This window comes from Chelonoidis abingdonii, chromosome 8 (assembly GCF_003597395.2).
Source record: "Chelonoidis abingdonii isolate Lonesome George chromosome 8, CheloAbing_2.0, whole genome shotgun sequence".
NCBI lineage: Eukaryota > Metazoa > Chordata > Testudines > Testudinidae > Chelonoidis > Chelonoidis abingdonii.
In genome coordinates, this window is record NC_133776.1 from 48489328 (window position 1) to 48611626 (window position 122299).

General features: G+C 41.7%; 1 protein-coding gene across 1 annotated transcript; it reads right to left on the reverse strand.

The window, feature by feature from the left end:
• Positions 1-32255: 32255 nt before the first annotated feature.
• Positions 32256-119700, reverse strand: UGGT1 (UDP-glucose glycoprotein glucosyltransferase 1). Its single transcript, XM_032764779.2, is given in 42 exon segments — positions 32256-33221; positions 34250-34418; positions 36743-36859; positions 40965-41079; positions 41584-41744; positions 43562-43744; positions 45867-45951; positions 47654-47758; positions 48515-48603; positions 50411-50495; positions 50883-50968; positions 58087-58245; positions 61342-61531; positions 62401-62480; positions 65643-65745; positions 67882-67977; positions 70705-70835; positions 73031-73162; positions 74164-74370; positions 76229-76323; positions 76845-76868; positions 80157-80255; positions 81082-81202; positions 81423-81587; positions 84301-84432; positions 85440-85575; positions 86013-86098; positions 87022-87141; positions 90334-90484; positions 91681-91772; positions 96841-96901; positions 99031-99130; positions 101245-101345; positions 101611-101689; positions 104634-104730; positions 106296-106470; positions 109149-109261; positions 110767-110897; positions 111684-111766; positions 113064-113202; positions 119479-119661; positions 119664-119700. Coding segments are annotated over 42 exon segments (4839 nt in total). The 3' UTR covers positions 32256-33195.
• Positions 119701-122299: the final 2599 nt, after the last annotated feature.

Below are 122299 nucleotides of genomic sequence, written 5' to 3' on the forward strand. Positions count from 1 at the left end.
CTCTCCCACACCCAAACTCCCTCCCAGACCCCACACTTCCTCCCACACCCCAACCCCTGCCCCAGCCCTGAGCCTCCTCCCACACCCAAACTGCCTCCCCCCCCCCCACACCACTCCAACCCCCTGTCCCAGCCCAGAGCTTACTTATGGACCCTGAACCCCTCATTTTTGGCCCCACACTGGAACCCACACCCCCAGAGCTGTACCTCCTCTCCTCCCACACCCCTGCCCCAGCTTGGAGCCCCCTTCCTCCCTGCATCCCAAACCCCTCATCCCCGGCCCCACCCCAAACCACACACCAGCCCAGAGCCCCTCCAGCACCCTGAACCCCTCATTTCTGGCCCCACCCAAGAGCCCACACCCCCAACTGGAGCCTTACCCTTTCCCCAGCCCGGTGAAAGTGAGTGAGTGGGGCAGAGAGCGAGTGACAGAGGGAGGTGGGGTGGAGTGAGCAGGGGTGAGGCCTCAGGGGCGGGGCAGAGGCAGGGCAAGGGTGTTCAGTTTTGTGCAATTAGAAAGTTGGCAACTCTGCCCATGGACCATTGGTGACAGTTCCTAGGGATACCCAGAGATGTGAGGTACCTCATTACCCTCTACCCGTAGCATGAGGAAGCCTTGTCTGGGCCTTGTCTGCTCCACAACTCCACCAGCCACATGGGCACTCCCTGATAGGTCTCACTATAGCTCTGCAGGTTAGTGATAGGCGCCCTCCAGCCCCTGAGCTCTCCGAGCATCTCACTGGTGCATCCAGCCCCTGGCCCACTGGACGCTCACAATATTCATACCTATGGCTGCTTCCAAAGAAACAGCAAAGCCCAGTTTACCAGTTCCACCTCAGATCATGGCTCTGCTTAACTCACAGCACATAGATGTGTTCATAGTTAAATCAAGTGTAACTTTATTTAACAAAGCAGAGCAATTTGAGCAATAGCAGGTAGCAATATTGGAAACAAGTGATTACATATGTACTAAAGTCATAACATTTATTCTAGAGCCTAGACTGAATTAACAAGATAGTCTCACGTCTAACCAAGTATCGTTCCCACAACATCCTTGTAGCGATTTACAGCCATGTTGGCTGGGACTCCCCTTTTATGAGACAGACACTCCTGTCATCTTGCTTCCCACGTGAGGGATTCTGTGTGTTTCTTTGCCTTCCAAATTCTATCAATCCTGTCTTTTGTCTTTATTCATAAGCAGGATGAATATGTTGTTTGTTTCATCTTCTGTGTTTCCTCTCCTTGTAGATTTTTCCTACGGCTCTGTGTGCAAATAGTAGGCCTACACTGAGAGGTGTACAATACATGGATGACCAGCCAGGGTGATAGGTGTCTGCTACTTCCTTCCTGAAAGGAACATTTCTGATGTCTATCACCTCCTGATGACCCACCTTGATTCCAAGCCAATACATTTTAGTATAGATACATAAGTCCTTAAATATTATCTGTACATACATTTTGTAATGTAATAATTAATGACAACCAGTGGGCTACTGGCTCTCAGTAGAGACCTCTCATGGCCCCCTTTGGTGAACTGTTATCTATATACCTCACCCCTATGTAAAATCCTGTGCCTGTTCTGTGCCCATAGGCGCCAACTTTCCCCGGCGCCGGTGGGAGCTCGCGCCCCCCCCCGCGCCCTGACTCTTCCGCCTCCATTCCAACCACTTCCCCAAAGTCCCCGCCCCAACTCTGCCCCCTCCCTGCCCCTATTGGACCTCTTCCTCAAATCCCCGCCCCAGCCCCGCCTCCTCCCCTGAGTGCTCTGCGTTCCTCCTCCTCCTCCCCCCTCCCTCCCAGCACTCACTAAGTGAAACAGCTGTTTTGCAGCACAAGTGCTGGGAGCTAAGGGGGAAAAACGGGCACACTCATGGGAGGAGGTGGAAGTGAGCTGGGGCAGTGGGGCAGGGAGTTGCTGGTGGGTGCAGAGCACCCACCAGTTTTTTCCCCCAGGTGCTCCATCCCCGGAGCACCCACAAAGTCGGTGGCTATGCCTGTGCCCTCTGTTATTTGGCCCCAAGAGGTCCCTTGGTCGCACCATCCTAGTTCATGTTTTTGATGGCTGTGAACTGGAATACTCATTGTGGGAACCTGAATATTTTGCTCATGGAAGTATTTGTGGGGACTTACATTCTGCACGGAGTGTGTGTTCAGTGATGTTAGAGTTAATCAATGTAAGATCAGAGCGAACTTAAAAGCAGACTGAATCCACTTCACTTACTGTGATTGATGATGAGTGACATAAAATCATAACTAGTAAGAGACTGGTACATCCTAATGACAGAAAAAACTGCCTCTGAAAAGGGCATCTGTGGCCTGAATGACAAATTGAATACTAAGGATGAGAAGTTCCAATTTCTCTCCTACACTGCAAACTGCCTGCTCTTGCCCAGACACATGGCTGGTGGCCAGGACTTCTTATACTACCTATGAGTAAGACTCTCTCAAACTATGGTGTACCAATGAGTTCTGGCTACAGTGCCCTATACCATACTGTGGCTTCCTATCTGCTATCCTTGTCTCCTAAATACTTTGACCTTTCCCACCCTTCATCTAAATACTGTGTCCAGGACCCATCCTAGACCCCACTCCTTCAAGCTACTCCACCTGAAGTCAACAGAACTGATAGGGAGCAGTTAGCAGGACAGGGGCTCTAGTCTTTAACCTCCTCTTTCTATATGCCCATGCAGAGAAGTACACTAATACCTCCGAATCTTGGACTTGCATCAGAGACTGCACTAGTACCTTGTGAAGAGAAAGTTCCGGATAAAAAAATATCATCACAGGTGCCCACTTATGCCTTTCAACGGACTTTTCCTTGCTCCTTCTAAATGAAAGGGAAAGTTATATCTGGATTATATACTCCCATTGCAACCCTATTACTGAGTACAAGAAGAATGTGAGAAAAATAGCATGTTATCCAGTCATAGTTACATAAGAGGATCTGTCATATACCTTAATCCTCTGCTTCTTTTCCTATGATTTTCTTCTTCAGATTCCTTGGTGTATGATTATGCCATGTGAACATGCTGACAACTGTATATAACCCAATATGGATTATGAACACACAATGCTGGGGAGAGGAGGACTGAAACCAAATGATATTCGTAGTTGCTATGATCCAAACCATGCTGCCTATAAAAGTAGTAATATAAAGTTCCATAAAGGAGAGTAGTTGGGACACATCTGTTGCTAATTTGGAGATATTAAGAAGCAGACTGATATATGTATCAAATGTAGAGTTTAAATCCCTGTGATGAATTGGAGAGCTTTTTAATTAATTGCACTTTTATGCGCTTTTCACCATCTCACCTGGACTTTAACCATTGATCTCTCTGTCCCCTGGGACTATTTCTAGTAGTCCGAATTTCTGAGCCACTTCAAACAACTGACATTTTTAAAAGCATGTGAGAGTGAGTGTAAGTCAAACCTTTGTTCCTGTTTACTTCTCTTTTATGGCACTTTCATCCTGCTAAGGTGTTGTCCTGCGGTAGCGCTAAAGTCACAGAAAGAGGCTTTCTTCGAACACTGAACAAGAAAATTGCTTAGAGGAAGGAAAACAGTGTTATCCTTAGAACTTGTGGTTTTGCACTGTAGAGTTTCTTCCTAGGACCTCTCAAGAGCCATGCTGCCTTGCAACTTGATACATATTTAAAGAAACAGTACACACATTCTCACATGTAGCAGTGAGAGTTGATTCTGCCCTGCCACAAGGCTACATTATAGACCATTATCATTAAGCGTAAAGCTAGGAGTTTCTGAGTCATAACATTTCAAAGGCTGGCAAATTTTTCTCTTTACAAGTGAAGCTGAATGTAAATCCAGGCTAAAGGAAGCAGATCCCCAAAAACCTAGTGTTAATTACCTCAAAAGAGTTTTCTTAAGCACTTTTAAAAATCTGGTTCCATTTCATTTGTGAATATCAAATGTAGACTTCATTAAAATTATCTTCAGTCTGCTTAAATACCTAATTAATCTATCATGCTCTCTAAACTACAGAGCAGAGAGTGAGTTGTAATTTGTGAGGGACAATGATTTCATGACACTGATGAAGAAGACTGAACTCTCAAACTCCATTAGGGTGAATGAATCACAAGGTTTTCCTCATGAGTTAATTAGAAAGTCATTTTTCCTAATGTAATGAAGTTCTGTCTTTGATTCTGAGATTGCTGCCGATTGTCAAATTTATTATATCTCCAGATGGTCTGTTTTTTCTCCAAAGTTTTCTTATCATGTTATAAGGTGGGTTTTGTAAGTATATAAACTATAAGCTGCTTTACTTTGATTAGCAAATTTCCCAGGATTACATTTCACTTATTTTTAAAAAAGAAAAAAATATGAAATTCTCCAATTTGAAAATGATGGGCTGTGATTTATAGTCTGACAAGAAGCTATTAATTAATATGGCCAGAGGATATTACAGAGATAACCCTGACTAAATATTAGAATTACTGACTTAAAAATGACAAATTCTTTGTAGACAGCTGATCAGTGTTCAGACCGTTCTCTTTATATCTGTTGCCTATGTACTGTAGTATGGCAGCAGCATAGTATTTTGGGCGCAATTCTGCTCTCTGGAATGTATTTGCAGGGTGTCCAATGGCCATCGCTGGATGTCAGTTTGAGTGTCTGGGTCATGCCCTCTGCTATTATGCATGGAGAGCTGGAAAAATGGCCCAGCTTTTGTCAGAGGTTTGTGGAGAGAGTTGAGCCAAAACCAAAATCCCACTCCCTTCCTTCCCTCAGATCCAGTGGAAGAACCTATTCAGGACCTTTGTGTGTTTCGCACTCTGTAGATTTTAATGAGGTGTAGCTGGGGAGGAGGGTGGCTTCTCAGAAGAGCTGCTTTTCACAGCGTAATCCCCCTCCAAGTGCACAGGGATTTCCCCCATTATATAATACTGACTCTCTCAGCATTATCTTCAGCAGCCTCCCATGCTGTACTCTTAAAATCTTTTTCTGAGAGGTCTAGACCTGGGACTTGTTGGGAGCCTGATCATAGTAGGCAGTTTTATAACAATGTAATGATGGGGGGTGGGGTGAGGGAGGGTGTCTGTTTGCAGTGTATCCAACGCCTGTGATTTTATTGCAAGTCCTGCAATATTTGGTGCTTTTTCTGAAAGCCCCAGTATGTGGAGTTGTGTGATTCCACAAGTCATGTTTTTTGTTTTGTTTTTTTAAGTTCAATTTTTAGACCTCAAGTTTGCAGAGAAAATCTTGAAAATGTGAACCCTAAAGGCTCAAAGACTAGACAGCAAATAAAAAGAGCCACAGATTTATCACTTTTAAAAATCTGAATGATATCTGAACACTTGAGGGTTGTAAATACTGCTTGAGTGCATGGTAGCTAGATTCTTCACCACAATCCATCAGACCCTCCCTTGTAGACATCTTGGTAGAAGTACGTCTTTAGGAGACATTTGAATATGGACCAGCTCAGGAAGAGGTGTGCCATGGATGGTAACAGTGGACAATGGCTGAGAAGCTTGTGAAAGGAGCAGATCACTAGCAGAGCAGAGGATACAGTGTGACATGAAAAGAGGCAAAGGAGGATGAACAAGGAGTCAGAATTATGCTTGGCCTTAAAGACAGGAAGTAGCAGCTTGAATTTGGTACAGTGGAGAAAGAAGAGAGAGATCTGGGAGACTGTAGGGAGTTGATGTGGCCAGATTAATTTAGAAAGCTGATCTTTGCGGCAGCCTTGGAGAGGAGGAAGGGGTGGTTTTGCTAATCAAACTGGGACGTGATGCAGGCCTGAACATCAAGAGTTTTAGCTGAGGGGCTAGAGAGGAGTGGATGGATCTTGGAAAGGAGGTAGAAGGAGAAGATATGTTAAATCATCCTCTATTTCTTTTGTAAACACAGACTAAATGACATTTAATACATGACTGTTCACTAGTGACAACTGCAAAAGACTCAGGATAGCTCCGCTTGTAGGTTTGATTTGCGAAGGATGACACCTAACGGTGGAGAGTATAGGTGTGGTGTACATGCACCTTGTTAATGACATGACTCTGAGAGATCTGTGAGCCTTTCAAAGGTAGCCAGTCCTATAGCTTGTTGATGTCACCATGGTGACATCATTAATTTTCAGTTTCTTCCCATCAAATAGCACGTGAGAGGATATCTCTAATGCTCATTTCTTTACACCTTCAGAATCCTGGGTTTGGTTGTCTACTGCCCTAGATTCTGGGCATGTCTCAGAATTATCCCACAATTTATCCTGACTGGCAGGCTCTTCAGGACTCCCAAGAGTGCTGCAGGTCAGGTTTGAGGTTTTTAAACACAGTTCTGTGGGGGCAGGAGAAGTTCGAGCAACACCTGCATCTGACTCGCTCAAGGCAATGCTATTAGAATCTCACTTTACTGAACAATAAACTCCCTAAAGGCCAGACCTTGCCTGCCCCCTGAGCAGGGCGGGAAGAGGGAGGAAAGGCTGTGTAAAGATCAGGCACAGTTGTAGTCCTTGCATTCAGTGGGGTGCATGGACCACTCCATCTGTATACCCTGGAGGTGCACAGCACCCCTAAACTGTCAGAGATATGGTCTTGTCCCACCACCCCTCCTCACTACGTTGGCCCATGGAGCATGTCTGCTGTGCAGGGGTGTTATGTAAATAAATAGTATAGCAGCAAGGATGTGCCAGGGGGAGCTCTGGGAGGCATTTCTGACACCTGTGCTACTTACTTCAGCAGGAACAGGACCATAGGCCAAAACTTTCAAAAGTAACTAGTGATTATAGTTGTCTGGCTGAAGACCTTAAAGGAGCCTGATTTTAAACAAGTGCTGAGCACCTGCCTGTCTGAGAACCAGGCCCCTTTCAGGCAACTCAAGACACACAAATTGGGGCACCAAAAATCACTTCTGATCGTTTTGGCCCTACTGGCATAACTGGGATGTAAATAACTAAATTAAAAAGGGAAACTAGAGCTTGCAAACTGATCATGCCTGACTGGATTCAACTCATGGAGCGGGAAGGAAAGGAGACTCTTCATTCGGAGCCCCAGGAAAAAGCTACTTTGATGTTTTTGCTAGAAACACCTCTATCGAGTGGCAGTGAATTTGACGACTGCTGATGAGGTGATGCTGGAGAGGGCTCACTGTTAAGCAGTCACCTCCATTAGCTAAGTCACAGATGATGGGCTTTGATCCAGACTGTCCCCTCAAAAGTCTGATGGAGAATCTACATATGATCCCAGGAAAAATGAACTGGCTTTCATCTTGGCCTGTTATCAGAAAATGGCTGGAGCAAAGGGTAAAAAATCAAGAAGGGGTTTCAATTGGTGAAGAATATTCCTTGTTTTTCTATTTCAAAAGGACCCAGTATAGGTATCCAAATCCTCCTTGTATCTCATACATAAAAATGGCCAATCCTTGACAGAGCTGCCACAGAATGATGCAGTTAGCTGCTAGATGTTTGCATGGATGACTTCCCCTTGCCCTTCAGTCTGAAAGGGAAAAAAGCAGGTTTGTTGAAGAGGGTGGGGGGAAAAGCAACCCCAATACCTTACTACTTTATGATTGACTGTGTACCTACAGACTGCTGTATAACTGTGATATGGTTCCCTTCTCATCCTAACTTAGACAACCTTATAACCTAGCCCAAGAGTAAGGGGGAAGAGTAGGGGAGTCAAATACAGGAACTAAGAACCTCAACCTGGCTATACAGCTGGCTCTAAGTAAGTGTCCAAGTAGTCCCATGATTGTATATGCCACATAATAAGGTCCACTCAGCAAGGTAGAATAGAGCCTTAAATGTATAGTGTGTGCTAGATTAGGGTTGTTGTATCTTTTCACTTTCTCTGTAGCCCATTTGGAAATGTTCTTGATATATTGTGTAAGTTCTTAGACTGAACTAGAGCATTGGGAAAGTTTAGATCAGAGGTCGGCAACCTTTCAGAAGTGCTGTGCTGAGTCTTCATTTATTCACTCTGATTTAAGGTTTCGTGTGCCAGTAATACATTTTAATGTTTTTAGAGGGTCTCTTTCTATAAGTCTATAATATATAACTAAACTATTGTTGTATGTAAAGTAAATAAGGTATTTAAAATGCTTAAGAAGCTTCATTCAAAATTAAATTAAAGTGCAAAGCCCCTCAGAGTGGGGGACAGGACCCGGGCAGTGTGAGTGGCACTAAAAATCGGCTGGTGTGCCGCCTTCAGCACACGTGCCATAGGTTGCCTACCTCTGGTTTAGATCCGTCTTCTGGTTCCCCTTTTAACTGGGTGCCATTTTACTGAAGAGGCTGCATCAGCTGTGAGGATACATTTAGTCTGGACACTAAGAGCATGTTGACACTACCGAGCTTACAGCAGCACAGCTGTACCGATGCAGCTGCCCCACTGTACGATCACTTGTGTAGCTGCTCTGTGCCAACAGGAAAGAGCTTTTCTGTCAACATTATAAAATCACCTAAAGATGCAGTGATAGCTGTGCTGGCGGGAGAAACTCTCCTGCTGATATAGCACTGTCCACACAAGTGCTTATGCCAGTGAAACTTATGTTACTCAGGGGCAGGGGTGCCGGAGCAGGGGGGGGTCAGGGGGCCATGGCCCTTCCACTTTTTGCCATAGACCCCTCCTCTCCCGCCCCCCCCCCGGCTCCACCCTGGCTAGGCCAGCAGCTGATAAAGCCCAACTTGGGAGTCGGGGCAGCTGTGGGGAGCCACAGACCCTCCACCTGCCCTGGGCGGGAGGCCCGCGAGGTGGCCATGCATGGGCTGAGGGCTGCTCTTGGTGAAATTCCTCTGGGCAGAGACACAGCACGAGGCCTGTACACCAGTCAAGCCATCAAAATAGGACTGAAAAGTAGTGCATCGGCCTCTGCTAGCATTCTGCAGAATGGAGAAGAAATTCACCCTCAGGGAAGAAATCATGTTTTCATTCTTTATCTGGTTAACTCATAGATTTTAAAGTGAGAAGGGACCATCATGATCATCTAGTCTGACCTCCTGCAAACCGCAGGCTACAGAATCCCACCCACTTGCTCCTGCAATAGACCCATAATCGCTGGCTGAGTTACTGAAGTCCTCAAATCATGATTTAAAGACTTCAAGTTACAGAGAATCCACCATCTACTCTAGTTTGACCTGCAAGTGACCTGTGCCCCATGCTGCAGAGGAAGGCAAAGCAACATCACAACCCCAGAGTTTCTGCCAATCTGACCCAGGTTGAAATTCCTTCCCAACCCCAAATATGGCAATCAGTTAGACCCTGAGCATGAGGGCCAGATGCCTCGGTCAAACACCTGGGAAAGAATTCTCTGTGGTAACTCAGAGGCCTCCCTATGTAACGTCCCATCACTGGCCATTGGAGATGTTTGCTGCTAGGAGTCGCAGATTGGCTACATCCCACTGTAGCCAGTCTCATCATATCATCCCCTGCATAAACTTATCAAGAGCTGCTTCAGTGGATTGACTTGGATCATTACTTTGCAGCTCTTGGTTAGACTATACTCCATCCTTTATGACAGCCTTTTTGATAATGAAGGAAACCTTGCAAACCAAGATCTTTTTTTAGATTCGTTCCTCAATAATGCCTGAAAACTGATGCCTATTAATGCCAGTAGCAGTATCTGTCCATGTAGTTCCTCTGTGTTCTGGTGCAAAACAGTTAGCTCAAAAACAAATTGCTCCTTTGTTGACCTTTGACAGATGGCAGGACCCTGAAGTCCTCTTAAGAATTCACATGCAAAGGAGAATCCTAAACTGTAGATATTGAAAGTTGGAGTCAGCTCAAACAGTGGCCATGTGCACATGCAGCAATTTGTCGTAATCCTTTTTAGTTCAAAATTTGCTGACAATACTGTGGTTAATCTTATCATTTGCTGCGCTGTTCATTAATTAGCTCACAATTCAACAAGTACTTGAGGAGCCTTCCAGTCTTCACATTATGTTGCAAAAGGATGATGCTGTTATGGAAGATCCTTACATTTTTCTGTTATTTATTTAAAGATGCTTAGATAATAGACAGTGAATGCTGAGTAAATATTCAGGTTAAGAATACATTTTAATGAGTGCTAGGAATGTGCAGGGAACTGTTCTAAATGACTTATTCCTGACTTTAATGGAACTAATAACTTAGTGTGGTTCAGCGCTGATCCATGATTCAGCTTTGGCATCTTCGGGCATCTTCGGGTTATTTTCCCAATAACAACCACATGGTCATTTTACAAATAAAAGTATGGCTTTAACTAATTGGCAGACTCTAATCAAGATGGGACAACCAGCAGGGGTTATTCTTTACTTCTCACACTTCCCTAAATAAAAATCTATTCCGCAGACCAGAGTAAGCCCTCAGCTGTGCAAATCCCTATGCACCCTGAGCTGTAAATCCACACCATGGAATGCCATTTCCAAGAATGTAACAATAAGATTCACAGATAGAAATGTGCTATATTACTCCAGATTGCACAATATAAAAGCCTAGTGCTCCAAACTCTTCATGACAGGAATAGTCCATAGGTTTATATCCTCATGTCAGACACCACTGACTATTCACCTGAGCAAGGCTTGCATGGTTAGGCCTTTAAGTTGCTTCTTGGAGAAGTATTGATAAGGGGAGGGGGAAATTGTTTGACTTTCCTTTTTTTACCCTTTAGATAAATGTTCTTCATTTGAACTTTCTTGGTCATCCAGTGACTGGTTGTTATAGTTACAGGTAGTGTATTCTTTATGGAATTTCCAGCAGGGAGATTCTACATCCTTTGTTCCACATTAAATAGGAATAGTTAGAATTTCAATTGGTTATTGACTACCTTTCGTGTTTGGTACTTCTCCAGAAATGCTGAGCTGCTAAATTGTATTAATTTCCAAATATATTATTAGATGTTGTATACATTGCTCTGTTACCATTCACAAATGTCTTACTCATAATAAATACCCGCCACAGCATGTAGACAGATGGACACAGATATAGAATTCCATTGAGCTGACTGCAGATACATTATTAATTTCCATGAGTTATTAATGACCTCGTAATTCACCAGTGACACAGCAAATCAGAGCCACAAGTGAATTATGAAAGGACATAAATAAAATCAAAATAATGAATGTATCCCCCCTGTCAGGCCATGCTTATTTTGTTTAAACTGTAGTGTTTTTCTTTGCTTCCTCATTCCTGTTTCAGGGATTTTCTCCCTCTGCCTTAATTGGTCACTCAGCATCCTGTCACTTGATTAGTTGCAGCAGTTTCTGACGTATGTTCTGTAATTAGATGGTGCATTCATTCTTTCCTGTCCTTTCCATTCTGCTATAGATATCTATTATCAGATAGAAACAGCTACTGATTTTAACAAGGCTTTGTTTATTTGATTATCGTTTCTATGTCATGTATAGACTGAAAATGTACAACAGATTAGTTTTGGAGATTGGATTCATATATATGACTTTAGATACAAACTTTTACTGGAGAGAAAAGGTGGTGGAGTGGGATTGTTTCAGTTTGCAAACTCACCTTCTGTAGGTTGCTCCAAGTCCAGATTATATTTCCCCAAGACACCAGAATGTGTGTTGAAGTTAAAATTTAGAAGCCTGGATCTGTTTCTGGCCCCTCTGTGATTGATGCATAATGGGGTTTTGTTTTGCAAAACCATGAACCCAAGTGAGGTGGGTTTGGAGGCAGATCACATCTGCCTGATATCCATATCCCTAATATCCGAGTTGGGATTCTATAAAAGGTTCCAGTTTGGGTTTATCTCGGTATCATGCTATTAAAAAAGGAAAGGAAAGGATAGAGAAATGTTTTCAGGACTTGGCTTTGGTTCCCTCCAGCTGCCACATGTACAGGGACTTTTATTGTTTGTTCTCTGACTTTTGCCAGAAGAGTGAGTTCCTGGAGTCCTGCACTTTTGTGAGCAAAATTGGTGCTTGTAATTACTATGGAGATCAACTCTTACACTCCTGCCACATTGCAGATGGGACCATAAGTCTGCAACTACTTAGGGGCTCAGTCGGTTAAACCAGTTAGAAGTTCCATGATTTTGTTTGTGTCCCTGTATGCAGCAGCTTTTCTGCCACCACAGACACGTTTTATGTGCTCACTTAGTATCCAGTCTGACTGTGTCTTTAGGAGATATTATGGGATACGTTGGGCAACCCCCATAGGCCCCCAGCAGCAACTGTTTGCACCAACGACTGTAATTTTGCAGGGTCCTCCCCTCCGCCTCCCACATAGGATTATGAGATTTCTGACACAAAACCCATAATCCTCTCCATTGGGAGTCACAGTGGTAATTTCATTTTATGGAAGCTGCATCCTCTAGATTTTAATGCTTCCAGGGAGAAGTAGGGAAGGTGTTACTTATTTTGTTAAACAAGACTAGGAGGGGAAATGGGCCAGATGGTGCCCCAAAAACCACCTACAGAGAAGAACATCTGCTGAGAGATCTCACTCCACACACAGCATCACACCCTTTTTCCTGTGACCCCCATAAGAAGTTTCCAAGGAGATAGGATGTGTGTCAGGGTGGGCACTGGGCAACACTGCATTGGGTATGAGTGGGTTGTGAAAAAGGCCGGGTGTTGTATTGCCTGCCCCTCACAAGGGGTGCCAGAGGTGACTGCAACCAGAAGGAGTCACTGGCCTCTGAGTTCCATTGGAGACAAGCTGCCAGGGGCACAGTGCTCGTGCGTGTACACAGGACCTCTGTGCAGCCGATGGATATCTGCGTGGATCTATCTAAGCCTCTTCTGTGGCCCTCATTACCACTGGTGGAACTCCTGCGCTCACTGCGTTTTGTGGTGTGAGACCTGTCACAATTCAGACATTTGGCACAAGACCATTTGGCTTGTCTACATGTGAAGTTGCACCAGTTAAACTTAAGGTTTGGTGTTTAAGCCAGTTTAGCGAAACTGGCGTGAAAAATTGTGTGGATATTTCTATTTTTGGTATAGTTTTCAGTCAGTAAGGAACAGGTAGGTTTTGTTAACTGAAATAAGCTACTCAGACTGAAATAAGAGTATTTACATTGGTTTAATTGAACTAGTTTAACTAAATAGATGTAAGTTTGTGTGTAGATAAGGCCTCACATATCAGCCTATCTAATGGCAGCCATGTAAGTACCAAGATATTGTACTGTCTGAGTGCCTCGCAATCTCTGATGTGGTTACTCTGACACAACACCCCTGTGAGGAAGGGCAGTGCTGTTATGCCCATTGTACTGATGGGGAACTGAGGCACAGAGAGGCAAAGTGACTTGTCCAAGATTACACAGGACGTCTGTAGCAGAGCAGGGAGTCTCCTAATTCTCAGATTAGCGCCTTAACCACTGAACCATCCTTCCTCATGGAGAAAAACCCTGAGGATGTCCTGGGTTTGGGATGGTCCACGTGGCTCATTGTTTTGGGGGACAGTGGAACAATCTGGAAGAAACTTTCCAAGGGAGTGCATCCTCTCAAAGTCCTTGTCCTTCTTGTCTCCCTTCTGTGAATTTTACCTCCACTCCAGTCCACAGGCTTTAAAAACTAGGAACATTTCTCAGGATGCTTCCTTTTAACTCCAGTGACGTGAAGTTTGGTTGCACAGGCAGGTCTTGTTCCTTTAATATGGGTGGGTCCTGAATGACAGATGCCCTTCCACCCTGCCTTGCCTGGTTCTGTCATTCTCCAGTTTAGCACCTCACTTGTCTACTGTACCTGGTGGCTTCCAGCATGCTCTTTACCACACCAGCTCTGGTGGAGCCTTGTCTCTGCCAGGTGTTGAGCACCGGTGGCAGGATTTTTTGCTAAATTTCTCCGGTGTAGACAAGGCTGAGATGATTAGAAAGGAAGAAAGAGACTTTTACATTGAGTTTAGCTGAATATGGTGGTAGCTGTCTCAGGACATCACTATGAAAAGACATCACCCCTTCCCCCTCCCCCCCCCCAGGTAGATCTGACACCCACCTGAACCGACCGTTTAAAAACGTGGGCCACTGTTACGGTTATGCCTCTGAGCCCCATGCGAACACGTATACAGGGCCACTGTTTTGGTTAATGTGCCATGCAACCATTCTGATTTGAAACACCTGCAGGAGAGCAGCCCTGTCAAACTTTTCGCTGCATTAACCTTAAAATAAATAAATGAATGAGTGAATGAACACATCGGACAGCTTTTAAGTTGTTACAAGGTCAGGCCCTTTTGCAATGAGACTTTGAAAAAGTGAAGTGAAGCTGTCTAATATCTCCTTCCCCATCCTCTGCTTCCCAAAATACCTGTGGTTTGCTGAGACAGCTTGGAACCCCCCTCCCCCCCAAAGATTACAATATTCGGCTCGTGCTTGATGGGGCTGAAGCTGTTTTGAAATCACTTTTCCGCTTTTAGAAGGCAGTTCTTGCTTTGATCAGCAACACAAAGTGATCAGGGGCATTTATTATTCCACAGACATGAGCTGGCGAAGGGCTCCTCATGCATCAGCTCTCCAGCAAATACAGAGTGAAAGCAGACAAGGCAAGAACTTCAGAGATCAGGGGAGGGAAAGATAGCATCTTAGCTTAGCTTAATGTTGTCCCTTTTCCAAATTCCCTGTCTCTGAGGCTTTTTTGTCCCCAGTGTATCCAACCATGGAACTAAGCAGAAAGAGACTTAAAGACACGCTGTAAGCGACCCTCTGAAGGCAAAGCAGGAGCATAGTTTTAGCTCAAGAAGGCTCAGCAGACATGTTGCAGTAACATAAATCAGGACTAGATTTAAAAAAAAAATTAAACCAAAATCAATCTCTGCTGGGGGTGGGGACTTTATGAAATTTTTAGAGTTAGCCAAACAAAAAAGAAAGCAAAAGCTTCTTCCAAATCAGTGAATGGAATTAGTCCTTAAAATAAATGTGAGTGGTTCAAAGAAACACTTTTTAGGAGCCTGTTTCTGTTAATATTAGTCAGACAATTGTGCTTCACCAAGTGGAAGGTAATGAGAACCGCTGCTTTAGATGGCAGCTTTAGCCTGTAAATGGAAGGGATGTAAAACGCATGCTTAAGGACAAGTTCAGTCTCTCAGTGGCAGAGGTCAGGAAGAAATAGTCTCTTTGGGGTGGTTCTTATTGTCCTCTGAATTGTCCTCTACATTGTTTCTTGCATCTTTCTCCAAAAGAGTTTGTCGTACTTGCTGTCAGAGACAGGGTAGTGAGCTAGGGGGACCTCTGGTATAGCAACTCCTGAGTTTATGGGCGGTATATGAGCCCCCCCTTCAGGGAGGCTAGCCACACAGCTCTGCCTCTTCTGCCCAAGGCCTCACCCTTTCCCCCATCCGCGGGAGGCCTGAGCGCCCTCCCCTCATCCACTGGAGCCCTAAGTGCCCACCCCCCACCTGCCGCCAGAGGAGCCCTGGCTGGGCCACTTCCCAGCCTCAGCACTGGGTCCCAGTGCCAGGCCGCTGCTAGGGTTGCCGACTCTGACTGAAGCTATTCTGGGAGATTTTTTTCCCCCCCAACATGACGTAATGTCATTTTCTTAATATATCCTATTAAAATCTCCCAGATTGCTTTCAATAGTCACTGGGAGATCGATGGCAAATCCAGGAGACTCCAGGCCAATCCTGGTGGGTTGGGAACCCTAGCTGCCACCCAGCCCCAACGCCAGGCTGTCGCCCAGCCTCAGCACCAGCCCGGTGACCTCCATCCAGCAGTGGAGCTGAGCTCCTGCCGGCTTGGGCACCAGCTGGGGGGAGAGGGGAGAGCATGGGCGGGGCCAGGGCTGGGTTTAGGGGAGGCTTAGCCTCCCCTGGTGTTTTATACCCACCGCCCATGCCTCAGTTCCTGTCCAATAGCTAAGTACTTTGCACGAAATCAATCAATGTTGGTAAAAAAAGGGCCAAATTCTGCTGTTACACTAGGATGTATTCAGTTCCCCCACTGAAGTCAATAGAGTAGCTCTGGAGAGTCAAGAGTAGAATGGGGTCCAAGACCACTGATTAAAAAAAATGCTGCAATGATGTTACCTGGGTCTGATATTTGCCCCCCTCTTTCCCAGAGAGCAGAGATAAGAACTCTCTGGGCAGCTGCTTTTAAACCTAATTGCCGGCCTTTAATCTTCCTTTAATATTTAACAGCAGACCTATCGGGTGCAGTGAACTTTGATTGAGGTGATACTTAGCTGGATGTTTTCCGCAGGCACGCAACGGGAGTGGTGCAGCGACAGGGCTGAGAATGTGCACTTCCAGTCCTAGGTTGGTTTGGAAAAAGATTGCTGCGTTCTAATTGCCTTTTTTTGTTTGTTTTTAATGGAGTTTTTTTAGCTGAATATCACATTAGACCACATGGAACGAATATGTCTCCCCATTTAAACACTGCTAGGAATTATAGTGCAAAAGGAAGCTTAGTAGTAAGCACACAGAGTGACTTCAACAGTGCAACTGCTCCATCTACAGGTCAGAAAATCTAGTAAAACAATGCCCATGGATAACCAAGTCAGTGTGCACTGTAGGGTTGCCAATTTTGGTTGGCTGTATTCCTGGAGATTTTATCACATGACATAATCTTTCATTCAAGATTAATCTTTGATTCCTGGAGACTCCAGGCCAATCCTGGAGGCTTGGCAATTGTATGCACTAAGTGTGCCCTACTAATGGTTATGTTGATAGGAGCTGCTGTGGTTCTAAGCTAGCTCAAATGTTCAGCCGATCTACATGGGAGTAAGTTGTTTCAAGTAGAAAACCACGGCCTTTGCTTTTTTGGGTTAGATTTTAATTTGTGCACATTCAACCTTGGTTAATTTAGTTTCATGGCTTCCAAAAGCCCCATGCAACTTTGAAAGCTGGAAAAGCTCAGGATCAGGACCTGCGCTAGATGGCAAATAGGTAACTTCTCTGATAAGTGATGCAAACTCTTGCCCCGTGTCACATCCTAAAGCATAAATAGTCTTATTTTGGTGTTGAAGCAAATTTAGTGCTTATTAAAGGAGCCAGATTGACAGGCCCTTAAACAGAATATTTTTGCTTTCATCTTCAGATAAAAATAGTCAATAGCAGTGCAAATTCTTCCAATGCAACCCCACCAATGTGCCTCAGCACTGAGTTGGAAAGACCCCTTTGGGATGATGAAGCGGTTCAGTCTCTGTCCATCCATTAAATGGCCTCTGCCAAGGGTGGAGGCTGATAAGGCCTTGATTACCCTAGGGAAAAAATTGAATGTTTGAACTGGTTTTAAATGCAATTCAGGGCTAAGAACAATAAGGAGCTGGAGTTGGTAAAATTGTTAATGATGATGCAGAACAGACAGAAGTGTTCTCTAAATATGTATTAATATAAATATGTGTTTGGAAAGAAGCAGGATGATGTGCGTGTATCACATGAGGATGGCTAAGTCCCTGCCAGTCCATTAGTAACTAAGGACGATGTTAAACAACATCTGCTAGGGACAGTCATCTTTAAATTAGCAGGGCTGGATAAGTTGCACCCAAGAATCCTAAAAGACTTGGTTGAGGAGATCTCTGGCCTGCTGATGTTAATATTTATCTTGTAATACCAGGGAAATTTCAGAAGACTAGATAGAAGAGGGCTAGTATGTGCCAATAGTCTTACTGTTTGTTCGATACCCAGTCTCAGATCAGGACCCCATTGTGCTAGGCGCTGTACAAACACAGAACAAAACACAGCCCCTGGCTCAGGGGGCTCACAGTCTAAGGCAAGAGACAACAGATGGATACACAGAGATGTGGGAGTACAAGTAAACAGTGAGACAATCAATGGTCAGAAAGAGCAAGCAGGATGATCTGGTTAACTGTATGCTGGTTCTATTTTATATAGGTTCTTACTGTTGTATTTGAGTGCATTAAAGAACAGTTAGCATGACATTGGTCCTGGCCAAATAATGGAAAGCTGATATGAGATTAAGTTAATAAGGAATGAAAGAATAGGAGTATGCTCCATGACAGTCAACGTGGTTTTATGGAACATAGGACTTGTCAAACCAAACTGATTTCATTCTTTGAGGAAATTACAAGTTTTGTTGTTAAAGATAACTGGGTAGCAGCTTTCACTGTCTACACTGAAAATTTATATCCACATAGCTATGTCTCAAGGGTGTGAAAAATCCACCCCCCGAAAGATGTAGCTACGCTGAGCTGACCCTCAGTATAGACAGCGCTATGTTGACCGACTAATTCTTCCATCCACCTAGCAACCGCCTCTCAGGGGAGATGGATTGACTACAGTATGGGAGAATCCCTCCTGTTGCTGTAGCAAGCGTGTCTGCACTGAAGTGCTACAGCGATGAAGGGCTGCTGCAGCTGTGCCACTGTAGCAGTTTAATGTACGCATACCCTAAATGTCATCTACTTTGATTTTTGTAAGTTATATGATTTAGTACCACAGGACAGTCTGATTAAAAAAATTAGCACTGTACACTATCGAGAAAGCACATATCAAATGAACTGAGACTGATTAACAGACAGACCTCAAACCATAGTAGTCACTGGGGAATCATCACTGAATGGAGGTGTGTCTAATGCGGTACCATAGGGATTGACGTTAGGACCACTAGTGAACATGTTTATCAATGGCAGTAAATATAAAATCACCACTGATCAATTTTATGGATGTCTCAAAACTTGGTGGAGTGGTAAATAGTGATGACATGGCAGTCATAGAGTAATTTGGATCCCTTGGTAAGCTGGGCCCATTCAAACAAAATGTGTCTTTAAGATGGCAAAATCCAGAGTTATAGAGATAGGAGCAAGGAATGCAGGCCATACCTACAGAACGGGGGACTGTCTCCTGGGAAGCAATGACTCTGAAAAAGATTCAGGGGTCATAGTGGACAAGGAGTTCCAAGTGCCAATGCTGTGGCCAAAAGGATGACTAAACAGGGGATTAGTGAGTAAAAGCAGGGAGATAAAGTTGTGATATCCACATTTTATAAAAGGATGTTGAAAAATTGGAGACAGCAGGAAAAAAGCTGTAAAAATGATTAAAGAGCTGGACAAAATGCCTTATAGTAAGAGACGTTAAACAGCTCAGTCTGTTTAGCTCAGCAGTTCTCACACTGTGGGTTGGGACCCCAAAGTGGGTCATGACCCCATTTTAATGGGGTCACTAGGGCTGGCATTAGACCTGCTGGGGACTGGGGCTGAAGCGTGAGCCCTGCCGCACGGGCTGAAGCCCAAAGACTTTAGCTTTGCCCCCCTCCTGCCGCCCGGGGCGGTGGGGCTTGGGAGGGCTCAGGCTTCAGTTCCCCTTCTGGGTTCATGTAGTAATTTTTGTTGTCAGAAGGGGGTTTCAGTGCAGTGATGTTTGAGAAGCCCTGGAATTAGCTTATGCAAAAGATTGAGATGTCACTTGATACCTTGGGGGGGTCGGGGAACCAGGAAATAAAAGGCTCTTTAGTCGAACAGAGAAGGGCAGAACCAGACCTGGTGACTGGAAGCTGAAGCCAGACAAATTCAAATTGGAATTAAGGCATAATTTTTTTTAACAATGAGACTGATTGATTGCAACAAACTACCAAGAGAAGTGGTGGATTCTCCATCTGCTGATGTTTTCAGATCAAGACTGGATGCCTTTCTGGAAGACATGCTTTAGTAGATAAACAAGTTACTGGGCTCAATACAGGGGTAACTGGGTGAAATTTAATGGCCTGTGACATATAGAGGGTTAGAATAGATCAGTGGTTCTCAACCCGGGGCCGCTTGCAGCCCAATCAGCACACAGGGCTGTAACTAGGGCAAGGCAGGAGTGGCATGTGCCCCAGACGCAGAGCTGGCAGGAGGAGTGTGTGCAGAACAAGCTCAGGTTCATCATCAGCCCACCCTCAGCAGGACTGGGCCAAGAAGCATTGGCAGGAGGCCAGGGTACTCAGTGCCCCCACCCTCCAGGATCACGAGTCCAGTGAGCCTGGCTTGAGCAGACTCCCCAGCACTAGGACAGCAGCAGCAGGTGGGCAGGCTGGGTTGCACGGCTGAGCTACCTGCAGCTGAGGTAGGAAACCAGCAGCCATGGGGAAGGGGTGCAGGGAGCTAGGTCCGCGGGGAGGGGGTGCAGCAGGTGCATGGGGGACATACTGTAGATGGAGAGACTGGTGGCTGGGGGCAGTCCCTGAATGGGGGTCTAGATACTGAGGCACAGTCCCAGGATCGGGGGGTTGAGTGCTAGGGTGCAGTTCTTGGTGGGAGCTGGGGGAAGTTGCTGGTGGGAAGACCCTAGGTGGGGGGCTGGAGGGAATAGTCCCTGGGGCAGCCATTCTGCCCTGGACAAGGCACCTGGTCTCTGCCAGCCCAGTGTTGGGGAGGAGGGTCTAGATGCAGGGGGAACAGTCCCAGGGGGGTTGGATAATGGGGGGGCAGTCCCTTTCTGGGGAGGTGCCCTGCACTAGGCAGGGCTCCCCATCTTTATAGGCAGGCTCTGCAGCCGCGTTCTCCAGGTTCTCAGTCAAGCCATGTTGCCAGCAGCAGCGTGGAAGTGAAGGTGGCAATACACCCTGCCATGCCACCCCTACAGTAAATTAATCAATCTGAAGAGTTATTTTGCTAATTTAAAATGCTCTTGGTAGACATTTGCCAGTGTTGAAATGAAACGTACTCCATCGATTTTTAACTGTATTGTTGTCATATAACAAATACTAAACCTTATTTTTTTTGGTAGATGTACAGGTAGTATATATCTTGTGTGGATGCAGCCCACATAATACATACAAGTCTGCATGTGCGGCCCACAATGGTAAGTAGGTTGAGAACCACTGCACTAGATGATCTAATGGTTCCGTCTGGCCTTAAACTTTATGACTCTTTGAAAATCTGGAACATAATATTTCAAAAACTAGGTTTGGATAGATGGGGGTCTGGGCAAAACAGTTTAAAGATAGTTATGCCCTGATCACAGTGGCCAGGCAAATCATATGTGCCTGAACAATTACCAAAAAAAAAAAGTCTGTTTTCCTCCCAAATGATGTAGGTAGGTCCTATTGCCAGTAGTAACTAATGGTAGCTTCCCAGATGGTGGATGCTTGTTGTCTGCGCGCACAGTATTGCACTGAACTGGTCACTATTTTCAGTCAAAAGTTGTTTGGTCTTTTAAAGAGTTGTAATGAGAGCACTGGATAATGAAATGGGAAGTCCATGGACTAGTTTCAAAAGATACCAGACATCTCTGTGCTTGTGCTTATTTTTTGGAAGCCTGTTTGGTTACCATCTGCCTTTGGGGCTCCCCCAGGTGAGATGGCTGGCTGGCCCTAACTGTAGCTTATAAAATATATTTGAGTTTATTTATTACTGGCCGTTACACAGAGGAAATAGTTTTCATTTTCCCACATCCCCAAAGTTAGGTTAGTAGGGAACAACTTCATTGTGTTCAAAGCACAGAGCAATATGCCTGAGCAATGATCCTAATAAAGTCCAGTCAACAATAAACCCCAGTAGTCAGAAACAATTTTGCTTGAGTTTCCTGATTGGAATCTGGATAATTGAAAGGAATTTGTCAATGAGCAGCTGGCACACATGCAGCAGACAGAAGCGGGGGAGAGGGGACTTCTTTAATTATCTTCAAGTCAGCAAAGATCAAAACAGATGGAGTGCATAATCTGCCAGCAATACTTGTGATTGAATAAATACAGCTATATGGCTGAGAACATGAGGGTAAAACAAATTCTAATAGAAGAGGGAATTTTCCCACGGGCTGGCTATGTGGACACTGGAATAGTTATACTGTAGCTGCCAGCTAATATGGAAATGGGAAAATTAAATGTAGAGAAAGCGATCAGACACCCTTTGTCTTTTGACTGTCAGACTATTTTACCATAGCAGTTACATGTTGAGGGGCTGGTTCTTGTGTAACGCTGCCTTACTTACAGTGTTGCTCTCTATCCACCCCAATGGCTAAATCACACAGAGGATTGAGTCTGTACAGCCTTCGAGCTTTAATTCAGATCTAGAGGTCCTGGGTTTGATTCCCTCTACCCATCCCAGGGCATTGTATTACACTTGGAACCCACTAGAGTGATTTGGATTCACGGTAGAGAGGTTAGGCAATGCCACGAAGGAAGGAAATCTGAGCAGGAGTTCAGGCCAGAATGAACAAGTTGAGCAATGGATAGGTTTTGGTTTTGAGATGTTAAAAGAAATAAGAATTTAGAAAGGGTGAAGAGTGGAATCAGCTGTGAAGTCAGCTATGGACCTGGTTGTGTAGCTCTAATTTACCTATTCAGGCCTACAGCCCCAATCTTGCAAACTGATCTGTGGGGATGAACCGGTACACACACATGAAGTCCTGTTGAAATAATGGGGCTTCACATAGCACAGATCTGCTCCCAGTAGATCAGGGTGGAGCCTTAAATGCTGTGGTAACGGATGTTATAGAATATGCAATAGGTAAGTAACACACTCAGAAGAGCTCTAATGCTCTTAACCAGCAAAGAGGATTTCTGCTTCTGTAGCTCATTTCAGTTGCTGTGTCTATTCTATATACTTCTACATAGGTTCTTCTACTGGCTCCTAATAGTTTATCAAGCAACAAGACTAACATCTGTTATGTGTGGTTTGTTCTTGCACCCTCATCCTTTTCCCACAGAAAGTTGTGTGTGCAGTGTAATTTTTTATTTTGGTAGGATTTTGCTGTTGGGGTTTTTAAAAATTATGTACACTCTGCTCCATTGCAGGAGGCAAGTCGAAAAAGTGCACTTTACGCTTAGAGCAAAAAGTGATGAGGTTCGTGATGATACGTAGACCTGGACTACACCTAAAACTAAGGTCCAACAAGCTATGTTGCTCAGGGGTGTGAAAAATTCACACCTCAGAGATGTAGTTAAGCTTACCTAAGCCCAGGTGTAGACAGAAGAATTCTTCCATTGATCTAGCTACTGCCTCTTGAGTGTGTGGATTTACTTGTAGTGATAGAAAAACCCCTTCTGGTGCTGTATCAAGTGTCTACCCTGCAGCTTTAGCATTTGTAATGTAGATGAGTGACTCTCAAGTTTTCCAGACTACTGTACTCCTTTCAGGAGTCTGATTTGTCTTGCATACCCCCAAGTTCCATTTAAAAACTACAAAATCAGACAAAAATACAAAAGTGTCACAGCCACACTATTACTGAAAAATTGCTGACTCTCATGTTAACCATATAATTATAAAATAAATCAATTGGAATTTAAATATTGTACTTACATTTCAGTGTACAGTATATAGAGCAATATAAACAAGTCATTGTCTGTATGAAATTTTAGTTTGAACTGACTTTGCTAATGCGTTTTAGGTAGTCAGTTGCCTAGTTTTACAACAATCTAGATGAGTTGATGTATCCCTCTGGAAGACCTCTGCTTACCCCCAGGGATACACAAGCCCTGGTTGAGAACCACTGGTGTAGACATATCTTTAGTTCCTGGGAGATTTAATTCGACAGCCTCAGACCAACTTCTGAGAGAACTCCATTTCCTGCACAGATGAGATTTATTCTTACTGTAGAGTTCCATTGTGCCAGTGGAGCAGAGTGGTTGACCACTGTCCTCATGCTGGAGCTTTAGGCCAACTTTTAGAGTGCCTGAGCCCAGGCCACTGAGAACCTTGGCTTCATATTCTGTGGAAAGCCAGTGTAAAAAGTGGAGGACAGGCATGATGGGCTCGCAGTAGCCTATGTTGCTGAGGAGAGTCACTGCTGTGTTGTGTACTAAGTGTGGGCGGTGACAAATGTATGGGTAACTGCAAGTTCTTTTGGATGATAGCGTTGGGGAGAAGATAGTGTTACTGCTTCTTCTAGATCTGAGCTTCTGTTCCATCACTAAGGCGTACAGGCATGGCTCTTCTGCAGCTGCTGTCAATAGCATCAATCCTTGTTCACCTTTCTGTGGAGCGAGAAAAAGCTCAGCCAAATGACACTAGCAATTTTTACCTGAGATGACATTTTTATTACTGTGCACTTACATAGCAACTTTCACCTTAATATCTGAAAGTCCCTTACAATCACAACTTCTCACAGTATCTTCCCTTGAGGCAGGTGTTACGTCACCCATTTTACAGCTGGTTAACTTGAGGTGTACAGATTAAATGACTTGCCTAAAGGTGTGAATGAGCCAGTGGCAGAACTATCTCTGGAACCCAGAAGGTGCAGTTCTGAGACCTGCTTTTTTGCCATGTCTCCCTCTTCTGTAATTCCAAATTCAGTAAACAGACTTTTCTACAGTGTGGGGCTGGAGGGGAGAGGTACAAACTTAGTATGGGGAAACTGGTAGAGCCAGTTTGGGGAATCAGATAGAACATGCTGTACCTAGGATGGGAGTTTGAAAATGTGATGTGTTCACAGTCACAACGTTTTAAAGGCTAGGGCATAGCAGTTGCAGTGGGTTTTAATCCAGAGGATGGGGAAGTTAATGTGCCCTAAACCTATCCGGTAGAGACAACCTCTGGGGTGAGACCATAGCTGGATCTGTTCTCCCATTCTACCCTTCATCTAACTGATGATACTAAAGCCAAGGTGGCAGCTGTGGAGGTCTCATGCTGAAGACATAGGACTGGGAGTCAGAAGTGCTGAGTCCTTTTTAACTGCTGCCAAGTCCCACATTCATTCTCTCTCTCTCTGGTTCCTTGCCTGAAAGACAGGGAAAATACCTACCTCTCAAAGGTGTGGTGAGGAATGAATCAGTCCTCATTTTGCAAAGCCCAGTGAAGCTCTCCCATAGAAGGTGCTATCGATTATTCATGCCAATTGTTGACATTACCTGTGGGCTAGTAACAGGACTGAAAGCACTAACTTCTGCTACATAAGACACCAAATAGCCATCAGATGGTATCAATGCGGCCTGGCAGCTGTCAGCATTCCATCATGGTAGATTTAGAATAGACAAGTTATCCTGGCTCACTGTATGCTAACACGACAGGAAACTTGCACCATCCAGAAACCACAGTGAGGATTTATACGTATTCTGTTTTGTTTCAAGATTCTTAAATGCGGGGTGTGGACGCACAGCAGTGTCTATCCCTGCTAGAGACTCAGTCCAAGATGATGACTTTCATGAAATTTCTTAAAATTTGTCTGAGAAGATTGACTTGCAAGGGATCTCTCCACCTCCAGTTCTGAGAGTCCTGCTTTCAAGGGCACCCTGTGTATTGTCATTTGTCTATTTGGGATTGGTTCATTTTAACCCTTCAGTGATTCTCATAATATGGTTAATTAATTGACTGATTATTCATTCTGTCTTGTTAATGATGTGCTATTGAGTAATGATGCGCTAATGGTAAATAAGATAAAGGCACATTTTAGGGAGACTTGATAGGATCAAGAAACAAAGGCAATGCCTACATAAGGGGGTGTAACGAAAACAATCGTATGTCCTAGAATAGAGGGTTCTCTGGTTCCATCAGCTGTTTTCAGCACTGTTAGCAAAGGTGGGAATTTTTTTAACAGCATTCCCTAAAACCCTAAATGGTCCAAGGAAGAAGAATGTACAGTCTGTTAGGAAGCTTCTGTCGGCTACGGTGTCTATTTCATGTGAATGGGAGTTGGTTTGGTAAGATGTGCCAAATACACCAGCTGATGCATTAAGTGTAGGATTTTGGGGTGGGTGTGTTTTAATTATCAGAGAGGCAGCCGTGTTACTCTGTATCCACAAAAACAACGAGGAGGCCGATGGCACCTTCAAAACTAACAGATTTGTTTGAGCACAGGCTTTCATGGGTAAAAAACCCACTTCTTGAGATGCATGGAGTGAAAATTACAGGTGCAGGCATAAATATACTGACACATGGAGAGAAGGGAGTTACCTTACAAGTGGAGAACCAGTGTTGTCAGGGCCAATTCAGTCAGAGACCCAACCACATGAGCCACAGCATCCGGGGCTCATTCACCTGCACATCTACTAATCTGATATATGCCATCATGTGCCAGCAACGACCCTCTGCCATGTACACTGGCTAAACCAGACAGTCTCTACATAAAGAATAAATGGGCACAAATCAGACATCAGGGATGGTAACATACAAAAGCCAGTAGGAGAATACTTCAGTCTCCCTGGACATTCTATAACAGATTTAAAAGTAGCCATACTTGAACCAAAAAACACAGACTTCAACTGCTGAGCTACAATTCATTTGCAAATTTAACACCATTAATTTGGGCTTGAATAGGGACTGGGAGCGGCTGGCTCACTACAAAAGCAATTTTCTCTCTCTTGGTATTGACACCTCCTCATCAACTAGTGGGAGTGGACCACATCCACCCTGATTGAATTTGCCCTGTCAACACTGGTTCTCCACTTGTAGGGTAATCCCTTCTCTTCATGGGTCAGTATATTTATGCCTGCACCTGTAATTTTCACTCCATGCATCTGAAGAAGTGGGGTTTTTTTTACCCACAAAAGCTTATGCCCAAACAAATCTGTTAGGGCTTGGCTACATTAGAAATTTCAAAGCGCTGCCCTGGCAGCGCTGTGAAGTGTGAGTGTAGTCAGAGCCGCAGCGCTGGGAGAGAGCTCTCCCAGCGCTGCTTGTAAACCATATCCCTTACGGGTGTAGAGTGCAGCACTGGGAGCCGCGCTTCCAGCGTTGCCGCCCTGATTACACTGACACTTTACAGCGCTGCATCTTGCAGTGCTCAGGGGGGTGTTTTTTCACACCCCTGAGCGCGAAAGTTGCAGAGCTGTAAAGTGCCAATGTAGCTAAGCCCTGAGTCTTTAAACTGCCACCAGACTCCTCATTGTTTTTATTTTAATGTTATGTTCATATTGTATATATCTGTCAAGGAAGTCCTAATCATGGAGCTAGATGGACCTTCTCACACATCTAAGGCTAATGGTATGGAGGACCTGGAATATCAGAAGAGTGCTTAACCTGGGCTCATGAGGAGCAGAGAGATGACATGTTCATGGCAACCTGTGTTATCATAGAATATCAGGGTTGGAAGAGACTTCAGGAGGTCATCTAGTCCAACCCCCTGCTCAAAGCAGGACCAATCCATAGACAAATTTTCACCCCAGATCCTTAAATGGTCCCCTCAAGGATTGAGCTCACAACCCTGGATTTAGCAGGCCAATGCTCAAAGCGCTGAGCTATCCCTTCCCCTTAGTCAGAGATCTTGGTACCAGTGGTACCTTTTTCAGAATGTGTGGTTTTGTTTATAAATTCCAGAAGTTACAAGTTGTGAATAGTGTGGCTAGAAAGGGATGCAATATTATAGGCAGGTGTGGCTGGAAGGTGGTCTATTTTTGCATCTAACAGCATTGCAGAATTCAAAAGAACCCATAGGTGCTGGAACTCGGGCTGCTATTGTACGCCCTGGCTGGAAGTGGATTCCATTACATACAGGGTTTACATTTTGGTTCAGTGGCTCTCAGCATGATGACTATACAAATGGTTCCAGAACTCCTGGAAGATCCAAGACTTTAGGCTGAATTAAGGGCAACTGACCTCAAGAGTGAGGGATGTTACAGAGAAATGTGAATAATCCTTTCCTATTAATGGTTACAAGAGATCAGAACCTGATTTCCTAGTCCTCTGCTGCAGCTGCTGTACATCAGCATCTTTTTGAAGTTCTGACTTCTGTTAACTTCCCAGTGGAAAGACTGAGCAGCACATTAAGCAGCAAAGAGGTTAAAGTGGCAAATTCTAATGTTTACAGCAGTGTAAAGCCAAATCCTCTGATGTTACCTCCTGGCTGAAATTCTGCTCAGTTACACTACTCTAAGCTTGGAGTATCAAGATGCAGTATAAGCTGCACTGTCAAACTGACCTTTTGTGTCTACCAGAGGCTTGTGCTGCAGTTGTATTTATTCTGTGCCTTGAGACATCAAAACATGACTCCAGGTGATGGTCCATTACGCCTTTCACTGTTTCCCTGCCCATGATTAATGTTTACTTCGCATTAATACAGGAGTGTTGACAGAGAAATCCTCTAATAGAAGGGTTGGCTCTGATTATAGATGGGAGCTGGAGGCCTTGCTGGAAATTCCTTTTGCGGTTGTTCACTTTCTGGCACTGAATGCATTCAGAGTTACTCATACCCATGTAGGTGCCACACCCCTGTGCTCACTGTTCTATTAAACAGCTGTCTGCTGGTTTAAATTACACATACATGACCTTTTCTATATAGATAGATCACTTGTAATCAAGATCTGCCTGACGGTTACCTTAGACAATACAATAAACTGTGAATGTTTGGTGTCTTAATATAAAGCAGTGTAAAGAGCTCTGTTTTGCATACACAACTGTCTGTATATACAATCAATCATGGTGCATATAATATATGGCCAAAAGTTTCAAACTGGGGTGCCTAAAGTTAGGCATCTAAATAAATGGTTTAATTTTCCAAACATGAGCACTGAGCATTCCTCTGGAAGTTAATGACAGCTGCGGATGCTCAGCATCTTCCAGGGGAATAAAGGTGTCTAACTTTAAGCAACTAAATATATATAAAACCTATCAAGCCAGCCTCCTTGACTTTAACTGCTTAGGCCTGGATGTGATGGAAGTTATAACCATTTCAATTTAGAAGCCTCTAAAAATTACCAAATATTTTCCACAGTACGACTCAAATATGAAAACCAAAATAAGTGACTTAAACAAACAGTACATATATGTACTTACTTCCGTCGCCCTATTAATGAACTCAAGAAACAGGGACATCTGACATAAGAGACAGGCGTTATTACAGAAGAGAGGAAAGACATTTATTGTGTTGAACAGATTTTTTTTTTTTAATCACAGTACTGGGAAAGTCATTGTCATTTCAGTTCAGGTGAGATTTAAAACTCCCACACTCACATCAATAAGTATCCGTATCTTTACTCTGCATGGTGTTGAACAGGATTACAGGAAATTGAATATGGAAAAAGATTAGAAAAGATATCTAGGTTTCTTAAAATCTTAGCTCTGGTCTACACTGGGGGGAGGAGAAGGGATCAATCTAAGTTACACAAGTTCAGCTACATGAATAATGTAGCTGAAGTCGACATACTTAGATCGACTTACCACAGTGAGTGCTTCTGCTCCCTCATCGACTCTGCTTGCATCTCTCACAGTGCTGGAGTACAGGAGTTGACGGGTGAGGGCTCGGGGATCGATCGCTGCCTGCCAATCCAAAGGGTAGTGTAGATATACCTTTGATGGATTCTTCCCTTTGTCAATGTCCTTTCTCGTGCTTCCCCTTCACCACCCAAGTCCCAATCGCAGAGTGCAAAAGCGCATCAAGAATTTATTTTACGCTACACCACCATTTCTATCTTTTGTATTTTGGAATAGGAGGGTAGTCGAATCTTCCTTTAAAAGAAAACTAACCCATTTCTCACTGCTGTCTATAGGGCAAAGGTCATAGAAATAAACATCACAATTGTGTTTTAGAGGCTGCATAGTGGCTGTTTTCATGCCCTTAGCAGCATGGGGACCCAGAATGTGATACCAGTGTCAATCGCATTTTAGCAACATATCACAATTATCCCTGTGTAACTGATGTCACTTTCCAGGAGTACAGTCCCAGCCAATCACCTCAGAAATAGCTCTACTTAAATAGAATTAAGATTCTGTTGTAGGCATTCAGATGGTGAGACATGTTCCCTGGTTACAGCTTTCTTTGAAACAAAACTTTTTGCAAAAAAGCAGTCCCATCAGAGGATACTGTTACTTGTAGTTCTGAGAGAAGGTGAATACTTTGCTCTACTTTGTCTCACCTGCAACAACTATAGTTATGGAGAGAGGCACAGTGGTATTCTAAATATAGTTGAATAATTTCATTATTCAGACTGTGGCTGGCACAGATACTTCATGTATTGTGACTAGCGGAACAGGTACAGAACTTTTGAAATGTACTGCAAAACAATTGCAGAATGTCTCCTATTAAGAGTAGTTTCTCAGTCAGCTCATTCCTGATTATGACTTGCTTCCAGGTGACTGACAAGTTTTCCCTCTAAATCAGACCCAGAATAAAGACACTGAATGGAATAGAATAATCTTTATCAAGCAGAAGGAACGTAAAACTATCTCAATAGCTTTGGCCAATTTGCTAGCTTTCCAAGTTACTAAATTCTGAAAAACAAGTTGCTTTATATAGCAATTTTACACTTCACACCTTATTAACTATAACTATTACAAGAATTTACTGTTTTTTGTCTTCCAAAATCATGCTGCTCCTAGAGCACTCACCTCGAAAAACACTGGGCAGCCCAAGTCTGTAATTGAAGAGTGAGTGGTTCAAAATAAATATTCAGCTTGACTGTGAACAAGACTTCATTGACAGTACCTGCACACAAATAGACCCACATACTGGACTACACGTAATACGTTTCCTTTATCATTTACCCTCAAGCCTCTGATTACATTCACAGAATTTGCGCAGCATAGACATCAGTCATTTACAGAATGTGCGCTCTCTTATTGCTGCCCTGGAAACTTGATGGATTTTTTTTTTTTTTTAACAGCAGACTAAATCTTCCTTCTTCTGTCCCAGTTGCTAGTTGTGCCAGCCTGTGTACATTTAATGTCAGGAAGTGTCAGTAGCTGAAACTGGGTAATTCTTGCAAGAGTCAGGCTCAGATTTTGTATTAAATGTTATATAAAGGCTTTCACAAGCAAAAGTTTGAAGTTGCTGGAGGTTCCTATTAGCACCTGTGGTACTTGGGCTTCTGATCTTTTTATTGGAAAAACTAATGTCATAATGTATAAAAGTAGATTAAATTTACACTGGAATGAATTTAAAACCATCTCATTTTCCAGCCTTGATTACTATAGCTCTAACCTAATTTAAGTGTCTGAGTAGTGCATTGAGAGCTGCTGGATAGAAGATACATATACCTATACATGAATATCTGGTTGATGAAACCCTGTCCCCCTCACCTGTAGAGCACAGCTTTGGTCATGACAGAGGGGTTTCCTCTATTTTGCTAGTGCTAAACTGCCACTGTGGGGACTGGAGATCTGCTAAATGCACCTCTGAAATATAACAGTCTGCCATTTAAGCAACACACATTGTATCAATTAGTAGTAGGCTGTTTTAAAAATTATAGGTTTCAGAGTAGCAGCTGTGTTAGTCTGTATCCACAAAAAACAGGAGTACTTGTGGCACCTTAGAGACTAACAAATTTATTTGAGCATAAGGTTTTGTGGGCTACAGCCCACTTCTTTGGATGCATGGAATGGAACGTATAATGAGGATACTTAAGGTGGCTGAGCCATTACACACATTGAATCTATTTCCCCCATGTTAAGTATCCTCACAGCTTCTTGTCAAACTGTCTTAAATGGGCTATCTTGATTATCACTACAAAAGTTTTTTTTTTTCCTCCTGCTGACAGTTCATCTTAATTAGTCTCTTAGAGTTGGTTGGGCAATTCCCACCTTTTCATGTTCTCTGTATGTATATACAATCTCCTCACTATATGTTCCATTCCAGGCATCCAAAGAAGTGGGCTGTAGCCCACAAAACCTTATGCTCAAACAGACACCACCCAGCCGGTTGCCACTGATCCATTTTATTTCCAAAAAGGATATAGTGGTGGGGAAAAAGTGGACACATTTTTTAAAAAAATAAGCAAAACTAAAAACCTCTTCCCTCCAAAAATAAATCTGTCTTCAGTCACAAAACACTACAATGAGTTCTATACACAAATGTAGGGTTATTTGAGCCAATTTCTTCTTTAAAGTGAATTTCAGAGAGTTACCTACCTCAGTTGTTGACATTTGGAGTAGGCTTGCATCATATACAGCCTTAAAAAGAAAACACTGAAAGCTAAACTAAGACTAATGGCAGAAACCCATCATCTTGGCCAGCATGCTAGGGGCCTGTTTCCTAAAAAAAGACCAAAAACACATACACCATAGACAACTGCTGTATCTACATGTGCTTACAAAAACTGTATATTTGCAAATGAAGACCTAGCTCTTTCAATGCTGTTGAAATATAAAATATGGAGACTTTTCTTCACCTCAGATGAAAGGCTTGGATTTCCATCTCCACAGTGTTCTGGACAAAGGTATAGTGCTATCGGATTACAAAATAAATTGCTCAATTTATCTCACCAACATTCTCTTAAAGAAACTTCTGTTTTGATAATATATTTCACAGTTACCTGCAGCGGTAAAATGGACACACACTGAACCTGAGTAGACAGAAATTGACTTTAAGTGTGCTCTTGTGGCAGAACTACTGCCATGGCTTGTTTTAAAATTAATACGTGGAAAATTTACAGCTGAAGAAACTAACACTAATCCTCAGAGCATTCAGTTACTTGTAGAAAAATATTTTTTGTTCTGCACACTTGAATTAAACTTATTGCATCAAAGCAACTAAAAAATGTGTGCAAATGAGGAATCCGTTATTGTGTTCCACAGTAAGGCGGACCAAGAAGATCAAAGGAAAGAGGGTTGAATGTGAGAACTAACACAAATCCCTAAGAACCTCAAGGTTTTATTGATGTGACATCTTCTGTTTGAAGAAAAATGAAATTTACATGATCAAAAACTTCCACAGATTTTCATAAACAGCAAAAACATTTATAAAACAATGAACCACAGCAGTATTAATGCCCTACAGATTTATTTAAAAATTTTGAAGTATGTAGAAGGAGAAACAGGGCACTTTTAAATAAATTTAGGAGGAAGGGGCAAGTCAGAAAACAAATCCTGATTTTTGTATATCAGTTGCAAAGTATTGTTAACCTTGTTAGCATATACAGCTGCAAGTGAATGTTTGTTTTTAAATGGTGTGGGTAGCTCTGCACTGAGCCAGCTCTTCAAAAGTGAGGAAATAGTTGCTATGTCTCAATTTAAATAATGAAACTGCTGTTCTGTAACAGAATCAGTGGCATAATGAACAGAGCCTTGTAGAAGAGGGACCGTCTGAAAATTGCAAGTGCAACATTAGACCAGTTCAAAGCATGATTCCAAGCTTAACATAGCCTGGAAAAACTAGCTCCATCTCAAAACATTCATTTGAGATAAGGACTCATGCTATCGCTGTCCCACCGCTCATGGGTATGCATTTTCCATGTGCTCTTGAGTAAGATATCTGTGGCTAATAGAATCGTGGCCAGCAGTGGTCGTATGTGACAACAGCTAGAGGAACAGACCTGCTGCTTTTCAATGTACTTTGAACTTCTGTTACTGAAATTCTACAGTCCGCTGTGAGCACTTTCATTTCCCCCACACAGGTGCAAAAACAGCAACCTTGATCCTATTTCATATGCAGAAATCAACCCAAAGGCAAGTAATAAACACATACATCATTCCATTCAATTATTCAGCAGTTTTGCAGACATACTGGAAAGAAACTAGCATTTAATATAAAAATTGTCTATGGAACAGTCTAACTTCATTTTTCCCCATGGATCATAATTCCACATGTGCGCCTAGATCTGTAGAAAAGAAAAAAGATAGGATGAAAATCACATTTCCAGGTTGGGTTTTAGCTGTGTGTGTTTGTTTAAAGCCAGTTTCACAAGCCCCAGGATTGTTCTCTCAGAACAAAATTACACAAATGAATCCCTTATGAATTGAAAGGACAGTCTGTACACAGTAATCCTGTTGACCTTTGTACTGAATTACATTTTTCTTCAATTGTTGAAAAATTAAGAGGTAGGCCCAAATTTATGAACCTTCACCCAGACTTAAGCCCTGTGCTTACGTTAATGAACCCCCCACCAAACAGTTCTCTTCATATATGCTCTTGTTTTTTGTGGTCAAAGTGATGCTCAAATTTTAAATCTGCTCTCAAGTACATATTTGCAAAGTGCTAATGATGACTTGAAATGTACTGTATAAACTATATATTACCACTATTCAAAATACATTCCAAAGCAAGTACAGACGTATTGCAGATTGGCTTCACAAATAATTTAGTTAAAATGAAGAGAGATGAAGGCCTTTTTGACAGTGTTGAAAATGGTTTAGTTCTGCCTACATGAGCGCTTAAGCCATTGTCTACACTGTGCAAGTGCACCTATTGCTGAAAACTGAGAATATGCAATGGTAGACTGAAGTTTGCGTTCAGGCAAACATTCTTCATAGTAAGGATGATATTCAACTTTTGAAAAAATCCCATTCTGTTCAGTTCACAGAACTGAGAGGCACTTTGTTTAGCCTGGATTATGTTAAGGCATTTGTCAAGGAATGGGCCAATAAACTTCTCTTCTCATCTACAATGGACTCTTCCACTAAACCCAAATAAAAAGATAACTATGCCATCACATGCTGGCGTGACTATCTTTTGCATGGTCTGAGGTAATACATTTGCATTAGAATGGTCAAGCATGAACTATTTTCCAACACCTGGGAAGAAATTCACCAGAATACCCTCACATACTATGTATAGGCACTGTGAGGGCAGCAAACTTTTAATTTCAATAAAAGCCATTTTTTTTAAATGGGACACTCTACAATTTACCTTTTCTGTTTTGCAGTTTCATCCCATCTGTTGTAGTAAGGGTTCCTGATTCCTTCTCTTTCTGGAAACGACTGTATAGCTGTTTAATTTCTTGATCATAGTCCTGCCACTCTGGGACAATGCGCACAGCTGCCTGAAGCTTGGGCTCTTTGGTCATTGGATTATTACACTGCAAATGAAACAATTTATCTTTTCTACATGTATGCAAAGGTCATCTGTCTCAAAAATGAGTCTGTGTTCACTCAAGTATTTTCAGGCTTCAGATTTGTCTGACCTTAAAAGAAAACTGAATATGGGGAACACTTCCTACTGAATTAGAGTAGTTTTAATTCCACTATCATCAACGACCAATTGAAAGGAAAGCCCCTCTTGCTGCAGTATGTCTCACAGTTACTGGAGAGAGTACAGGCTAAAGTCTATTCCCAACTCATGCTAAAATTGCTGCTGTGGTTAGCCGTGAAATCAATACAGGAAGAAGGGGAAAAATCAATGCTTGCAAAATGCAAAAAGACAAAACTGCTATTCAGTATGACATGGAGAATCTATGTAAGGTACATATATGGCCCTCATCACCATAGTATTTGACAGCCTGACACAACACCCCTGGGAGGCTGGGAAGTGCTACTATCTCCATCTTCTGGGGTCAGTTCGTCATGCAAGCTATCTGCCATCTTCGCCTGTTCAAGACAGCACTATAATCCACCTGTTTGCCCTCTATAATGGAATCCATTACTTCCTTGGCTTTCCTTGGGGTCTCTTTCTTACCGGCCTCTCCCACCACAGCTTCATTAATCTTCGGCCTGTGTCTGAAGTAGTGCTTCTTGGATTTTGTCAGTTGCATCACAGACTGACTTCTAGCTTAATGGTTTCATTTCAAAATCTGTCCCTTTGTGTAACTCTTTTTAGTGCTCAGATACCCATAGGACCTCCCTAAAAGGCTGTTACGGCCAAGGATGAGTTCCCAACATCTATAAAACGTCTAGAAATGGCCCGTGTCTGTTAGCCTCCCCCAGTCAAACTTCCCATCACTTGCTTTCATGTGGCAGAGGTGTTTGTACCGAAAGATGGTGTGATAAATGAAAGGGGGGGAGGGAACTCCCTTTTATGGACACCCAGCCAGCTAGCTATAAAGTCCCTTTTAGTGGCTGTTCTCTACTTGCTTTACCTGTAAAGGATTAACAAGCCCATAGGTAAAAGGAAAGGAAGTGGGCACCTGACCAAAAGAACCATTGAGAGGGCTAGAACTTTTTTAAATTGGGGGAAAACTTCCCTCTATCTGTGTGTTGTGGCTCTCCAGGAAAGAGGGCAACAGGGACCAGTTATGCTCTGAGAAGCTTTAAGCCAGGTATGATCATAGATCATACAAAGAACTACTTATTTGGAATCCCCAAATGTGTGAGTAGATCAGGAATAGCAGCAGAGAATCCTGTGGCACTTTATAGACTAACAGACGTTTTGGAGCATGAGCTTTCGTGGGTGAAAGCTCATGCTCTAAAACGTCTGTTAGTCTATAAGGTGCCACAGGATTCTCTGCTGCTTTTTCAGATCCAGACTAACACAGCTACCCCTCTGATACTAGATCAGGAATGTTTACAAAGATGCAATTAGGTTTATTTCTGTTTATTTCTTATGGCTAGTGGACGCCTCTGTGCTAGCCCCAGATGCTTTTGTTTGCTTGTAACCTTTAAGTGAACCCCCAAGAAAGCTATTTTGGGTGCTTAATTTTTGGAATTGCTCGTTTACAATCTAGCAAAAGCCTAAGTTCCAGATGTATTTTCTTTTTTGTTAATAAAATGTACTTGTTTTAAGACCAGGATTGGATTTTTGGTGTCCTAAGAGGTTTGTGGATGCTGTTAAATTAGCTGATGGCAACAGCTGATTTCCTTTGTGGTTTTTTTCTCAGCTCTTCCCCAGAGGGAGGGGTTGAGGGCACCCCACAGGAAGGAATTCCCAAGTGTGCCTGTCTGGTTTCAAAAAGGGGTTTTGCATTTGAGTGGTGGCAGTGTTTACCTTGGGAGTATACAAGCCTGGAGTGACAAGTATTAATTTTTAAAAATCCTTGTTGGCCCCCACCTTCTGCACCCGAAGTGCCAGAGTGGGGAATGAGCCTTGACAGGTGGGTATCTGGCATCTTTTAAAAATAACCAGACAGCTCAGGGGAGGTGAAACTCTTCAGTCTGGGTGGACAGCCTACCAAGGAGAAGGAAAACTTTGACCCGCCTGCAATCCTAAGGTTAAATTTAGCCTGGCCCAACAGGTCTATGGAAAGAAGGTGGGAAGAGAGAGGACACATACTCAGTTCAACTGGGAAAAGGCCCCTCTCCCTGCTGTGTGTGATTCAGGGATGCAACCAATACATTTTGGTGAAAGGTGAATACATCAGCCCAAGTGATTTCTACTTTTTGGTCAGTTAGTTACTAATAGCTCTGTTTCGCAACAATGCGCCAATGTATAAACTGATTTAAATCTACTTATGAGCCATCATGGCCTTACCAGATCAATAGTTTTTGCTCTCTTCTTTGAAGAATCATCACACCATGTTTCACACCAAAGCCATTCCTGGGGTAGTGATTTAATGGGCACCTGATGGATCATGTTGTTGGGCAAATCCTGTTTGAAGGACAACATTTATTAGCAGTATCTACAACAGTGAGAGGAAAAAATAATTTACCTTTAGAACTCCCAAGAGATGCCCTCTGAGAAATCCTAACCTGTAGAGCAAAATGTATTTTACACCCAAGTAGAAAACCAGGGCTTTTCTAGTGAGTGAAAGATGAATTATAATGTTACCTAAACAAAAATCTATAAAAGTTAGATTCTCTGGAGAAAACCAGAACCCCAGACTATTTCAACAAACAAAGAGTTACCAATTTTAGAGTTCAGTATTCAAAAATTAAATTTCAGTTCACTTATTGTTTTGTGAAGTCAGCATATGTGAGGTTTTAACTCCATTTGATAATGGGATATGAATCCAGCATCAAATGCTCATTGTCGCATTAAACTAGCTCAAATGGCTATTTTCTTAAGAGATATTAACAAGAGATTCCTCTTGCTACTTGTACAGTTGTTTAGAAGACAGAGGAATGGTCCCATGGCACTATGACATCAAAAATACTCTGTCCAACAGTCCCACTGACTAGTAACACTAATGGAAACATTGGTAACCTACACACAAGATTATTCTAATACACTAACTCGTCGCTTAACGTTGTAGTTATTTATGTTCCTGAAAAATGCTACTTTAAGCAAAACGATGTTAAGCAAATCCAATTTCCCCATAAGAATTAATGTAAATGGGGGGGGGCATTAGGTTCCAGGGATATTTTATTCATCTGATAAGATATATATACATACATATATATAATACACGCACAAACAATTGTATACTGTACACAGCAATGATGATTGTGAAGCTTCGTTGAGGTACTGAAGTCAGAGGGTGGAAGAAAGTGGAATGCCTTACTGCTAAATGATGAATAGCACTCAGCTGAGCCCTCAAGGATTAACACACTGTTTGTTAATAAATGAGGAGTCCTTGTGGCACCTTAGAGACTAACCAATTTATTTGGGCATAAGCTTTCATGGGCTAAAACCCACTTCACCAAATGCATGGAGTGAAAAATACAGTAAGGAGTATATATATTACAGCACATGAAAAGATGTGAGTTGCCTTACCAAGTGGGTGGTCAGTGCTAACGAGGCCAATTCAATCAAGGTGGATGTTGCTCATTCCCAATTGTTGACAAGAAGGTGTGAGTAACAACAGAGGGATGTTGTTAATGTAGCCTCACACCCTACAAGGCAGCAGGAATGGAGGGAAGGGAGACACCATGGCAGAGAGAGACAGAGACACATACCGGTGTAGAGGATAGAGACACACCTGTTGCCCCCTTTAGTGTATGACGACTCCCACTCTAAGTATCATTGTCCTTTAGAGTTTAGTCCTGCCAAATTGATGGCCAGTTCTACTACTGCGACTTTAAATCGGTGTTTAATGGCGATATATCCGATTTATACCGCTTGTATCGTCACACGACGTCAGTCTTTATTAATATCGAGTTAACAGGCTCTCTTAAATCGATCGGAAACTCCTCCCATAACGAGGAGTCAGTTAGCGCTAAATTCGATCAGTGATAACTCGGCTAATGTTCGTGTGGACGGAAATCGACGTTATTGGCCTTCCAGTGCGGCATCCAGAGTGCAGACCGCTGACCGCTCTTGGACTAGGCAATCTGAACTTTTTCTGGATTGCAGCGGGCAGTAAACAGGAAAAGCCCCGCGAACTTTTGAATTACATTTCCTCTGGCTTTGGCTCAGCGTGAGCCTCTGATCTCAGCCGGTTGCGATTGCAGTCTGAAATCGAAAAAGAGCTCCTAGCATTAGGACTGTACGGAGGATACTAGGGTCTTTATTCACTGTATGGGGAGACAACATCTGTGTATCCTCAGCTCCGCTTACAGAACTCACGAAAATGCAAAAGGCGTTCTTGAATAAAACACTCCATCAGGATACCACAGGCTGTGCGTGACAAGCGTAACGGGAAGCCAGGAGGACTCTATTATGTGCGCTCTTTATGAAGGGAGGCGAGTGTAGTTGGGTACTGAGGACTCAGCTATCCCCACAGTCCACAGTTCATCTCCTGAAAATATTTTGCAGTTCTTGGCTATTTGCTCCCATATTGAATCTGTAGTGTTCAACACATGTGTTTCTGGCCGTGGTTCAGGATCAGTCCTTCAGGTTTTATTTTTTCCCCCCCCCCATCCACGTTGAAAAAATAAAGGGAAAGATTGCTGATGTTATGGCTGTGCGCAATGCAACTCCGTGAAAAGGCCGCCAAAGTGGGTTGTCTGCTGCCTTTCACAAAGGGAGGGGTGATGGCTTTGCTATTTACCCGCACCACCGGAGCAATGTTTTTTTTGCCCCATCATGGCACTTGTTTTGCTTCTTCAACCGGAATAGTGGGAACTATGGGATAGCTGAGAGTGAACAGTCTACCCCCAGTTGCATCCGCTCCTGAATCGATGGTAGCTTTGCGACCATGGACGCAAACAAATCGATTTCGGGATCCCACTGTGGACGCGCTAAACCGATTTTATTAGATCTGTTTTGTAATATCGGTTTAAGCTAATTCGAAATAATCGTGCAGTGTAGACGTACCCTGAGACAGCAGCTGCTGCCAGCAAGCTCCCTCCATCCTGAGACCTGTCATGTCCATCCTCTGCTCTGTGGAAATGGGGTAAAGTAGCAGGGGACAGGAGTGGGGGAGTAGAGGACACTCTGACATTAGCAGCTCCAGGCAGAGGGCAGGAACAGCACACAGCAGCATGAGGAGGGGGACAGCTGAACTGCCGGCAATTGATAGACTGCTGGACAGCTGCTGCACAGGGAACTTAGGGGAGCGGGGAGCTGATGGGGGGGCTGCTGGTCCACTCTGGCCCCAAGCCCCTGGCAGCTAGCTCCAATGGGCTGCTTTTTCTGCAAGCAGTGGACAAAGCAGGCAGCTGCCAAATGTTATAAGGGAGCATTGCGCAACTTTGAACAAGCATGTGCTCTAATTGATCAGCAAGGTAACACTGTTAACAGGGATGACTTTATGTGAGGAGTTACTGTATTGTATAAAGCTCAGATGCATAAAGTCAATGCACTAATATACATACAGTTTAGCACATGGCACATTATAAATAAAGATGAGTATTTGAAGATACATAAAGCTTTCTTTGGCCTATAACTAGGAAAACCAAGGTCAGACTGGACAGCTCAAGAAATTGTTAGTGGGTTAGAGAGACTTTCACCTCCACAACCCTAATTCCAATCTGGTCAATGCTAGTAGTACACACATTACGATCTAAAAACTTTTCATTGTCTTATAAAATATTAACTGAATTGGTGGTCTCAGGACACTTCCTAAGAGAAAGATGTCCATACCAAAGAAGCCTCCATAACACTTGGTATTGCCTTGTTGATTATCAACTGAGCGGCCAAGGAGCGAACAGACACTGAGATTTAGTTGTCAGACCCAGAGATGTGTCTTAAACTGAGAGCCACCTGGAGGCAGTGAGGAAACTTGAATTGCGTGATTGTTTGTTCGGTTTTTTTATAATGGAGGGCTTCGGTGGGAAACCAAAGTTTTAAGACAAAACACAGTCTTTGAAGTAGTAAAGCACTCAATACAGAATGACTACAGTGTTCCTCTTGGGGACTATTCCATAATGCCATTTCATATCATTTTTTTGAAACCTTAGTAAAATCTCTACCAAATTTTGAAAAGCTAATAGTTAATGAAAATAATATTAAAGATTAAACACAACTGACACAAAGAAGAACGCATGTAAAGCTAAAATAGTATTCTGCCTTGAACTCACCCCATGTCCAACTTCTATAGAACTCAGAATCCAATGTACTGCATATGCTGCAGCATAATGGTAACACTCATTATTGCTGTTGAAAGTTGTCACTGATGAAACCAAGTAAAGGCGTGGGATTCGTTCAAGGCTTCAGAACAACATTGGCTTAAAACTACCATGTGTTAGGCAATTAAGAAATAAAGCAAGCAAACGTCAACTCTGAATTAAGCATCAGATTACAGTGCAATCTTTAAACAGAGCTGCCTTAAGAAGAAAACGTACATGACTTTGATAGGAATTAAAGACAAGAGAGTCTTAGTATCTGAAAGCTACCATCTAACTGAAAAAATTAAAAATCAAAGTACACACACCTGATCAAGGTTGGAAAGACTGTTAGGATCTTGACTCAGACCTTGATATTGTCCTCTTAGCCGGTCTCCAGCAGCTATCTTCCTAAACTTTTTCAGATCCACAACATATAGAGCACTAAATACAAATAACACAGTTGTTACTAACATGAAGCCTGACTGATGTATCCATTTACAAAATTCAAAAACAATGTAATCTTGGACTCTCCCAGACAAACTAGGTTGTGATGGATAAATTCAAAGATTCTTCAAAAACAATATCTTAGTATTGCTGTCTCATTATCCATTTTTTCATTACCTTCAAAATGTAACCCAGATATATCTACTGGCAACTAACATCAGTTCAGTTAATCTGTAAAAGCTACAGCAAATGCTCTAGCCTAATATGTCAAGTGGAAATTCAGAAGCTGCCCAAGCTTACATGATGGACCCCAGAAAAAGAAAGCATTGAGCAAACCCTCCAAACATATAGCAGACACAGATTTCATTGCATACACATGCACTTCAACCAAAGTTTGCCAGCAACAATGGCAAGTGTGTTTCACGTTTTCCATAAGTTGTTTTTTTTTTAATCCAAACAAGAGCCCTACAATCTATCTAGTAAAACTGAATCCTTCAGTACCTGATGTGATATTTTCTTCCAGCCAAGTGACTTGCCCAGTATCCTGACTTCCAGAACCTATACCCATCCATCTCTCTACGGCTTTCACAGAATGGAGTATAGCCATATGGTGCACCTTCCAAATTGAAGTCTCTTAACTCTTTGAGGTCTGTGCGCACAATCTAGCAAAGAGGAATGGAAATGTATTTTATTTAGTATGGACACAGACACTTCGGAAAGCTAGCATAGGGGGTTATTTTTGAGGTGTGGGTTAGGACTCCACAGCTGAAGTTGAATAAGCATTTACAGAAAAGGTTACTTATTACTGGTGCACTCTACATTGTACTAGTGGACCAAGATAAAGTCCCTGCCCAAGCAAATCAGAATAGGATAATGCTCATTATCATTCTTCAAGTAACAGAGATATAAAGAATCCAAAACAGACTGTTATTAGAGTTATTAGCTATTAAAGGAGAATCTGATATCTAAGTCATGGTACCTACAAATAACTTAACTTAGGATAAGTCTACACTGCACTTAAACCTGTGTTTGGCCCATGCCAGCTGACTCAGGCTCAGGCTGGAGCCTGGGCTGTCAAGCCCAGATAGATGGGATGGATCTAGTACGTGGGCTCTAGCATGAGCCCAAACATCTACACTGCAACTGAACAGCCCCTTAAGCCCAACCCTGAGTCAGCTGGCACAGGCCAGCTGGAAGTGTCTAATTGCAGTTTACATGTACCCAGAGCCATCACTCTATATCTGACCTCTCAGTCCTCATCCTCAAAGGAAACTTGTACAACATTTTCAACAGATGAGTCTGGGAACTTAAAATCATAAGTTTGCTAAAAAGACAATGACTTAAAAAAGACACTGGTTTTGTGGCTTATTACAACAATTTGTACCATATCCTGCAGCCTATTAACCCTCCATTTTCCTATAACTGCAGAGGCATTAATTTCCCACTTTGTTTTAAGTGATGCAAACTCCTTATGCTTAATCTGTTCCACCTTGTATCTAGTTTGCAGGGCTGGCTCTGGCTTTTTTGCCGCCCCAAACGGAAAAAAAAAGGGGGGAGGGGGTAGCCGGAGTGGCAAAGCAGGGGGAAAAAACCAACGCTTTGCAGCCGGAGCGACAAAGAGGAGGGATGGGATGGGGGGTGAACAAAACAAAAAAACAGTGTGGCTGGAGTGGCAAAGCTGGGGGGGAGAAGACACAGCATGGCTGGAGAGGCAAAGCGGGGGGAGAGGGGGAAATAAAACAAAAAAGTTGCAGCTGACAAAGTGGGGGGCAAAAACAAAACAAAAACCGCTACAGGGCAGCCAGAGCCAGGGAGCAGGGGGACTCCCTGTGTTGCAGAGTGCGTGCCCGGTCTAGTGGAGGGGAGGGGGAGTGAGTGGGGGGAAGAGAGAGAAGGGGGCGGCCAATGCTTCAGCAGGCCTGACCGCTGCGCTGCCTGCCGAGAGGGCTCCGCGCCTCTCCAGTAGGCGGGGAGGGAAGGACACAGGCAGCCTGGCACTTTTGCTGCAGGGCTCTCCCCTTCTCTGCGCTGCTGCCCCCTACAGGGCAGCCGGAACAGGAAAAAATTTGGGCGGAATGCTGCCTTGTAGAATCTGCCGCCGCAAGCACGAGCTTGCTTGGCTGGTGCCTGGAGCCAGCCCTGCTATTTTGGCCACTCTGGTTACCTTCTCCAGACATGAGAAAGCTTGTCCCTTCCACCAACAGAAGTTGGTCCAATAAAAGGTATTACTTTGCCCACCTTGTCTCTTGACAAAGATAGGCCCTTGGGGTGCTGTGATGGCTGCTTATCTTGCTAACAGGCTTTGTGCTGTCCTCTTCTATTTGTTATATCCACATTTTCTAACTTTTGAGTGCTTTACTTTGCAACCTTCGTAATGTTCTTTTAACATAGGTGTTTTTTTTGTATTTAACTCCATTTACTACATGTACGCTGACCTCGTAATTCCTGCCAATGACCCCAAAGCCATCAGGTAGCTTACCTGATCAGCATCCACAAACAGGAATTTATCAACCACCAGTGGGAACAGCACATCCAGAAAAAGGATCTTGTAACCCCAGATAATGCGCTGTTTCTCTGTTTGCTGGTGAAGCCATCGGGGCCATTTGTATTGGACAAGCTCATACTGGAAATTATATTTCTCTGCCATGTATGGAATGAACTCCTGGGGAGGGAAAAATTATTTGTCTTGACTACATTTCTGGGTTTGTCCCATTATAGCGAAACTAGGTAGAAGCAAAGACAATTTTAAAAAAGAAGAAAAGGCCCAAGAGACTTTGGAGCCTTTGGGTAAAACACCATTTTTTTTTTAGATAAGTTTTTTGTTCTAAGCAAATGTAAATGTAACTGCAAACAGACTGACTGCATAAAGTGGTCCCAACTTTGTGTGACAGTCACACCTCAGAAATGTAACTGTCAGAATGTGGTCTTTGAAATCCATCTAAACATCTTGGGATCCCTTCAGTCCCCACAGTTATGACACTGATCCAGGGGTGAAGGGTTTGATTTAAAGGAAGAGATTACTTGAGTTTAATATGAAATACTGGAATAAACCTAAAAGGGAAAAAGGTAAGATAAACATCAGGAAAAGATTCCCAACACCAAGATCCACTTGGCTGTGCAAGTTTCCCCCAGTGAAGTGGGAGAAGCCCCAACTCTTGAACAATTAATGTAAGCCCTGAAAAATGCTAATAAGTGTACATTAGAGAATAATCCTGGATCAGCAGAGAACTGGGACTAGAGAACCTAAGAAATTTTCCCCAACTAGCCCCCTCTAACTAATTTGATAATTGCAATCAAGTACTTCAGAGACTGCTGTATTTTAACATAAACCCAATACTCAAACAATATAAAAGCACAAATTCATGCCTAGTTTTTATCATCATTAAAGTCCAATAAATGATTTCGCTGACTGACTTTGGCTTTGCATTGCTCCCAAAATGTCACAATGCATCCCCTGAAAATGTGTATTAGAAAAGAAAAAGTAACCAGAAGACTTAATGATACTAAAATAATCCTAATTTAGGGAAAAGATGCTGGTTAAACCAAGATTGTTACTTGTCCAACAAATCCATGATGTGGAGTCTGCACTGAGTGGGAAATAATCTACTGCTGGCCACAGGTAGCATATTACTTCCCCCCTGGAACAAGGGGGGGACGAGAGGCAGCAAAGACTGTGAAGTCACAGAATCTAGGCCTTAGTTGATTTCTCTTTGTATAAACAGACTCTTCATTTACAATGAACTGTCAAACCAGATCAGACCCATGGCCCACCAAGGCCAGTGTTATGTCTCTGACTGTACCCAATGCCAGATAAATTGGAAGAGAGCATAAAACCGCTTTAGTAGACAGTCACGCATTAACATGCCCACAGAAGATGTTTTTTTCTAGGCATTTAAGGTTGTCTCATCTCCTGAAGTATCAGGGTTGATGTGTCATATATGTATATAGCCCATCTTATTCATATACATGTGTAATCCTTTTTTGAATCCTACTAAGCACTCTGCCTCTATAAATCGTTGCCATAGGTTAATTGTGTTATGTAAAAAAAATATTTCCATACTTTAGTTTTTTATTTGCTGCCTTCTGATTCCCCTTGTTCTTGGTTTAGTATGTGTGCACAACTGGCCTCCTCTATAGCCCTGTTGATTTTATATACATCTTTCATACCACCTATTCGCCTCTCAAAAATTAAAGGTCCTAATAATTTTAGCGTTGCTTCATATGGAACTTTTTCTATGCCTCTAATCATTGGCATTGCCTACCTCTGGGCTTTGTCTCTTTCTGGTCTGTCCTTACCCCCCTCCCTCCCACCTCACAGCTCAAGCACAGCTTCCTCATGCAATTTAAAAAGAAGCCTCTGTTTAACAGCCACACCTTTATCAGGAACATTGCCATGCAAACCACAGGGAAAAGCAGTTCAAACTTAACAGAAGTAAAGGAATCTAAACAAAGATATGAAGAATTCTCTTACTCCAATTTGCTACTGTGTGCAACTCCTTCCTTATGTACCCCCTTACAAAGTTAACCCACTGTCAAACTGATCTTCACTTACAAAACCTTAATCAGAAGAATACGACTGCAACTATACTTCTTGTTTGTCAAAATAAAGAAATATCAATAAATTATGCATAGCTTTTCATGTTGATTAGTATGAGACTCATCTACCTGTTCAAAGAACAGATATGTAAAAAAATGACGTAAGAAGATGACAAATGTAATAACCTTTAGAAAAGATTTTCACTTTTATCTGTGAAAAATAAAAAGTAAAAGATTTATTAACAAACCTTGAACATAGGTGACAAATAGTTCTTCAAGAACCAGAATTTCACAGGAGTCTTAGTGTGTTTCAGCACAGATAACATCATTATACTGTTAAAAGCAAAAAAACAACAATGCTTTTGTACATTTTCGTCAACAGGAAAGACTCCCCTAATTGTAAAGACCACAGCGTTATTGCTAAGACAAAGTTTGTACAGACCAGGTCTGCAGAAAGCTCTCAGCGTAATGGTTAGATTACAGATGGCTATTTTCCTACATTATTCTAGTGAATGCAGTTTGTGCCAGATTACTGACCTTTATGCACCAAAAAGAAAATATACAGCTGCAGCCTATTAAAATCAACTTAAACACCTAAGAACACAATTTTTTTTTTAAATACTGAATAATTTATGCATGAATATACAAAGTGGCTCATTCTTTAATCCAATATACAGTAAATCAGATATTAGGACAGTGATCAACTACCCTATTATCTATTAGATAAAGGCTTAAATCTATTTTAGCTATTTGTAAAGAGCAAAATAGCATAAGTGTAGCCTGGCAAGCACCCCGCTCCAGAGAAAAAGGGGTTAAAACCAGCTCTGGGAAAGGGCTGCCCCAAGGAGCCAATCGGGGGCAGGCAGGTAGCCAATCCAGGCCCAGCAGGGCTGGTATAAAGAGGGCTGTGAGCTAGGAGGCAGGCAGTCTCACTCCAGTCTTGGGGTGGGAAGGACCGGGCTTGCCTGGAAGCGTAGGGTACCTTCAATAAAGCAATGCTGGGGAAGGGGCAGGCTAAGCTGGGGAGCCCAGGCCTGGCAACCTCCCAGGCTGAGGCCTGACAGGAAGGCCTAAGGAGGTACTGAGGTCCAACCCCCTAGCCAATGATGAGTGGCCATTGCAGACTGCAGTTTGTCCCTGAGTAAAGGGGCTAGATGAGGACTGGCCATGGGTCACTGAGGGAAGGTGGGCTCAGGGGAGTGGAGTTCCCTGGGTGAGAGGCAGCACCCCAAGATAAGGGGCACTGTGGTCCGGGAGGGACATGGGGCCTACAGGTGGGGGAGATAAAGGGACTGCAGAGGGGTAGGTAACAGAAGGTAAGACACCGGCCCATGGAGGACACTCCAGGGCTGAGAGAGCTAATTCCTGGATGGTCAGCAGGAGGTGCCGTGACAGTGAGTCGGCAGACCTACTACAGTAAGAATAAAAATAAAAAAGTCATAGAATAAATATCTTGTGCTTTTAAAATCAACTTTTTATCTCTGCCTTAAGGTTTGTTCTATGAATATTGGTTTGTAGCAGTGGGAAACCTACAATGATACTGCATCTCAGTGACAACTACTAAACAAAGCTTGCCTTAACAGTTCACTTCCTGTAAACTGCATAAACAGATACATTTATAAAATACACTAAAGTTTCCAATTGCTTTAAATCTAATGGGAGTTTTACCACTAGATTTCACTTTTTTCAGTATTATCCTTAACATTAAGTTAGACCTATGCCAAGTGAAATAGCCAGTGTTTAACAACTCTGCACCAAACTATTCATATGTAACATATCAGAGGGGTAGCCATGTTAGTCTAGATCTGTAAAAAGTGACAGAGTCCTGTGGCACCTTATAGACTAACAGACGTATTGGAGCATAAGCTTTTGTGGGTGAATACCGACTTCGTCAGACGTAAGGTAATTTATGTAATACAAATTGTCAGATTATTATTTAAAATGAGATTTGTAGCTTCCAACTACTTTTTTAAGTAGATAGCAATAGCAGTACATCTACCAACTGAGAAACAAAAATTACAGACTCTATACTAACCGGAGGAATCTTTCATACAGGTGTCCTGAAGCCACAGAGAATATATTAATCACATCATCTTTATCCTGTTTCACTTCGTCATTCTTCTGCCCACCTGTAAATCCCCTAAAATCAGGAAAAGTATAGTCCTCATTAGAATACTTATACCTGTCTACAATGTCATGTAGAAAACAGGTTTCCCCCAAGCCAAATCTCCCACTTCCCAGCCTGGCACGGGTCGAGTGTGCTGCAGACACAGTGTGCTCAGACCCTGGGAGGGAAGACATGCTTGGTGTTGCCAGTTGATTTATATTATTGATGGGCTCTGAAAAGAGTCCTGTTAATGAAACCTCTGCAGCCTTAAGGGGGTTGCCTGTGATGTGGGGCCTTCACAAAATGTACAATGATCCAGTGCACCAAGAAAGGCATTCTCTAACCTTTCATAGAAGGGAGAAGGAGAACATACACCTCTACCTCGATATAACGCTGTCCTTGGGAGCCAAAAAATCTTACCGTGTTATAGGTGAAACCATGTTATATCAAACTTGCTTTGATCCGCCAGAGTGCACAGCCCTCCCGTCACCCCTCCACAGAGCGCTGCTTTACCATGTTATATCTGAATTCGTGTTATATCGTGTCGCGTTATATTGAGGTAGAGGTGTAGTTACAATGCAATGCCCATCTTGTTCTGCACAGCTGAATAAAGTGGACTCTCAGGAATTACTGATAGCGTAGTTTTAAAAATTAAACCCTCAAACCCAGTACTATTTATAACAGAATGGCTATAGATTACTGGTACTTTAGGTCCCTCATTAAAATACCAGACAATCTTTCAGTTTCTAGACACTTGCATGATTTTAGTGAACAGAGAACTGTTTTTACCACTTAAGAGACTCCCAAAATCCAGACTCATTCTCACTGGTTCCATCACTTAGTAAATCTTCATTCATCATGTCTAGTTTCTTCTGAACCTGCAAATGCATAACACTGCGTTAGCCAACAAATTTTATTAATAGCTGAGAAAATAGCTACAAGAAATTAAGCAGTCATCACCACTCCATATTTTTGTTTATCAATTTGAATAACGTCCATCTACATACAACTTAGGCCACATTAAGATACTTATCAGAAGGGACAATAACTCAGTTTTCACTAGTGAATTTTAACACAAAATCCAAGCTAGTTCCAGAGGCCTTAAGACCTTTGAGTTTAGAAGGCTAAAATTTTTCAAAATGCATTTTTGTCCTCATCTTCGATGACGGAAACTGGAGAAAAAATTACCACTACTCTCTATATTGCCCAAAAGGAGTCAGCTAAGACATTAGGAGTGCAGCACCAGCGCTAAGCAACTTAATCACAGCAGATTTAATAGGCAAGAAGACCACATCGAAAAACCAGCGCCAAATAGGAATGCAAAATAGAAATTCTGGGAAGAAGAGAGGAGAAGGTTGTGCTGCAACTATCACTACCAATGGATTAATCTGGTTTCATTTTGTAGCTACACTTCCATCTGCTTTGTGCCCTCTGAGGGAGAGACAGTATCAGGTAACCACAGAGCTGATGACAGAAGGTAGATAAGCACAGGTCTTTAATAATATATGATAGCCAGTGGGTAAAAACATATTCATAATGGTAGTTACACTACTGGCTGGCTGTCTATTTATTTGTTATATAATCATTACTAGGAGTAGAGGAGAAAGCATCTTAAACATGATTAAGGGATATATTTTTAAGATTTTGCACTTAGTTGAGTCAGTAAAGAGTACGCACAATTGTGTTGCTAATTTGCATGCAAATTAGAGCAACCATATGTCAAATCCCTCATTCTGCACATATAATCACTAATTACATGCACGACACACTAAATATATTTAAGCCCTTTTTTATCAAGTGCTACTATAATACTGCTAGCACCGCACAGATACTCTTCCAAACTTAGCACCTCATTGATAAAATTCTCTTCCAATTTACATTCACACGATTGCTTCCTTTTCAATTTTATAATTTAACTCAGTTTTCTTATATAATTGATATTGTGCTCTTGTATATTAATATTATTCTACTGAGTGCTGGAAGTGAACAGTGTTTTATAAATAATTAAACTATTTATTACTACTATTTATAACCCAGGAGACAGGATAAATGGACCCCATGAATGAGATTGCACTCCCCTCCCCGCTCAATGTACTGTTGGCATAAGACTTGAGAGGGATCTTCATACCAACAATGTAAACATCAAATAGGTAATATGTTCCAAGAGACAGGCTATCTGGAGACCTGGATTTTAATCTAAACTCTGCAATTGACCTGCCCTTCAATTTACACAATCACTTCACCTCTCTGTGCCTCTTTTTCCCCTCTGTAAAACTGGGATAATGATACTTATACTTCTTTGTAAAGTGCTTTAAGGTCTACAGATGAAATGCATTGTTAGGGACCTGATCCACAGCCCATTGAAATCAATGGGAGTCGTCCTATTTACTTCAGTGAGTTTCTCCCATTGATTTCAGTAGGCTTTGGATCAGACCATATAAGACCTACGTATTGTTATAAACAGCTTAGTAACAGTATAGTGCCATCCCTCTCCCCCGAAAGTGCATGCATCATCTAAGTATCTTGAGGCTTCTGCTTTATTTTGCACACACTGCCTCTAGTGTAAGTTTATAGGAGGGATGATTAGTTCTTAAAAAAAACACCTTGTTCATTGCTATTGTCCATGCCCTCAAACCAACCATCCTACTTCAAGAGGAGCTCTTGCAGTACAGTTTTCAAACTCACCTTCACTTTAATAATTTTGCTCTTGAAGTTGTTGAGAACAACAGTAACTTCACTGGCATCAGGTGGAGAATCTGTACCATCATGGCTAAAAATAATTAAAAAAAAATTTAGCTTTGTAACCATCATCACAGAACAGGGGCCATTTTGTTTCCTATTTCTTCTTCATGAGCACTTTTCATAAAGATCTTTTTCATAACAGCCTTGTTCCCTCCCTGATTAAACCTTAACACCATAAAACATACAAACCTATCCAATAAATACAAAAGTGAACATACTCATACAAGATCACAAAGGGGATTTATTTGATTTAATCTCATGGAACAAATAGTGTGTCTGGCAGGGCATGCAATTTTCATCTAACAATTAGTTGCTATTTGTAGAGGAACTGTTAGATCCATAGATACCAGTATTATGTGTGTTCAGTTCAAAATGTTCACAGGATCAAAACCAAAAAGATATCATATAGCTTCACCTGTAGATTCTATAGATGTCCTCAGACCTCCCCTTTCTGAGTCTCAAAACCCAAGCCCCAGGATTGGCTTTTAATTGGAAGTAGCCCTGTAAAGAAAAAAAGTGACATGCTGTTTTAACTGAAAACAGAAACTACTTTTGCTATTTTTTCCTAGCAGTATACAGTTCGACCATTTTAGATTTGTATATATTTGCTCGTAAATCAGCTGATTAAAACGTCTTTAATCTTCAAAACACAGATAAGAACGGGAAAGGTTCTACCACTTCCAGTGAAATTTCCCATTTCAAAGTAAGCAATACCCATGGAACAGGCAGAATCTTTCAAACAGATGGAGTTTTTTCAAGTAGTTACTGTCGGAGCAGAAACCAAACACAGACTCTCAGCCTGTTTTTCTGAAGAGATGACCCAGAATGTCTAAATTGTGGGCTTTCCTCAATGGGAGAAAAAAAAAAGTATCTTTCAAGCCACCGCCAGCTAATCACTGTAATGATCCATAAAAGATCCAGCTTCAGTACATGTTTGATTCATTCTGATGCTACACTGTTTGGGACTTCAACTAATGTTCTTTGGAGAAGAGTCACTGCTAAAGCAGGAAGATTTAACATCCTACACTTGGTGCAACACACCACTCTGGTACAACTTTAAAAAAAATACTATGCAGAACACATACACAAAAGTATGTTATTGCAACATCAAGTTTTAGATTATAATTGCAGAAGAATCAGAAAATTAATTGTTAAGGTGACAAAATCTGATGAGGGTCTAAATATTTGTGCTGATGCCTAATACAGGCTCATGTTCTTTCATCCTGCCACCAAATGTGTAATTATGATTGCACAGTCAAAGAGATGCATGTACAAATATTTGGAGAAAAAGCACAACAGTCCAAGTTTCTGAAGTTAAGGAAAATGATGTAGTGTGCATGCTTAGTAGACTATTTCCAAATCCCTTCAGATTCAGTTGTTCAGAGACCAAATTTATTAGAAGGAAAAGACAGCAAAGTGGGTAAGTCTATATCCATTAAAAAACAAACAATGCAGCATGTAGTTTCCCCACCATCACCACAACGTAGCTAATTAACAACTGTTCTACAAAAATCTGAGCCACTCCCCACCTGGGGGGCATGCACAGTCACAATACCCACTGCTCATCTTACAGCAAAATTCTGGATGTTGTCAGCTAAAGAGGTGGGATTTGTGCAATACAGAAAAATCAACTGTGAAAATCTCGCTCCTTATTAGTTCTTTCATCAGGCCTATATTCACCTTAGTAGACACTGAGACTATTTCTACACTATCACATATGTTGATATAACTTATGTTGCTCAGGGGTGTGAATAAGCCACCCCTGTGAGTGACATAAGTTACCTAAGTGCTGGTGTGGACAGCGCTGTCGATGGGAAAGCTTCTCCTGAAAACACAGCTCGTTGGGGATGGATTAATTAAGACAATGGGAGAGCTATCCCTATCCCTTTAGAGCTGCTACACTAGAGAGCTTGCAGCTGCACCACTGTAAGCTCTCCAGTGTAGCCATAACCTCAGGTAATTACAGAAAAGACTTACAGTATGGGAGCATATGTAATGCTGTGGGCAAGTTAATGATGGGAAGCAAAGGAAGTGTCAGCTGATTTGTAAAAAAGAATACTAATAATAATAATCCTAATTTCAGCGTGTCACCCTCTGTGGTGTGGTATCGGAGGAACTCGCTGTCCCTCAGCTCCCAGCTTCAGGTCCTCCAGTTTATGAAAATTTTGGTAATACAGTGTCATCGGAAATGGGTCAAGTTGGGTATCATATCAAGTTGGGTTTGTTTCTCCCACAAACACAGTGGTACTAAACATGACAAACCTAGAACAATTATGTAGATATGTATTTGAGAAAAGGTTTTTTTTTAAAAAAAATATTTTTTTAAATAATATTTTAACACAGCAATGCCAAATATTCAGCCCTCGCAAATTTAAATTGTGGCCCTCAACTGACAGTACTGTTTTGTCACTTCATGCTCAGAAGATGTTACCCAATTCATTTTCTTTTAATATTACAGATTACAGTGTGGCAAAAAAACAGTTCAGTGGTATTGAGTATCAGCTTTGTTTATTATGCTGAAAGAATGGTGATGAGGCACCAGCTAGGATGTCAGCATCCAGCTAGAAGGTACTGGAATCCATATCCAAACGGGATGTATATAGCTACATAACATAATTAAGTACAATCCTGCAGTAATTTATTACAAAATCCTTGTGTTTACTTTTGTCTTGATCATTTTTAGGCATCAGTGGGGAGACAAAGAGAGTGTCACCATGAAAGACCCAGTTAAACACAATTCTTGGTGGCACCTTACATACTATAGGGAGTGCACCCATAAACTGTATTTGGCAAGGTGGAAAGGAAGTACTTCAAGCATCAGGAAAAAGTTGAAGAAGGTGGAACAAGCGACAGCTGTGGGCAAGTCTCACCTTACACTAGGTCCCGTGGCATGCGTTTCAAGAAGAACACCTGCTTTTTCTGCAGTAAGCCCGAAGGCATCCATCAAGCAGTTTCAACATGTGAGACGTCATAATGAAGCTGCTGCCTTGCACTGTTCAGTGGAATTTCTTTGTCGTTTCTAAGAGGAGGCTGACACTAAAATTATCCTGCATACTATCGACCCCAGAGAGAGGTTCTAATAAAGTCCAGGTTTGTATACAGGACACTAAAGTTCCAGTGCTCCTCTGAGATGCCATTCCAAACTTTTTTGCAATAGTCTGTTTTTGTGCCTGCTGCTGGGGAACAGAATCACTGTATATCCCTCAGAGATGTGTTCCTACTACTAGGATCATTAAAAGCCACCACATTTCTAGGTTTCCATGCCCTCTCAGGGTCTGACACTACTGGAAGACTGGCTGGAAAGACCAAATTGTCTTTCTGGAAGGCATTGGATTTAGTCTCTGAAGACCACTCTCCTTAGAATCACAGAATATCAGGGTTGGAAGGGACCTCAGGAGGTCATCTACTCCAATACCCAATCCCCTGCTCAAGACAGCCATCCCAACTAAATTCATCCTAGCCAGGGGCATGTTTGTCAAGCCTGACTTCTATAAACCTCAAGGAAGGAGTTCCACCACCTCAGCAGGTAACCCTTCCAGTGCTTCGCCACCCTCCTAAGGAAAAATTTTCCCTATAAATCCAACCTAAACTCCCCACTACTGCAATTGAGACAACTTTGACTTTCCTGTCCATGTCATCGCTACCACTGCAGAACGTCTAGACTCCTCTTTGGAAACTCCATTTATCAGTAGTTGACAATGCAGCTACTTTCTCGCAAATCATCCCTCATCTCTCTTTCTGGCAGGACTGAAAATCCATTTCAGCCTCCACTAAAGTCATTGTCTCAGCCCCGCTATCATTTTGTTGCCCTCTGCTGGCATCTTTCCAATTTTTCACACGATCTTCTGTATGTGGGCTCAAAACTGGACACAGTACTCCAGATGAGGCCTCACCCCTAGCAGTTGCCGAATAAGGGAATGATGTCACGGCAGTGTGGGGGGGAACAAGGCCCGCACCCCTGCTTCTGCAATTCACCATGACCTTCATTACAGAAATTATTATCAGCAGCGCAAGTCCAAGACAGGTCCAGCAGACACAGGTTTCCATTTAGAGTCCTGGTCAGCGGGAGAACGCCACTGAAGACCTCTCACTTGGCCCTATACACGCCACTCTTGCAGACGGAACACAGGATCATCCCCACGCTTTCAGGTTCCTTGGGCCAAGGTACCTGGCACCACACGCCCACTGGGTCTAGAAGTTCCGTACAATTAGGGTTCTTCCCTCAAGCCTCCATCCTCAGCAGCGTCCCCCAGGCCACCTCCACGCACTCTCTCTTTCCTATCATGCATATAATTCCTCTTTTATTGTTTCCTTTTGCAGAGTGTCTGTTCTTAACTCACATCGTTCCTGTTTTCTTACTAGACATGTCTATTGTATCTTTGGCCTTCCATTCACAATGCAAGACGTCTCCACCACCTCATTCAGACACAAAGAACGTCCCAGGTCTGCACAATGAACAACTCTCAATAACTGCTGGCTAGCTCCTACTTTTATTACAGCCCAAATGCTGTTAGCTTTCTTGGCAACAGGGCAACTTGTTGAACTATATCCAGCTTCTCACCACATAACCCTAGGCTTCTGCCAAGAACTGCTGCCTAGCCACTCGGGTCCTAGTCTGTAGCAGTGCATTGGATTTGTCTGTTCCTAAGTGCACGGTACTCTTGCACTGTCCTTGTAGAACCTCATCAGATTCGTTTGGTCCAATCTCTAATTGTCTGGGGATCCCTCTGTATCCTATCCTACCCTCCCAGCCATACTGCACACCCTCCCAGTTTATAGTGTCAATCTGCAAATTGCGAGGGTGCAATCCACGCCTCTCCTCCAGAATCATATAATCGAAGATATTGAACAAAACCGGCCCCAGACCACGGACCATGTGCGGCAGCTCCGCTTGATTTTCGGGTTGTCTTGAGTAGGCGCTTGGAATAGCTGAGGAAGTTACTGGTGAGCGTCATTAAATACTGGAAGATTCATATGTTTGAGTTTACCATTGAAGACCACATTTGCACTTACAGTCTATGTTTGATGGATGTTTTCCAAAGCCCAACCAAATGGAGCAAAACTGCACTGACAAGGGGTGCAATTGATACCTGCTATCAAGGGTCAAATTATCATCAGTGGAATGCTTCGGATGATTTGATCACTATCCAGAACTACCCTTCCCTATTACACCAGTGATACGTAAAATCACACACTCCAAAGTAATCCCTTCATTAAACAAATAACGGTGTATAAAGATCAGATGCTCACCAGCCGCAAACCGTGTGGCCAGCAGCCTCCCTGGAGAAGTGCAAGTGCTGCAGTGTTGTCCAAACAGAGATAACTGATGATGACTTAGGGATGGCTACAGGCGGAGAGAGGCGGAGGCACGAGAGAGGTGTGGTCAGGTAACAGTCCTGTCGTAGTGAACAAGCCTTGAGTGGCCCACACTGACAACGCTAACCAGCGCTGCATGTGTGGTCCACATTTGCAGGCGCTGTTTGGGAGTGGGTGCATTGTGGGCAGCTATCCCAAGCCGTTCAAGTCGCTGCAACGTGCTTTTCAAAGTGGGTGGGGTGGAGTGTGACAGGGAGCGTCAGGGAGACGAGAGAGCGGATTTTTGGAGCAACACTGTGACAGCTCCCTACCTTGCAAGTTCAAAAAGCGGGGGATGGGGTGGAGTGTGACAGGGAGCGTCCGGAGACAGAGAGCAGATTTTGAGCAGACACTGTGACAGCTCTGCCTTGCAAGTTCAAAAGCGGGGCTGGGGTGGAGTCTGACAGGGAGCGTCGGGAGACAGAGAGAGCGGATTTTTGGAGCAGACACTGTGAGCTCCTGCCTTGCAAATCTGGCCATTTCCCCACCCCTCTCTCATTACTCTTAAATGTAAAAAGGCTTCAGACCAGATAAGCAGCTTCTCCGAGGGACTCCCTCCCCCGCCGTGCTGTTTGTCTCTCAAGCAAACATTGTGAACATTCCAAAGCCTGGCTCGGCCGCTTGCTGGAGCAAAGAGCAGCTGTGTTTGGTAGCTCCGGGGAGTACCTTCCGTTTGTTGTAGACAGGAATTCTGGGATACCTCTTAATACCCTGGAGGCCAATAACAGCGCTGGAGTGTCCACACCTGATGAGCAGCGCTGCATCACCAGCGCTGGGATGCGCTACACCCGTAGCAGACCAGGAGTACAGCCAGCGCTGCAGCCAGGGAGTTGCAGCGCTGGCTGAGCTTTGTAAGTGTGGACACCGAGTAAGTTGCAGCGCTGTAACCCCCTCACCAGCGCTGCAACTTGCAAGTGTAGCCAAGCCCTTAGATGAATAAAATTTTCAGTCCTACATGTCAAGGGTAACATCCATAGGATGTCTATTTTTATGTAAGCAATGCAACCCTGTGTTGAAGTATAATTTTTAAGTTGTGTTAATGTTTAATTGTTAAGTATAATTTTTCTTGCATATATATCTACATAACTATTCTAGGTTTGTCCTCTTAGATACATTGTATTCATAGGTATCAGGCAAGAAGAGTGCTTTCTTCCAACCTGACCCATTTCCGGTGATATTGTATTACCAAAATTTCCACCAACCAGAGGACCTGGATCTGGAATGTTGTCGGGGGGGGGGGGGCAGAGAGAGAGAGACCCCACTCTGCAGAGGGTGACATCATTGAAATTATGATTCTATAGATTTTTACAGAACAAATGACATATTTTCCCTTTCTATCACTCACTCATTTTACTACTTTTTTACTCACTCTATCACTCACTCATTTTACTACCTTGAACTCCCAGACTATAAAGGAGTGTACTATATTTCCTGTTTTTAAAATGGGAGAATAAACTGAGACAAGTGTCAAGAAGAAACTACTTCCACTCCTGGGACCCACTTTAGCAAAGCTATGGAAGTCTGCTGACCTAAGACATTATGAGGGAATCCTGAAAAATGGATGGCTTCGAAGATCTCTCTGGACAAGGCTCAAGTTGGTGTTGAACATAGCCAGGACAGCATGATTAACTATCAACAAGGTCAATTTCAGATCAGTTCTCACTCCTCAGGTAGCCAATGGAAATAATAAAATCAGTGAACAATCACGTTACTGTACTCTGAACAGAATGTGATGAAGAATCCATGCTAGGAAGAAATTAAAATGACAGCCTCATGGGTATGAGGATGCGAGTTGCTATTACAAGGTTATTTTGGAGACAAGGGCCAGCCTACACAAATTACACAACTGATTGGTTTTCCATGGGAAGAGTTTGTTCAACGTGATGCCAATATTCTTAAGATGGCACACTACTACCTGCAAGAGTCCTCTCAGTAAGCTGGGATATGGAGGGACCAAAAGCATTGTGATAATGACAACTGACAGCCCTCTCCAAAAGCAAGACTTCTGCCTTGAGGGTGTTAGGAATAAAGTGCTCTGACACATCTCGCCAGCAACCTAATCCAACCATTCTTCCATAACTGAAACCAAACTTGCAAGATCCACTGGGGTGAAAGCAATATTCACAAGTGTATTGTCAACATATTAAAAGGCAATCTGTACTTATTAATGATCTTGCCAATAGACTTTGCATATATCATGAGCAACACAAAGATAGAACCTTGAGGAACGTAGTTTGTTGCCTGACTGAAAACCAGTCACTTACTAAATTGGCCATCACAATGGTATCAACAATGACAGGATTGGCTGAAGTGCCCAGTGTGAACTGGAGTCCTCGAGGTGGCTGTCCTGTAGTGATGTCATAGCAGTGTCCTTCCAGAAGCAGATACTCCAGTTCATATTCTGCAGCTACTCTATTATCCACCTGCCAAAAAAAAAAAAAAAAAGCCATTGCTGCATTTAGAAATAACTCAAACCAGTTATTCTGACTACATGTCCTAGTGGCTGGATTATGCTTTAAAATCTTTAACTCATTTTCTTACCATTCAATTTTTGTTTTTAAATAAAAGCACTTTTTTATTTTGGTTCAGGGGATGGTGTTTTGGGTGGATTGTTATTAATTGGTATTAAAGTAATCCCTAAAGGCCCCAAAGGAGATCAGGACCCCACTGAGCTGGGCACTGTATTTATGCATAGTATGAGAGAGTCCCTACCCTGAAGAGCTTACAGACAAGAGAAAGGGTGGAAGAACAGAAGCATTTAGGGTTTGTCTACACTACCGTGCGGGGTCGATCTAAGATATGCAACTCCAGCTACGTGAATAGCGTAGCTGAAGTCAACGTACTTAGATCTACTTACCGCAGTGTCTTCACTGCGGTAAATCAACACCTGTCACTCTTCTGCCGACTCCACTTGCGCTCCTCATTCTGGCAGGTAGTGTAGACAAGCCCTTAAAAATGGAGAATTTAGGCAGAGACAGTTCAAGTGACTTGCCTGATGTCACACAGAGAGTCTGTGACAGAGCTAGAAACTGAACCCAGGTTTGCTGAGTTCTGTCCAGTCCAAGACCATCCTTCATTCCCAATTAATTGAAAACAAACCATAATTTAATCTTTATATACACAGACATATTTTCACAATGCCCACAGTATGCTAAGTGCTGTCTGAAAGAGACTGATGCAATCGGCTGCAAATAATGCAGGACAAATCTGCAGAGCAAAATTACCCACCCAGAGTTCTCAATGCACCTCAATCCTAATCCTCTGCTGTCTTGGTCTTGGACCTTCTCCTGAGGAGACTATCAATTGTGAAGAATGTTATGATATTTTGTGAGATGGTCCAACCTCCCTTTCTGCTCCAGAATGCTCAGTTTAATTGTTACTTTCAGTGATCTGCATCTCAGAGATCTCACACACAAAAACACTCCCAGTATTGTTTAATGATTTGGGATGATGATTAGATTAGATGATAGATGTCTCAGATACATTCAGAATCTTTCCATGTGTTCAGGCACAGAAAAATAAAATACAATTGTTAAAAACAAATTTAGAGGTCTAAAATTTTTAGTATTGTCCCTTTCGTTGCCAATTTATAATTTAATTATTTAAGACAATAAATTAACAGTGATACAAATACAATTTGCTTTACAATTAGTACAGGATCATTGATGCTAGAGCCAACCATTGGCCTATGTAATGCATTATACTGCATCTGGCACTGGGCTTTACCAGATACATTAGAGGGAGACAAAAATAAAGGTGAATTGGTAATAGGTTATAAAGATTTTCGGTCTGAATGTAATCTAGATTGGCAGTGGCCAAAAGTTATTACCAACTGTTGGCTTTTGAGTGGCCTATCTGAAGTTAGGGAGGAGGGATAGCTCAGTGGCTTGAGCATTGACCTACTAAACCCAGGGTTGTGAGTTCAATCCTTGAGAGGGCCATTTAGGGATTTGGGGCAAAAATCTGTCTGGGTATTGGTCCTGCTTTGAGCAGGGGGTTGGACTAGATGACATCTTGAGATCCCTGATATTCTATTCTAAGTGATTTTGGTGGTCTTGCTCCACTTTGCAGTAGATAGAAGTCCATATCACAAGAGCCACCCTCTCAGTTAGTACTACTGTTACAATCTCAGCAGACAAAGCCAAGGACTGAATGGTTCTGGAGACTGAACTACCCTCTCACCTCTAGAGGTGGTTCCTCCAGGTCAGGGTTGAGGCACATTGGTGGGGAAGCTTGCATTGCCACTGCCCATGCCAAACCTGTTCTGTGGATAAATAGAGGACTTCAGCCTCCAGGGCACTCAATCTGGCATCTTGCACATACACTAGATACACACACAATTATTTTTTAAAATAAAATCTAATTGTTTCTCGTCACCAGTGCAATGGCTTAATCCAAGGCGGGGAAAATGATACTTTCAGACTTACTCAGGCTTATCAGCTTGCACTCTGAAGCAAGAAAGAGATGTTCACCTTACATCACTTCGCAGTTTCCTAAGCTTAGTGTAGGTGAGTGTGTTATACCTCATAATGCAGGTAATGAGACGCTAACACTAGTATCTATGACCTGATTAGCTAATGTCAGTTATTAGACTAGCAAGTCAGAAACTTGACGGTCAACAGTAGTTAGTCTATTCAGTCCATGCTGTAAAGCTTTTCTAAATGCCAACCAGGGACAGTACAGACAGATATACTTCCTGTATTTTACTATCAGCATTCTTGGATTAAACATGGAGTCCTCTTTTGATTTCACTTCTTTCCTTTTTTCTTTTTATTTCCCCCCTCCAGATTTTTCTGATAGCATAAAAAAGTTTTAAAGGCTCACCATCAAATTGAAAAATCCCCCTTCCATCGGAAAATGGTGGACCTATTATTATGACAACTATAAAGGTTACTATAAAGGAAAGATAAGAGAACATTCATTTTCCAGTTTCTTTTGTATGTTCTCAGTTTACCTATTTGGTGGTGGTGCATGCTCTACCCCATCCCCTAAAAGTGAGTATCTACCAGTAAAAGTGGCAGCAGAACTGAAAATGAACAGGGAACAAACAGCAGGACAAGTGTGTGTTCAGAGAGAAAGGGAAGGGAGGTGGTGGGTGGGCCTGAATATTGAGGTGATAGTCTCAGGCCTACACAAAAAATCCCTTTAAACAAACAGGAGTTGAAAAACCCTTAAATTCTGAACAAATGATTTTTTTAAAAATTCAAGACACTGTATGGAGCATTATCAGAAAAACTCATTCATTATATATATAAAAAACATAATTTTTTAAAAAAAGGATAGGGGTCACATAATACCATTTCTTCTTTTTGAGTTCAGTACCATTTCTATGAAATGCTGTACACATGTGATGCAGTTTTTTCTGTGGAACCTGCAGTAAGCCTGGAATGGGTAAATGTGGCATTCCCCTCATCTGTCTAGAGCATTGCACTGTTTTGAGCTTCCAAATTCCAAAGATGAGCCCCAGAAAAATCGTATACAAGCACACTATACAAATAGGAAATGCTGAAGTCTCTTACCTCCTCTAAATAAATGTTATCAAGGTCATATGGAGTTCTGACAGACTCCACCATCCAGCTCTCAGGGGTGTTTAGGTTCAGAGTGAACAGTGGAGTCTGAGGCATATCCAAGAATTTGGCAATTGGACCAGGAGCAAAGCTGTCATCTGCTGTGAAAGAAATCTCGGGCTCCAAAACGTAGCGATAAAAGCTGAAATTTCAAAAGGAAAATCCTAAAATATTTGGCTGCCATGTTTCATGCCTTTTAACTTTCATTGACTGTCATCTTTCGAAAGGATAGTCTCAGAGCATCTGAAAGCCAATTACTGGACCTTTGTTCCCTTCTATATGTATGGGCTCTTTGCTTAAGAAATCACACTTAACATAGGTCAAATTTCATCTTGACTAATTAAATATTTTACTTTACCAGAAGGATCTAGACTCTCATTAAATTCTGAAGTGTCTTATTGAATAGCTACAATATCTTAATATTGCATTTGAACCACTATAGTTAAAGTCACAGCAGGGATTCAAGACACTGAAGTGAGCAAATATGCTAAGACATACTGATTTTGATAAAGCTGTCATGGGGGAGGGAGGGGAGACAGACTCTCAATCTACAGGCTAGTGGTTAGGACAGTGGGATGCGAGAAATCCATGTTCAGGTCCCTGCTTTGCTCAATTCAGAGTGGTCAAAACTCTGCTCTGAATGAGGCAGAGCAGGGAACTGAATATGGATCTCCCACATCCCATGCCAGTGCCGTACCCACCAGTTTCTAGACACAGACAGACAGATATACACACCCCTTCCTGAACTGAAAAGCTCATGTTTCGATCCCAAAGAGGACATTTCAGCACAACTCTGGTTTTGCAAAAACATTCAAAAGGGTTAGTTTTTATTCCATTGTGGAACGAAAACAAATTTTGAAACCTCCAAAGATGCCATGAAACAGAACTGTTGCCTTCAGGGGCCTTTTCTGACTTCAGAATTGCATGTTTATGTCCTGTAAATGATCCCCACAAATGTTTTAACACTGTTGTTTACACTAAGGTGTTTTCCCCCAGCATGGTATTTCTTACCTTTTCAGAGGCATGTCAGAAAGTTTGGACTGGCAGTTCATAAAAACTCTTAGATTCATGTTTATCAGTTGGTTCAAAACCTAAAAATATGAGAGACACATATACCCTAAAATTCCTACTAGAGAGATAAGTACTGTTTTTGCAGATTAGGCCTTAGTGAGCATTTAACAATCTCCCTTCTCACCCTGCCTTCCACAAATTTTATTTGATTGAATTGGTGAAGTGAATTAGTTATCTGCTGTACCATGATTTTAAATAGGACTTTGGGGATATTCTAAGTAGTTGACGAGATGTGGACAGATTCTCCCTCAAAAATATTGTCTGTGGAACTGAACTTGTATAAAATGAGTCAATGAAAAATTATTTGAGAGTGGCCTTACCCAGGGCTGGATTAACTCTCCTGTAAGCTCGGGGCTATTAGATTTTGTGGGGCCCCTATATACAAAGTCTTTTTCCTAATTTAAAACAAAATCATCACAATTATGGCATCGAGGCTATTAATGCTATACTAAACTTGCCTTTTAATTAACATAAAGTTGTTCTATGGTTACATTTCAGTCTTAAAACATGCAGAATATAGTTAATTCAAAATAGCCTACTTCTTATCTTAGAATAGCTGTTATATTAGTTTATTTCTGGGAGGGAGTTTGGGTGCAGGAGGGGGCTCCAGGCTGAGGCAGCGTGTTGGGGTGCAGGTGAGGGCTCTGGGAGGGAGTCTGGTGCAGGAGGGAATTCTGACCTAGGGCAGAGGGTTGGGGTGCAGGATGGGGTGCGAGGTGCAAGCTTCGTCCAGGAGGCGTTTACCACAGGCGGCTCCTGGCCAGCAGCACAGAAGGGCTCAGGCTTCCACAAGTTGCCGGCTGCTGGCACATCTCTGCGCGCCCCTAGTGGGAGGGGAACAGTGTGTCTCCGTGCACTGCCCATGCCTCCAAGCGCCCACCCCCACAGCTCCCACTGGCTGGCTGCAGGGACGGTGCTGGGGGTGGGAGCAGCATGCTTAGCTGCCCCCCCGCCCCCTGCCAGGTGCTGCAGAGACGTGCCAGCAGCTGGCTGTTTCCGGGATCAGTGTGGGGCCACAGCATGCAAGCAGCCTACCTGAGCCATTCTGCACCACTGGACTTTTAGGGGCCCAGAGACTGCGATCAACTGGCTCTAGGATCGACCAGTTGATCGCGATCAACAGGTTGGTGACCAGTGAATTGTATATAATTAGGGATTTATTTTTGCGGGGCCCCCCTTAGCCTGAGGCCCTGGGCTGCAGTGCCTAAACCCCCTTACCATGCCTTTTTAATTATTTATTACATAGTATACTGTAATTAGCATTTCACTGACATGCTGAAGTTAGTTATCTGATATAGTCTATCCGAATGAATCTCTCACAAACGTGAGATGAGAGTCTAATTTTATCCATGTCAAAAACAGAAAAATACTGTAAAATATGGAGTCATCTAGGACTACATCTACACTAGTCTTCTTCTGGCGTAGCTATGTCAGTCAGGGGCGTAAAGAGTGATAATCCCTGAGTGACATAGCTGTGCCAGCAGAAGACTGTAGTGCAAACACAGCTATTCAGGCAAAGCTGCACTTTTACCAGGGTAGTTGGTTTTGTTCATGGGGGATGGTTTTACTGTACCAATATAAAGCTCATCTTTGCTAGTCCACGCTAGGGAACACTTTGTATACCAGCACTGCTATATTAGTAGTGTAGACATAGCCTAAGGCAGGGGTCAGCAACCTGTGGCACGTGTGCCAAATGTGGCACGGAGCTGATATTTAGTGGCACTCTGTTGCCAGCAGGGGTCCCGGCTGCTGCCCCGCTCAGCCTGCTGCTGGCCTGGATGGACAGAACCCCGGGCCAGCAGCAGGCTGAGCAGGACTGGCAGATGGGACCCTGCCTGGCGGGGGCCGGTGGACGGAACTGCAGACTGGCAGTGGGCTAAGTGGCTCAGCCCGCTGCCAGTCTGGAGTTCTGTCCACCGGCCCCTGCCAGCCGGGGTCCCGGCTGCCGGCCCCACTCAGCCCGCTGCCAGTCTGGGGTTCCGTCCACCAGCCCCTGTAAACGTAAAGTGTATTACTGGCACGCAAAACCTTAAATTACAGTAAATAAATGAAGACTTGGCACACCACTTTTCAAAGGTTGCCGACCCCTGGCCTAAGGCCTGGTCTACACTACAGAGTTTTGCCAGCATTGTTATTCATAGATTCTAGGGCTAGACGGAACCTCGAAAGGACATCAAGTCCAGTGCCCTGCCCTCATGGCAGGACCAAATATTGTTACGTTGCCTAGGTATGAGTCAAACTCTCTAGCTGACATAGCTATACTGACAAAAACCTCAGTGTAGACGAAACTGTGATGATAGAAGAGTGCCTCTATCAGTTTAGCTAATGTTGTTTGGGCAACTGGTTTACTAAGCTAGCAAAACTCCTATGCTATATCGCCACTAGGCTCTGTAATATGGACATGCCCTAAGTTTTCGATGGTAGGCTTTCATGTGAAGACTAGTTTTAAAACATTAAAGAAATATCCTAGTGATCTAATTATTACCCCATGTATTTTATTTCAACAATTCTATGCTTTGTATTTCTAGAGAACCTTCCAATCCATGAATTCAAAGGACTTTAATTTTGTAAAGCCCAGAGCCCTTCTGAGAAATTGATCATAACTCAAATAAACTAAGCCCCCTGACTAGGGTGACCAGATGTCCTGATTTTATAGGGACAGTCTCGATTTTTGGGTCTTTTTCTTATACAGGCTTCTATTACTCCCCACCCCCATCCTGATTTTTCACATTTGCTGTCTGGTCACCCTACCCCCCATCCTCCCAGCTTCTCTTTCCAGTTTAACTAATAATCCCGCTACCTTGATTTTCAACTCTATTTATTCTATTTTGTCAAACGCAAGATGGGATTTCAAATAAGTAATAATTTTACTAACAAGAGATGTCAAGGAGTATCAAATGTTACATTCCAACATGACTAACACTATGCACTTCACATAATTGAAGCTTTTCTCATACCAAGAACCTAATCTTGTCTCTCTCATGATACCTGAACATTTCTCTAGTGCTTTTTTACTAGACTGTAGGCTTCAACCAGGCCATTACACGATTCCTATCCACCATCCATTTAAGGGGAAAGAAACAATCCATAACTACAGAACAAACTATATTATAAAAAAGTTTTAAACTATTTTACTGTCTTTTAACTGCTGATTAATGCATTACAATGCTTCATATATATACCATAAGTAATGGAGCAAGTCTTTGAGCATCTCTGGTAGCTGGATCAACAATAGCCACCACATCAAAGTAGGTCTCTCCCTCCTTTGGTCTCAGTTTAACTGCACTAAACAAAAAGAAAAGAGGACAAAATCAAGAATTAAAAAAGCCATTTTAAACAAACAGATTTATGGATAAACAACAAACTCCTCTGCTCTTGGAATTCCAAATAATGTGGGTGGAAAGCCCAGAAAATTCCTAATTCAGGAAAGTGCTTAATGGGAGTACTCACACATACTTAAGTATACAGGTTTCAGAGTGGTAGCCGTGTTAGTCTGTATCAGCAAAAACAACAAGGAGTCCTTGTGGCACCTTAGAGACTAACAAATTTAGTTTTGCACGTACTTAAATACATTCCTGAACTGGGGCCAAAGAGCCTAAGGATCTGTAGGTTGGGTGGTGATGCAATAAATTTGATAGAATAAATTGGCCCAAAGAATCAAAGGTATTAACATGACTGTCACAGTCCAACATTAAACAATTTTAAATAATGTTTGGGGTTTGATATACAGAGACCTGATCCTGCTTAGTCCCATGACAAATACACCATTAAAAGTTTTTTAACCTTTAATAAAGATACAGAAAAGAAGGAAAAAACAGTTAACAGTCTACATTTCAAATGCTTTTAAGTGAGCCTTTTGTCTTAACAATATCCTTTCTTCCCTTTCCCTCTAGTTGTAGAGTCCTCAGAAGGAAAAGCCTTTGTCTGACCATTTCTTAGATGGTACTAAAGATGGTAGTAAGTGTCCCTTTTGGGGGAAAAGAGAAAAAGTTAGCTAAAATAGGGTGGAGCTATTGTTTTTGCTGTTGCTATTGAAGTCCTAGAACAATCTACAAAGGATTGTGGTGGATTCTCCATCACTGACAATTTTCAAATAAAGACTGGATGTTTTTCTAAAAAGATCTGCTCTAAGAATAATTCTGGGGAAGCTTTCTGGCCTGTGTTATACAGAAGCTCAGATTAGATTATCACAATGGTCCTTTCTGGCCTTAGAATCTATGAAGAAGTCTGATCCCTTTTCCTAGATGACAAAAAACAAACATATAGGAGAGGGAAAGACCGAAAATGCAGACTCTATCGCTGGTGTTGACTTTCACTTGCAACTGCACTGCTGGAAAAGCACGTGGTCTTATTAGCCACTCTGAGACTGGGCAAACTCGTACCTGCATTGGGCTGTTTAAGGCATTGCTTTAAACTGCCTCTTTGGCCACACAGTTTTACGACACTGTTATAAAATATACTACCTTGTGAGGAAGAAAAAGACATGGAGGTGGATTTATTTATTTATTTATATTTAAGGGTTTGGGGGGTGAAGGGAAGAAAGCAGGAACCAACGTCTCAGAGCTGGTGGAGGTGACAATGTCATCTGGGTACCTTTCTTTGGCCTGGTCTGGTCAGGACATCTCTCCGGATCAAGATGACAAAGGCCCAATGGTGTTATGGTAGATCCCAGGACACAATAGGGGTGGCAGCCAGGATGGTAATGCTTGCTCCTCCCAGTCCACTCATCTCCCAGCCAGCAATTGTCACAGAAGCTTCTGCTCTTTTTTTTTTAAAATCTTCTCTTTTAAGGGCCCCAAAAGGGAGTGATGAGCAGAATGGCCCAAACACTCATTATTTTCCCCCCAATTAGGTCTAGTTTCTGACTCAACAATTTAGGTCCACTGATTTCTGGCTCCACTCTTTTCTTGTTTATGAAGCATGACCTTAACACAGTCCTTGAGTTATATCCATAAGCTTTTTTGTTTGTACTAATTCAGTCTGTCTCCCTCTAGGACCTTTTCTCTTCAACATTTATTGCTACAGATTGTGACATTTTATGAACTTTTATTCATTTTGTATAACTGAGCTTACAATTAGGGCAAATTTGTAAGCCCAATTATTATAATAGTGACTCAGCAGATAAGCGCACTAGCCATTTGCTCTTGCACTCAAACAATTTCTCATTAAATGTTTTATTTTATTATGTTTTGTGAAACACAAAACTCCTCTGAAATATTACTGTGCCCTGAGACTATTTTATTGCTATACCTACGTAGCAACAGAAAAATAAATCTCCAAGGAGGCTATGTGGGATTTGCCATGATGATCACAATGATGATTCAAAGTTTAACGAGATGTAGCGCTAATATACATCAAAGACAAGGAAGAAGAAATACATAGGTCAACAAATGTACTCTGAATTTAACATTGGCCCGATACCTGTATCTGTCTTCAAAAAATTGATATTCAATCCTTGCCTCTCCTTTTGGCTGAGCAGACAGAAGAGCATCCACTTTCATTACCAAGTCACTTGCACTGGAAGAGAGAAGGTTTTCAAGTACTCTGAAATATTTATGTATTTCTCCCAGTATTACTGAAGATTATATAAAAACAAGAGGCCCAGGTTCTAATCTCAGATGCATGGACTATATGTTTTACTCCTCTCAAAAACAACCCCTTCATTGTTAATGTGTATGTGCAGTAGTGCAATTTTTGAGACAACAGTGTGAAAACAGATGGTGGAAACTTCTGAAATTAAACTCTAACCCAGAGTATAGGAGCTATTATCCTTCTTTCTCCCGTCACCCAAAGATCCCATGATTTCTCTGAGGTAACTCTGAAGATTTTTCTGAAGATCTAAGCACTCATAAGGCATTATCACCAGTGGACTCTCTCTGGAAAAAAACCACTCCATTATGTACAAGAGGGATTAATTGTTGAGCAATGCAAATCACATTGCATTGGTGGTGACTGAATATGCTGCCTCCAGAGCTCTTCCTGCCTCTGCCAGACCAGTAAGAGATTAATTGAACCCAGCTCTCATAACTTTGCAGAGCACTCTTCCTGGGCAGCTCCAGAAGCTTTTTTTAAAACTACAATTCTCTTTAGAGCACTGGTAAGCAATTCCATGCATCGAGCAAATTTGAATGCAACATGGTGCCATAGTTAACGAAGAAATCACTGTTGACAATTACTTCCCTTTTATTATTCCCTGAATACTTAACCTAGTATTTTAAGTATCATTTATATTTTCCAGATTAAAGATTGTAAACTCCAATTCTGTGACAACATAATAAATCTGAAGAATGAAACACTAAACAATAAAAATTGGGTTGCATGGTATAGCAGTGCTAACTAGTGATGCCGTAGTTAAGGATCTGCCAGCTTTTCCCATAATTAACACCTAGTCTCATGGGTTTATAGCAACAATTGTGCAAGCCTTTCATAACAAAACTATATATCTGATGAAATCTGCTAAATTCTGGCATGTTTTCTAATCCAGAGCTCAGTCCAAAGCTGGGCCTGCATCTGCTAGAACCTTGGCTCAGCTGTGCCCAAAATTCAGCACAAGTTCAAACCATATCCTCCTTCCCTTCCCTCCAGCCCCTTTCCTGGAGCAGGCCTTAAGCATTCTCCCTTTCCTTCTACTGGGTATGGGTATAAATGGCTCTATGGCACTGTTAATACTCACTCTGATAGAACTGTGGTGTGCAAGGTCTCAGCACAATAGTGAATGTCTTTACACTTAAAAATCTGTTTATGTTAAAAAATGCACACTGCTGACTTTTAAAAGGTAACAGGAGGTCACAGTAAAGCAAGGGTGAGTTTTGCAGGCTGTATAACCTAAATGAATGGGACAGTCAAGAGATCCTACAAATTCAAACTGTAAATAGATGGCAGTGTACAGGAATCAGTGTCTTTTGGAAACTTGTATATGTTCCTTAGAACTTGAACATGACTAGATTTTTAAAATACATTTTGTTGAACCCATAACAAGGATCTGTGTGTCTCTCCACCCTTTTGCCTCCTCCATTCACTTTTTCCTCCTGTGTCCCACCATGAAATGCTGATAAATTAAGAATGAAGTTTTAAAATAAGCTTATGTGCTTATAGAGTCACTGTTATTGATACAGAAACGTATTTTGGATCTATAATACTCAAATAAATATTAAAGGCTAATCAGCTAAACCCCAATATGTCCACAAAACAAATTCTTTGCAGCATCATGATAGCATGTTCTCTTTCCCATTTTCTTCCTCTTTCTCTGTTTGTAAGTAAATATAGTAATGATCCAACATCTGCAAATACTGTAAAACCCAAGCACCCAGGAGCCCATAGGTTAAAACACTTTCAAATCTAATCTTATATGGCCACCTCTCCCCCCACTCCCCCCCAAAAAACAAAAAAAAAAGTGTTGCCAGCCATTAGCATTATGTTGATGTGTGTAGAAATGTAAGAGATTTCATTCTAAATATAGGCCACAGTAGGGAGCAGCAACCATATTTTTCCCCATTTAGAAGGTAATTTTTCTCTTAGTACATGGAGCTGTTCTGTAGTCAGGGTGAGCTAAAGCAGGGTTTTAACTGTATTTGGCTTGAAAGAAGAGTGAGTGCAGAGAGGACCTCTGTCTTTTCTTTTTTGGGGTGCCACCCTTATTCCTCTTCACATTTCTTCCCATTCTGCATGACTGTTGCTGTACTAGCCCCTTTCCTCCAACCAAGAGACCACAACCTGAACCCCATGACTAACGGAACAATATTCTGCATCCATGCCATTAAGCTTGCTGTACAGAGGATTATTTTAATGATATAGACCAGTGGTTTTCAACCTTTTTCATATGCAGACCCATAAAAAAATTTAAATGAAGGTGCATCCCCCTTTGAAAATCTTAGACATAGTCTGCAGACCCCCAGAGTTCACTGGACCACAAGTTGAAAACCACTGATACAGACAGCATGTTTCTTGGTTTTCTAGTCACTTCAATAATTTATTTCTGAAGGAGAGCGTGTCAGCTGCCGAAGGCCATCAAAGCTGATTCAACTCAATACAGCAACTTAAAATGTCTTTTTCCCCTTATCCCCTCTAAATATTTTATTATTGGCAAGATGAATACATGACTGTTTGTTTATAGTCTAGTGTGCACTTTATACAAACTGAGACAACAGTTTGCTTCCTCTCCCCTCTTCCCATTACAGAAAGCCATGTTCCTGACTTGAGCCCTGCTTTAAACCAGTCCAGTTAGTTCCTGTTCTATTTACTTACAGATCTTCCTCTACTCCCAGCTGCTGAATATGGGATTTGATTTTCTGTCCTGATGTCTTTAGTATAATATTCTCTAGGAGGTGGAAATCATCTTGATTGAACAGCTCATTGTCTTCTAATGGGCCAATAATCTACAAAGAAAATGGAATCAGACTTATTAGGTAAGTACTGTGCTGAAACAAAAGTCAAAGACATTTTAAAGATAGATACTTTGGGCCCAATCCTGCAGGTGCCAAGTGCCCTTGAGTCATATTAATATCAATGGGAGTTGAAGGTATTAATCCCCTCTCAGAGGGTGCTCGGCAATGTGGAGGATCAGACCTGTCGCTATGTAAAATATATGCTCTCTCAGCATTCACTGAGTACTTGGAGACTGAGATGCATCGTATTATGTAGATCAAACTCTTGAGGGTGCGATGGAATTCCAGACCAGAATCCCGCTGCTCAGCAAACATTATCAAATGCTCCAAAAAGTCTGTTAGTCTATAAGGTGCCAAAGGACTCTTTGCTGCTTTTACAGATCCAGACTAACACGGCTACCCCTCTGATACTTGACACTATCAAATCATATTTCTCAAACATCAGATAGATATATTAGAGTTGCCCAGTGAATTCCTAATGACAGAAATAAAACACTTACAATGTATGACTACATGACAGGGAATGTAAAGAAACTCCTCACTTAACGTTGTAGTTATGTTCCTGAAAAATGCAACTTTATGTGAAACAATGTTAAGCAAATCAAATTTCCCCATAAGAATTAATGTAAAGGGTGGGGAGGTTGAGGTTCCAGGGAATCTTTTTTTGCCAGACAAAAGACTTTATATACATATACAGTATAAATTTTAAACAATTTTAAACACACAGTTTAATATTGTACACAGCAATGAACGATTGTGAAACTTGACTTAGGTGGTGGAGTAAGAGGGTGGAATATTTCCCAGGGAATGCCTTGCTGCTAAATGATGAACTAGCACTCAGCTGAGCCCTCAAGGGTTAATACGCCATTAATGTAGCCTCACACTGCAAGGCAGCATGGACTGAGGCAGGAAGGAGGAAACCCAATAGATGCAGGTCAGTAGCTGCAAACACTTCCCTGCAAAAACTGAACATGATGATGAGCCCACACTATCCAGCTGGGGTGCACCACTCCCTCCTCCTGACAGCACATGCACAGGTGCTGACTTTCCAAAGCGCTGGGGGTGCATACATGAGTGAGAGAGCGAGATGTGCATTGCCGCTTTAAGTACAGTGACCCCACTTCAAGTACGTTGCCCTTTTAAGCAGATCAGCTAGTTCTGACAGGAAGAACCAGTTTCCAGCAAGCTCCCTCCGTTCTGTCCCCGAGCCCTGTCCCCCTCTTCCACTTTGTGCAGGGGGGGTACGAGCGGGGGACATCTGATATCAGCAAACCTCGCTTTCCCTCCCACAGCAAGCAGGAAGCTCCCAGGAGCAGTTCCAAGGCAGAGGGCAGGGCAGGGCAGGAGCAGCACAGTAGTGGGGGGAGAGCCATCTGAACTGCTGCTGGGCAGCTGCCAAGCCACATACCTTACAGGGAATTTAGGGGAGCTGATGGGGGGACTGCTGGTCCCACCTTGTTCTAATCCCCTCGAGGAGGGGCTGCTTTTCCAGATAATCCTGCAAACAGTGGACAAAGCAGGCAGCTGCCAAATGACGTTATAAGAGAGCATTGCGCAACTTTAAATGAGCCTGTTCCCTAATAGATCAGCAATGTAACAACCAGACAACATTAAATGAGGAGTTACTGTAGTTAGCACTGAAAAAAAAAACAATGCTCAGTGGCACCTGTTTTGGGTTTGTTGTTATAGTTGTTTGAAGTCAGGAGAAAAAATAAAGTAAATTCCTGTGGACAAAAGGGTTTCATTGTTTGGAGTCGAATTTTACAGTGAAATGATTTAAAAAGTTGAATAGTGGAAGGTGCTGGATGTGGAGCTCTGGGCACCGACAGTAGCAGCACAACTTTGTCTCACTGCCCAATGAATCTGCCTCAGCCTTGAATTGGAATTAGCCTCTCTTGGGTAAGAGGCCCTTGTGCTTCAAGTTGTGTTAGTCACACCTCACATTTTTGTTACTTGGACATTTGTCCAGTTGAAACTGTATTGAGAGTAGCCACTATTTTCACACATAACAAAGAGCCATCAGCTGGTAACAACCTTTGGCCACAGTCAACCTGGGCTGGATTTGAACCGGTGACCTAAAGGAGGAAGGTTCTGCATCTCATTCCTAGATCGCCATTGTCACTGAAGCCTTCCTTATTTGCTACATATTGAATATGCCTGTCTCCCCCTCTGGGAAGTGACCTCACCCTTCCACTGCTGATCACTGCCCTCTGTCCTTTCTGCAGCTTAAGAACATCCTTGCAGTACATGGCATGAGATAGTATAAAATCCACTTTGGGGGATTCAAAGGCCTCTTTAAAAGTATTGACATCCATACCCTGAAAGAAAAAAAGAAAATATATTCTCACTCAAATGAGAACCATAATAGAGACTCTGCGTAAATGCCCTGTGATAGATGGACACTACTTGTTAAACTGTCTTACCAAGTTTTTACAAACCTCTTCATAGTTTGCTACACCTAGCCCACAACCCTTTTTCTCTTTATTCCCTTTCTCCTGTTCTCTGTTTGATCCCTGGCCTCTTTCTGTCCTTTTCAAACAGTCAGTCTCACAACTTTTGATGTGAAAGCCTTATTGTCTGCCATTCCTGCTACTTGGAATAGTAATAATGATTTTTTTTTAATTCTTAATGACTTGGTATCACTTTTTCAAGTTTAATTGGAAAACATTTTCTCCTATTCCTCTACTTATTAAAGTGACACCATCAAACTGAAACATAGCTAATTTTGAAAAGTAACTCAGCAATAGTTTCAGGTACTACCCTGCCTGGAAGCCCCACTGCTAATTTTGCAGTTCTCAGAATCACATTTTCTTATTCTTCTAATATTGTCTCTCCCCATTTGTTGTTTGAAGAATTCATATGCACACAAAATGGAAGCTGAATATGCACAACAGGTTAACAAACGCAACAAGTAATTAAATTCAAAAACAGTCATTCCTCAGTCCTTTTTGAGCTTATAATAGGAGGGTTTAATTTTAACTATTGTTTTTTGTCTTGAATGTAATGATCTAAAGCATTTTTGGACACAATTTTTAAAAAAGAAAATCTAAATGTTTTACTAGACTTGCACAGAAAAAGGTATTTTTTAAAAAATCAAGACCTCACTGGGTTTCAAAGCCATAAAAATGAAGTAAATAATCCTCTCTCTCAATTGTGAAACCATACTGAGTTTGGTGAAATTAATCCGCTAAGGACAAGAATTAGAATTTTTGCGTGAGCATATTGCATCAAGAGTTACAACCTGCATTTACCCTAAGAAATTCATCAGAAGAGCTAGCAAAGCATCCCACCACTGGTAAAAGCCATCACAAGTACTTACACCAACAGCAAATTCTGTGATGTCAGCTCCTGCCTCCAGTGCCTTTGCTGTCTCTTCTTTAGCCATTTTAGTGATGAAGTTCTTGGCATTGTTTGACGTTTGTGTCTGTAAAGCTGCCTGTATGGCCCTGGTGATGACTGTGTTCTTGCTGGTTGGATCTTCACTAGGGTTATTAATCATGCTAATTCGGACATGATTACTGGATTTCTGTGTTTTAATAAAGTGCTTGTTAGAACGCATTTAGAATTCTAGTCTGTTTTTAGATAAGTGGGATAAATCTATTATAATAAAAAGAAAAAGGAAACTGCTCTGTCTAATCTAATGGGAAATATTGATTCCAAATCAGGTAGTCAGCAGCTCAAGGCTAACAGGACTAATGATAATGAATGACTTTAAACTAACTTATTTATTATCTGCACAGCACCAGCATGCTTCGAATATTAGAGACAAGTTTGAAGCCAAGATTCCTGCCACAAAGCGCTTACAATCCAAATACTAAATAGATCCCAAAGTACTGTGCAAACCAATTGCCATGTATATTGTGTGTCTGCTTTGTACTATTGCCTTGCTTTATACTGAAGTGCAGCCACTGCAGGAATGAAACCTGGCAATACTACATGACTATTTTGGATAAAAACATGAAAAAAAATTATTTTCCACTCTTAAAGGATAATTTAGGTAGGTAGAATGAAATTACTAAAGCTGACATATACCCAGGATAAACAGGAGTTAACATTCTACTTTTACAACAAGCACTACAGGGTATTAATGAGCCCCAGGGGTCAAGACCTTAAAGCTGGCATATCAGGTAGCAGCACCTCTGCACACCTGACACCCTTGTGTGGCACTGGTTCAAATACTGAGAGGAAACAGCACCCCCTATTCAACATCAACATCATTTCCCATAGCATCTGTTTTCTTTCAGAGAGTAATGATCCAGCTTGAGCACGACAAGATCTGACAAAATCCCAGCTTTCGGTGGCATGGCTGCAGAAATTCAAAGTACTTGCCAGACACTTGCAACTTATTTAGAAGCCAGAAAAATTAAACTTGCTAAAGAAAGAAAATTGGCCATGCTGTTTTATTAAGTGACACACAACTATGTAATATTAAATACAAAATCTAAGTTAATACAGAAACAGTATTGAGATAGTAAGTGAGCAGTAGTCAAGAAATTCTAAAGCATGATTCCCACCACAACTAAAACAATTCTCCCCTCCTTGATTCCTGGTTTGTATTCAATTACTATGAAGGCGTAACTAGAACCCTTACTGAAACTGGCAATGTGTCTGACTTAGTTAAAATTGTAAGTTTCTTAATATTTATGTTAAAGTGCTCAATTGTCACAATGCAGGAACTGATTTTTTTTCTCACTCTTGAAAAAGAAAATTCAGCGACTTGCAGGGCAAGGTGTAAGGCTCTCCCGTTTACTCAGGCTTTTGCCTGAGGAGAGAATTGGAGAGAGACGTTAAAATAGCACTCTGAACAGAGTTCTTATTTCTGAAGTGTGTTTTTTGTGGAGGGTACAGGTTAATGTCCCAGAGATTGAAAGGGACAAAGAAAAGAGAAAAAAGGAAGTAATTACACAATACTGATGTTTATTTGAACATGTAATTAATTTTGTGAGCAGGTACTGCACTGAAATACATCAGAATTATTTTGTCCAAAACACTGGATGAGAAAAATTCCTATGTTACAATCAGTGCAGATGAGAGAGACAAAGCAGAGGTTATGGTACAATGCTCACATGTATGCCCAAGTCAAAACATAGCAGTGTCATTCTAATATTAGGTCTGTCAGCCTGAACTGTGTCTATTATTATTTGCATTAGGATAAGTGCCTACAGGCCACAACTGAGATTGGGTGCCCCATTGTGCTAGGCCCCATACAAAAACATATGGTAAGAGAGTGTCTCTACCACCAAAAAGCTCACAATATAGATAGAGAAGACAGAAAGAGGGTGGAAGGGAAATGTTGGAACAGAGAAGAGAAGTGAGTCCTAGTCCAGTGCTCTAGCCACTGAACAACACTGCCTCTCCTTTTAAATTGAAATGCTACCACCTACCTGATGTTTGATAGCATCATATAACAATTGTCTCCCAGAAGGTTTATCAAAATCTCCAACAATCCAAAAAGTAACTGGTCTAACAAAAGAATCATCTGTAGAAGAATAAAAATGCAACATTTGGGGAAAAAAAGGCAGCTTCTGAATATTATCACATTGGCATTATAGCAAAAGCAAAGGGCCACAAGGAAAGATGGAGATGAAGTTAAACAGGGATACTTATATGTATCATGAAAAGTGGTATTACTATTAAATTAGGATTGATTTTCCTACTTAACAGATTGGAGGGACATGCATTATTATGCTTCTAAATTGAATTATTATTTTATTACTTGGTAAATTTAAAAATCATAAAGGAACCTACGAACCTGCAAGTAACCTATAATTTCTCACTAGGGTACAAACATGCTTTTTTCACCCTTCTTTAAGCGGTAGCTTACAGAATCAGTTTTATACAAAGAGATATTATAAAGAAATAAAAACACATGCATCAGACAGTTTTTCGATTACCTGCAAGTTCTAGGCCAGCATTATACAGATATCAGAAAGTTCCCAAAGAACCTAAACATATTAAAGTAATAACCCAAGAAAGAGAAAGTGCTAAAGTTTGAGTTACCATAGATCTCCTTGGAGGACATTCCTGGACACAAGTAAAAAGGAAAGAGTGGAAGAAAAAGTAAATGTCATTATTAATTTCTATAACAAACTCTACAAGTAAAAAGAAGCTAGCTGTACGGCATAGTATATGCAGGGATCATGTTAATAAACCGCTAAAATTGAGATTAAATGAGCAAGCATTGTTTGCCAGTAACACCACATAAAGACTTGGGTTTTGTTTTGTTTAAATGAGTGCAAAATATTACATCCAACAGTGACCCTACAACAGAATTGGAAGAAGGCACTGGAGCCAAAACTATTTTTGCAAGAAGCAGCATATTATGATCTAGATGTGGCCAGCTATTGCTTTTATGTCTCACTTAGGGTATGTCTACACAGCAGATGTAAGAGAATTCCCAGCTCAGTTGGACATACACGTGCTAGCTCTGCTCAAGTTAGAGGGCTAAAAATAGCAGTGTGAAAATGGGAGGCAGTTCAGTCTCACTGCCCGAGTATGCATCCAGGTCAGATGGGATTGTACTCAAGTGGCTAGCCTGAGCCACCACCCATGGCCCCACTGCTATGCTGATGTTTGTAACAAGCCAACTCAAGCAGAGCTAGCACTTTCCTGTCTACCTGAACTGGGAATCACCCTCATAGCTGCTGTGAAGACAGCTTTAGCACGAGTTCAGTACCACTGCAGAGGGAAGAATACCAACTGGTGAGTGAGCAAAACCTAGGCTTTTTCACTATTTAGAAAAAGAAACATGCCACATTATTCCATGTAATCAGATACCAGCTATCCAGTACCCTGAATAACTTCAGTGTCAGCAAGCCAAAAAGCTGTAAATTAAGCAGGGGCAGCTCAAAAACAACATGCCTCCATAAGCAGGAGTCGTCCAGTTAGGTGCTGAGATCAGCAGACAACAGGAAAGTGGATACTAGGTGAAACTAAACAGATCTAAAGAAATTTTAGCTGTGAAGGGGCAACTGATCCTCCAGCTGGTTAGTAAATATTCATGCTGCCATCCGCTTTCCACGGAAATATCTGCTTCTGTGCTGACCTAGACTGTACACTACAATAGAAAAGGTACTTTCAAATGAGAGTTTGGAGATGTATTGTCTATTTTAAGTGCTACAAAGAAAAATAAGGAACAGCTCTCGTTTCCTGCACATGAACAAATGGCTAAGCAGAGGACAGGGAGCACTGGAAACATTTACAGCAGCACAGGAAGGAGACAATGCCGGGGGACAATGTCAGGAGAAACTCGAAAGAGTCATTTAAAGAATAACATGAGTATTCTCAAAGATAGGAAGGAAAAAGAAAAAGAAAAAATCAAGTACTGGTGAGTCAGGAAGTTTAAATAGACAAGATGGGAACATATTCAGGACTGATTGAGTATGAACTTTTCATGTCAGGGACCATATCTGTTTGTGTGTGTTTGTACATCATGTAGCACAATGAGGTCCTAATCTTGATAGGGGCTTTTGAGTACAACTGTAATATCAGTAGTACAATATCTGACCATGCAGTTCATGCACAAAATGCAAGAATTGCAAGAACAGACCAGATTAATGGTCAGCCTGATTACTGAGCAATTATGCAAACTTCTGAAGCTCAAGCAAGTATTGTTTAGCTTAGGTCACAAAGCAGAGGGTTCTGATCCCTTATACATTTTTATCTTAGGCAATGTAACTGCAGATTATGTTTTTTCATAAGGGCATCTAATCCTTTCCTATATTCATCTAGGCTCTTTGATTCAATAATATCACGTCGCAGTGAGATCCAACTGGTTAATTGCCCTTCTAATGAGTGGAATGTTTTCACTTGGAATACCATGTTCAGTTCTGGTCAGCACATCTTCAAAATCTGACTTTAGTAGAGATAAGCATGCTCAGCACTTTGCAGGATTGGACCTATGTTAGCATAAGTACACCAGAAATACAGTGCTCCTGTAAGAATAGTTTGGTGGTGGGAGACAATCAATCATAGATAAGGCTAAATTTTAGTCACGGTATTTTTAGTAAAACTCAAGGATAGGTCATGGGCAGTAAATAAAAATGCACAGCCTGTGACGTATGTACATACGTACGTGCGTGCGTCTCTCTCTCGCCTGGGGGGCACTGCGGGTGCTCAGGGGCAGCTCGGGAGCAGGCAGTGGCGCATGGCCTGGGACCCCCGCTGGTGCGTGGGAGCCGGTGTTAGTGTGACTGGCAGACTCCCTGCCTGGCTCCAGGTCTCACCAGAAGCAGCGACATCCCCTTCCCTCATTTCCTGGGTGAAGGCATGGCCAGGCAACTCTGCACACTGCCTCTGCCTGCAGGCACTGCCCCCATAGCTCCCACTGGCCATGGTTCCTGGCCAATGGGAGCTGCGATGCCGGCACTCAGGGTGAAGGCAGCATGCAGAGCTGCCTGGCCACGCCTCCACCTAGGAGCTGAGGGAGGAGAATGTCACTACTTCTGGGGAGCCCCCCGAGGTGAGCACTGCCCAGAGCCCTCACCCCATCCCATGCCCCAACCAACATCCAAACTCCTGCTGCCGTAGGGGAGGAAGGGGAGGAGGAGGCACAGTGGCCTGAGACTGCCCCCTGGTGTAACTGGCCAAGGGGCTGCCTAAGCCACTCAGGTGGCCCCTGGGCCAGGTGCACTGGCCGGTGCAGAAGTCATAGAAAGTCACTGAATCCGTGACTTCCGTGACAAACTTACAGCCTTAATCATAGAAGGTTATAGGTGGGTTCGGGAGGGACAGGAGAGAAAGACCCAGGGAAAAAGAAGGGCAAGTAGTTCTATATATCTGAGAAGGATGTTAGTGACTGCTTCTCTTTGCCAAAGAGCTCAGTTACAATGGTGGCAAGGCCATACAGGAACCTAAAGAAACTGATGGAGTCTAATAGAATCCACCAACTTGCTGCCTAATCTTCTCTGAATCTGCACTCTGCCTTACTACTCCCACTTCATCTTTTACAGTCTCTTGGCTTTGCACCTATTATGCTGCTACCAATGCCTGACAGTCTCCCATTTCCTGCCAATCCTCAACCTCTTCCTGCCTTCAGACCAGTTCTTACAAAAGGCTTTCCTTTGATGTCCTCCTCACCAGTTTTCTCCTTATTCTTCCTTTCCTGAAAAGATCCTCTCTTCAAATAAGATTGCTTTTCTGCCCTTAAGTGCTTGCAGTCTGTTTGTAATACTCTGACTAAGTAGAGTGTGTTATTAAAATTTACATCGCTGTACTGCGCCAGAGGTCCCAATCAGGATCAAGACTTAGTTGTATTAGGAGCTGCACAAACACAGAAGTAGATTTAAGTTTATATTTTATCATGATTATTACCTTTCTTTGTTAAGTAGGTCATACTATTGGCTACAGCAGCTGTTTTATCTTTGGAATTCAAGACAGTAAATCTAGCATAGTCATCCACAAAAAAGTTATCTGCAGGAAAAAGATAAAATATTATAGGTGCAGAAACTGACGATACCATTAGAAGAAATACATCAATAACATTCACTGATGTTTAAGCCACCCATTACCCTAATAGCTTGACGCTGGTTTTGTGTTTGATTTCTGCTGTTTATGGCTAATATATCAATAAATGTTACTGTTACAAGACACACCAAAACCAACATATCATTCTCACGATGCAAAGTTCAACTGAAATCAGTAGTGCAAGGTCCCATTCAATTCAGCTGCATCTCTGTGTAAAGAAATAGGTATTTAAATTCATTGTGTTACTACTCTCCAAACCATTCAAGCAAGATCACATATGTGCATCTGTAACTGTATTATTCTTGTACATAGTCTTTCTGCACGGAGTATAACTGCTTAATATTTTAACAACGCAAAGTTTCACTGAAATCTGTACTATAGCAAATCCTAAGTATTTCATCAATTTCTGTTCAAGTGGGGTTTAAGGACAGAGCAGCACTGACTTATGTGTCTCACACAGTACAGGACTATTAGTCTTGGCTTTTGCTAGTGCTGTTAATGTCTCAGTTTCATGAGTCACTAAATTCCCCTGAAAAAGGTAGAAGCAAAAAAATAGAAAATGCATAACTACTATGAAAAATCTGACAGATATAAATGTTTATGCTGTTACTGGGCACAGCCTGACTCTCTTAGCACCAAGTGGGCTGGAATGTCTCCTCTTATACTATTGATGATAATACATTTTGACATTGTGCGTTCCACTGGGAAATTCCAATTCTTGTAAATGAATATTTATATAGATCGGGTTTATTGAGCTGAAAGTGTCCCTTACTCGTGGCAGTTAGATCTAGGTACTCTCGGTCAGACATCAAGATCCTTGAGTTGATTCTTGGAACAACATTAGGCTGGCTCATGATATATTCAATCACATCTTGATCACTGGACAATTCACCCTGAAGGAAAGAAGGAAGAAAAGTTGCTGCATAAGATACTGTTTTTACAAACATATTTTTATTAAACTGCTTGAAAACAAAGTAATCGTGTGAATTAAGGTGGCTGGTGTGGCTGGTGATCTTGCTTATAAGATTTTTTTTTTTTTAGGGCGCTTGCTTGACTTCAGCTTTCAGAAAGCTAGGTCTCCCCTTGAAATCCCAGTTTAGAAACATCACATACCAAGTACACAGCTCTCTGGAACAGGCTGGTGGTTTCCAGGATTTTTTGCATTGTTATGGTTTCTAGGTCATCAGGATCCAGCTGCTCTTTTTGAAAAGGCATTCCATTAAATAGCACAATAGGTAGAGGTCCCACACCTGTCTGCTCATAGTACCCTCTGCCTTCCTGATATAAAAGGAAAGAACAAACATACGTATATTATCTCATTACTATATAGAGGAATTATGACCTTCACTGTAACATACTCTTAACTCCGCTGAAATCTATTCTGAACATTCTCCCAAATAGCGTAACATAAGCTTTACTACATATTCTGTATATATGATATTCAATACAGAAAACATAAGTTTATAATACCTCTTTAGACTCTATTATCTAGCGATCAGAAGTTCAAAACAAAAAAAAATTAAGAGTACTGCTTTATATTATCAAAGAATAAAACAACTTGACAACCACTTGCTCCATTAAACCAGTACCAGGAATTTATGATTTATTATGCATGTGGGTAGAAAAGGCACAATTTTAAAAGCTACATATAAATGGTTACATATCTGCATTTGAGCCAAAATCTCATGTAGAATTAATGACAAGAAGAGAATGCACACTATGAAGTCCAAGTATAAATTAGTTCAACAGTGATGGCACATATGACATAAAGCAAAGCCTTTTTAAAACACTGTTCTTCACAATTCTATGAAAACACATTAGCGGGTATTTATTGTTATGACAAGTCTCTCCATTGCATGTAACCATCTTATGGTCCATTTTTATTATATTCAGTAATCTAAAAGCTAATTCAGTACTGTGACCTTAGAACCCCTCAATGCCAACTGGCAAGGTGGTTCTAAGAATATCTTGATCCTGATGTGTACATTTTGGTTCACAAATGAATATCATGTGTGGTCTTAAATGAAAGCCGGAGTCATGCTGGGCATTAATATTATTGTGAAATGTATGTACAGATACTATGTAAGGAGCTATGCGTATACATTGAAAATATGTGACTAAAGTCTGTATCAAGACAGAGATGACACACAGTTTTTTTGCCAGAAATATGGTGGCGGAATATTCACCTCTCTGTCAACATGTAAATTAAGTATTGTAAGACAACACAATAGAAACCCAATTTACGTACAAAGTCAATGGAGGGATGTGAAATCAACAGGAAGGCAGCAGAGTGGACAATAAGCTAGAAGGGGTTACCCTGACACCGGGTTACAGACAAACTTTGGGAGATATAAAGTGAAGGCAAGGAAGACACACCTTTATCCTGCACTTATGAAGTAATCAGAAGTGTGATTACATTCATTAAAGCAGGATCATAACCTGCCCTGGCTGAAATGTTGTGAAGGACATTTGGGGTGAGAGTCTTCTTTAGACAGTAGGTTAACCTGTTAAAGTTAGTCTCTAGAAATCGTGTTATGATTTTATTTTATATGTAACCCTTTTGTTTCTATTATCCTTTCTCTGGTATCCTGAACCTTTGATAATAAATGTATGTGATTTTCACTATAAATTTATCTCAGTGTTGAGCTGAATCATTCAAGTTGGTGTGTACACTGTTCCCTTAAGGACAGCAGACCCAGTATTACTGTGAGTGTCCAGTGGATAAGAGGCTAGACACTTCAGGGGAATAGTTCTAAAGGGCTTGGGGACTGGGATGCACCTACTGTTAGCCTGCAACGCAAAGTAAAGGCTGGCATAGCCCAGAGGAGATTGTTTGGATGGCTAACAGGCTGGTGGTGTTAGGGGGCTGACACCCAGTTAGGTATAAGCAAGCATCCCTCTTACTGGAGCAAAGTGAGTAACAAGATGACACTCAGGCCTGGGTACTCTGAGAACTGTTATGAGCTGTCACTGTCACCCTCTCAAAACAGGATCTTCTCTATGCAATACCCTCAGCATTGCCAGATAGAGCCGATATTTACAAAAACCATCTTAGTGTTTCATCTCTTTATAACAGGCTAATCAAGGTTAAAAGTCAGGACATCATATCCTTTGAGCAGAAGATCTCGCAACTTTTAAGATTCGGCCTCGATCTCTAGTATCAGGTAAAATCACTCGTAATGATCCCTTCAGTTTTTTGTCTCTCTCTCTCAACAGCTCTAACGCTTTTGTACATAAAAGGGCTTTGTTTGAACATCCAAGTCCAGTAATTAAGTATCTTATGGCGGGGGAGGAAGTTCAATGGGTCAGGAGCACCTAGTCCAGTAGGGATACAAGAGCAGCCCAGTTTCATGCCCTAACCTGATTTAGCATCATCTCTGCGCTCAAGTTTCAGACAACAACTTGGTAGGGCCTTCCTTTCCTTTACCATCTTCCCCCTCAATGCTTCCACTTTAAGCCTCAGAACTTTCAAAGCACCATTCCAACTTGCCAAAAGAGGCATCCCAAATATGGAGATTAGCTGACACCATGTACTTGTTTTAGGGAAGTCTTCCCAGCATGCAGCATGAATTAGTTGGGGTAAGCCATCAGAGCATGTTACAGGATGGGACAGGGGAAGAAATCTACCCACATTCCAGAATATGGGTTGAAGCAGCCTCCATGGTCCCAGTGTTCCCTGTTTGGGTAGAGGAAGAAAGCCTAGAGGATCTACATATCAGCAGAGCATCTCATTCTCACCCCAATTTCCAGAGTGACTGCACACAGGGAGGCCCCACCAGACCCGGGTTCCTCGGCGTGTCATGTTCCTCCTCAAATCTTGCCCCTCTACAGTGAAATAGCACCAGTTTGATTGCCGAAAGGCTCTCTGCCTCAGCACAAGGAGGGGTGGGATTTGCCCTGTCAATATACTGGCTGAAATAATATTCAGTAAATGATATATTAAACAGTAAACTACCAGGATAACAATACTTTAATCTCACAAAATTCTTACCTTCCTGTTTTGATCATAAACAGAATCAATCCCCAGAATGCTGTTCATTTCTACATAAGGATACTGCTTCTCGAGAACGCTAACCACATGTTCAACCTGCAGCTGATCTCCAGTTTTTACTTTGTTATATATCTGAGGAGGGGAAGCAAATTCAGATTTATAGGCATGACTGATTTTTCCCTCTCTTTCCCAAACATAACATATCTGCAATATTCCAACTTCTAATATAGAACATTTATGGCAACTTAGTTATTATGGGTGATAGTCTATATACAAATACAAGCCAAATGATAAACATTGCCAGTCTTGAAAATTAGCCTGCTATGCCTCAGTATAAGAGTTCTTATGCTGAGAAGACTATTGCTATATTCTCTAACCTCGACATTGGCCAGAATGGCAAACACTTCTTGTGATTCAAATGTTTCCAGAAAGATGTGCAGCAAAGCAAATATCAAATTAAACAAATCAAAAGGGCTGCATGTTTTTCTGCAGAATAGTCCCAGGATTTTTGCTTACAACCATGATCTAGGAGGCTGACATTCCCCTTGTGAATTAGGAAACATCTGTGTTTCACTTTTTTTTAATGTGCTAGATATTATTTCTTTGATTTGCAACTAATCATTAGTATATCAAAACAAATCGGAGGAAGAACAAAGCAAAGTTTTCAAGCCACAAGCAATTTAACTGAATTTAAAAATTGTGCCTCTTGTAACCATTTTAAGTTAACATGATTGCACACTGTAAGCTGCAAGTGAAAATGAGTTTGCTTTTCTCATCCTAGTACTCATCACAAAACTATCTGGCAGGATTGGCAGTCTCTACTAAAAACAAGCACAGAACTACAATAGTAAGTGACATAGCAGGCTAGGACTGAGATGCGTGGGCAGAACAGGGAATGGGAGGTAAGGTGACACAGAAAACTTACAAAGTGCTGTCAATTCTATTTGATCCTTGTTTTCATTATCAAAAATTTTACCAACAAAATTTTAAAAGAGAAAAAGTGTTTGAAGTGCACTTCATCAGATACTAGAGATTCAGAGTTGCAGAAGTAATATAAATTTCTCTTATTACCTATTTTCCCATTAACACAGAGTCTCTCTCATACATCAGATATTAAACATGCATTTATGAACACTTACAGATATAAGAGTCTGGAAGGCATAATTATTATCCACTTCTTGCGCAACATAATTAAATGCTCTAAGAAGGGCAACCCCAGCATCTTGTAGCCCATCAACGTCTTCTGAGTCATTAACCACAAAGACCAGACCAATCCTGTAAAGAAAACAATCCCAAAGAACATGAGCCTGTTATGCAAATAAAATCTTAGTGAAAATTTTATTTGCATAACAAATAATGCAGAATAGCCAATGATTATAAAGATCTTAAGCAGGGGTTCTTGCTAGGTATGTTAATAAGCAGACTTGAATAACTCTGGTTCATGGTCTCTACAAAACATTCCCTAGGGTTCACCCACTCAAATCCCTTCATGTCTTTTGAGACTGAGTTAATCATGTTTTGATCATTTTGCCCTCCTTTTTCCTACTGTTTCTTGCTTTCTCCATTTTCTTTTGTTCTGTTGGAGGGACTGGGCCACTTTTAACTGTTGGAAGTTTATACAACATCCCACGTGGCTAATAATGAACACTTTGTAGTAATCATGAAAGCCACAAAAGCTAAACTAATGCCCTCCTATAAAAATGTAGCATTACCTCAGTGGGATGTGGTTGCTGAAGAACATCTCCGCCACGTTAAGCAATTCTGCTGTACTCTCATGGGAAGGATCCACTATAAGAACCTTTGGGCAATTACAAAATAAAGGTTTTTACATGAGTTTGTTCCATTGAAAGCCCAAAACAGTGGTTCATGGTTAAGAGGACAGGTTTATTCATGTTTCACTGCAGAGGTATTATTGACATTTTACCCACTGTGGCACAAACAGACTAAGGGCTTGTCTACACTGGCAATTAACAGCGTTGCAACTTTCTGGCTCAGGCATGTGAAAAAACACACCCTTGAGCGCAGCAAGTTGCAGCACTGTAAAGTGCCAGTGTAAACAGTGCCCCAGTGCTGGGAGCTACGTCCCTCATTGAGGTGGTTTTTAGAGTGCTGCGTCACGACCACACAAAGCATGTTAAAGCGCTGCCATGGCAGTGCTTTAGCATTGCCAGTGTAGACTAGCCCTAAGTGATTTCCCTAGGGTCACAAAGGAAGTTTATGGTAGAGCGGGGAACTGAAAGTGATTTTCCTGAGTTCCAGCCCAGTGTTATCCTCCAAGGTGTTCCAGATGAGTTTAACCTTTTACATGTGGCAAACTGATATTCCAATGACAAGTTCAAGAAACTTCAGTAGCCATCATCACATATTAGCAGGTCATGAAACTGGCTGTCACAGAACTTCACACTCACCCCATCAATAGAAAAGCATTGTTACAGTAATTAATAGATTTTTCAGATCAGAAGGGATCATCATGATCATCTAGTCTAACTTCATGCATAATATACGCACTAGAATTTCACCCAGTGATTCTTGCATCTAACCCATAATTTTTGGCTGAGTTTGAGCTTATCTCTTAGAAAAACACCCAGCCTCAATTTAAAATGTTCAAGTGATTTCACCACCACCAAGAATTCGCCACACTTGTATGAAAGTAGTTCCAGTGCTTAAATTTCCCTCACTATTAAAAATGTGCATCTTATTTCTAGTCAGGTTATTACTTACAAAGTTGTGGAAGTTTTTTCTGATTTGTCTGATTACTCCAGGAAAGGTGGGGCGCAGCAGTTCCTGCACACTGGAAGGCCAGGAATTGTACCTGCTATCAACTTCAAGGTTGTTGATCCACTAAGAAAAAATAAATAATTGCTTGTTAAACTAATATAACTTGCAATCAGTTAAAGTGAGACATTTGAAATAATATAAAACAAACATTGCATTTAAGCATTTAGTTTAATAAAACACCAATTGAATTTGATCTGTTAGAAGTTACATTATGAATCTGTTTTTCCTTCTGTTGCCATGTCTTCTACCATGCACAATTTTAGATTTTCACTCCTCTTAGCATTTCCATTTTTTCCTCTATAATGATGCAAGGCCCCATCCCAAAGACACGACAATGGGATGAACACAAATGCGAAAGAAAAAGCAATAAAAGTCCAGCCTGAGGGAAAGTAACAGCAGAGAAGTGTTAGATGTTTTTGATCTTTTAAAAGAAAGTTATCTATAGTTAATATTCCTCCATAGTGCTGCACAAAGCTGTGAATAGTATTTAGTATTTTAATGCTTTCTGATTCTAAAGACTACCTAATCAAAGGCTGGAAAGTCTTTACTACACGATGGTGTGTAACTCATTTCTCAGGTATTAAAATGAAGCTGTATCAACCCTGTGTTTTTTGGGAGGCAGGTTTTTGAACAATCCATTTCTCATCACATTCCTTTGTGATGCACAATCTATCTTTTTTCTAGTTTTTGTGGCTTGGTTAGTCTCCCATTTAAGTTCCTGCAAAAAAAATCTTACTAAATATCCGGTGCCTCTAGTATTTCCCTTCACCTGTTTCTTATGCCTCTGTTCAATAACCGGAGCACCATCTTAGGAGTTATACAGCATTTCTTAGCTGGCCAGTCTCTGATACAACGTTTATAGCTGGCCAGTCTCCCTCCACCAAATTTATATTTTCTTAGACAATCCAGTAATGTGAAGAAGCTAAGCACAGTACTCTCAAAGGATTCCAAATACTGTTTGTTTCCAAGAAGTTTGCTCTTTTGTTGCTGAACATGGTCGAGATGTTACAGATCACAGAGTAATTAAATGTAGTTTAGACCACTTAATTTATTCAGGGGCTTGAAAGGGTTATAGATCTTTACAGCAGTAAATTAAAATTAAACGTTAAATCACAAGGAATGCAACCAGCAATGATGCTATCTACCCTGAAGGAGAGGGAAGCTGTCTAAAATCATTCTCATCTAAATTTCTTACAACTTGAGGTAACTCTCAGAAATGAAATAAAATATTAACATCAGACAGTTGTCAACAGCAAGAAGAGCCAGGCTCACTATTTCATCATCTCATTTCTGACCAGGAGTATTTTTTTAAACAATGCAGAGAGCCTGCTTTAGGCTGATCCACTTATTCAGCAAAAAAATTTAAAATTACATATTTATACAGGGACAGCCCTGAGGTACAGGTCAGGAAACCCCAAATTTCTGAGCTAGGAGGCAAGAGTTAAGGGTAGGGACAAGAGGCATCGGAAATCGTAAGACTTCCTGGAAACATCCTAGAACACAAGAGGAGAGGAAATCAGGAACTGGCTGCTTGGAGCCAGAGCTGTCCCTTGGGTAGGGCGAATCGGGGTGACCACTCCAGGTCCCGTGCTTTGGTGGGGCCCCCCAGGACAGTGCGATTGTTCGCCACGGTCTGTCCTGGAAGAGACGAATCCCTCACTTCCGCCCCAGGCCTTGCGCTTTGAGGAGCCATGGAGGCCAATGCAATTGGCCAGCGCGGTCAGTCTTGGAAGAGATCAATCTGTCACTTCCACCCCAGGCCCTGCACCCCTCTAAGGATGGTCCTGCTTGGAGCAGCTGGAGAACTGCATAGCCATGCTGAAAGAAGCCAGCTTCCCATCAAGGAGATTCCTCTAGAAACCATATATATGGTCTGTCCTAACCTTGAAAGCAGTGGGAAATCAGTCTAGTTGTTAATAGCAGAAAGAAAACTGTGCTCCTCCATGACCCTTCTGTTCTTTGTCACTGTGAATTCTAACTTGGTGAGCAAGAGAAGTACCATCTCACTGTTATGTTTCTGAAATACTGTCTTTAAAGATCCTGAAGTTCACCTTTTAGATTGAAGAGGTAAGTCTTGGACTCCAACTTTGTCCTTATACTTTAACATAATTGTACTACACTATCTTGCTGGCAATCTAGATGCTTTTTCCAAAGTAAAGAATTACCTTCTATATTGCTTTGCCACATAACAGGTAAACATTAAAAGTAGTACGTGGTTCCATGCTGGATCCAATCTCTATTTTGCTTTTGCAATTTTGCACAAGTCTGACTGGTCCAATCTTCTCATGCGCTTGTTTGCTTGTTTTTTTCCACCAGATTTACTAATTAGATTTTTATTCAATTGAATTTACTGTCCATAGAAACAACAACAAAGTTGGAGAACTGCACATAAAAAGGAGCATTGTATAATCTCTGTTTATATCCTCCAACTAAGATGTCAAAGACAGTTCTGCTTTCAATTGTGCTGCTGTAGGCAAGTCTGGTCAGAAGCTAGCTATCTTCTCAGTTACATAAGCTGTTTTTCACGCATGGAAGTATTGCACTGGATTATTTGGGTTTATTTTCCCCCACTTTCTATGCTCTACTGGATACCTTATATTTTGTAGTTATAATTTCTTTCACAAGGCACAGTCATGAAGCCTCTGTCTATGGCTAACCCTGCATCACTTCATCATCTCATCCTGCCCTATCCCCAGTATCTTAGTCAAACCCTTTTTCCACACACAGCCCTCTCATTCAAGGGCCTCCATAACCTCACTCCCACCTAATCTCTGCTATTACTTCCTCTCTAATCTCCTCAATCTCATTCTCCTTACTGCTCCGTTAATCTCATTTTCCCTTCTCAACTACATGTTTTCCTTCATTTTGGACTCTACAAGTTAAAGAACTGCATATCACTTGTCTGCCCACACTCTCTCTTCCTTTAAACCCAATTCTGGAACACATGAATCCTTCCCATATTAACTTTCTTACCAGTTATGCTTTCTCACCTATCTGCACTCCATTATTAGGTAACACGAGCTGCATACCTACAGTCTGTATCCCAAAGAGTTTATAATCTAGTATTATTTTGCCACATGTTGTCAATTAAATTGTAAATTCTTTGCAGTGCAGACTCTTATTCTGCATTCTATGAAGTTCCAGCTATTCATATAAATAAGACACATTGCACTTGTATGATATGCTAAAAAGGTCTACTGAAGGCTCAAATAAGATTTTTGCTGGACAGCCTGGCTCATAAGAAAATGTACTCACTGAAATAGCAGGGCTTCTGATATCCACAGCATAGTCTGAATCCGATGGCTGGATGTTTAGTTTTAGAACATTATGCAAGGAAAGGCCCTCAATTCCTAAACTGTGAAGTCCCTCCATAACACGAGCTTCATTGCGCAACACATCAAACAAGCTAGAAGGAATACAAATCATTCAATATCACACACGTACTAAGATACAACTACTGATTTGCTCTAACCTAAACATTACCAGATTATATTAAAGGTACAATCATCATAAGAGTCTACAAATATTTATATTAGCATCTCAGTAATTTCAAATTGCCTCAAGAGGATTTTCTCCCAGAAAAATTATTTAACTCCAGTGTTAAATAGCACTAGGAACATACGCGCACACACACACAAACTCAGATTGTCCCAATATGGCAGTTTTCAGATGGACATTTTTTTCAGGGATTTAACCTTTAAGAACTAATATTTTGCTCTTCTCTTAAGATGAGAGTGTGTGTGTGTGTGAGAGAGAAAGAGAGTGCGACAGATGCCTGATTGATAGCACTGTAGCCCAAAATTGTTTCACAGAACAGGCTAAAGCAATGGGCAGCAGCAGAGTGACCAGACAGGAAACGTGAAAAATCAGGACAGGAGGTGGGGGATAGTAGGTGCCTATAGAAGATAAAATCCCAAATACCGGGACTGTCCCTATAAAATCAGGACATCTGGTCACCCTAGGCAGAAGCAGGGAAGGGTTGCCCTTGAGCTGATTAAGATAAATTTTGCCTCTGTAGCTCAGCCTTTCTGCTGAAACTGCCAACAAGGATGTCAATTGTAATGTGGATGTTAGGAAATGAACTGTGATCATAATTTACTAACAACCAGCCATCAGAAGGGAATACTTTGTCACCAATGACCTGCACCAGCTTTAAAATACTAGCTAATGGCTGATATAAGAAATAATAAATTAACTAGAAAACTAGTGACTAGGTATCAACTATATGAAAAAGGAACTGTGCTCAGAGAATAATGTGTCTTTTGCTCACCCCCTGGTGTCAAGTATTGCAATATACATAGAATTCAGCTAGAAATTTTGGGAAAATGGAAAAATCTTGGAAAACTTCAGTATATTCTCAGCAGGGTGCACCAGTGATGTCATAACAGCTTTAACTCCATATTTCACTTGTTGAGGGGATAAGCATGACTTACCTTTATCATTGTTGTATTTTAAAAAAATAATAATTTAGTCTTTAACTCTGCTGAATTTAAAAGAAATACACGTCTCCATAAGCAAGCTTAATATCTATATATACATGCAGTAACACTTTCAAGATTCTAAACCAGAAGAGTTTTTTTAAGAAATTATACAAGTTCATACCTAAATATGTCCTGTGTGTCTAGATCAATGTGCAGTCCATTGATGAACAAGGCGGAATCACCAGACTGTAATCCTAATGTTCCTTTGAAGTACTAAAGGAAAGTGTAACAAAGTCATTAGACAAATGCTACAAACTAAGTAAAAATCAATGTTAAACGTAAAAAAACATACATAGCATTGTTTCTGTAGTGTTTCAAATCTACTAATGTCCCTGCATTTATATATTAACTCCACTAAATTCACCATATTAGTTCTCCACAGCAGCCTTTGGGTATGTTTACATTACGGGATTATTCTGATTTTACAGAAAACGGTTTTTGGAAACAGATTGTATAAAGTCGAGTGCACGTGGTCACACTAAGCACATTAATTCAGCGGTGTGCATCCATGTACCGAGGCCAGCGCCGATTTCTGGAGCGTTGCACTGTGGGTAGCTATCCCATAGTTCCCGCAGTATCCCCCACCCATTGGAATTCTGGGTTGAGATCCCAGTGCATGATGAGGCAAAAACAATATCGCAGGTGATTCTGGGTAAATGTCGTCACTCAATCCTTCCTCCGTGAAAGCAACGGCAGACAATCATTTCGTGCCCTTTTCCCTGGATTTACCGGGCAGACACTATAGCACGGCAACTATGGAGCCCGTTCAGCCTTTTTTCACTGTCACCGTATGTCTACTGGATGTTGCTAACAGATGCAGTACTGCAGCGCTACACAGCAGCATCCCCTTGCCTTTTGCAAGTTAGCAAAGACGGTTACCAGCCATACGGTACTGTCTGCTGCTTTGCAAGTTGACAAATGACGGTTATCAGTTATACTGTACTGTCTGCTGCTGTCATGGGTGCTACTGGCCGGCCTTGGTGAGGTCGGCCGGGGGTGCATGTACAAAAATGGGAATGACTCCCCAGGTCATTCCCTTCTTTAAGTTTTGTCTAAAGGGAGAGTCAGTCCTGCCCAGAATATCAGGCAAGCCTACTAAAGAACCAGAGATGCAAACGGCCACTTCAGGTCAGATCCCCAGACATCCCACAGAAATGATGAGCTGCATGCCATTCTAGGGGATTCCCCTGCAACAACGTCACTCTTTGCTTCCCTCCTCCCCCACCCAGCCCTCCTGGGCTACCATGGCAGTTACCTCCCTATTTGTGTGATGAAGTAATAAAAAATGCATGAATTTGAAACAACACTGACTTTATTGCCTCGGCAAGCAGAGATCAAAGGGGGGTGGGGAGGGCAGCCTCCAGCTGCTATGATATTCCAGGCAGGACTGAATCTCCATTAGACAAAGCTTAAAGAAGGCGACAACATATACCCTGAACCATCCGTGACAATGTTTTTGACCCTTCAGGCTTTGGGAACTCAGCCAAGAATTCAAACGGTTTTCAGAGAGTGTGGGAACTGTGGGATAGTTACAGTTGTCAGTCGCCCCTCCCTCCGTGAGCATCCATTTCATTCTTTGGCTTTCTGGTACGCTTGTCTCAGCTCCTTAAGTTTCAGCACTGTGTTGAGTTCCCATTGTGGCCTCTGTCCATCTTAGCCTTGGAGATTTTTTTCAAATGTTTTGGCATTTCGTCTATTGGAACGGAGATCTGATAGAACAGATTCATCTCCCCATACAGAGATCAGATTCCATATCTCCTGTATGGTCCATGCTTGAGCTCTTTTTTGATTCTGGGACTGCATGATCACTTGTGTTGATCAGCGCTCCATGCTGGACAAACAGAAAATGAAATTCAAAAGTCTGCGGGGCTTTTTAGTGCATCTGAGTTCAGATTGCTGTCCAGAGCGGTCACAATGGTGCACTGTGGGAGAGGTCCCGGAGGCCAATACCATTGAACTGCAGCCACACTAACCCTAATTCGAAATGGCAATACCAATTTCAGTGCTACTCCCCTCGTCGGGGAGGAGTACAGATATCGATATTATGAGCCCTTTATATTGAAATAAAGGGCTTCGTTGTGTGGATGGGTGCAGCGTTAATTCAGTTTAATGCTGCTAAATTCGAAATAAATTCGTAGTGTAGACCAGGCCTAAGGGTGACTGTGAATACAGCATAAATGGTTTAAGTTAAAACAATCAACTACATATACCTTGGAGGAGAAATAGTTATGGGAGAACATGACAGCCACTTACAAGTATTTGATAGGCCGGAATGTGTTATGTAAAAGGGTAAACAACACTTCCTCATTCACTCCATCATATCCTCACTTAGTTGTCTCTTCTTAAATGAAAGATGTTCTTAATCTCTCCTCATATGGAAGCTGTTCCACACCTCTAATCATTTTGTTGCCCTTTTCTGCCCTTTTTTCAATTCTAACATATCTTTTTGAGATGGGGCAACCGGAACTGCATATAGTATTCAAGATGTGGGCATGCCAGAGATTTATATGGTAGCATTATGATATTTTCTGTCTTTTTGTCTATCCCTTTCCTAAATGATTCCTAACATTGTTTGCTTTTTTGACTGGTGGTGCACACTGAGCTGTTGTTTTTAGAGAGCTATCCACAATAACACCAAGATCTTTCTTGAGTGGTAACAGCTAGTTTAGACCCCATCATTTTGTATGTATAGTTGAGTTTATGTATTCCAATGTGCCCTACTTTGCATTTATCAACACTGAATTTCATCTGCCATTTTGTAACTCTTTCCAATCAGCTGTGAACTTTACAAACTTACTCAAGATAGTATTGTCTGCAAACTTTGCCACCTCCTTTTCCAGATCATTTATGAATATGGCAAAAAACACAAGCCCCAGTACAGATCCTTGGGGAACCCTGCTATTTAGCTCTTTCCACTGTGAAAACTGACCATTTATTCCTACCCTTTGTCTCCTTTTTTTTTTAAACCATTACAAATCTCTGAGAGGACTTTCCCTCTTATCCCAGGACTGCTTACTTTGCTTAAAAGCCTTTGGTGAGGAACCTTGTGAAAGGCCTTCTGAAAGTCCACGTACACTATATCCACTGGTTCACACTTGTCCACATGCTAGTTGATTCCTTAAAAAATTCTAATGGATTGGTGAGGCATGATTTCCCTTTACAAAACCTGCGTTGACTCTTCCCCAACATATCACATTCATTTATGTATCTGATAATTCTGTTCTTTACTAAAGTTTCAGCTAATTTGCCCGGTACTGAAATTAGGCTTACCAGGGTATAACTGTCAGAACCACCTTTTAAAAATTGACATCTCATTAGCTATCCTCCAGTCATCTGGTACAGAGGCTGATTTAAGTGGTTACATACCATAATGGGAATATGCAGAAGGCTTAAGTAAGCTTCCTGGCAACTCTGTACTGCCAGAGTGGCTCAAAGCAGCTGGAATCTACTGAGTAACTGGGTCTATAAATCCGAGCAGTTGCTGCTCATATTTTAATGCTAGAAATAGCCATGTACAAGCCTGTATTCTTCCTACAAACATGGAGCTAGCATGAAACTCAGATCTTACACAGAAAGATACTATTACTTTGTTTTTATTTGATTACTGTTTCAAACCTGTATCTTCTACTCTATCTGAACAGTCATAATGGGTATATTTTCAGTGTATTGTACAACTCCTGCCACTGTTAATTGGTGTGGTTTGCCTAATTCCCAATGCACTGCATCAGAGCCACTTAATTATTTTCTTACATCAAACACTGGCATACTGGAGCCTATTTAGAAGTACAGATGACAAAACACATACATAAGACCATACACTGGTATTAAACTACTGGCAAATGAACAAAAACTACAAACTTCTGTTCAGCCTCAAAATAATCATATCAATAATCAAGCAATCATTTACTGCACCGAGGCCCACAATCTCCTCCTCTGCTCAGTAACAAAAGTAGAAGTCAAGAGTTTCACAGACACAGAAAGTGCTTCTGCATAAATGAGATCAGGAGGTACTTCCCTATCCAGAAATGATGTTCCTAATTCTCAGTTCAACCTGAGGATTTGACAATCAGGCAGAGTCCTTGTTGCCTTTTATATCATTTCCCAACAAAGCTCTATTAAAGGCTCCCTATTTTCTACTCCCTAAATCCTATCTTTCCTAAAGGCCACACTTCCCCAACAACTCAAACATTGTTTGAATATAATCCAGAAATATGCCTAAGCAATTTTTATATCTAAACTTCTGATGGCTTGTCTTCAACTGTTCTTCACATCTTGGGAGAAACCCAGATGGTTACCAAAACATACAAAGCCAGAAACTCAGCCTCAACTTCCATTTCAAATGAGACCTACTTCCTTAAAAAAATCTAACAATTAACTAGGATGACTTATTGACCAAGGGCACTGACAAGGGGATACAGAGCTTTCCCCTGCTGTCACTTTGGTCAAATCCAATTCAGGTCAATGGTCACTGAAAGCAGCATATGTGTTCAAGGGTCTACATGAGTTAATTAGTTAATTGTTTCAGTCCTATCCCCAGTGGACAAACAACCACCACAAAAGTCACTACCAAAATTGACACTTGTTGGCAGTCTCAGTAGAGAGGCTAAGGACTGAACTGGCGTGGAGACCAAGTTACCACTGCTCCTGTGGACATAATCCCTAGTTTATAGAGTAACACTGAGACACTTCACCGGAGCACTGTAGGAAAGTTTGAGCTGCTGCTTGTGCTATATCGGTTCCAGGAATGAAAAGAGCATTTCTTTCTACAGAGCTGTCAACTTAGCATCTCCATCAAACCTAAATTAATTTTACAAAGACAAACAAGTACAGTTAGAAGATCTTCTGAGTTCAGATTATTGTATTCTTAAATCACACACTTACTATCCTTAATGTACATGAGGATTAAATGACAAGCATCTGACAAGCAGACACTCTTCACCATTGGGAACACCTGTTATGGATCTGTGAAGAAAAGAGCCTGATACCATCATTCCACAGTGACATCCCACATTCTTGCTCTCTCTTTATTTTAAGGCATTCTGGCCAATATTTTCATACATGGGTGAGCAAAGTTAGGCTCCTTCATTCATATTTGAAATGCCAGACACTTTTATTCTGTACCCTAATATAGATTTAGAAACCTATGTACTCAAGTACAAAAATTTTGGCTTCTACTTCCCAGCACCAAAAAAAAAAAAGTTGACATTTTTTAAAGGTTATTTTAAAGCTTAAAGCTATGTGAAGTGTATGAATGTACTGAATAATTTTCTATAAGCATTACCTTTTGGTTTTCTTCAATTTCTGTCCTGAGTTCTGAGGAAACAACTGTTTTCGTTATTGCTCTAAGGAAACAAAATATCACATGTGATGGATGCTGCCAGTCCTCTTTCCCACATCCCCCGTCTTGTGACCCCACTTTGCATTCTTTGTCTGAAATATATCTGTAAGCTCCTCAGGGCAGGAATCTGGTATTACCTGCAACAGGAAGCACTTAACACATATTTGGGCACCATTAAAATAGTAATAAGACGACAGACCAAGTAACAGCTTTCAGAACTTACTCTCTGTCCAATGCTATCCTGACACCCTTACCCAGGCAGCAATTACCACTTAAAAGACTAAACTTCAACTCTGGAATGTACCAAGCCTTAAATTCAACACAGGAAGTCATAGTAAAGTGAGTGCTACCACCATTTCTCTACTCCAGGATTTTAAATTTTAATTGGTGAATAGGGACCTTCTCTAGTATAAACTCATTTGTACACAAGAAGAACTTGTAAGAGGCAATTAAGGATTATTTAAGTGTAACAACTTTAAGCTTCATAGTGTGGTAATTAAGAGTCAGAACACTGCACACCTGATCCTTGCCAGAAAGCCATTAGGTGCTGGAAGTAGGGGTGCGGGTGGGGGAGGAGGGTGTGGTACAGCACCCCCTGGCACGAAGTAGTTTCCATCACATACGAGGTTTACAGTTTGATTCAATGTCTCTCAGCACTCCCACTATAAAAATTGTTCTGGCTCCCCTGCTTTCAGCAGAACAGCAAAGATTTCATCAACGGAATCCAAGAACCTGTGAAACTTTTCATACTAAAAACACAGACCCAAAACAATGGTGGAGTCAGCCAACATTTAATGGCTAAGCTAAAAGGCAGTTCGTGAAAGTCAATACAAAGCTAAGGATATATAGCAGATGTGTACATGTACATAATTGTATGTCTGAGCATCTCCCTTTCTGACATGCTTTGAATTTTGCCAGTTCTCAGAATGTTAGCTCTTTAGTATCTACCTCTATGTCAGTACAGGGACCAACACGATGAGGCCCCAGTTCTGATCAAAGTTTATGAGCACTACCATAACACAAATATTAGATTACATACAAAAAGCTATGTTAAAAGAATGTTAAAACTAAAAAGTCAAATACTCAAAAGTTGGGAAATGTAATTTAAATTCAGCCTCCTTGTGAGTATGCAATAGTCTTGACCAATATTATATGGGAAGCCTGTGACAGGGCCAGGAATAGAATCCAGTTCTCTGGGATCCCAATCCAATGCCTTAAACACAAGAGAACATGAATTCCCTTCTTGCAGCCCTCTGCCTCATTCCTTGCCCATTCTGTGAATGGAATAAATAGCATATGAGACTATAATCAAGTCTGTACCATGTGCATACAGGGAGACCGAATTAAGACATACCCCTACCTCAGGAGCCAAAATATGTGCTGGGGGGAGGAGAAGAGGGTATGAGACTTTATTCAGTAATACTCGCTGTGAAGTGCACAAAATTATTAACACAAGACAATGGAAGGGACAAGACTAGAACACATGGCCTCCTTATGGTGCCCAGCATACCTCCCACTACATCAAAGGGGCAGCAGTAGATGCTGTATCATTCCTGCCATCCAAATCAGAAAAGTTTTCAAAATAAATCCTTCTCCGAAGTAGCCAGGGAAACCAAGCTAGCAACCTTGTTTAAACACGTTTCCAATCACAGCCATGGATGTTGTCTGTCTCCAGATTTTTACAGAACTGTGTAATTGACAGGAACTGAGCAAACACCCATCCTCTGACACCAGGTGTGCCTCCTTAACCACCCTGCCAATTACCAAGGCACCTCCCCTGGACTATAATGCGAACTGCTGAAAAAAAAAAAAAAAAATCTAATGTGCATTTGAGGACCACAAGTGAGATCACAATATGAAAAAGGCTTGTAGACCACAGAAATCATGCAGGTAACAGTGTTAGCATTCCAGTGGCCAACTCCAGCTTCTACTGAAGGACAACTTCGTACACTTATCTGACTTCATGCTAAAGATCTTTACTAGGGACATGCTCTCACATGAAAGACTTGTACTTGTTTACTTTCAGCTACAGTGAGCCTCAAGAAACATTTAACAGGCCTACTTCAGCTTTAATCATGTTGAAGAGAGGAGAAAACATGGTTAGGAAAGTTGTTATATTCTGCACTGAATTACCTGGCCTTTGTAGGAAAGTTCTGACTGAGGTCTTTCATGACCATCAAAGCATCCACAGTGGGAGCAGCCAGGATGCGAGCAGCGGTTTGAAAACTTAGATCTAAAAATGAAAACAGTTAAGTCAAGGATTGTAAACTAAACATAGTAATGCATTTAGTGCAAAACCAACTTAATTCATACAATTGCCATCTTCACGTCACACAAGGAGTTTGGATACAAACATTTCAGAGGATGATCTGTTGCGTGTGGAAATCTTGAAAGCTTAATTTTCTGTCTGTCCCTATTAGGTGCTCACTTTGGTCTTCTTTCTGATCTATAGCCTTTAGTAGCCAATCTTGCGTAAATGATTTCCTGAAACTGAAAGCCTGTATCGTCTCTGCAGACAGCGGGAAGAATTCTAGTTCACCACAGACATGAGGAGCCTTGGCTGGCTCTGGCTAAATAAATCTACCTTGGGGTCTAGGTGCCTGCTTCATGGATCTAGGACCCCTACAAAAAGGCCTTACAATGACATGATTTAAGTAGATATTTAATTGAATATTTCTCATTATCATTTTGCTGTAACTTTCTGAAATAGTTAATGATTTCAGTTCTTCTCCAAGAGCATTGGTAGAGCAGGTTCTGTGCAACTAGAATATTGTACATGCAATAGCCATAATTATTTCTTTTTCAGGGGCCATCAGCATCCCTCTCACAGGGCTGTTTAACAAACTACAACTATTCTTGGGACTGAAACACAGAGCAGAATACGGAAAGCTTTTCAAATATGGACCGAACAAGGAAGGGAAAACGAAAAGTTCACTTGGATGTCTTTTGCATGAACTCTAAATTAGTTTACATTTTGTGGCAGCAGGAAGGAAAAATGGTGACTATAAAAAAAAAAAATAAAAAAATCCTGAGTTGAAAAGCCCGGGAAACATTTATGCTACAATAACAAGGTGTTTGCATTTTTATTTATTTTTCTCTTTTTTAAACTTAAAACTATTGACTTGGTAACTTTCACAATATGACAGCACCATAAATATACAGGATTTCTGCTGACCACAATGAAAATCGAGAGCAGCGCTAAGAAACTTGCAGGATTGGAGTCCTACATTCACTCCTTCCTATGAGTTATCTATATTACTCCGTAGAAAAGAGACTATAATGGGAATTGAGGGTACTTCATTCACATCACATAGGAATGAGCCCTTAGGCCCCAATCCTGCAAACACTATGCACATCCTTAATTCTACCGATGGGAGTAGACCCATTGGAGACAGTAGGATTACTTACATTAGTAAAGTTAAATAAATGCCTAAGCAGTGGCAGCATCAGGGGCTTAAAGGGTCAAGCTGTCCAAGGTGAAGGCAAAGAAACATAGGTGCTGGAACTAGAGGTGCTGCCACACCCTCTGGCTTGAAAGGGTTTCCATCATATACAGGGTTTATAGTTTGGCTCTCAGCACCCCTGCCTCAGGATCAACATCATCTTGAGTTTAGTCCTTCAGTGTCTTGGAGAAAACAGAACCTTCTGAGGTAGGTTGGGGCCATGACAAAAGATATCATTCAATTTTTCTCACTTTCTTTTCTATACTTTGCAGATACTATAAGATGGCACCCTACACTTCCAGAAGATATGCCAGGGTGCTGAACATCAAGAGTGTTTGAGTACCAACAATGTAGTCATTGTGTAGAAGGAAAACTTTATGGATCCCGTGATTCAGTGGTCTCCCACCTCTTCCGGGTGGCGAGCTCCGGACGACCACCCACTGAGGATCGTGGCTGGCGGACAAGCATCGGCCGAAATGCCACTGAGAAGCAGCAAAGTCAAGAGGTATCGCCGCCAAAATGCTGCTGAAAATCAGTGGCATTTTGGCAGTGACGCCTCTTGGTGATGCCGCTTTTCAGCGGCATTTCGGCGGACGCTTGTCTGCGGGCCAGTACACAGGCGCACACAGATGCCCCGGCGGGCGCCATGGTGCCCGCAGGCCCCGCATTTGGGACCACTGCCTTAGTTGATATGGAAACTTACTAAAACTATTTCTATGACTACTTCCCAGGAAGGTTTAGATTGAAAGCTACTGGACATTCTAGGAATTTAGTTAAGGTCTCCCTTGAGAACACCCTCCTATAAGCAAATATCACTTTCTTGGAGAGACCATGCAAGGGACATATTTTTACATAAATTTAATTTCAGTACAACTAGGAAGAAGCTTTTCCACATATAAATTACCTTGTAACTGCCATACTTTTAAAGGTGCCATTTCATTGGTACTTTCAATAAGATGCTTTCTAAGCTCCTTCAGTTCTTCCTTCAAGTCAGGATACAACTGCCTGAAAGAAAAAAAACAGACCTTCCTTAGTGCCAGATCAGCGAAATCGTAGTTAAGCCAAAGAAATTAGCACACCAAAAATGTTTGCATCTGCTATTACACACATTTTCTGCTCTCTTATGGCTTTTAGGCTATTTAAGTGCATTGCTAAAACTCTTTAACTCTAACTGCCTACATAGGTTTGGGGTTTATTTGATTATTTTTGCAAAAACAAGAAAGTAGGTTTTAACATGCTACAATAGATTTTTACCAAAAGAATGACTTACCTTAGCTTTCCAAAGAGAAATCCTTGCACTTCATCAAGAGGGTCATTTTCACCTATCATTGTAGCATTCACCTCTGTACCTATAAATACAAAGCAACGCTACTATTACACCACTAGGCAGACAGTAGTTTCTTACATATATTCTTTGGTTAGTTTTACATAATAGCAATAAAAAGTAATGATGAATACTTACTCTGAGATCCACAAATGAGTGATGTGTACTTTACAAAAAGTGGGTAAACAGCATCGTCTCCATATTTTACAGATGGGACAAACGTGGACAACTGAGGAGTGACAGCCCATGGTCATATGGCAAGTCACTGTGAAAACTGGAAATAGAAGCCAGTTCTTGTGACACCCAGGCCCATGATCAGTTCACTGGACCACAGCTGCCATGCCTATCTAGCAAACGTTCATTAAAAAATTAAACCAGCTAAAAACAGGATGCTGCATTTGCCACCAAATACAAGAAACAGAGGTGAAGAAGTGAATCTGGAAATTATACTCCTCTTCCCAAGGGATGTTAAGAACTCCAAAGGAGAGCACAGCCTTTGTGTTTACTGTAGAGATGACTCAGCAACAGTAGGAAGAAAAGCGGGGTTGGATCAGAAAAGGAAAAATAGAGCAATAGTGGAATTCGCTAGGGTAGGAAGACTTTTCAGTGTAACATAGATATGTCAATGCTACAAAATACTCTATTATTTATTATTAATGAAAAATAATGTGTATATATTGACTAACACAAAAGGATCTTCCCACCGACTCAGTTTTATCCAGAATGAGGGGGTTTTCTTACAAAGAAAGAAAGAAAGAGTTTCCCTCCTGTGTGGTTGTGAAAACAGTTTCTATTCCATAAACCAATATACAAAGGTCTTGCTGAAGTTGTAATGATACATTAATGAAATAACTCACACCTTAATGCAACAAGAATAAAAGCTTCCTAAATTGAAATTAATCAGATGCTCCAATATGCGAGTTATTCTCAAAATGATATTTAACTAGAAATTTAGGCTAAAAAAAGGCATTTGAATAAAGTCTCCTCAATCTCAAATAATGTGAGGGATAATTTTTGTACATTGCAAAGCATTTTACTGTAAGAGTCTCACAGAGAATATTGACAAAGAGTTATGAACACCAGAGTTACGAACTGACCGGTCAACCACACGCTACATTTGGAACCAAAACTACACAATCAGGCAGCAGCAGAGACCAAAAAAAAAGATGATAACGGTGGGAGTATGGCAAATAGAGTCCTGTGTTAAATGTAAACTACTCAAAAAGTAAAGGGGAAGCCTAAAAGAAGATTTGACAAGGTAGGGAAACTGATTCTGTGTTTATTTCATTTAAATTAAGCTGGCTAAAAGCAGCATTTTTCATCTGCATAGTGAAGTTTTAAAGTTGTATTATGTCAATGTTCAGTTGTAAACATTTGAAAGAACCACCATAATGTTTTGTTCACAGTTATGAACATTTCAGAGTTAAGAACAACCTCCATTCTTGAGGTGTTCGTTAAGACTATGGTTCTACTGTATTTAGAAAAAGGTCACACTGCAAACTCTAAAATATCTTGCATGAAGTGTAAGTTTTGTTCTTCTCAGTAATGATCTACATTTACTTTGGATGAAAGGAAATGTATTTAAATACACTATGGCTACTGCTATCTTTCTACTGAGTTTACCACCTGTAGCAGGGTGGTTACCCACTCCTGCCCTCCGGGGCTTGAAACAGCCCAGGAGAGGGCTGTGCCTGGGGCAAGAAGCCTGAGCTGATTGGGGACAGTAGGCTCAGCTGTGGCAATGCCCCAATCATGCCCAGCTGGCCCCTATAAGAGGCTGTGAGCCAGAAGCCCAGTCAGTCTCTGTCTGCTTGTAGAGGGAGAAGGGCCTGTCTGCAGGGACTTAAGCAAGACACCTAGATTGGGAGCAGGGCTGGGGAAGGGCCAGAGGAGCTGGGAACTCCAGCCTGGAAAGCCCCAGGCTGCAGGCCTGACTATAGGCCAAATAGGTGCAGGGTTGCAATGGGGCAGCCCATGGGTAGGCAGAGGCAGCAGGTCTGAACCTCTTTGCCTGTGATGAGTGGCTTATATTGCAGTCTGCCCCAGTGAACAGGGGCTAGATGGAGACTGGACAGTAGCCAAGACTGAGGTGAAGTGGGGATAGTGGGTGGGGGTTCCCCTGGGAGGGGGAGACCCAGAACTGTGGGTGGACTGCCAGGGGGCAGCACCCAGTTAAAGGGGCACTGGGATCCTGGGAGAGACAGAGAGGCCAGCAGTAGTGGTGAGACACTGGCCTGAAGAGAGTGCTCTGGATGCTAATTCCTGAGGACAACCAGCAGAAGGTGCTGCTGGGTGAGTCTCCGCCCGGTTACACTGCCATATAGGCTGAAACAGTATCATACTTAGTTTATATGTGATCAAGTCAATGTTAATATTTTTAAACAGATTAGAAGAGCAGGACTTGCTTTTGATAGTAGCTATTTCTTTTTAAAAATCCAGAAGTATCTGATGTCTGCTAAATGGACACAAAGATAAAATTATTAAATGCAATTCTATAATATATATATACCCATGAACTTAACTAATATGTAGTTTAGCCAGTTTCTGTCAGATTTCCAGAAATGGGGATTGCCCCTATTCTTGCTCCAGAGATGGTAGGAGGGGGAAAACTAATTTTAAATATTTTAGTCTCCATCTCCCTGTATGCCTTGGAAGGCTGATGGAGGAACCATACTATGCTCTGGAGAGGGGGAAGGAAAAAGTAATGCCTTGGTGGTGAACAATAGTAATCATTCTAATTAAAGAATGGCATCAATATGCTCAGAGTAAACCTGCCCCCAAAATTAGAGGATGACAAGAACACAGAGAGTAGGAAGGAAGAGATTATGGCTCTTCAGAGCTCAGGCTAGGAAGAAGAGCACCATCTCCAGCTCTCAGGGAGAAACTATTCATATGAAAAAAATATGAAACCACTTTATTAAAACTCAAATTATTTGTATATACAACTTGTATTTTAAGTAGGAATTTACCTTTCACCTGGGTATCATCCTTGGCCTTATATTCTGTGCTTTTAATAGCCAGTTCCACACCATAGCCTGACAGGTAGACTTTTTCTTTACTTGGATTCTGGAAGAAAAGGTTAAAAAAAAACCAAACCAACAGCACATAGCATGTTGTTGTATGGATATACAACACACTAAGCTAGTGTTTCCCATAGCAAAATAGCTCATATTGTCACATATTTAAAGGGGTTAGAGTGCCAGAGCATGAATGTCTGTTATTTCAGCATTCAGACACAACTTGTACAGTATAAAATACATAAGAAGTAGCCCCAGGATGAGTTATTTTGCAGGAGTACAACATAACTGTTTAAGGTCTTATTCCTACTAGGCTCTTTGCAGTTAGTCTAGCTGAAGAGGAGGACAAAGAATCATAGGAAAGAGCAGATCGCACTAGGGCTGGTGAATGGTCCTGTGATGGAATCCCTGACTGTGTCCAAAACAAAGCTTGTGAATACTGAATAGACCCAAACAAAAAATGATGCTGCATAAGCCAATATTTGAACCAACTTTAGATGGATACATCTCTTTCATCAAAACGAACAGCAGGGAAAAAAGTAGTTCTTTTTTGCTGAGAAGCAAGGGAATGAAAATACTCCAGCCTCCAGCATTCACTGAACAGTAAAAATAAATCAAACCAATTAACACTTCAGGACAGGAGATCATATATTTGTTTCATGATTTTTAAGATGACACCTCTGAGCACTTCATAAGTCTTAACAGCATATTCTAATCAAATGGCTATTCTAACCCAGGCCCAGAATTAACCATTTTATGCAAATAATGAGTTGTCACATGAAATTGTTATTTTTGAAAAGAAGAGTGTAGTATACAGCCTTATTCTTTTTGCTATGTCTCACCGAAAGTACAAATATCACTAAAGCTGAGCCAATTGATGTCTTTTCACATATAGCAAATTTGGCTGTCAGCTCAAGTACTACATTTATGGTTTTTTATCAACGCTATCACACCATCAGGAATAGAAACTAAACAGATCAAAACTCTTGTAAGCCACTAACATGTACAGTTAAACATCCATTCTACAACTATTCCTTTTGAGCTCCAGTATAGAAAGCAAATTGGGGGTGTCTCCCCTCCCCCCCCGCCCATATTGATGGGGTGGAGGGAGAAACAAAAGCAGATCACAGTAGGACTGGTGAATGGTTCAGCAATGGAATTCAATCCTATTCCAAATAAAAAGAATGGCCTCCATTTGGAAAATACCTCTCACTCTTTACCCACCCAGTTTATGCTACAAATGTTTTGTGCTTCACCACACCCATGCAAATACTGGATAATAAAAGGAACTCTCTCTCAGACATTTAAATGATAAAAGTAATTTTCATAATTTGATTGTATGCATGTCAGAATACAGAAATGCAGTCTGAATATTCTGTTTAATGCAAAGAAAATATTCCTGTAACAGGAAATATGGGCCTAGATTTTTCAAAACAGATGCCTAAAATCACAGGTGCCTATAGCCGGATTCACACCTCTCAAAAGTTAGGCCACTCATTTAAGTATCTAAGTGTTGATGTCGGAGCCTCACCTTAGGCACCCATTTTTTAAAGTCTTAGCAAGAAGTTCTTTCTAATTCCAAACAAATTGATTTAAAATAGTATCAGTACTTACAGCAACGTAGTGTCTGAGGACATAAGTGATTTCTCCTGCACTGGCTTTCAAAACAAGCAGACTGTGGAATCTGGAAAACTCCTCAGTGCCAATCTCAGCATACAGTATGACAACAGGACTGTCCGGGTTTGAGAGGGGGAATCTGTGATCTCCTTTGAACAAAAATGGCTTCAGCCTAAGAACAAACATCAAAAATGTGGTGGTTTTAACATACACTTGAAAGAGGAAACTGAGCAAGATGCATCCAAATCTCTTTTCCCTCCCTGTGTAACCGTCAGGTGTCTTTTCACCAAGGACAAGGCCTCAGACTATTCGCTATTCATTATTAAGCTTGTCAGTCATTCGTCTGTGGTGGCAAAACTTTGATAAAATGGAAAGAGGGCTCCAAAGGCTTAACCGTAAAACTGGATGGGTGGAGGTTGGAAAGCACCTAACCATGATCCTTATATAAATCAGCAATAACTTGCTTAATGTTTTCAATAAACTCTATTGGGGCATGAGTCCTATCTCTAAAATAAAATAAGCTAAACACAACAGACATTAAGGAGACATTGCCAACCTCCTATAGGTTTAGTTTTCCTGTTCTGTATTCTTGTGTATTTTCACCTTCTTTTCAAAGGTTCAAATAATAAAAGGTTCAAAATATTCCCAAATGGGATTTACCAACAGAATGCATCTGCAGTGCATGAACCAGAAGTAAAAGATGCCAACCTTTATATTTACAAAAAATCAAGCTGGAAAACAGAAAGGAATCTGAAGGCAGATTGTAGTTTGTTTCTAAGATGTTAATAATTATATTTTGTAAAGTCTCTCCCTTCAGTTTTGTTACCAGGATTTACTGCCAATTTCAACTCTATTTTCTTCATAATCCTGTTAGTTATGATGGAAAATTTAAGATTACTATTGTGTCATTTTAAATAATATCTGAATGAAAATCTGAGACTCATGTATTTGTCAGCATAAGCTCTTAGTTTTTGTTGTCCTAAATTTAAAATGTGCAACCCTTACAACAGAACCACTCTCAGAAATGCTTTGTAAGCATTTTCCTGTCCAGAATTTTACTGTCCACAGAAAATAACAATATGGTAGCACTGACTCTAGTATTTATAGTATAAATATCTAAATTTAAAATATTTTAGATGTTCAAAGGATTAGTGTCTTACTATACTAACACATCAATGACCTAGGAACACATGAACCACATCTAGATTCTGGAGTGGTTGGAGAGTTCATGGTCCTCCACAGTTCGCAGAGACAGGTTGCAGTGTAGGGCTTACTAAATGTGGGAACTTTCTGTCAAGGCAGTTCTCTAGCTGCTGCTTAAAGCATGGCTCTTTGTGTTTATCCTCATACTATACAGATGTGACCACTGGTATGCATCTACTCCACTATCCTTCCTCCAACAGAGGTCAGCACCATAGTGCAGAGGAAGATATGAACCCTCACAATGGACAGTTATGCAGTCGGGATTACCTGCGGGAAGTTTCTACCTAACCTCAGGCAGTTCTTGTCCAAAACATTATCTCATACATTTTTTGTACTGTCAGCAATCTACTCCACAATCGATTAATTTGGAACAACATTCAGGCAGACCCTGTGTAGTAACATTGTGCAGTCCAACCACGTTCCTTTTAAGACAAATTCGGTCCAGCAATCCAAATAAAGAATCCTCTGTTTATTATACCCAAATTCTGTTCCTTCTCTCATGAGGGGCACTACACCTTTTATACTCATTAATTTAACTGTGGCTCTTCTGATTATTCATATTAAATGCGTAATTACTGTTTTTAATCCTAAAATGTTTGCCCCCAATAATATCCAGCAGCAGCAAATTCCAAAGATTAATAATAATGTTAAACAGTCAACTGTCACATGGGAGTGGGCAAGCACCTGACTCCAATTAAGCAGTGCTCTCAGAGGCTGCTGGGAGTGAGAGGGGTCTGGCTCCTTATAAATCAGGCTCAGCTCATTCCAAAGAGAAAGATGAAAGAAGCAACTCTCAAGAAGATGGGGGGAAGGAGAAAGGAAAAAATCTAGGGGGGGAACCACTGTGGGATAACAATTCTGAGTTTAGGGAGAATGAAGCACCAACTGCAGCCTACCTCCCTAGAAAACTTTGGACTCTCTCTAGAGGTAAGAGAACTATGGGGAAAGAGCACTAAAAGATGAGGATAAAATAAAACTTCTATAAAAAAGTGTATTATTACTACATTTTCTCTGGCTCTATATTCTCTCTCCCCCTTACATACCTCCTTCCTCCACTCCCCCTTTTCCTGTGGTGGTCATATCATCCTGGTCCACCAGAAATAGCTTGGCGACAAATGCATTTTGGAGGAGTGGGAGAGGAACGACCAGTTTCAGATGTGTGGCCTTTTATTTTTGATGGGTTTCCCTTTGCTCTCATTTTAAGAAAAAGAGAAAACAGAAGCATCTGACTGACCTCTTCTTAACCATTCATTAACTTTTATATCTTTATTATGTCAGCTCTTCCTCTTTTTAAAAAAACCAAAAAACCAAAAAAAACCAAACAAGGCAACACACTCTTTACATGGACACATTTCTAAGAATTACTGCTGCCCTTCTCCAGACCTTTTTCTACTTCTTCTAGTTCCTTTTAGAATATCCTTGCTTTATAGTACAATTTTTGAGAGTGAGAAGGATAAGAGACAATTATTCCTGACTGGCTTGACACCAAAGAATAAATTGAAGATGTCTGTTTACTACTCTGCCTCAGAAAGGGCAAATACAGACTGGAAACAGAGTATGTAGAAAGTAGGAATTCAATAAAATTTCCCCCCCTTAATAAGTCTAACAAAGCTACAGTTTGGGCTAGATCTTGTATAAAAAGACTACCTTTCTGAAGCTGTTTGTAAAAGGATTTCAAGGGTGTCAAATTCACAAGTCTTCTTCCCATGCACAGCAAAAAATGAGTTACAACCCACTGGTGGAGGTTCATCTGCTGCTATCTGTATTAAAACATCTGTGTTACAATATAGTTTGTAAAATTTTCTTAGACCAAAAATAATAGAAATCACTACATTAAATTACAAAACGAAACCGAAAATAGGGCTCTTAGGCAATAATAATACTGGGCTGCCAATCAAGGAGCTCAAGGTGATGTACAACTCCAATTATTAATGTAATTCAAAGCTACCTGCTAAACAAACAAATGTTCTCTTTATTTTTTTAACACTTAATTTTCACAAATGGTATGGTTTGCAGAGGGTATTTACGATAGGGCTTTTTTCCCCAACTTCAAAATTGTTTTATTTTACATATGTAACTACACAGACCATTTTATGCATACCAGGAAATACCTTATGCTTAAGCACCAAAAAGTCACTCTCTCTAAATAGAACATATCAAATCATTCAACATGAAAAGAAAAACCTCCTCAGAAAAGAACACAAGTCTGCTATTACTAAAATAAAGTAAATTACAGAATGGTGCATATTTTATAGCAAACTCTAAAATGTACTAGATTTGTAAAATAAAGGTGCAAAGAATACAATTTCCATTTAAGGATTCTGATAACTCCAGTTCCACATGCATGGGGATAATATCTTTAGAGTCCCATAACAGAACTACTGAAGAACTAGTAAGTTTGTCACAGGTGCCACGGAAATGAAACCTGATTAACTACACAAATAGAACAACTCTTTGATTAAGCAACAGAGAGTCCTGTGGCACCTTTAAGACTAACAGACGTATTGGGGCATAAGCTTCCATGGGTGAACATGCATCTGATGAAGTGAGTATTCACCCACGAAAGCTTATGCTCCAATACATCTGTTAGTTTTAAAGGTGCCACAGGACTCTGTTGCTTTTTACAGATCCAGACTAACACGGCTACCCCTCTGATACACTTTGATTAAGGTTGCTAAGAGGTAACTATACACTTATCTATCCCTTTACTTACAAAGCCCAAATGTTTAAAAAGGAATTAGATGCCAAAATCAAAAGAAAAAACAAACAAACAAAAAAAACCCCTGGGTAACAGTTAAGTTTGTGTTGTGATAAAAATACACATTCTATATACTTGAGAATGAGTATTGTAAGATGTATCTTCGAGGCCTTGCAGAGAGACTCCTGGCAAAAAGTGAAACTTTTACTTTAGAAATATTAATGTAAATTAAGCAGCTATTTTTTTAGAAAGTTAAGCCATCTGAAAGAAGCTAAACAAGGTATAAACCCCTTATCCGCCTCTTCAGGTCTCCATTAATCTTGCATCAAAATATTTAAAGTCATTTAATTACTTTTATACCTCAAAATAACTGTTTTTCAAAACACGCTAAGGTTTGACTATGACAAGGAATGGAGGCCTTTACTAGTTTGAAAACAAGTGTCAAACTTCTTCATCATTTTTATTATCTGAGCCACAAACTTAATATCTGTAGGTAGCTGAAGTAGCTACTTCCTTCCCAGATCCTATGAAACAGTCATTGGATGGCTTCCGTTCCTTTGTACTAACCTGCTGAAAGGCTTGAATCGTAGCAGAATAGGAACGTAAAGACAGGGAAAACTTCAACAAGTTCTGCTGTAGTGGTGACAGATTCTGGCAGGCTGCTTTCAGCATTGCATGGTAAGAGGAATAATTAGTACCTGCAAAGCCAGAGCACAAGCAATTAACTTCCATGTGAGACTATTGCAGAAGAGGGCTATTTAACTGTAAATCATGGGTTTTCACAATAATCTATACTATGAAAAGTGCTGGGGACCATTATGTAGTTAAAACTTGAAATAGTAAGGGCCAAGCTCACTAAACAATATGAAGCATTACTCCTGTTTTTGTTTTTTTTAAGAGCCTAGTTCTACAGTTGGATCTGCACTAAGTTCCATGTAACTTTAGATGCAACTGCAGGATCAGCGCCTAAACATGAGGAGTGTGGGAATATAGTTAAAAGTTGCTAGCTACTTACTATTTAAAAAATTACTTTTCCCAATAAACACAAGGAAAGAGAATACACCTCTACCCTGATATAACGCTGTCCTCAGGAGCCAAAAAATCTTACCACATTATAGGTGAAACTGCATTATATTAAACTTGCTTTGATCCGCCGGAGTGCGCAGCCCCCAACCCCCCGAACACTGCTTTACCGTATTATATTCAAATGTGCGTTATCGGGTCGCGTTATATTGGGGTAGAGGTGTATTTACAGTATTTTCTTGTCATGGCACAACCTGACAGATCAATTTTAGCACAAACTGGCTTTAATCAACTCGTTGTTTGACTGCCCTGTTCAGGTCACAGTTCCCATTACAATCTAAGTTATATAGATAGAGTTTATGTTCCATTTTTCTGTGATTGCATACATTGTAAAACATTTTGCTTACTTTTCATCTATGCTGATTAATATCAAGCTAGGAAAAGGGTTTACAGAATCTTACCACCATGATCTGATGATCTAATATCTTGACTGGCTTCCACAAAAGTCCAGAATTTCTCTTGACCTTCTTCTGCTAAAAATTCACTGAACAGAGAGGGGGAGGGGGAAATCTTCAGGGGAACTTTTATGATGTTTATCTCAAATTACAGTGCTTTATGAAACTGTTAGCTTTTACAGCACATTTAATCCCTAGCATACATCCACCCATACAAGAAAAACAAACATTATTACTAGAAAAGAAGCTAGAAATAGCAGGAATGCTGCAAGTAAGGCTGGCTGATAAAACTGTGTAAAGCAGTGATTCTCAACCAGGGTGTATGCATATCCTGGGGGTAGGTACTCAACTCATCCAGTTCAGTGTTTCTCAGCCTGGGGGCTACAGAATGAGTTTAGGGGGACAGCAAGTGCAGGGCTGGCATTAGGGGGTGGCAAATGTCCAAGGACCCACACCACAGAGGACCCTGTAAAGCTAAGTTATACTCTTCAGCCCGCCATCTGGGGCTTGGGCTTCAGACAAGGTTCACAAGTTAAAAACATGCTTAAGCATCACACTGAAATGTAAATACAGTATTTATATTCCAATCGATTTTATAATTATGATAAAAGTGAGTCAGCAATTTTTCAGTAATGGTGTCCTGTGACATTTTGTATTTTTATGTCTGATTTTTCTAAGCGAGCACTTTTTAAGTGAGGTGAAACTTGGGGTAACATCCCTGCACTGTTTCCTTCATCTTTTTTATATCAAAACGCACTTGAATTAAACCCAACTTGTTAATCATTCAGCACATAATGTATGACACCTTTAATTCATTTACAGTAGAGACTGTATAGGTATACCAGCATATTTTCAAATCAGAACTACATGAGAATACATGGCATAGCTTCACTGCTCAGATGGGGAGGCAGGTGCTCTCTGGACACATTTGAGGCTGAATGCTACAGTTGGCAAGAGCCCAGAAGTCAGAGGTGCTGACAAGAGGGCTGCCTCAGTTGGCTGGAGCTCTCTAATGATGAAGTGGGAAACAGTGCAGGATGGATAATCTAGCCAGAAGAACAGCAGTGGGAGTGATGTGGCATGGGGTACTGATGTTGTTCCCCTCTACTGTATACCAGCCTGTCAACATAGGCACAGGAAAAATGGGACATGAGAGGAGAACTGTGCATCAAGTCCACAATATTGGGGGGGGAGGGGGGCAGACTGAATAAACAGTTCTAGACACAGTACATTAGTGCTTACATCTAGTTGCTAAGGTATGCTGACAAATACCATTTAATACTCTTCTAGGATTTACTATATTGTGTGTGTGATTTAGCCCACAAGCTAGCATTTTTATTCTACATTTCAGAGTTGTGAATTACAATTAACAGCCTGTATGCTTACCTTGCTTCCAGTAACAAAGGGGTTGACGACCACTTTGTAGTCAGGGACGTTGTCACTGCTTTAGAATCTGCCTTTGCTAGAGAAGAGCTGAACCAGATTCCAAGAAGTGCAATAAAAATTCCCATTTTATAGAAAATGCCTACGGGGGGAAAAAAAAATCAAGCAAGTTTGTCTCTGAAACATTAAATTTATAATGTTGGGGATTGTACAGAGTTCTAGTCTACCTAAAATTTAAAATTAAATGGCCAGAATTATGCAGGAAATCAAACTAGATCATAACAGTTCCTCCTGGGCTTAAAATCCAAGAACCTAAGAATATTAGGAGACAAGGATTGTAAGATTAGATGCCTCCACTACGGTCAAAACTAAAACCATAGGAACACAAGGGCATGAGAACCATTTTTTTGCACATTTATTTCTAGATTCAGAGGTCAGAAGAGACCACTGGGATCATCTAGTCTGACCACCTGCATAAAATAGGCTACTGAACCTTCCCCAAAATAATTGCTGTTTGCACTACAGCAGGGTTCTCAAACGTGCTATAAAAACTCCATGGGCCACAACAACTGTTTATCTGCATGTAAAAGCCAGGCTGACATTAGGTGGTAGCAAGCAGGGCAACTGGCTAGGACCCCACGCAGCTAAACTTCTCAGAATTCAGCTTGAGGCCTAGCTGGCAGGGCTCGGAGCACTGGGGCTTTGGCTTTCTGCCCTGGGCCCCAATAAGTCTATTGCTGGCCCTGCTTGGCAGACCCTCTGAAACCTGTTCACAGTTCCCCAGGGGTCTCAGACCCCTGGTTGAGGACTGCTGAACTACAGCATATGTTTTAGAAACACTTCCAATCTTGATTTAAAAATTGTCAATGATGGCAAATCCACCACAACTCTTGGTAAATTGTTCCAGTGGTTAATTATCTTCAGTGTTAGAAACTTATGCTTCATTTCCAGTATAAATTTTGTCTAGCTTCAACTTCAAGCCACTAGATTTTGTTAGACTTCTGTCTGCTAGATTGAAGAGCCAATCATCAAATTCCTCTTTCCCCATGTAGCTACTTATAGCCTGATCAGTTGATCCTTTAACTCTGTCTGTTTAGCTTGAGACTGTCACCATAAGGTATGTTTTCCAATCTTTAAGCTTTCTTGTGGCTCTTCTTTGAACCCTCTCCAATTTAAAATCCTTCTTTAACTGTGGACAACACAACTGGACATAGTATTCCAGTAGTTGTCATTACCAGTGCCAAATACAAACTCAACTTAACCTCCCTACCCTACTCAAGATTCCTGTTTTATGCATCCAAGGACTGCATTAGCCCTTCTGGCTATAGTGTCTCACTGGAGGATGGTGGTGGATATTCATCTGGACATGGACTCCAAGTCTTTTCAGAGTCTCTATTTCCCAGAATAGTGTCCCCCATCCTGTGAGTCAGAGCTACATTCTTTGTTCCTAGATGTATACATTTACATTTGGCCATATTAAAATGCACTGATTGTTTGCATCGAGAATACCAAGAGATCCAGAATGCTCTCAGACCTGTCCTCTTCATTATTTGCCACTCCCACTCACATCTGTGTAATCTACAAACTTCATCAGTGATATGTTTGTTCTCCATGAGCTGGAAGAAATGTCAAATACCGTAAGGCCAAGTAATGATCCCTGCAGGACCCCAGTAGATACACAGCTGCTTCATGATTCCCATTTACAATTACATTTGGAGACCTATCAGCCGGTTTTTAATCCATTTATTGTTTTGTATGCCAAGTAAAATGTCTTATGGGAGTCTAGGTATATTACATAAACATATTACCTTTATCAACCAGTTGAAATCTCATCAAATGCACAAAAAATAGTTTGATAGGCTCTATCTTCCATAAACTCATGCTGATTGGCATTAATTGTATTACCCACTCTCTAATTCTTTGAGTCATGTATCAGCTCTAAATTTTTGCTGCCAGAGACCCCTCACATACAGTGTGCCCTACTACTAAGTTCCTGACTATTTATGGTGATTAAAAATCCCATACCCATTTCATAACTGCAGAGATTTATTGCTAGTGGCCTGACCAAAGTCAGACTCCAGGGCAGAGGTAGGCAACCTATGGCACAGGTGCTGAAGGCAGCACGCAAGCTGATTTTCAGTGGCACTCACGCTGCCTGGGTCATGGCCACCACTCCGGGGGGCTCTGTATTTTAATTTTAAATGAAGCTTCTTAAATATTTTTAAAGCCTTATTTACTTTACATACAACAATAGTTTAGTTATATATTATAGACTTAGAGAAAGAGACCTTCTGAAAATGTTAAAATATATTACTGGAACACAAAACCTTAAATTAGAGTGAATAAATGAAGACTCGGCACATCACTTCTGAAAGGGGCCGACCCCTGCTCTAGGATGATGGAAGCCAGATTAGATTAAATAGAAGGCCTTGCAGGTTCAGTTGGATTCAGTGGGTCCCTTCACTCAGGGATACTCTTTCCAAGGAGTCAAGAACCCTCAATTTGCTCTAGAGACTGACTTAAGGATGAGGGCCTTATGGACAAATAAACTGGGGACCCTAATGGAAGGCCGTGCTACAGTTTACAAGACATGTGTCATGGAAATGATGCCATTATATCCTTTTTTCCGCCCCATCTATTCACCATGTTGCAGCTAATGTTAACTTTCTTTTCCAGGATGACTGAGCCTCACCTCAAGTCTCAAATTCTTTGTCTCATTCCTCAGAAGCTCAAACTTCTTGGCCTCATTTACTAAATGCGACATGGGACCACCCCAACTCTGCTTACATCTTGGCTCTCACTTCTCTCCTCCTTTTGCAAAATTTAAATTTTGCTTTAATTAAAATGTGCCCACCCATAACTCTGGGAACATTACACTCCATCCACCTTTCAGAATGTCATTTCTGCATCTTTTTCATGCTGCTGTCTGCCAGTAACAGCTCTCCTTTTCCACTATGCCAAACTAGCTCACTCTGCTCCTTTAAAGTCATTTTTTTCCAGCTAACATTCTACAAATAACTACCCTCCCTCTGCTCTTACTTCATTATGTGATCTTTAACTTTGGTTAAGTTAAAAGAAATAAACCCTTAGAATAAATGTGTTCTGTTCAACTGCATAATCACTGTATATGTTGCCCCTGGGAAATAGCCAAGTTGCCAGCATGTGAGATTGCTGCAGCACTTCACTTTGGGCTTTCTCCTCCCACACTGTAAACAGTCAACATTGTTGTTTAACCCCCTACTTTCATGGACTTTAATAGAAGCTGAGGATGCTCAATGTCTCACATGATGGGCCCTTCCTATCCCAAAGCATTGCATACTGTTGCAGTGTACTGTTAAACAAATTTCATTCCAGTTATGATTGTGTGGAAACAATGCTTAAAATCTCACTCAGGTCAACTCCTCCTTCCAAAGTCAATTTTAGTTTTGTGATGTTTATTGTGTGGGAATCTTTTGAGTAGAACCTTGTATTTTAAGGTTTCATTTACTGCATATGTACAATTAAAGATCTCATGCCATTCGTTTTTTGGTCAGGTAGAGGCCTGCCCTCCTTTTCTTGAAATAAACCTCCCTATCCGTCATCCCAGACCTGTTACATATCAAAACTATAGTAAGAGAAAAATGAACTATGTTCTGTCTAGTGAATATACTCCTAGGAAACCAATCAATCTGGTCAGAAATATGGGGGGTGGCCTGAGAACGATGAAGGGGCTGAGCTCCATGAATATGGTAACAGCATGAATGACTGAGACACACAAACCATGTCATGGTCTCTGTGAGATAACTGAAAAGAGAATAGGCTAACCTCAGACACTAAAGTAGGTGTTTGTATCATTTTTAAATCTTCTTACTCTACTCTTTTCTCTAATGCATAAATAGATTGTTTTTAATAAAGCTACTGAACTGTACTGGAAATTCAACTTCCTCCTTAGAGAAAGATGCAAGCAGATACCCCATACCCAAGAGTCCTGTCAAGTTACAGAGGTCTGTGAACCTACGCACTACACTCTGGAATCTGTCTAGAAATCAGATCATCACAGGATTACACTCACAGGAAAGGCTAATAGCCCCTCCCCCTGGGCAGCAACTTAAAGACCAAAAGAAGGAACAGAGGTATTTCTTTAGAATTAATAACTAATAAGAGACTTATTCAAGGTTATCGGAACCCTAAAACATTGACAATACAAATTAAGTCTCAGCAGCATTTAAATCAATTCAGCAAGAGCTCAACCTGCCCCTTGCAAAGACTGCTTTCCACACCTTCACATAGGAAGCACAACCTCAATCTTCTCCAAAAAACACACCAAACAGATGTCTTTTGCAGCAAAGCCTGAAGGTCACCAAATTCCAACTATTTTGGACTAAGGATCATTGATGTTATAGGTCCATATAGGACCCAGTTTGGGAAACCTTTATTAATGTGAATAAGCACATTAGTAAAATGGGCTGCTATTTATAGTCTGTTTTAGAATCTGTGGGAATGAAAAACAATATACACAAGTCAAATACGAACTGTGTATGAAGCAGAATCTGGCATGGGAGAGTTTGTTCCTGTGAAGTCCACATTCTTAAGCATAGATCTGGCAGGATGTCAGCAGATTCCTCTCAAACCCTTGTTCTGCAGCTTAGATAGAACACATTGGGCTAATATCAGATATGCCATAGAGAGTTGGTGTTATGACCTATTTCTGAACATTCTGCAAGAATAGCAAAGGCTGGGAGATAGCTGCAAGAGGCATCGTATAGAAAGAACCAGGAGAAACTGACAGACACTGACACATAACAAAAGTTGCAAAATAAGAAGGGTATCCACATACAGGTGTGTCACAATTATTCATAGATACTGTTTAATTAGATATCATGTATTTGCTACTGTACACTTTCTCCATAACTTGTAGCTAGATTTCATGTATCCTGAGGCACAGCTGATGGGAAGAACAGGCTAGGAACCATCAGACTCCCTCATAACTGCTATTAAGCCTTCACAGTTTAGTCAAGACAACACAAACCCAGGTTTCTTTTCTGCATTGGACATCCATCGCCACAGCTCCTCATTAAGTTTAGTAGAAACGTAGATCTGGATATTCACTTCAGTGACTGTATTTGTGTAAGTTCCAAAGGCACTGGTGAGACCACAAACCTAATAAATAAGGTGTCTACTAGAACCACTACTGTGAACACGAATTATTTGCTTTAACAGGATGGAGATCCCGTCTAACAAATAACCTAGCACTTTTGAGCTCTAGATCCTAAAGAGCTTTGCAAAAGTAAGTATCTCCATTTTGCAGATATTAAAACAGAGGTTAAGTGACTTGTGCAAAGTCACACAATGAGCCACTGACAGTGTTGGAATTAGGACCCAGATGTTCTGACTCCTAGTCTAGTATCCAAATTTGTTTCCATATAGTGCATTTTAAAATCAAATATAAATGAACCGTGCTCCTCCTGTAAATCCTATTTCTTAGTTAATAATAAATGGGGAGATTTTCATACAGAAAGAGGAGGGAGATGCCTAACTCCAAATGAAAGTCAATTGGAGTTAGATTGCTCAGCTCCTAGTGTGACTTTGAAAATCTCCCCCAAATTGTTTCAAATCTGTGAATAAAAAACAGGACAGCATTAGCATGGTTTGGAAACTAATATATTTCCACAGAAGCTAAAAACTTGTAACCACATTAACAGTGTCACTGTACAAGACTGCCACTACAGGAAACTACGCTCTTTAGTCCATGTATCCTAACAGTAGCATTGGCTGTTGGGGTGCAGAGCTACTCCCTCCCATAATTTGTTTTCTACACTACTGGGAATTTGTTCAAACAGGAATGAACTGTGATGTAATGCAATGCATGACTCACTGCAACCCCCTGAGCCCTAAGCCACGCTAGTATCATGTAGCACTTCACATCCTGTATATGCAAACAGACACGGCTTGCACAGGTAATGCTCTCCCATTACAGCACAGTCCTTGTGCTAGATTCTTTCCTGGCCGGGCCCACTAATGCCAAGCTGAACAACAACAAGCACAACAGATGACAAACAACACAGAAAATGGTCAGCGGGAACCTGCGAGGTGTGAACCAGGCAAAGCCTGCCCCCCACAACTCCAGTCCATGCAGAAGGGCTGCAGGGACACAAGAGCTGTGACCTGTCAAACATCATACTCCCCCACAGACCTGCCCCGCCTCAGACACTGCCTAGGGTATCCCTCCTGTGCCAAAGCTGGATCCCCTCTCCACCCCCCACGGGAACAGCAGGCTCCCCCTCTTTATCACCCCGGTCTCCAGAGAGAAGGAGCTGCCCCATATGGCCAACGACAGCCTGAGGGACACGGACCGCCCGGCTCTGAGGGCGCCGAGGGGTCGTTTGGCCCAATGCGTGACCCGCACTCCAGTGAAGGGCGCGCGCGCTGCCTAAAGCACCTGCTGTGCAAACGTCCCAAAGCCACGAGCTCCAGTAGTTATTGCACCTGTGACCAGTCGCCACGCTCCCTTCCGGCTCCAGCCGCTGCCGCTTCTCCGGGTAGATTCCTTCCGGGCAGCCTGCTTCCGCTTCCGCCCTGAGGCAGGACACATGGAGGAATGACTGCCATAGAGAGGAAGAACTAGCGCTAGGCAGCAGCTAGAGCGTCGCCCGACGGCCATCTTGACTGTGACCCAGGGGAGGTGGTTGTTTTAGGGTGGGTAATTTACCGCTGGTCCTCCTAGCTTGAGCCAGCGACTGCACGGGACTCCAGACCACGAGGGAGGGAAGGAGCCTGGGTATGTTCAGGAAAACTGCTCCGTTGGGGAGAGATACGTTACACTCTGCCTGGACGTGCCTCCCGAGTCCCACCGCAAAATGAGGGAGACTTCGCCCTCCACCCCGCTTAAGTCAGCTCAGCGGGTGGCCAGTACCAGCCCCCTCAGTAGAAGGTGCAGCCCTGTGAGCCGCAGTGTTGGAGTTGTCTAGTTTAGGCGCTCAGTTTTAGACCCCTTCAACACAGCACAGCCTGCTTTGCTGAGCTGTGTCCCTCACAACTGCATGGGAAATTCATGGAAGCCTCAGTTGCACAGCATTTCTGAATCTCAGGCAATAGGTGTCCAAAAATGGGCACTGAAGTTAATATTTCTGAAAGTTTGCTCCTCGGTGGGAATTTAGAGTGGCAGCCGTATTAGTCTGTATCCAAAAGAACAGGAGTGCTTGTGGCACCTTAGAGACTAACAAATTTATTTGAGCATAGCTTTCGTGGGCTACAGCTCACTTCTTCGGATGCATAGAATGGCGCACACAGGAGAGTCTTCCTGTTGGTATGCATATTTCCACCTTTTCATGTTCTCTGTATGTATAAATATCTCCTGTCTGTGTGTTCCATTCTATGCGTCCGAAGACGTGAGCTGTAGCCCACGAAAGCTTCTGCTGAAATAAATTTGTTAGTCTCTAAGGTGCCACAAGTACTCCTGTTCTTTTTAGGTGGGAATTGACACCCGCATAACTGTGCAGCCTCAGAGCCGGGGGAGGGGGCTAATGGCAGCCGGCTTTTTTTTGGTTGTTTTTTTGTGGGGGGAGTTAGTTCAGTGGTTTGAGCATTGGCCTGCTAAACCCAGGGTTGTGAGCTCAATCCTTGAGGGGGCAATTTAGGGATCCAGGGGAAAAATGAGGACTTGGTCCTGCTAGTGAAGGCAGGGAGCTGGACTCAATGACCTTTCAAGGTCCCTTCCAGTTCTAGGAGATAGTTATATCTCCAATTATGAAAATTATGAAATGTGTAACAGCAAAGCTAGGTGTGGGATTATAGAGCTCTTGAGATCTGCATTACTTGTATTCCTATAAACTGCCTGTTGCAGGTAATGGAAAAATGTAGCTTATTGGTACTTGGAGTGGGAGGATGTTTTGCACCACACCAAGGAAATCAGAACTGTGCCTTTAAAAATCAAATACAAACGAACTGTGCTCCTGTAAATCCTATTTCTTCATTAATAATAAATGGGAAGATTTTTCAAACAAAGAGGAGGGAGATACCAGATCCCAGAAATTGAAGAGCCTTTTAGTGTTTTTCAGATGCATTAGCAGAAACATGAGGCCAGAAAGGATATTATGCAGGCCCAGATGGAAGTGAGCTGGACTGTATGCAGGTAAAAGCCAACAACAGTAAGGCTAAACAGCCACCCAAGCAGACTTTGCAACAGAACAGGCTAAAGCTGAACTTGCCCACGCTCAGATCAAATACACCAGAGTAACAGAAGTCTTGAATAGCAGCCACACAGGATATATTGGGCCCCAATGCAGATGTTACTGTCCAGGTTGCTATTGCTGAGGACTCAGTAGTTATCCAGCAAATAGTGGATAGCAAGGACCCAAAATCCACCCAGCCTGATAGAGGCTCAGCAGTTTAGGGGAAAAACTCCAACCCAACAATCAACATTCTGAGTAGCACCACAGAATTAGTGGTAGAAGCGCCTATATTGTCACTAAAATATATTCTAAGTAATCACCACTCTGCAGGACCCCAGAGACCTTCCCACCACAGGAGCAGCCACCTCTGCCCCTCAAACCCCAGCCTGGTTCCCATCCCAATCTCTAAAAAACTGAACTATTTAAGACCCTTCAGAGTGCCCCCCAACCTTCTAGACACTACTCCAACATTCCCATATTATTGGCCTGAGACTCAGGAGACCTGAGTTCTATTCCTGGCTCTGCCACTGGCCTGCTGAGTGACCTTGGGCAAGTCACTTCATCTCTATGGGTATGTCTACACTACGGGACTATTCCGATTTTACAGAAACCGTTTTTTTAAAACATTGTATAAAGTCGAGTGCACGCAGCCACACTAAGCACATTAATTTGGCGGTGTGCTTCCATGTACTGAGGCTAGCATTGATTTCCAGAGCATTGCACTGTGAGTAGCTATCCCATAGCTATCTCATAGTTCCCGCAGTCTCCCCCGCCCATTGGAATTCTGGGTTGAGATCCCAATGCATGATGTGGCGAAAACAGTGTCACGGGTGATTCTGGGTAAATGTCATCACTCAATCCTTCCTCCGTGAAAGCAACGGCAGACAATCATTTTGCACTCTTTTTCCCTGGATTGCCCTGGCCGCTGCCATAGCATGGCAACCATGGAGCCCGTTTAGCCTTTTGTCACTGTCACCATAGGTGTACTGGATGCTGCTGACAGACACGGTACTGCAGTGCTACACAGCAGCATTCATTTGCCTTTGCAAGGTAGCAGAGATGGTTACCAGCCCTATATCACCATCTGCA